At 38.7% G+C, this 115,358-nt stretch overlaps 1 protein-coding gene across 1 annotated transcript; it reads left to right on the top strand.

The window, feature by feature from the left end:
- The first annotated feature begins 7,331 nt into the window (after window positions 1-7,331).
- LOC121318677 (neurite extension and migration factor-like) lies at window positions 7,332-110,536 on the top strand. The gene is made up of 4 exons (XM_041255603.1): window positions 7,332-7,725; window positions 81,642-81,768; window positions 87,225-92,749; window positions 109,601-110,536. The coding sequence occupies exons 2-3, from the start codon at window positions 81,693-81,695 to the stop codon at window positions 91,370-91,372; spliced, it is 4,224 nt and encodes a 1,407-aa protein (XP_041111537.1). The 5' UTR covers window positions 7,332-7,725; window positions 81,642-81,692; the 3' UTR covers window positions 91,373-92,749; window positions 109,601-110,536.
- Window positions 110,537-115,358: the final 4,822 nt, after the last annotated feature.

Genomic DNA, 115,358 nt, shown 5'->3' with positions numbered 1-115,358 from the left:
GGATTTCTAAGTTTCGTGACAATTTGAGAAATTATCCAGATATGACAAAAATCTAACTGTCTAATGAAACATAGACAGATGGATGAACAGACATATAACCCCAGAATCTGATACTCAGTAACTTCAACAAATAGCAATGTTACTACCAGCTTTCGTGACATTTGGCAAAACGGTTTTCCAAGAGGTCTAAGATATATATATATATATATATATATATATATATATATATATATATATAATGTTACACACACACACACACACACACACACACACACACACACACACAGTGCTACGATACAGGTGAACTTATTGAAGGACCGACAGCCAGTCATTGGGGGGGGGGGGGTGGGGGATGTTTTTTTTTTTTTTTTTTTTTTACATTTTTCACATACCAGCTAGATCAGTTTATTATTACAAACACACCTCAAGACTGTCTGAAGGCTGGTATTTCAGCACCTTAGTCTAAGTGCTCAATCAATTTGAAAGGCCAGATTCTTTAATGTTAAGTGTGGGTGCATGATGACTTGGCTCGCCTACAAAACCTCAAACTGCAACGAGGCGCAAGCTGGCATTCACTCTGCATTCTGGACGGAAGACTTCCTGTAATAAAATGAACACCTGTTGAAAAACTAGTAAGTTACCTCTGTCCTTAACACATTGACTAGATATGATCGACATCAAACATACTGGGTGATGAGACCCAGACGTGCCAGTTATTTAATTGCTTAATATGGGCTCCCTTTGCCTTGTGAATGGGTTTGTGCCATTGACATTAAAAACGACAGAATCATGCATATTCATTGGGACTCGCAATACCTTTTGACAGATGGCATCCTTCGAGTAAGTGAGCATTGCAAAGTGGGCAATCAGCTTTATTCTCACCCTGTACAAGCCACATATCAACAACCAAGCCTGTTGTGTAGGCTGCTGGTGTGGATATGCCAACACATGAATCTGCATGTTGAACTTTATTGCTGGCACTTTTAGAAACCCTTGAATCACTTTTCATGCATTTTAAACAACACGCAAGTGTAGAGCTTTCTCTATGCTGACAACCTCTGATTTGTATCTGGTTATGGAAAATTAGTTTTATGATAGAAAACCTTTATTTGTGAACAGTTACAGTTAACTAGACCACCAAACCTTTAAAAAAAGAATTGTACCACTCTAGCTCAGAGTTTGAACTGTTGCTTCCTAGTACCCTCCAGCCTCAATCTGATGGAATGTGGTTGTAATACCAGATCATGGAGCTGACTTTCATCACAGGATGAGGGTACTAAGAGCTTTTAAAAAAAAAAAAAAAAAAAAAACTGAAAGCTACAGCATGGTGTTTAGTGCAAACAATTAGAACAAGACAAATGGTTACCATATCTGCAAATGAAGTGGCAGTCCTAGAATCTAACTGTTGCCCTTAGCTTCCAAGTTTCATTGTGCAACCCTGCTCAAACTGGGGAACCTCACACACCGCACGCAAGTTTCATTGTGCAACCCTGCTCAAACCGGGGAACCTCACACACCGCACGCAAGTTTCATTGTGCAACCCTGCTCAAACCGGGGAACCTCACACACCGCACGCAAGTTTCATTGTGCAACCCTGCTCAAACCGGGGAACCTCACACACCGCACGCAAGTTTCTTAAGCCAGGCTTATCTGCATTTGTGGTTGTAGAGCCGTCAACCTCAGCAGCACAGGTGAGAATCTGTAACGGAAGTGTATCGCACTATCCTCTCTTGCGGTGTGTGTGATCGCTGGTTTTGCCATGTCACATCAGTGCTGTGACCCAGATCTCCTAGACTGACTGCAATCCAGTGCAGTGTTGTGTGATGCACTGCTGTTACTGATTCTTTCCCCTGCCTGTGAGATGAGCTAAAAACTATAACCACGGATGTGAAAGAGCTAAGCTATTTTGCATAGTGGTTAGGATGCTCACTTGCGGTTTGCTTTGTCACCGGTTCACGCCCAGCCTACTCCCTGTTATGCAAGCACTTTGATAAATAATGTCTTATTTATTGTTGAATCTCAGCTTCAATTCTTGCTGTACTTTGTGCTAGAATTAACTTGGCATTATGCTTTGATGTTGGGAATTTATTTTTAATAACGTTTTGTGTTACTATGGAGATCATTTAGCCCTGGTTCACAGTATCCAGCCAACTGTAAAATTGGCCTTGTGAAACAACTAGTGTAGAATGTACATACGCAAGATAAAGTACAATTGCTGTTTATTACACTGACGCTTTATTTCGATGTTTTGAATTACATGCGTTATTAAAAAGTGACATTTAATGCAGAACAATGACTTTGATTAAGCTTTTGATTGTGTGGAAGGGAACTCTGCTGTTATGAGCAGCTTTCTACTGCAGGACTGACGGAACGGGGCATCTGTGTTAAACAGTGGAGAATCGCTGAACTTTATAATCTCTTGCACAGTGTAATTTGAAATTAATTCAGTTAGTCTATCAGAATGAATAAGGAGGTGCAGATAAAGGTCCATTCAAATCCTACAACGCTGTTACTGTTTTCTGTGAGGTTGCACAGTTCCATGTTCTAACACGGACACTCAGCTTAAAACTCTTACGGGTCTAGTTTATTCTAAAAAGGTTGTTCGCATAGTGTTGTCAACAAGAGCTCTATAATCTGTAAAATGTTGTTGTTTTACAAAAAACATTCTGATTCCTCAGCTATAATATAATGAATATGTCATTTATGACACCCTGACCAGGGAAAACCTGTTTGACATACAGAAGAATACAAAGTTTGTAGTACATTGGATCCGTCTAATAAGCACAATGATTGATTATATAGTCAGAAGTGTAGAATACCAATCACAGGAGGTTATGATGAGGCTGCACTTAGAGTACTGTATTCAATTTAACTAAGATCACACAAACTAAACCAAGGGGTTAAAGGAATGAGCAATGGGTTGAGGGAATGTAATCTATTCAGCAGAGAAGTCTTTTATTGAAGTCTTTAAAATATGAAAAGGTGTTGACAAAGTTAACCTAGCACAGCACATAAACCAGGACCAGAGGACACAGTTGAAAATGAAGTAGAGATAGACTTAGGACAAGATGGTAAGATCACTCTTCTTTACATACAGTGGTGAGGGGATGGAATGGGTTACTTTGCTTTGTTGTTGATGCTGAAAATTTGAAATTTTAAAAAGACCTGTCTGACAAAGTTTTGAGTTCAACTTGCTACTAGGAACTGGATGAGCATTGATGGGCCAAATAGCCTCTCGTTTGTACATGTTTTAATGTATTTAAAAGCACCCCCACACAAGTTTTGAAAGATATTGCATCGAATAACTTTTTAATGTTCAAAGCTGTGTTTTTTTTTTTTTTTTTTTTTTTAAACTGGAGCTCATTTTGGAATCTATCTTGCATTCATTCAAATCCAACAACGGAATGACAAGGCAAATTGTACTCTTCCAAAGCAGATCCAAGGAAGTGAATCTATAAATTCTGTTGTCTAATTTAAGTTTAAACATACTTTCTTTTCCAAATGTTAAACATGGTATATAAAGAGAATACTTAATTAAAGTAATTCTAGCTAACAAAATTGTTCTGTATTTCTCCATGCTGTGCACATTATATTGGTCTCAAATGTGCAGTTTTGTAAGATACACATTTTACCATATGTGAATTTACATTTGAAAACATCTGGTACTACATTAGATTAAAGAAATCTATGTTTTCAAGCCATGCTTTCAGACTATCTTGAACTCCCTGGGTCATTTTACCCCCAGGGTGAAATTGCCCCACCCCTTCACTGGCTTCTTCATAATCAATACCTAATCAGCTGCTTCCCCTATTGACTGACATGCTTTCAACCAGCAACATGCTTTGACATAGAAGGCACTACTGGGGTGAAATGACCAAGGAAGTAAAGCAGTTACAGACTTCCTGAAAGGCAAGGCAAGCAAAAGGAGAACATAGTGTAGTACCAGGGTTAAAAACTGCACTCTTGAGCCCTGTGTAGCTAACGGCAGTGTAGCGTGTTTGAGATGTACCAAATTGTTTTGTTAGCTACAATTACTTTGAGTGCTGTTTTTTTTTTTTCATTATAATGACCCATAAACATTCATCCTCTATATATTATATCTGGGTAATGTTCTAGTAATTCCAGAACAGAGAACTATATATTTACAATTCATTGTTGCATTACTGTTGCTTTATAATTTGTATTAATCCAGTTCAGATGACCTAGCATCACCTGCTGTAGTGCCCACATCCAGCCCAGATTTGAAGGCTGTCTTTGGTATATGATGCAGAAAATCACTTTCATTTTGACTGTTACTCTTGAATTTCATTCAAATACCATACAGACATAGGTCCATCTGGCTAAGGTTACAGCACAAGCTGTTTAAACAAGTCTCCTATCTGTGGAAAGCAGATCTGTGGAGAAGCAATATTTTAACTGAACTGTTTGCAGCAGCATTTTCATTAATCCATTCTTTCCAATGAAACCCCAAAACATCTATGTTGTTAAATAGAAGTGCAGAAATCTGAAGGTCTGTTTTGTGCTGCTTATGGTTTCTTAGCTTAGATAGCTTAACAAAAACTCTTACAGCTAGTCCCTATAGCACAGCAATGCAGATACCAAAAAGTGTTACAAAAACTATACAACTTTTTATCAAAATGTGCTTTTAACCCATATCCAAAACATAAAATGCTTGAATAATTTGGATGTTTGTGACAGAAATACAATGATTCTTGAGTGTAATCTCCCTCCCGACCTGTGAGGGCGCGAAGCAGTGAGAACAGAGTTCCCTGGATGGGCTGTCCTGACAGTCCTTTCCCAGGGTTCAAGGGAAGTCAGCAAAGCTAGAAAGGGGACGGGACTCTGTTGCAATAATGCATTGAGCTGGAAGGGAAACAACGTGGCAGCCACAGATTGGAGAGGCGGTTGCACTCGTTTACCAAGGGGTCATGTATGACAGCATAAAAGGGGAGAATCATAATCTGTTCCTTCACATTGGTTTGTGTTCATGAACCGAGAAGGACTGTGAGAGACCCCATAAATACACAGAAACAATATCGTGAATGTTTTGTTTGTTTGTCTGTGTGTAATTTGTCTTGTTTGTAAATTACTAGATGGCTAACATGATTCCAAAGCTGTCGCCAAGGGCCAGCACTAAGCAGGAACAGCACTGCAGTACTGTCACAAAATAAACTGTATCACCCACCACGAGCACTAGTGCACGCACCCAGGACTGGTGACTGTGTATGTATTATTGTGAGGCAGATACTTATTGTTTATTATTTGGGTCTGCAAGCCCATTATTGTTTACCCTGTGCAGCACACATTGTTGTGTATTAATGGAGGATTATTGTTTATCAGACACTTTGCCACAATGTTGTATACAAAAAGGCAATAAAAGTGACACAAATAATTATAAATACACACAAAACCCATGAGCTACATTGTGCCCAAAACTACTGATTACCATTAATAATGCTATTCTATTAAAAAGTGACCGAAGCTATAGACAGTGTTTAGAGACTAATAAACATTGTTTTAAGTTATTCTATGAACATATTCTATGGCTAATGCATAAATCAGAAGGTGCTTCAACAGTACAAGTCAAACCTTACATGTCACATGAACATATTTTTTATATCATCTTGCTAGAGAATGGACAGATCTTAAAGCTGGATCGTCAAAGAATGTTTCGTGCTGCAGGCTGACCAAACCAACAAAATAAATATCTCTGAAAATGTAAACTGTACCAGAAAAGTAACTATTTGTAACTAACTAACTAGTTACATTTTTTTTTTAAAGTAGTAAGTTACTGTAACTGGTTAAAACTTTGTTCAACTGTAACAAATCCTTTAATGCTACCATATATCTCAGACAGTTTTTTCCTACCAAAACCAGGTACACATAACTCTATAGGCTACGTGCCATTGTAAGTGTGATTCTGATAAATACTGCCTGTCCTAATGAAGTCAATAACAAAGCCGCAGATTGATTACCAGGTAAGTGAATAATTACCGTTACAAAGGTCAAATGTCGATTTTCTCATGAAAAAAATGGGGGGGGGGGGGGTCTGTTTTAAATCATTTTAACAATCTAACTATTAATCCTTTTGGTATTTTCCACCACAGGTGGTTTATAGTATTGATTAACATTGAACACAATAATTTTGAAGAGTAAGTAGCTTATATTTCAGGGTGTCATTCTGAGTTGTTCTGGGTTTTGTTGCGCAAATGAGTCATAACTTTTTCTCTAACGCTTACCTGACTTTCAGCTTTGCTGGCTGGGGCTGACTATTCTATGTGCTTGCAGTGAACAGCCTTCCTCGCAGCAATGTCGGCATTTAGGATTCTCCAGATAAGCTCAAAGCCAGGTAAAGGCATATTCACAGAACAAAATGTAATAACTTACTATGGGAGCAAGGGAACCCAGGACCACTGAGAATGATTGAAGCAAACGCCATCCAATGATTGTGGAATGGAAGCAAAATGCCATTTGAGAAGCAATTCTCTTTCCACACCTCTAATGCTGCTGGCTTTAAATTACAGACATGTCCGCAGATTCATCTGCTGTGGAACTCCTTGCTTATTATTTAGCCTGTATTTTGAAGAGCATGCAATTATTCTTGGATACCAAGATATTTAGTAAGCAAGAGGTCTGATTGGGGTTCGTGGGCAATAATTACCCAACACAGTTGTCTCACATCTCTAGTAAACAGATAGCATTTTCGGGGGTACTGATGCAAAATGGCTGCCAACATGTTTTCCACTATTTAATACATACATGTCTATCATTTGCTAGGATTTCTCTGACACCCACATCAGTTACTGAACCCTTCCATGCCTTTGAATAATGCTGTGTTTTCTTGTGTATGTTCACAAGCCTACCTATTTTGCTTTCTGAACGTTGTCTAAATCACCTTTTCTCTGAACAGAATTGAGAAAATGTTTTTGGAACCTTTATCCATGAGGTTTAATTTAATATTTTTTAGGAAGAATAAGATAAGAAAACTTTTATGACCTGCTTCTTATTTCCCAGACGTAAATGATATGCTGTTTAGAGTTAAATTAGTTCCCTATCGTATTAAATGTGTAACACGGTGAAACTTGTTTGCAATATTGTTGTGTTTGTCTGAAATGAGTGAATGTGTCAGTCATTATCTCCAATCAGACATCATTGCATTTATTTATTTTTTCGCCCTGCTCTTGCGGTATAACTAACTGGTTTACATCTGCATCTTTAGCACAGTGTTTGCGCTTTCTCGCTCATTCTGAAAGAAATCTGCTCTGCGAAGCGCGTCCACGCGTGCACCCTGTGGGCGCGCTCTTTATGACGAGAGAGAGAGCGAGAGAGAGCGCACCAGGAGGGGGGCCCAGCTGCAAAAAAAATCGATGTAACAATGGCAGCATCAAACACCTTTTACAAGATGGGGAAAAAAATAAAAGCACCAGCATAACATACAAATTCGAGCTAAAAAAACACGAAGCAATTGCATGCACAAATGAAATGGTGCAACTCCTTGTTTGTTTCATGGAAGAAGAAGAATACTGTAAAATAAAATGGAGCTGTAGTACTGGGGGGGGAAAAAAAGCCTGTCTCCATCACTGAGGCGCGTCCACCTGCTGATATCGGAGGGTTCGGGGCAGAAACCATGGAGAAGTGGTTGCACTGAGGGGAAAGACGAGTACGGTAGTAGGAGGTGGGCATTCCGGGTGACAGAAAAAGGGCACAGTTTGGGTGCATTCGGAGGTAAGTCAGATTTGATGCCTTCTTGTGGAAGAATATGCTTTTATTAGCACAGAGTAAATGCAGAAACAGTGCGCAATGTGCCCACCACTGTATTCGGGAAAAAGGGGCCTTTTTATTTGGTACGAGACTCTGCTGGGAATGCAATGGTACACGTTTATCTGTGGCACAGATAAGTTTGACTGTATTTAACCAAAAGCAAGTCACTATGGGAACGGCATCATAATTTTGAAAATGTAAATGTAAAAAGTGGTTCATTGCATTTGATGACAGCACATTTGTTGTGAGGTAAACAACATTAAATATACAAGTATGTCTTTAAACCGCCTTTACCTATAACCGAACAAGATGCATGTGTGATATTTATTTAAAGGTACAAATAATTTAAACACAATAAACGTGTATTTATTTATTTTTGTTTAATTATTTATTTTTGTATCCATTCTTTTATTACATTGTATAAGACACCAATGTGTTCAACAAAATTAGTGCAAGTGTACATGTTTTTTTTTTTTGTGTTTATCATTCTATAGCTTATAATGTATAGCTAGCTCTGTCTGTATTATGTAATAATATAAACTTGTATCAAAGTGCAATTCTTTCATTCGGTTCAATGAGCAAATGTTATAACACGTAATGACAGTGCGCGAGAGCAAACCTCCTTTTTTGGATGTTCGTGAACATGTTTAATTGCAGCTGCTGAGCACCCTAGGTGTACTGCGAGCTGTGGCTAGTTATATTAATACTGTGGCAGTAATTTCGGTAATTGGATGAAGAGACTAGAAGGAAAACGTTCGGTTTGGCAACTGCCAAGGATGCAGTAGTACAATGCGGGGTTGATAACTGCTGGAAATATAGACGGTGGGAGATGTTTGCACGGTAGATTGTGTTAACAAAGCTGTAACAGATGCATTTGCTTAATCAAGTCATTTGAACACGTACAATATTTATTTATTTAAAACCTGAGACACTTGAATTTAAGACGTTTGTTTATTATTTATTTAAAATAAAGTTTCTATACAGTCGTACAGGTGTTTTGTTTTTTTTAAAGGCTTATTTTTAACGTTTTATTTCACACGTTCTAAAGTTAATGGCACCACTGTGTGATGAAATGTACTGAGCACCCCCTCGGTTTGTTTTTGGCTGTGATCAGATTAATAACTAAAAAATCTGTATGACAGTTGAGTGGCTATTTTGCCAATCTCACACCAGTGGTATTGTATTTGAGTTAAAATCACAGTAAACAAAACACTATTGGCTGGTTTCACATACCTTGACTAGCACTAATCCTGGACTACATCCTTATTTTAAAGGTGAAGTAGTACAGGGTTAATGCTAATCAGTGTTTGAGTGAATGGAGGATTTTAAACAGCAGCAGGTTTAAAAGGTTTATTTTGTTCAATATTTGAAGCCTGTAGGCTACTTTCTCCAGGCTGGTTTGTGTAACATATTATTTTATAATTGTATTAATCCTACCCTGTAGTTCTCAAATTTTTATTGGTACAAACACATTTTGCAGCTGTGTTTATTTATTTATTTATTTATTTACTATAATTCAGGATACATATTTTTGCATGCTAAATAAAGCAATGTATTAAAACAAACAAATAATCAAACTCTTTCCAACCCAAAGAAAGTGGGAGACAAATAACTGAATAGTGCTAACAGGAGTTCAGATACATTATTCGAAAGCCTTGGTTGGCTCTCTTTTTAACAGGTTCCTACAGTTGTTTTTCTGTGATGAATGGGAAGGGGGCCAGATGCAGCAACCTCATTTTGAGGGATTTTTTAGGGATCTCTCTGCAGGCTTTGGACACAATTCCAAAACAGTATTATATAGACATGTATAGGTTGGCAGGTAACATGTGGCAAGTTCTTAAGGAAGGGTTCTTGGATTAAATGAAAATGAAACTTATAATAGAGGAATGAACACGCCACAGGCTTTTTTTATTGGCAGAGAGGAAGAACGGTTCCAAATGACAAGCTGAATCCATTGCCGCTTTCACTGGCGTTTTTCCTTTTGTCACATAAGGAATGTAAAGTTGTAGTTAGACTGGAACACATTTTAGCTGCATTTTCTTTGCTTTCTTTTTTGTACAGTAAAGTATTGACTGATAGATGGATCTTTAACATTTGCAGATAACTTCGTAACCTTTTTACTGTGTCACATTTAACGAGACACAAATTGCTGACGGGGGTTGCTCCTCATTTAATGTATTTTTACCACAGCAATTTGGCAGCACATCTCTTAATTGGTCTGAATCTTAGCACCCCTAGCAAGACTGCAGTGTTATAGACGTGATCACTGCTGCTGTATCTGTAGTAGCATAACTTGCATTGCAGCCAGACTCCCTTTTTTGCTATGTTACTACTTTGTGATACAAAGCTGCAATATACTGCTGTGTAGTTTATTGTAGTAACACTGAGGTATATTATTTGCTAGGGTAATTGCATTAAAATGTGTTGCACTAAAGCTCTATTAAAGTTAACTGGACTACGTTTGTACCCTGTGATCTATGGTAGTTACATTAAATGCATTACATAAAAACAAATGTTTTTAACCAAAAGTAATTGCATCCTTGGGAAGTAATCCATTTTTCGACAGCAGTCTCTGTATTTGTTGTTGGCAGTGCCTGCTTTTCTAAGACTATAGTTGGTCCTTTTTCCTCTCCTGTTCGCCACCACTGAACCCAGTCAGCGACTCGCACAATCTCTTGCAGACTGGCATTGTTGAGTTACCAGCTCATTTTATTTTGAGTGAGGAGAGGGGGGGCTCTATAGGAAGCAGGTCATTGACGCAGAGCCGCACAAGTCTGTTTAGGGGACCTGGAGGCCATTTTGAGAGCCGTACAGTATTAGGCAAATAGTCTGCCTCTGTGTCAACTTATGTCTTGTGTATATAAAGCCTGGTATCAAAACGAGTGTGTTTGTGACACAATGGAAGTGGTCTAGCCCTTCTTAAAACACTGCAGGCTCTGCTCTCTGTCTTGTGGCCACTGTCTTGGTTTCTGTCTTAAGCAACTTGCCCCCAGACAGAATTTAAAAGGTTTTCTCAGGGTATCTCCATGCAGACTGTGTGACCCCTTGCAAGTCACACATTGGCAGCTACACTTAACTACTCCACTCCCCAGTTTAACACAGATAGGCAGGTTTCTGCAAGTGCTGCGGGGTGTGTGTTAAGTGTCGTACAATTACAGGACAGATAATTTATCTCTCTGCCTTTTGCTATCTTTGCTGTATAAAATGCAATTAAGGTGGTGCGCTTCAGTTTATGAAATTCATCAATTCTCAAACAGTTATGTGGTGGTGTTAAATATACAGTATACCACCACATTGGACAAAGTAAACACAAAAAGGGATCCTCTTGATTAAGTTTTCCACCTTCCTATCACAAACCCACGAGTTGTGCAGAAGAATATAAAATAAGAAAGGTGTTAACTATGCTAGACTGTGAGGATAATGGCTTTTTATGAACCAAAAACATCATATTCTGTGCCCTTTTTTTCACAAACACATTAAACAAATGTTTCTGTAAATTGTTCAAACCAAGTAGACCCAGAGACAAATTACTGTATGAAAATAAAGTATTCGAGTGAAGAGTTAAGAGAAATGAAACTACTGCAGGTCTCGAGTTTTTCTGCAGTGTCACTGTTTGGGGGTGGAGGTTCCAGCAGTGACAGGGTATACTACAGTGGAACGGGACAAAGGACTGCTCTAGAATTACTCCCTTCCTGATCACTTTCTACCAAAAGCTGCAGTGCATTCCCCTTCAGTCTAAACCACCTGTACAGTCAGGCCAGCAAAAATGTTAGTTGCAAATTGCAGATGATTACATGTAGTTGTACCTTTTCCCACCAATTACTCATTTCAAAGTAGGTGGAAAGGGCTTGTCACTATTTCCATTGCAGACCTAAGATTTGTTTTAAAATGAGGCAATTGGGACTTAATTGGCCCCCATTTTTAATATGTTCTCATGTTTAATACGTTCTCATGGTTAATACGTTCTCATGTTTAGTATTTTTCATATGCACCCCTCCCTGTGTGATTTATAAATGAATATCCAATCGGCTTCAGTTTCCAGCTTTCAAAGTCAAAGTAAACCCTTTCTATAAAGTCTTGCTTTCTTTTTTTGATGTTGTTAAAGCATTGCTGTTCAACACAGCTGTACGTTACCTGTACGTAGCTAACCTTGAAATCCACGTTGCAGTTTAACGTGAGTTTCAAGACCTGAGAGGATCTGCAGTATCTGCAGGATAATGACTGCTCTACTATGAGCCTGATTGGCTGAGACAATCGTTGAAGTTTATGATTGGCTGAGACAATTGGTGGGGTTTGTGATTGACTGAGACAATCGGTATGGTTTATGATTGGCTGAGACGATCAGTGTGGTTTGTATTTTGTTTTCATTGTAGAGCGCCTCAGGTTCTCTGTGTTGTACTGTCTTCTTTGCCTGTGTTCTGAATTCTGTCATCAAATTTACAGTTCACCCACAATTTCAATAAGATCTCAGTGCTAGTTGCTAGTAAACTAACATTCTGGATAATGCCTGTGCCTGCCCTTTCTACAATTGTTCATTATTCACTTTTTATGGTTTAATCAGTTTTCCTATTTCAGTATATCAAGTATTTTACCTTATTTGTTTTTTTTTTTCATTATTTAATTTCACCTAAGTGGGCTAACTGGACCTTAATGGATTTTTTTTTTCACCATGGGATTTAATTGGCTCTGTACTAATTTTTGTATTTGCATTGTTTTCATCTTCCAACTAGAAAGGTATTGCAGAATGGTAATGCTCAGAGATATTTTCAGCTGTTTTGTAGGAGTGTTTTGGATAAACAGTTTGGCATATCTGTAACTTAATTTTTTTTGTTCCCCGCCATTATGAATCTGTATACAAATGTTCTAATCAGTTCAACAAGACTTTCTGAGTTTATCACACGTTTGAATAAAAACAAGCGTACAAACAAGAAAAAAATGGAAACATGCACATACAATTGCCATGTATGTCTGTTGCAGAAGCATTCCTATACATGGCCTGCCTTTCCATACATGTAAACGTGCTACAGTAGTTTAACTTTTTATAGCTGGGGCCATTATCATTAATTTATTACGCGTTGGTATGAGAGAGAATTTAGTACTGGAGAATGCCTGCAGTGCTACCTCTAAATGCCTGTCGCGTTTGTTGGAACATTTGCCCTAGCACTGTAAACAGTAGGAGAGGATACGTAAACAAAGACAGCCATCCACAATGTGCAAGTTGATTAGTAGTTGGATGTTGTGTTAGGTTAATCTATTTGGAATGGGGGTGGGGGGGCCCCTTGAAGTCCTACACAGGGTCTTGGTTATTTAGGAAATGAAACCCTTTAACCAGATTCAAACACCCCCTCGTTGTTGGGTTTAGAGGGATCACCAAAGTGTTCATGTCGTCTTGTCAATAGCAATCTCCATACCGTTGTGCAGCAGAGGCATGGCCTTTGCCCTTTAATCACCCTGTGTTGAATAGGGAGTTCATTTAAGGGGGATTGCATCTTGTTCTTTGCGGTATATTGAGAGAGCTCTTCTGAATGCCTAAAGCCTTTTCCTGAAAGCTAGCTTTTCACTGCTGTCAAATTTCACAATCCCAAGAAGCCTGATCCTTCTGTCTTTTGCTGTCCACAAAGGTTTTCTGGCAACTCTCTTCTCCAGTATGGCTCATGGGGTTGTTTTGTGGCAGCTGCTTTTACCAGGTAAAGAACAGTGGTGGCTTTAAGGCAGTTTTATTCTATTACAGTTCCTGGTAATTGCAATAATCTGTGTGGCATTAGTGCTTATCAGGAGCTGAGGTAAAGTATTATTCATAATGGTCAGGCTAAGGAAGATGACTTTCTGTAGAACACTGCGAAGGAGAGCTGTCGTTGTTATTGGGACTTGAGCAGCCAGATTCTAACTGTGGTAAGGGGTGGATAAACCAGCTTGTGTTTTATTTTTATTTTTTTGGCATGTAATAACACACAATGGACCAAATACAGTCTAACACCTTTAATACACAAAGGGACTGAGCATTAATATTGACAAAAACTGTAATTGACTTCATTAATAATCTGGAATACCACAGAAGAAGTGTTGATACAACGATTATTCCTGTTCTGTAACTCAAGTATATTACTAGGCACTGTGCTGATTACAATACTTTTCATGAATACAATTTATTTTCAATTTACAGTCTATTATTAATAAGTGTACAACAAGTAATAATTAAACAAAAGAATGCTGTACTCAGGCACTTTGCAGTGTTCGGCTTGCCATATTATGCTGCCTTACTTTATATTCAGAATATTTCAATATTGTACTGCAACTTACTTAACACCTTCAGTCCTGAGTGATTTTTGTCAAACTTTAGAAGGAACTCCTTTATTCACTGTATATGAGAACAAGACAATTATTTTACATATATTTCTACACTACCTCAGACTGGGACCTGGGAGTCTCATGAGGTTCCAATGTGATTTCCGATGGCATATGTTCACATACGGCGCTAGGGTTTGGCGGAAAGAGGATTTCTGGTTAAAACCCTTACGGTTTTATGTTAAGTGATACTAATAAAAGTGGTATTATCAGGCGCTTGGCTGACATTGTGATATCCAGGACGTTTCAATGCTGTGAAGTGGGGTTGACGTATGGGGTGTTGACATGTGAGTGCACCCAGTAGGTAACAGCATCAGTTGAATGGGATCAGGACCAGCTGTAGGATCTGATTTACAGTACCGGGTGTCAGACCAGGTCACAGATCAGCTTTTCAGACTCACATTTTATTGGAAAATGTACATCATAAACTTTGGATGTGCCCAAACATTCCCAGAGGGTAAAAACCTGCTGATCCATATACAGCATGGATCTGTCTGCAGAAACCTTGCAATGGTCCTCTATATTGAGCTGTTAGATAAGCAAGCTGTTAGTCACCCAGTAAACATTAATTGCCCAGTTAGTTACTTTGAGTTAGAGAGGAGATAATTAATCTTCTGAAGGATTTTCAAACTCGGATGAGGTTTATGATACACAGATTTAACACATGCTTTGAATTCCTGGATGTTGTTTTTAATGACAGATGATGGTCATAATAATAATAATATAATAATATAATAATAATAATAATAATAATAATAAAATTGAATTCTTAATATTACTTTATGATCATTTGAGGTCTAAATTGACCATGTCTAAATAAATCAAGGACCTAAATAAAAATTATCGAGACTTTCATACCATTATCATTTATGTCTAAATTTCTGGTTTAAGGAATTGAGGTATCAAATACAAGTCAGGACATCATCATTTGCCACTCTGAGCTCTGCATTCACAAGAGGACCTTCATTTCTGTGACCAGAAGCACACAGGTCTGCAGATTATCAGATCCCCAGATTTAAACTCAGAATTTCATAACAGCATCAACAAATGATCTAAGTAATCAAGACCCAAGTAGAAAATTGATACGGATATCAGCTTCTATTTTTTAGAATGACTTTCCAGGTTAAATTCTGAACATTCATCATATATCCACATGATCACATTGCTGTTGTCCTTTAGTGTTATATATTATCTTACGCTTACGTTGCCAGTTGTAAACTGCACAGCTCGGCTGAGCTCTGTGTACTGGCTAAATCTGGCAATGCTATGTAACCTGATAGAACTACAGCAGCCAGACATTGAAAAGTTTGTATTTTAGTTTTTTACCAACAGCTATGGTGTCTAATAGTACCTGCTTGGGTTTAATTCATTCTGCAGGTTACCCCCAATGTTCATCGGTCCAGTGTTTGATTTCCTCATCCCAGCTGTGAAATGTAAACAGTCTGTCCCTCACACAACTAATTAATTAGACCATAATAGCATGAGAACATTTACAAACAAGAGGAGGCCATTCTGCCCATCTAAGCTCATCTGGCTCATAGTAGTTGGTTGATCTCAGAACTTTGTCAAGTTGAGTCTTAAAGGATCCAAGTGATTCTGCCTTAAGAACATGACTAGGTAGTCCCTTCCATACCATGACCATTCTGTGTGAAGAAGTGTCTCCTTCTCTCTATCTCCATTTCATTTCCAACTGTCTTCTCAGGTCCAGGTTTCTGTACTGCACTGCATTTATTGTGCAGGTGGCATCCCTGATACACAAGCCATGTTGTGTATAAAAGCATCTCCCTTTTGTACAGCAAGTCAGTTTCAATCATGATGGGCAAGACAGCAGCTCTTACTCAAATGGTTTTTAGTGTTTATTTGTATCTAAAACATTTAGCCTGGGGTTGACAAGTCAGAAGGAACCATTGGCTTGTTACAGTATCACACTCCACAAAATGTGTTCAGTTTGAACGCAGCAGGGGTGCTTGGTTGGCAGGTGCTTCTTCAGCCAAGACTGCAAACATTCCTTAGGATTCACAAGCAGCATGAAACTGTGAGTAACTCACAGACTTTGATTCATATTCCCAGAATGTAGTGGGGACAAATATCATTTAGAAAAAAATGCACTGGAGGGTTTCAAGTGAACATTTTAGGATGGTTACTGTACATACTAGATGGCACTCAGGCTACACATTAAGGACATTTCCATAAAATACAGCCAGAATTGTTTATCATTTACGTGACCATTATGGTGATGACGAACATTAGTATTGGAGCCCACTCTTTCTAACTGACACTGTAGTCCTGTCAGTGGAGTCAAACAAGTACCTCCTGGGTTTCAGAAAGAAATATCACAGTAAGAACATTTGCAACCAAAACAAGCAGTATTGCAGCAATCAATAGCATGCATTGATTAAAGAAAATGTACAACAGGGAAAGGCCAGTGAAGTGTTGTGTTTGGCAGCGAGATAGGGAGATGCAATGGGCTTAGCTAAACATCTGTGTGTTGCAGATAACATGTGCCTACCAGAAACATTGCATTATTGATTTGGAATTTAGAAGGACCTGATCCTGTAGAAAACAGGCTTATTAAATGCATGGCTTGAGCTTATCCATTCCTCATTGCCCTTTAGCAGCAGAGAGAAGTGGCCCATGTTTTATTGTCTTGAGTCGTCAAAGTATATGGGGTCCTCTGTTTATCCTGAGAGATATGGTATCATGAGTTCTACATCCATATGCAATCAGACCGAAATACGCTGCCTTGTATAATTTGTTATACATGATACTGTGGCATTTTGTTTGCAGCATTTTTATTCTTGACTCTTCATGGCTGTCTCAGGAAACTACAATTGTTAATTGCTTAATTTAGGTCCCGTCAGTCTGTGTTTTCATGATGTTGATCACTATACAGCTTTGGTAAGGGAGGAGAATGTAGGTAAAATAGTTCATTTTAATATTTGGTTGCAACAAACCATATTAAATACATACAATTGGAGAACAAGTCTGATTTCAAAAATGAAAATGAATTGTACAGAATGCATGGGCCTGAAAAGTCTGTGCACCCATTATTTTGGACAGACATTTTGTCACACTTTTAGCACCCCTACAGTGTAGTATACCTGGCATACTGCTTCAAAAAAATAGGGGTGATTATCGTTGAGCATGTCCATCTGTCTGTCACACTACACTGGGTGAACACAATAACCACCTTGAATTTGCACCAGTCTTCACCAAACATACCCTCCTGTATATATGTGTTGGATTGTATGTGGCTATAGTCGGGTTAAACTGTCAGTTTTATATGAATATTTGTATCCTGTAGCTGCACTCTTTCACTGATAATAGATTGTAGTCAGTGTTTATGTATTCGAGAATAACCCAGATTACTAACATTTTTAAAAAGTTGTAACATTTTGAGACTATTATTATTATTATTATTATTATTATTATTATTATTATTATTATTATTATTATTGTTATTAGTCTGTTTGAGAGACAAACTATAAACTAACGGTTTGATAACAAATTTTTTTCCTGAGATAAAAATGACTCACTTTGGGTACGGTGTGAAAAATCTCCACGTCGTGGTGTCAGCACCACGTTATTATTATTATTATTATTATAATTATTATAATTATATACAGTAAACTGTACAGTGCGATACATTTCATTGAGAAAAAATAATATATAGTATTATAAACAACAATATAACACTGTGTTACAATTTTTTTTTTTTTTTTTTTTTTTGTTCCTGGGTAGGAAGTGTTATTTCCTAATTGCTTATGCCTCAAAAGTATAGAACATGGCTATTATTCCCCACAAACTTTGCTTTTGTGACCAGGACAGTGATATTTCAAAATATCACTATTTCCAATGGGAAAACGGGCAAATGTGTGTCTTTTCATTCACATAAAGTCAGAAAAAAACAACATATGAATCCAAATTAACATGTATTTATACTAAAGTAATACAAAAATGACTACAAAAGATTTAGAAGTGAGTAGTTTTTCGAGATTTACTATTATACTGTATTTACTCACTTCTAAATCTTTTGTAGTCATTTTTGTATTACTTTAGTATAAATACATGTTAATTTGGATTCATAGGTTGTTTTTTTCTGACTTTATGTGCCCGTTTTCCCATTGGAAATAGTGATATTTTGAAATATCACTGTCCTGGTCACAAAAGCAAAGTTTGTGGGGAATAATAGCCCTTTTCTATACTTTTGATGCATAAGCAATTAGGAAATAACACTTACTACCCAGGAACAAAAATTGTGTTACATAGTGTAATCATAGTCAATGCAATTCATAAACATTCATATAAATCATAAACATTCATGGTTGTATGCGGGATTGTTTAATATATATATTATTTTATAGAAGGCAGATGTGTGTGTATATAATTTCATATTTTTTATATATAATATTTATTTTTTTACAAGTTTGTCACATTCATGGTGAAGTCTTTAGAGCCGAACATAGCCATCATATGAAGTGTGCTACACTGGCGAGTTGCAATGCAGTAGGGATATGTATTTATGTATTTGTTCTGTGTACAGCTGGTGTGCATACACGTTTAAACAGCACATGTCTTTTGACTATTTGGCAACGTTTTAGTGGAGTCGATCGTTTTACATAATTTTATTAAATTCTTTTGAAGTTCATGTTTATAAATATAATGCATCTTCATTTAAACTTTTACATTTATCGAATCAGTGTTCTATAAAGTATAACATATGTTAAGTAGTTAAATGAAATGTATCTTCAAACTTATTATGAGATTATGAGCACCCTCTGTATGTGCCTCTACTCTTTGTTTTGACTGGGTATGCAATGTTGCCTTTAACATACCTGCTAGAGAAATTCAGTGCAATAAATCTTTGTTCATAAAGGTAGAAGGAAATTCCGTCCGTTATCCCACAGAAATGATTACAATCGCTGGTGTCTCTTTTTTCTCCTTTTCAAGAGCACACGTACAAAAATCTGTAAAGATGTATCTTTCCGACCAACGTTCAGATTTAGGAAACAAAGCACTAAGTACTCGAATACTCTCAAAGTGCTTTAAATAAACTCACAATGTGGGCAACAGCCTTCTGTTATGCTTTAGTTGCCACCTGTCTCGTTGTAATTAGGACGGTCCTGATAAGGCCGATTGTGGCTTGTTTTCCGCACTGGGGAATGCACAGATTCCTAACAGAAAAGAAAGAAAATGGGAAAACAAATGCATTAAAAGGAACATGAATTTACAAAGAAATGTAAACATGAAGAGGGGATTGTGCCAGAGGAGCTTTGCTTTGCATCTCAAAGAAGGAAAGCCACAACATCGAGGGACTGCAGTGCATCAGGTGCCTCGGGGAGGCCCTGCACCGGCACCTTGCATCATTCTTTCTGGGTAGGATTCCCCCCCCGAAAAGGCTTTAAGGAAAGACAGCAAGCCTGTTATGTAACCCTTCTCCTGTTGTGCTTGTTACTTCTCAAACCTCATCCATTTAATTCATTCTCACATTTAGCAAAGAATGATAATTTAGTTACGTGTAACATGTCACAGATTGCAGCAGTGTAGTAACAGGCACATGGGTTTTGAATCTTAAGCAAGGTTTCATACTTGGAGATATTAATTACATTTTTGAGCTGAGAGGAGGGAGCAGCGATTGCCTTTCAAGCAGAAACCTAGCAGACAGATTCCAAAGGGACCTGGCTTCTCCCTCTCCTATTAAATTTAATTAGTGTTCTGAATTTGTGATAGCTTTCAAACATCCTACTGAGCACAGGATACTTGCAGTGATACATTACATAGCTGTATAATGTTTTCTTTGCTGAATCTATTTTTTATGTTTGACTCCAATAGAATTTGTAGGTTCCATTCCTGCTGATGTAGTTATTTGTTCACAGTGTGTAATAAATGCATAACACATGATCAAAATGAGTGCCCCTGAATGCTTTTCTCTTGTGATCTGCAGTATGTGGATAGCATAATCAATAGGTCATTGTTACAAATCACATTCAACTGAACATCTCTCAAGATATAGCCTGCATTGGCAGAACCAGAGGTCAGTCATCTAATTAGTGCGAGACTATCAACAAATATCAATATGGATATCAAGTGTCACATACAGAATGGACCTGCATTCATCTTACATTGAATAATTTGCCAAGTTTAATGAAATTCAGGGAAGTGGTTCCTATGATGTAGCCCAGGGGTCTCCAGCCCTGGTCCTGGAGAGCTACTGTGGCTGCTGGTTTCCGTTTCAACCAGTCTCTCATTTACTTAATCGAACCAATTATTGGCTTAATTAGTCCAGATTATCAGGTGTTCCAAATCTTTAGCCACTGATGATGTAAAGACACCTATAAAACCTGCTGCATAGGGGCTCTCCAGGATCAGGGTTGGAGACCCCTGATGCAGCCCAACCAGTGAAACTCATTAGTAAGTCACCATGACCTAGACTTTTATGCTGTCCACCTGTGCGAATGAACAACCATTCCAACATTAAGGTGTTCTGTAGATCACATGTACCAAAACTTTCTTGGCTCAGAGTCCCCCATAGCATTAGGCATCCTGACTGAGGACCCATTCCCAAAGAATACACACAAATGTGAACAATCATCCTCCTAAAAATCACTCTTTAGTTGTATAAAGGCATTGGAAATGAAGTTTTTAAAGTATGCAGAAGAGTTGACATCTTAGTTAGACTTACTTGGGAGTGTAACGTTCCAAGCACCTACAGTGGAGCAACATTCTCTAAAAGGAATAGATTCCTTGGCCTGGGGAGCATTGCTTTGTCAATGGCGAGGTCATTTAGGAGACAATATTTCTGTTGTGTTGCTCCCCGCCGATGCTGTAGATTATGTAAAAATATAAGTGTATGTAGGAGTGTTAAGGGTCTATCCCCCCTGCCCGGGAATAGTACTACAATAATGCAAGTGCTTCAGGAATTCAGATAAGGACACATCTTTTTGTATTGCTCTATTTAAATTACATTAAAAAAAAGGTTTGCAGTTAAAATGGAGAAAACAATTTGAACGAACCAAGATGAGATGCACTCATCTGTATAATTCTTTTTGAGTGTTTTGAATTAGATGTGTCTGTGGAAGTTGGCTGCTGAGTTTTCTGGTTTCCAGCAGTGACAAAAAGCCACAGCATGTCTAACAGGTGATAACATTTTGGATTCAAAATATGTCTTTGGCGTAGTTGGCACAGGGGATGTTTCTGGTTAAAAAGCCAGTGTCACACCTATGTAAGTACAGTACTTGTGTGTTGTACATTTCTGTAGTTTCCCGGTCCTCTCTCTTCACTTGTAATACCTGTGCCTTTCAGTACTATTTCAGAACTGTAACTCTTATGTCTCCCTGATACTTGGTGGCTGTGTTTACATCAGGCTCCCATCCGAGATGTAGCATCCTCATTCTTTTCCACTCAGGTAGGAGAAAGTGCACCTGTCAATTCTCACTCGAGTGACACAGCCATAGAGATCTTCTCACCCCCTTGAGCAGACTGCGCTGACTGCTTTCAGCTGCCTGATGTCTGCTGCAGCTGCCAGACGACTTGATGCAGCCCTTGCTCCAGTGTGCACTGTCGCAGATGTAAAAACAGAACAGTTATTCTGCTTGTGCCCTTGCAAAATGCATTCAACACCCCTTTAGCTAAGTTTAACAGATCTAAAAAATGTGTGTTTTATTAACCAATAGACCCTTACAGTTGCTTTTATTTTAACATTACTGTAACCTAATGCTGATCACTCTGAATACTTTTTGCATACATTAAATACCACTCGCACCAGAAATATTCCACATTTGACGCAAAGAAGATTTAACAATATAATCAAAGTACATTTTAGGCAATAGCTAGCCCAAATGTGTCATTCTCTCCACTAACAAAGTGGTAGTTTTGAATTTTTTTCCTGGTTTCTTTTGTTGAGATCAGCAGTTAAAGCTTGATCCCTGCAGCAGCTCTTTGGCTATTGTGGTTTCTTTTGAAAGCTGCAGGATCTCTGCAGGCAGCTGCCGGAGTTGTGGTGAGACGACACGAAGATCGCTGGGCTGCACAGATCTGCAAGGGTCTGCGCTTCTGCAGTGCCATTTTATTGGAAAACAATCCAGTCCTGTCTGCCAGACATGCATGTAATCCTAGTGCTTTTGGAGGTGAGGGGGGTCTTTTGAGTCTGTTGGTCTCAACCTCTTTCTGCTTGAATGAGGACCAGAATTGAATGACCAGGTCAGGATTGGGTTGTATTGGCAGAGTACTGGGAGTAAGTTCAGATGATGGGGCTGTTTCAAATCCTGTAACAGGGGAGACCTGTTAGGCAACTGTCCGGGCGTATTCATAGTGCTGCATGGAGGGGGCAGAAGCCCTACAATATCTGCCTGTCAGTCACGGCATTGACACAGAGTGGTGGGAAAGAGGGTATGTGGGCTTTCCCTCTCTTAGTGGCTGAGGGGAGGGCTTTGGAGGGTTGCTGCACTGATAAAATGACACTCTGGGGTTCCCTCGGAGACGAAACGAGCCAGCCAGCTGGCGGAAGCTCTGCCACCAGACCGAGCATGGCCGGGTGAAAGAAAGAAAACGAAACAAATCATTAATTAAAAAGAGAAAGGAAAAACAAACAACCAAAAGAAAAGAGAAAGATTGTAGAGATCGGGGAATCCTTGGGCAGACCCTGAGTGTGTATAGGGGGAGGGAACACTGCAGTGTAAGATGGAGACCCAGGCTGTGTGGATAGTGACGGTCAGGGTAATGCTACCGAGTGCAGCACCTTTATTTTGTAGTTTTATTACTGTGTTTTATTTTCCCTTATTTCCCTTTTGTCCTTTGTGATTATTATTTCCAGAGCACCTGCTAGTGCACCTACAGTGGACTGTGTAACTGTGTTGGTATAACCGTGGTTTTGTTTTCCGTTGCCGGTACTCAAGCCATGGACAACAGCGCCCTCTGCGGGTTGAAATAAATCAGTGCGCCTGAGCGGCGTTACAAATAAAGTCCTGTCTCTGTGTCAGTGAATTGCCCACCATCCTTCCACAAATCCTTTCATACTTTTATAGTAAATTCAATTTTAGTTAGGTTGTTAAACTTCCTTCAGATCAGCAGTTTGAGTATGCACAGTAATGTACAGTATAGAAGCACAATGTTCTTTTAATTACCTTTAATCAACTCATTTTTAAAGGATTAAATGAAGGAGATGTGATTAATTTTCAGGGAAATGATTGCATTCAATCAAAAGTTCTTTCCGTGAGAATGAAATAAATAGATGGTACTCCGTGAGTGTTCAGTCCAGCGAGTCCCTAAAAAAATGATTTCCATTACATGACAGTAGATGTTGAACTTCATTTGATCTTGGCATTGGCCAGCTAAGACGTAGCTTTGCAGTAAACTAATGTGAACCATCTGCATCTCCTAAACTAATGTGATCCATCTGCATCTCCATCCATTTGCGTTGTTTTCCATCTGATGATGTAGATATCCTTCTGTCTGGTGTTGATTGCTGAAGTGTAATGCTGGCTTCAGGGATCAGCTCATTTTGCCTCCCCAGCGCATCAGCACACATAACGGCTGTGATGCTGGCTCCTGGGATCAACCCAGTGCGGTCTCCCCAGCGCATCAGCATGACAACCGTCTGGATTGAGCTAAGTAGGGTACATCTCTGGGGTCTTCAAGTGTGCACTTCCAGCCTCAGTGTTTCGTTGACTAGCCCAAGACCCTCAAGAGGGCTCAACAGTGATTCTGTTGTCCCAGCACCACCCCTCTCCATCCACCACTCAGCTCAGCCCAGCTTACTTACCCATACATCAGCGTTGCTTTCATTCTGTGTGCTTGAGATCCCCATCCAGAATCTTTCCGTTTCAACCACAGCCAGTTGCTGCTCTTTTCTGCTGCTTCAGATAAGTTCTTCACTGTGCGACACAACTCTAGGCCACTGAACCCGATGACTCTGAGAAACCGGGTTGTAGTGTGCCACAAATCCTCGACAACTCACCTCCACTGGGTAAACTGGGACTCTCCATCCTCTCTGTTCCGCTTCAGCAGCTAGTTGAGCATACCAAAGTTTCTTCCTCTCATACACCTCATCCACAGCATCTTCCCACGGCACTGTTAACTCTACCAGATGAACAAGGCGTGCTGATCCAGACCAGAAGACAATGTCTGGTCAAAGGTTAGTGGTGGCAATCTCAGGTGGAAAAATAAGCCGTTGACCAACATCTGCCAGCATCTTCTAGTCTCTAGCAGCTTCCAGTTGTCCTGAGTGAGGCTTGATTTTAACACCTTTTCTTGGTGGTTGCTCTCCTGGATGGAGGAATATTGTCTTTTGTGTGTAGTGCTTTGACTTAACTGGTGGCAACTTTTTGGTCAGGTTACGCTTGTCTTCCAATGCAAAGGACAACCATTGCAGCACCTGGTCATGGCGCCAAATAAACCGTCCTTGGCTAAGACCCACCTTACATCCGTCAAAATGTGCCTTACTGTTGCAGGTGATGAACACAAAGGACATGAGGGATCCTCACCCACCCAGAGGTTTAGGTTCTGTGGTGATGGGAGAACATCATATGCTGATCTGATGAGGAAACTGATCCTGCTCTGTTCCATTGTCCATAGGTCTTGCCAGCTGATCTTGCGTTGTTCCACACTTGTCCCATATAGGAGGAGCTGAACTGAGAACAAAACCTCCTTTTCAATGCTGAACTTGCTCCATAATATCTCCGATTCGAAGGGCAGCCTTAGCATCTTCCACAGCATCTTCTTAGCATCTTCCACAGCATCTTCTTAGCATCTTCCACTTCTACGCATTTGTCGCGTGAATCTACTAATGTAATTTCCAGTCGGACTTTGGCACACTTAAACTCCTCGGTTACAGCAGAGATTGGCAGCTGCAGTATTCCTTTACCATAAAGTCCCATTCTACTGACGCAGCGTAGAACTCCCAACCATTTCCTGACGTATGAACTGATTAAAGCTTGCAGTTTCTCAACTGTTGTCAAGGAAACCTCATACACAGTTAGTGGCCACAGTAGTCTTGGCAGTAGACCAAACTGAAAGCATCAAAGTTTCAGTTTGCCTAGTAAAGCGCTGCTGTCTATGCTCTTCAACCCTTCCACTGCTTGTTGTATAACTTCTCCCACACAAACTGTGTCCTTTAGATCCCCGTCGTACCATCTCCCAAGACTTTTCACTGGCTACTCGGACACTTGGTATTGCCTCACCATTAATGTAGAACCTTTTATCTACTACTTTACCTTTAATTATAGAGATGCTCCTTGATTTAGTGGGCTTGAATTGCATTCGTCCCCATTCAATGTTATTGGTTAATTTGCTCAATAACCGATTAGTGCAGGCTACTGTTGTTGTCATTGTTGTCATGTCATCCATGTATGCTCGAATTGGTGGTAGTCGCATTCCAGAAGCCAAGCGCTCTCCTCCCACTACCCATTTTGATGCCCTTGTAATTACTTCCATTGCCATAGTAAAAGTCTAAGGCTTAGCCTAAGCATTCTGAAGTTGAAAAACTAAATTGCAAATCTCCAAAGTAGGTTTTCATTAATTTTGTTATTGTCATCGTTACGCTGAAAAAATCAAATGCTGCCCAAAGAAGTTCATGTGGAACTGAGCCATATGCATAGTACAATGTGTACAAAAGAAAGTATGTTTAAGCCTACATTAAACAACAGAATTTTTTTTTTCCGGTCTTAAAATAAAAGCTTGTATTCAACCAAAAAGAACAGAAAGCTGTTCACCGATGGCCTGCTAAAGAAAATAATATCTCTATCTGGAGTGGACAGACTATTGTCCTCACTATGTCACTGCTGGACAGAATATAGTGTTTTCATTTACATTGACATAGGGAAAACAACAGCCCATCCTAATATATAGAAGGTGATTTCTACTCATTCACACAGCATAAAAAACAACCATGTTCATTTGTGTATTATGGGGCCTTTCAAGATTTATGCACTTGAACACCATTCATTTTAATTACATTTTAGTTTTACAGTGTACTGACAAATAATGGGTGCACACAGCAGCACAAATGAAAAATGTTTTTCAAAAACTGAACTGTCCATTCTGAGGACATGAATTGTGCAAGCATTGGATGTGGTAGTGTGGTTTGTGCACTCACAGAAGTGTTGAATGCCCCTCTTAATCAAACCTTGCACTCACTTCAAAAATAAATTTGTCTTTCATTCATTCCCGTTAACATGCTGAAGGAAATTGAAGATAACAGCTCTAACAGGGTTCCTCATATTCACATGACATGTCCTTTTGATGATAAATGATACAATGTTTGGGTCATCACCACAAGCAATAATTCTGTATGCTTTCTGCAAAAATACTGTCAAAGTGTTTTCTTTCTGTAGAGGGCGGTCCGGCTCTCTTTGTACTGTGCCAGTTAAAATGTACTTAGAGGAGAGAGTTGACTGATCAGTGTCCATGCTGTCCCTTAGAGTTTAGAGTTTAAAAGTTTAGCTGTGTCTTGATATTATTAACTGGATAATCATATTCCAAGATATACAAAGGCTTTTAAAGAGAAAGCTGTTTTAGTCTTGGTTGTCTGACATTTGCTGAAACCCATCAATTTGGGTACCATTGCACAGAATTGTATTTTACATGTATTTTTGGATTGGGCAATTGTGAGCTAGTGGTCTAAGTATGGTAATAGCAGCATTTCTGCATTATTCATCACTCTTACAGTAGTAGGAACACAGTGCATTTTGGTTTCTCTGATCTCAGTGGAAATTGCAGCTTTCCAGACAAAGAGGGTTAATATGGCAGTTCATTAGTGTGCTGCTGAGCACCCGCATCAGCCTGATTTGTTTGTTTTCAGCCAACATTTTATTAAGAGCCCATTGATATGAGAGAGAGAGAGAGCGGAGGGAGAGAGAGGGTTAATAGAGCGAGTCATTATGATGACGAGCCATGATAGCCCACTAAGAGCCCAGAGAGAGAGAGAGAAAGAGACGAGAGACGCGGTGAGAGGGGAGAGAGAGAACGAGAGAGAGAGGAGAGGCGAGGGGAGGGAGAGGAGAGAGACGAGAGAATGAGAGAGAGAGAGAGAGAGAGAGAGAGAGAGAGAGAGAGAGAGAGAGAGAGAGAGAGAGAGAGAGAGAGAGAGAGAGAGAGAGAGAGAGAGAGAGAGAGAGAGAGAGAGAGAGAGAGAGAGAGAGAGAGAGAGAGAGAGAGAGAGAGAGAGAGAGAGAGAGAGAGATTGATTTACTGGATTTTATTCAATTGTAGCTTTCTAGCACTGTTGCCCTGTACCTTCTTGTCCTAACAGTCTGCAAAGCTACTTTCTTCTCTCTGTTACCTACAAAAATCCAAAGCCTTTTGCCTGTGTTTGTGCCTGCCGAGTAGCAGGGCTGCTTGGTGCAGTGGGTGTGGCGACCAGTGCAGCGGGAGGCAGGGCACTCAGGAAACACAAAATAATTGTTACACTGCGCTATATGGGATGTAATTAATATTTTGCTTCTCTGCGTGGGGTCTGGGCAGGAGCCAGTTGGAGGTAAGAAAGATCACACAACACGAAATCGCACTGTTGTTAGGGTTTAGAAACAAGCCCAGGATTACAGATTCCATACATTTCCCTTTTGAAAAATCCAGAAACGAAAGACTAATGCAACTCCCTTTAGCAGGCGGTAATACAATAAGCTTTAATTAATGAGGTTTTCTGGGAGTCTTTTAACTGATGCTGTTATAGTGTGCAGACTGGCTGCACATTATGAAAAAATTGCTCATAGGGGACTCGGTTCCACAGAGGGTTAATGAAGTAGTAGAGAGGCATGGAGATAGAACTGCTCCTTCACCCCAGCAGAGGGGGGCTCCTGGGCAGGCTTGAGGCAGTATGGAGAAGTAGACATCAGTTTGCAGTGCAGCCAATCCAGCATCTTTGTGTGCCAGTATTAATGAGAGAGGGGTTAAGGCAGGTTATAAGCATGCTTGCCATTAGTAGCATTGTGTTTCTAATGAAGCTATATTCCCATTTCAGAGTTAGGACCAGCAGTATCGTGCAGTTTGCAACCCTTGAAAAATCAACTTTAATATGCATTTTGACTGATTAAACCAAATGAAGAAATAAGAGAAAGGTCTGTGTAGTGCACGAATGTGCTGCGTGCTGTGTAAAATAGATTAAAAAAAAATAAAATAAACCATTGTAGCCCACCCTGAAGCTAATTTGACAAGAAAGAATGGATTCATTTGGATCTGACAACTAGGATTATGATGTCACTGTTGACTCCCCATTTAGGAAATGGTGCCACATTTGTAAAGTTGGTGTGATGCAATCTAAAGCAACCCTGTTAATAAGGTTATTGTGTGCTTGGTTCAGAGATTCAGTAAGGAGCAGATCTGATGTTCAGTCAGACTCCCTGCCAAAAGTTAGAGGTAACCTTTTAAACAAAACAGTACAGTCATTATTGTGTTTTTTTTTTTTTTTAATTTAGTCGTTGGGGGTAGTCGTTGCAGCCCCTGCCTGTGCTGGCGGCAGACACACGCGTCCTCCCAAACGTGCCCTGCCAAGCCATCTTTTTTCACACTGCAGGTCCATAGCGAAGCCTTCAGACCTATAGTGCTGGAGGACAAAACAGATCTGAGTGGGTCCACTGCAGACACGTAGTCACCCTGCCAGCCACAGGAGTCGCTGGTGCATGGTGAACTGAGGATTACCCTGGCAACCTGAGCCCTCCCTACCCGGACGGCACTCGCACAATTGTGCTCTGCCCCCTGGGAACTCCTGGTCATTGTCGGCAAATGACATAGCCTGGACACAAACCACTGATCTCCAGGCTATAAGGGGCATCGTGCACTCCATGTGGAGCACCTTTACTGGATGTGCTACTCGGGAGCACCCATTTATTGATATTTGTTGTGTTTATTTTTAGAGATTGTTGGAGTCTGAGTTCTTATTTAAACCTGTTGGTTTTGTTTTTATTTTTATGTAGCTTCTTAGATTGATACCTGAAAAGGTATGTACTGGTAAAGTGCACACTGTATCCCTTGCTAAGGATACTAATAATGCATTTTAAAAACAAGTGGCTCAGGTCTTGAAGCTTATATTCCCTTTGGTATGAACTTGTGGATTCACAAGATATACTCTTAACATCACCACCTTTGCATATTTATTAATACAGATACATTCCTTTATTTTTTTCTCCGTACAGCTGCTGTTTGAAATCCAAACAGTAATGTGACTCCTTTTAGCAGGCAGTAATACAACATGCTTTAATTAATGAGGTTTCCCTGGTTCTTTGAATAATGTTTGGGCTTTTAACTGATGGACTATGCTGTTATGGAGACTGGTAGAATTACTTTTAATATATAATTCATTCATTTTATATATATAATTCAATAAACTGTTTTCAATTAATAGATACAGCAAAAAAAAAAAAAAAAAAAAAAAAGACATACATGAAACCATAAAAACATTTTGGACATTTAATTATGTTTGTACCATTATGTAGAACTGCTATCAGCCCTTCATCAAATTACTACAACATGATCTTAAGAAATCTTTGAAATGTTTAAAGCTGAAAGAAAAATAACCTACAGTTGTACTGTTTTAAGATGAGATATTTCTATGATGTACATGGACTACCAAACTGTGCTTCACTGTTTCATGTTCTTTCAGAATCTCGAATCAAGGGTAATATGATTCCAGGGTATGTGGCAATGGCTGGAAACTGTAAGCAAACATAAAAAAAAAAATACAACTTTATATGAGTGCCAGGTAGCACCAGTGCAAAGCAGGATTGCACTTCCATGCCAAGATATTATGCAGCATTCCGACTTTAATAGAAGCATTTTATGAGGTTGGTCAGATTGAGGTAGACAATCTTTGCAGCTGATGTGTTCTGCCGCTGGCGGATGACGGCACCACCCACTCAGAACATTTGTATGTGTCACTTGGGTTCTTGGATTCATTTTCTGTTGATTTCAGGGTGAATGTTTGCTTATGTTGTGAACACTTTTAATTAATCCCAGTATGTTAACAGATGCATTATGTGTGGTTTGTAAAAGATCATAAGACCTTCTGTCCTAAAAACAAGCGCTGCACCAAGCTATCAACTGTGTGCTTTCACAGACCCCAGGTATCACTAATATCTGACTTCATCCCTAAGGTAACGCTAGGTATTCCATTATCTAGTGCTGATTTGGAACAGTGAAACCAGTGATAGTCCTACAGTGTAGCATTTTAATTTATTTTAACGCTAATACCATTTAAAAAAGGTTTACATTGAACATATTCTATGAAATGGTCCTAGCATTCTTTTTTTTTTTTTTTTCCAGCTAACAAAATCATTTTCTGCAGGTCACAGATATAATTGGTTGACATGACCTTAATCTGAAGGTTGCAGTAAGCTTCAGAACTACACACTTTCTTTTTTTCTCTGCACTCAGCTCTACATTAGCAAAATACCCTTATTAATATGCATAGGCACCCAACATGACTTTGTTGATTTTATTTGCCTTTTTTAAGTCACTGATGTGAGTGTGTTGTCAAGGACAAAGAGGCACTATGCAAGGGATTTCTCTTTTTCTCTTTCTGTGAAAATAAAAGGAACCAAACAGTGTGGTGAGGGACATTGCAAATAAGAGGAATTGATCAAGAGGTCACTGCTTTCTACAAGATTTCTACAAGAATATATCATTTTGATTTGTGCTTCTAATAAAAAACAATCATTCTGAAGATAACAGACTACATAAATAAAGCCAGTGCATCAGTTAATCGATTATTGATTGCCACGGCTTTTATTTCGCAATTCATTTTTCAGTTAATCACCCTGTTGCCCAATTTGAAGCATTACATAGCTAGCCACCCAGAAACACATGCTGTCCTAGTGCATTGATTCTTCTATTTGTATTTGTTTTGTTATGAGAAATAATAGAATCAGATTAATAAATAAACAAACAGATGTCTTCTTGCTTTTACATGATTAAGTGTCCTCAATGCATGCATATTACTATATGTAATATATGAACGATATTCCTTGCAGAAGTTGGTTACTGATGACACCTGTAGCAACGCCCCCAATGGGGGGAAGCAGGATGGCTGTTTCATTCATGGCAGACTAGCCAGGAAGCTTCAAATAGCGAGGGAGCTTTAATTGCACAGAAGGATAAAAAAGGTAGATTATATTTTACTGTTTATATTGAACATTGTTGTGGGAGGCTGCAGCTTTACAACTGTACACTAGTGGACCTTCATTTAGGCGATCCCTCATTATGATGCAACCCTTCGTAGTGTAGAGTGAACAGCCTTTGGCTGCCATTTTCCCCATACAGTACATACTACCATTTCACATTTTCCTTAAGGCATACCCTATAGCTATGAGTACTGACTTAAGTGAAGAGAACTGTATTCCCTAATCTGATATGGTCTGTGATTTCTTCAGTTATGTTGAATATATTAGAATGGCGAGTATACATTAACCATCTTGTCTGTTTCATTTAGCTTGCCAGCTTAGGGTATTCTAATGTATGGGTGGACAGTTGCTGGAACTGGAGATACCTGGGAAAACATATTCAGTGCAATTGTTATTGAAACCCTTTATCAGATAGATTTTTTTTTACAGTACAAATGCTAAATATTAAAAAGAATAAACACAATACATATTTATACTGTACATGATTAATTCAAAAAAAGGTGCAGAGATAAATACATAGCAAACGTATGCAGTGAAATATGAACATGCTGGTTTAAAGGAGTGAATATTTGGGGCTGCTTATTCAAAGTGCCTATGGGAGTTTGCTAGCTGGTAAACTCAGATCACCTCTTTTGTTTAAGTCTGTTGTTCATACAGTGATGTTGCACAATGTAGTAAGTTACCCAACAAAGAACCAAAAAGTAACTGCCCAATGTTTACTTTTTTCATAACCCCAAGGAAAGGAGTGTTGCTGCTTTTCTGTGTAGCAGTAAGCTAGCCAAGCTAAAGAGACTAGCAGCAATTATTATGGTTTGATCTTTGGTGTCCAATAGAGCCGAGGGGAGATGGCTGTTACTGCTCTGGTGTTTTTATAGACCAAACTGTGTCAACTGCCAACCCCATTGCATGCCCCCATGATCTTCACAGTTTACTGCAGGGATTGGAGTCCTGCATCGGCTTGGGTACCTGCGGGGCTCACGGGTGACCTGCAAAAGTGGTTTGGAATGTGATTTTTTTCGAGGTTTGCGGTTCAGGTACGGTTAATAAATAAATAAATAAATAATTGTGTCTGAATTTGAATCACCAAAAACATTTTCTGTCCTTTCATTGTACTCGTATGTAACCATTTCCCAAATAACATATTAGAAGGTAAATGCACCAGTATTTCCTGCACTAAAACAGGAGGCGATTAGGGAGGAGTCAGCTGACTAAGCAGTTTTTTATCCCATCTGCTTGATGATATTAAAAATGTTTGAACGAGGTGAATCAAAAGATAGCGCAGGGTTTATATCATGTAGTTCGAGAGGTAAATCAGAAGTGTGCAATTATTTTGGAATCGTAGCGAATTAAAATAATAAACACGTGACTGGACCCGTTGCTTGTAAAACCTGTGTCATTATGTTTTTGTGAACGACAGCCACAAAACTGATACTTCATCTCTGTGAAAGCACAGGTGTAGCTCCCTTTCAACTGGTGGCACAAAAGGAATAGACAGGTATTTTATAGTAAAGTAAGTAGAGATGGTTAATATGTTACAATGTTAAAATATATCCAGACCACTAGAGAAAGCTACCACGCTGTATAGCCTATTGTGTAAACTCAGTCTGTGGATAATGGTAGAGATATCTGTGTGTAAATGTGAGAGCGTATCAGTTGACGCAGGCAGTAAGTAAAGGACAAACACTTGCGAGTTTGGTTCGGGTTGCAGGTCTTATTAAAACGGGTCGGGTCAGGTCGGGTCGGGTTGCGGGTTGCGGGTTGTAAGAAGACGGTGTTGCAGCGCGGTTGCGGGTTCGGGTTGGAAGCGGGTTGTAAATATTGGACCCGCGCAGAACTCTAGCTGAGATTTAAGAAGAAATTATTTATGCCAGGATTAGAGTTTGGCTAATGTGTGAAAGGTATCTGTGATACTTTCTAAGGACCCACCATCCATGTGATATTGAGTACAGCCCACTGTTAATGAGGTGGGATTGAAGCTGTTTATTCAACAGATCGTGCTCAATTGAATTGAGATCCAAGTATTTCACTCGCCCAGGAAGAGGAATGGATGGTATGTAGGTGTTCAGGAGTTTTAAAAAAATAGGTTTTACATGATTTCACGTGGAAAGGCTGCTTTTAAAAAGTTACCTAACCCTCAAGTATTTTTCCTTATACAGCTTTGTCTCTAAGTTTGCATGGTAATTCTGCATTTTCTCATGGCTCTGTTACCATAGTTTACCCTTGTTTGCCATGTCTTTTAATATGTTTTATCATACTTTCCATGCTTTGCAATATATGCTTTACCATGCTTTCAGTATACTTTATAATGGTAAACTATTGTATTTACTTTTATAATGGTTCTTGTAGCCACTTCAAATTAAGGATATGTTCTTAACCAACATATAAGAATCTTTTTGAAAAAATAAAAATGATAATGTATTAAATAAAAGTAAAATTAGAAGGTTTTTGGTGGTGTTTCCTCTGAGAACAGGTTTTGAAGATTGGAACCCATAATAATATGCTATCAGATCAAAAGATCCTGGCAGCGTTTTCTGATGAGATTCAAAGTTGCAGAGGGCATTGTATGTAAAAGTAAATGTTGGACACAGATACAGTGGCAGCCATATGGATGCTCCCAGTAGACAATTTCTTTGTGACAGTATAAGACTGTCCATTAATGATTGTTTAAAGTCAATACTAGCAGTAGAATAACAGCATATAGACAGCTCCAGCCTTGCCTGCTGTTTTGTAGACATTTGTAATGAAGGTTGTGATGGTCAGGTCTGTCGTCTGCGAATCTTTCAGGGCCTAGGCAGCGAGTTTCCTAGCTAGACTTGAGAAGACATTAAATAGTAATATAAATTTTGCTTAATAATATTGTGTCGTGCCGTCCGCAAGATTGACGTGCCTCAGTTGTACTGTAACTTTACAGCTGTCGTGTATCGCAGTAGTGGTGACTGTTTACAACATTGTCAATCAGGTCATTCCAGCTCAAGGGGACCGGAATATTTTTTTTAATCTCTTACATCACTCTTGCATGCTTTGAAGTGACTGGAGTTTAATTTGTGTAGGTCATCAACCAAATGGAGAAAAATAGGTGAAAGGTTATCAAAACGGGCATTTTTAGAAGCTTCAGACCCTTTACACCACTCTTTTTTTGCACGCAGACAGCACTTGTCAAATGGCACTGTTGTCTCGATCACAAACGGATAAAACACGTCCCACTTGAGCTGACATGACTGTATTTTTTATTGTTCCAAAGTGAATCTCCATTCCTGTTCTACACAGTCTGTCAATGATATTTATGTGTTTCTGTAATGCTTGCCTCATCATCCACATATAATTAAGTAAAAGCACCTTCAGTATGCTCAGAAACAAAAATACCTTGAATGCAACCCGCACGTAACTCAATAACTAAATAGTTAATAAACAAATTAAATAAAATTAGACTTGGTAGACAACCTTTCCAAGTACCAGTATTAGAATATGTAAGGCAATTCCAATGTCTTTTACATGATTTCAATGTGTCATACATTATCCATGTTTCTCTAAAGACAATCCCATCGTTTATCATGGCATGCTAATTCTGGCACTTTAGAAAATGTGGAGTGAAAATTAATTATTTAATATTATTGAAAATGTATTTATAACTACCGAGTATATTGTATGGAGATTATTGTGTGCTTTCAATATTGAATGATTGATTGATTGGAATGACCCCTAAAGTAGTTTCAGCTGCCCAAGCCTCCTCTGTCCTTGAAGTAGCCTTCCTGTAACTCTGTTCAAAACTGACTTGCGCCTGCTGTACTTGAAGTCCCAGTTCTTCATCTCTAGTACAAATCATTACTATTGACTCTCCATTCATCAATACAATTGTATCAGTTCAGTAGTAGTATTTCGGGTAATAAGCTTTAGTACCCCCCCCTTCTGATTGTGATCCTTTTATTGAACACAACATGCCTCCCTATTCAATTAAGAAATCAAACAATCAGTTGATCAATTTATAATGCAATTGTGGGATTTTGTTTCTAGTGGTATTGATTGCACCTAGTAAATGTCTACAAATGCAAGAACATTTCTGCTGTTGGTTTCTTTTCTAAATGGGAGGCAGCTAATGTCGGAATGCGCTGCTTGCAGCCCCTGCTGTCCTTGATAATGGCAGTGCAAGAGGGAGCATGAATGGCCTGTGTCCACATTGAACGGTTTTTGTCTCACTGCTTGTAAGCTTCACAAAACTGTTGGTCTTTCTTAAAGCTGCAGGCGCTCCTTCTACAGCTCCTTAAATCAATCTCTTTAAATCGGTTAATATATAGTATTTACATCGACGTATTAAAAAAAAAAAAAAGAGCCACGAAAGTCGATTTCAAATTAAATGAAATCGAAACAAATCATCAGTATTTTCATGCTTATTAAGGATAAAAATCAAGAGACAGTTAGAGAGGCAGCTGTGCATAACAATGATGTAAATCCATAGGGGAGTGACATTTTGAACAAAATAGAACAGTTGAATGCAATTATTATTATTATTATTATTATTATTATAACCAGTTATTCTGTTAATCATTTTGGTAGTAATTGATCTGGCTAAAAAACGTGAAACCTTAATGAAAATATGAAGTATAGAATGGGTTAGGCAATACATATTGCAGCATCACAGATTTGAGGACGACAAAAGAGGGAATGTGGGCTCAACCCAAGTGCACAAATGATCCTTACTGGGTTTTGCTGTAACTGAGTTATGAAATCCTTACCATGCTCTGCTGTAGCTGGGTCATGAAATCCTTACTGTGCTCTGCTATAACTGGATTATGAAATCCTTACTGCGCTGCAGTGTACCTGGGTTATGAAATCCTTACTGCGCTGCACTGTGCCTGGGTTATGAAATCCTTACTGGGTTCTGCTGTACCTGGGTTATGAAATCCTTACTGCGCTGCACTGTGCCTGGGTTATGAAATCCTTACTGTGTTCTAATGTACCTGGGTTATGAAATCCCTACAGACATCCGTCCATCTGTACAATGAACTTAGATTTTTGTATTAATTTGTATTAATACCCAGTTGTCATGAAACTGAGTATTAACATTATTTAGCGTAAGTTATTGAGAGTATTCAGATTCTGGGTATATATGGCGATGTCTGGCTCTGTTCATCCATCCGTCTGTGTGTCAACATTTTTTAATATATATCTGGAGAGTAGTTTATCAAATTGCGATCAAAAATTTCATTGTTAATTCACATTCAATACTATTCTGTACATACTAGTGTGGACTATTGTGGACATTTAATTTATTAAGAGCAATAGATTAAGGGATCTCCAAAAACTAAAAGAGATAAAGAGATACCTTCAATTGTTGGGGTAATGATCTCAAGGTCTCGTTGGGACCTCCACAATAAACGGTGTCCTATTACAATGTACAAACCTGTTTTCAATATTGCTCTCTGAAAACGATGGTGGATTTACTCGTTACAACAAGCCAAAAATAGACCACGTTTCAGACTGTTCAAAGTTCATAAATTGTGTTTGTTCAACATGAGCAAATGATTCATACTGGGAATCTCTTCTTAGAAAGCTGGTCTTTATTAAGCATGCAACAAAGTAAGTTTGAAAATCACACAAAACAGTTACACAATTAATAGCACATTAAAAGCATTACAATGAAAACAAGGTTTTAACACAATTTACCAAAGAAATATTAGTACATACTGACACTACAACACGGGATTGCACAATACCTGAATAGAGTATTATTGCCTAGCCTGGACAGCAGTCAAGTTTCAGTGTACAGTTACCTTGTATCAGGGCCCCTGACCTAGATGGATAGATACGGAGAGTGATTGAGAGCTGAGGGCTCCAGGAACAGTCTTGTAGTTTCTTTGAATCTGAGCGAGCGGATGGACGGGTATCCAGCGATCAGAGGGGCTCAGCTGATCTGAAGGGCTCTGCAGATTCAAGGGGCTCAATAATTCAGATTTTATTCTGAATTCCTGTTATTTTTACCATAAGAAATTACACTTCATTAGACACCAAATATGGTTTGGTTTGATTAGTTAGTGCGACTTCGGTTAGACATCGCAAACAGTTTAATTCTCTTAGGAATTTATTACCTGGGTTATTCTGTGCTTGTTAGGCTGTATAAGAATAAAAACGCTTGCATCTTTTACTCGTATTGGTTCTAAATCAATATGATGTGAAGTTTGTCTTCAATCTCTTGTTTTCTTTAAGCTAATTTTAAACTAGTGGTTATTTTTTGCTTTCTTTCAGGCTCTGTGTTAAACCCTCTGTCTCTCACTAGACTGGGTAATTCAATCGTGGAGACGGGTTTGATTATCTTTTTGTTTCCCGAGTGCTTTTGAGGTGTTAGGTCGATCATTATCGCTAGGCAAAGCTAGACAGATTAGGTTAAAGATTTAATTCAATTTGGTTCTGTTAAAATGTAAAATATCCACGACATTTGCAATACATTTGCCATGACAACGTCTATATGACCTACATACTGTTGATATATGTCATGGCCTTCAGCATTTTCATCATACAGTTAGCTCTTATTGTGACTGTACAGATGTTGTTGATTGAGGCACGGCTGACATTTTCAGTTCAGTGTTATTGAAACAGGTAGATGATCAACTATTTGTAAAATAGTATTTACTGTTTTCTATTTAAAATACATTATTGGCAACCTATTTTTTATATTTTAAATAGATTTGAGGACCTCTATTTTCTAGTTACAGTATATAGTTTCCTTGATTAGTTTGCCCATCCCTGGTTGGACATATGTTGGTGCTACAAAATGCAAAATACTGAATTATTTCTCGTCGCTGTCCTGTGGTTAAATGTAGTTTGCTTCCTCCAAAGAAAGATTGCTTAGCAGACATTTCGCAGTTTTAGATTTGTTTATGCATCCCGCAACATCTATAACTTTAATATAATTGCATTGCTTTGAGTACTGTAAAATAGTGGTCAGTAGAGCCCTATTTTATACATGCCAATTATTGCTGTTGAAAGTGCCCCTGTCTTGTTTAGATCGGTCGACGCAGCTTAGCATTCCAGAGGAGGATGGCTAGATTAATGGCCAATTTTGTTTAAGCAATATGAGCAGACGTGTTGCCTGAGTGATCATTGATTCAGCTCCATTTTACACAACGTTACATGGGCTTATTGCACTTAGTTAACCATCAGTAAAGTGCCACAGAAATAAAAATGTAACTGGGATTGCGCGGGAGGGGAGGGGAGGGGGTGCTGTAAATTGCCTGTTCTGTGCCAGAGATGCAATTCCTGTGATTGATTAATTGAGAGACCGGCATGTGTCGCCACACGCAGAGGAAATTAAAGCTGGTTGTGTCTTGAGAGAAATCAATTTTTCAAACATCTTTCTTGAGGTCTCCCTCAAAAAAAAAAAAAAGTTTACAATTTTTACAAGTGGCTTCTGAGAACCATTTGTGGGTTTCTCTTTTGTCATTCTCAGTGTTTTTTTATGGTTAGAGATGGAAGTGTGTGCACAGTTCTTAATGTGTGGGACTAAGGTTAAAAGCAGTCCATTGAGACTCATTAGGGGCTTTAGGCAGCAGGAGATTAGGGGTTGTTTGTGGGAAGGAGTGAGCGCTATGCCTCTGTCTTTCTGCATCATTAAAGATGCAGCAGTGATCCGGATACTGGGGATGGCTTTTAGATTTATATAGGAGGGCAGCAGCTATTGTGAGTTTATACGCTACGGCTCCAGCTCTACGCAGCTGCAAAACTGCTCAGAGAAAGTGTATGTATTCATAAACTGAATAACCTCTGAATAACTGTGAATAGCTTCAAATGACATTTTTTTCTTAGTTGCTTGTGTTCCCTTGCTGATGACGTTTGCAGTCATTCTAATTGTGCTTTATAAATCTCTTGCCTCTTTTCCATTGTATAACCGAGCTGTGCCGAGCCAGCCCGGAGCAGCTCAGGAGCAGCCTGGTTGTGTTTCCACAGCACAGCCTGAGCTGTGCCACTGGCGTTACTCGTAAATGAGTGAATGAGTCGAGTCGCATGTATTAAGAGGAGCTGTATTTGAGTTGAGAATGGTGGATCCAGATGGTATAGTCGTGTATTTCTTCCTTTTCTTTCTTCATATATTACTGAATACAACAGGAATGCTCTGCCTCACTGCACGCCATGTTATTAGTCTTCCTCGAGTGTACTGATGGACGCAACGTAATGACGAACATGATTAAGCCCTCCCCTGGCCCTGCTCGGCTTCAACCACATTCAGATGTGTTGTGAGGCCAGAGTTTATTGATTTTGGTTCTTGCTCGGCTTGACAAATAGCCAGTGGAAAACCACCCATACTGCGAGGGCCTGGGGGCCTCTCGGCTCAGATGTGCCATTGGTAAAGGGGTATGGGTTAAGGTGACAATGCAGTCAGTAGTTGCTATTCACTTCATTTGTAGCTGCATGCTTAACATTTAGTGTCTCAGGCCATTCTCGTGTTCAGTTTGTAAATAAGTGATGATTGCTGGGTGAATAAGATGTCACCAACTCTAAGTATGGAGCAGCAGGAGGTGGTGATTGTCACCTGGAAGCTCTGCTGTTGCTCAGGGAAGGCAATTGAAAATGTAAACAGGGGGACCTCAGTTCAGATTTCCCTTTTTTTTATACAGAGTATCACTGTTTCAGTACCACTGCACTTGAAGGACTGAAGTCTGAGGGGGATAAAACAGGCTGCAAATGCCCCATCCCAAATTGTTCTGCATGTATTCATCTTTTTTCCTGCCCACATCGAAAGTCACCTCACAGCTGTAACCCACTTACCAATCTGGAGGACTCGAGATCAACAGACCACCTCCATTCCTGCTGTCAAGCCAATCGCCTCTTCACCTGAGCAACCTAACAGATGGTAGCAAGCTAGTGAATCCTGAAGGCAAGAAATCCTCTGCCTGGTCAGTAGAGGTCACTGAAGCAGCAGTGCTTTTTCCAGATCAACAACTGGTGCCCTGCATTCATTCAGTGGTGATAGTGTGCCTTTAAATTCTCAGCAGGATATTCTAGTGTCTTTCTTTGTGGATCTGAATCCAGCACAGACGGGGTGTTATTAGGTCCTTTTAATATCAAAAACAACAAAGCTGTGTTGGGAATGAGCCAACGGGCACAGAGTGGCAGTTCTGCATTACTCCATGTTTTTTTTTTTTTCATTTGTGCTGAAACCTTTTTTTTTTTCATTTTTTCATTTTCTGTTTCACCCAGAGAAGGCAATTTGAATCTAATTTACTGATCTGCATTAAAGCACATTACCCAGATAGTGCTAATCAATTCCATTGAAATTGAATTGCATGCCACTCTCCTCCTGTTACAAATGGAAGCCTGCGATGAAGCTTTTCCCGTTCCAATCAGAACACATAGACCTGAAGTATGTCAGGGAATACTAGCTCCTTTTCATTGAAATTAAGAAAATATTATGTAAATCATGATTTTCATGTATCATATTTTAAATTATTAAAGAAAGCAGTCCAGTATGCTTTTGCAAAGCTGTCACAGTAAAATAGTATTTATAAAAGAAGCTGGAAGTATAATACAATTCTGTAATGAGATAATAGTCTTACTTAAATTGTATTTGTTTGTGTGTGGGGGTACAAGGTCAGATTTGTGCCCAAGTTACATCCGCTGTGTTTAGATAATCAAAATAGAACCCTTTTATAGAATAAACTAGGCCCCATGTTTTATAAATATATAAACCATTCATTGCTATAATACTGGTATGCACTGATTTTGTAAATAGGAACCTTTTGAGTTCCACAGTAAAGAGAAGGCTACTTACCTGCGGTGTAAGTGATTGAACGTGGCATTGTCAATGACAGGATTTAACAACCAAAAAACCTTTCAAAATACTGCAATACTCTAAAAGAAAAAAACACTTCAGTAGAGTAAAGAAAGAAAGCATGTAGAACAGAGCAGCCTAGGAAGTGTTTATGTTTTAAACCTGCTGCTGTCTGACCTGATTTCAGTGACCTGCAAGATCAGAACCGGACTTGCTACAAGGTGACCTGAAAAATGGCCTGTGGAGCCAGTCTGATCATTACACATACAGTCTCTGTTTTCCTCCAGTGTGCAAGTTACACGTTAGAGTGTTGCATGTACACGTAAAATCCGAACCTGGTTGGGTTGGGCCTTGATCCTTTCAGCCTTGGCACCACATGGCATACATAGACTCCACAAGGTGTTGGAAGATGTCTTGAGGGATGTTAATCCATTCAGTCATTAATATTTCACATAATTGGTGTGGAGGGGTTGGCTGATGAATTTTTTCAAGTTCATCCCAATTGTGATTAAAGTTTGAGGTACATGGTGGACAATGAAGATGCCAGAAGCTCCATCACACTCCTCAAACCATTGCACACTTCTTGGTAGGTTATCCTCTTGAAAGCACCCATCACTGTCTGGGTACAAGTGCAGCATTTTTGGGGATCTACAATAATAATATAATTTATAGCATAGTGGACCACCATCAGAAAGCGCTTTATAGAGGTAAGCTGTGCACTTTGCATTATATAGCGTTACAATAGGACACATCTCATCTGCAGGATAGAACACAAGAAGGTTAAGGTGGGATTTGAACCAGGGACCTTCTGGTTACAAGCCCTGGACTTTAACCACTGGACCACACAGCTGGCCTGGGGTATACCAGGAGCACATGCCCCACACCAAAGTGATGAAAACACAATCATGTAGACATGTTCTAATGAAATGGTCAGGCAGTCTATCTAGAGAACCCCTTTTTAGATGTCATGAAACAGGGTTAGGACATTCTTTAGCTACTGAGAGTATGAAAATGTGGGGGTATACCTGTTTGTGCATACAATGATTTTTTCTTTATACTAATAGTATAATTATACTCAGAGCCGTGCCTATGTATGTTATTATTATATAAGGTATGATGAGGGGAAACAAAGTGATTGGACAAGATATGTCTTCATGGGCACTGAGAAGGCTAAATGAAGATTACTATGAAATGAGTGGAATGTAATTAATTTATACAGAGCCTGAGACTCTGTCCTCAACAAGACGAGGCTAGGCTGTGCGGCGCCTCCCTGAACAAGTCAGTCAAAAAGTAGCAGCAGCCCTGCAAAAAATGTCTGCATCACCGCGCTAGTGTAAAACTGAAACATGTCATACCGCTATATGAAAAGACTCTGTCTGTACGCTATGAGAGGGGATTGGGGCGGGAGTTTGGTGTGTAGTCTCTTGCAGAGGACAACAGTAGAACATTAATGAGCACTTTGGATTTTAAAACAAAACAGTGAAAATGGAGGTAGTGTACTTGAGATGAGCGCGGAACCAGCTTTAAAGGATATGTTAAACATGCGTTGTGGCTGTGAAGCGTTTGGAGGATGTGTGGACTACTGAATGTGGGTTACTGATGCTGTGCAAACAAGCTCGCCCTTTTGTTTTTAAAGAATTACATGAGAATCGTTTTCTCAAACTGCATCTTCTACAAGATGTTTTGACATATTGGGAAAAAAACATTTTTTTTTTAGATAGCCCAGTACACGTGACATGTTTGGGTCTGGTTGATATTCAACTCTGAAAGTACATGATAAACGGATATTCATCATCTTTTGCCACGTAGTTGTTGCGGAGGCACAGCTGCTATGCTAAATATAGCCAATGCTTTCTTCTAGTTATGCATGATACAAACCTAAACAAATGAAGCAAGGCCTGTATATAATCAATTCTAGCATAATCTCTGTCCATGCAGGCTCCTTCGGTTGGGTGCTTTGAATGATAAAAACACGGCTTGTTTGCTCAAAAGGAAGCTGCCATTTCATTTGCTATGCGAAACAGTATTCTGTAATTTCAAACAAGGGTGTGGGGATTGTAAATTCCTTGGAGAAAATCACCTGGCACCCTGCCGGCCTGGTCAGATGTTTGCATCAAGAAGCGGAGTGTACATTGTGCAATTCCTGAGTTTTACACAATTATGTGTTGAGATAATTGGCTTAGGGAGCGCTGCAGTGCCATGACACTAGATATGTCTAGATAATGCTATTAATCAAGGTCAAAGAACGCATTGTGGCAGATGGTAATTGCAACACCTTTTTTTTTTTTTTTGCACAGCAAAACCTTTCAGAACTGTAAAGCATAGAGCAGCATGAGCCTTTTTAAAAACACATTCAGACCTGTGATTTCTGAATACATGGTTATACTTTGGCATTATGAAAATATAGTATGTTGTATGCACAGAGCAAGACCCTACAAAGTACTGTCATTATTATTTTTCCATTTTCTCAAATGTGCCCGGCTTAAGTGGAGGCAGCTGCTTGTGTGCAGAAAGGAGCAGAGGGGTGGGGGGGGGGTCTGCATGGCAATTAGCTGCTGTTTCGTCTGAGTGCTGCAGTAGGGCCACTCCTACCATCGGAGACATTTAGTAAAGAGACGACAGAGCCAACGCAGGAATGTCGTTGCCGTTCATTAAATCACATTTATAATTGGGGCAACTGACCCAAGTTCTTTATTTCCCAGCTATTTATTAATTAATGCGGGAGCTTACTAAATCCCCTTCGTTATTAAATTATAATACAGGTATTCTTAATTGGGTCTTGCACACCACCAACCCCCCCCTTTTGGTTTGGTTTTTAATTTAATTCATATGTAAACAAGATAAAGCTGTCTTGCAATATTGAAAGAATCCCTACAAAATCAGTCTGAATATGAATATATGTTTGGAGACCCAAGTGTATATCTGAATCTCCATCTCCACTTCCACTGCAATTAAATTCCAGGACCCGGGTGACAATCCAGGTGTCACAATAGAGCAGTAATGGAGCTTGACCTTTTAAGTTGGCTTCCAATGGTGCAGTCCTATTTTTTTTTTTTTAAGGAAAGCCAGCCCTGCTTCGTCCTTTGTAACCTGCACCGACAAATGGCTATATTGTATAGCTGCAGTGATGTCAGGGCCACAGAGGCAGTCGGCTTGTCACTCATGGTATTGCAACTGTATTTAGGAGCAGAAGCTTTGAAGGAGGTGAGGCAGAGAATAACGAAAATGAGTCGTAAGAGAGCACTTTGCAGACACTCTGTATTACATTTCCCATCTCCTTTCCTGCTGCTTGTGTTAGGCCTTCATTAGAATACCGGGTGCTCGGCTTCAATGAAAGATTCCAGTGTATCGGCATTCTGATCGCCAGGAGTCCATCTATTCTGGCGGCTATTCCCCTGTCCCTTTCCAGCTACTTCTGTAATTGCGGTAATGAAAAGAAGAACCTTTTTGGAAAAGCGTAAGCGTCAAGCCATAATTAGCCATCTATCAGTTTATGTGCAGAGCAGCTAACAGTTATAATTGCATCTTTCTTTGTAGTTTATAATGAATCATCACTTTAGGTTACTGCTTTATCAGAATACATGTTTACGGAGAGCTGGTTAAAATGAATATTAAAATATTCTTAGCAAGGCAGATGCCGGTACACTGTTTTTTTTTAATATATATAATTTCACCTTTACACAACAGCTGAATTAGGGTTGCTAGTCGGTTATAACTGGTTTGTTTTTTTATACTCTTTCAGCTGGTTTTGATATCCAATTGTTATTTTTATGCTTCTCCAGTTTCACAATGGTTTGGGACCTCAAGTAATATTTTATTTTCTCTCAATACTTTTGCATTTGGCTGATATTAAGTTTAGCATCAATATTTAATGTTCTATTAATTTTACCAGAGTAATTTAATATATCTTTTTTTTTAACTGAAAAGCTTCCAGATTCCACTTTGAATTTGAGGCTGAATGTTTGCTATGAAAACAGCCCCTGACATCTGAACACCCAGACTAAGTGTGATGCCACAGTTATATCTAAACACCCAGACTAAAGGGGTGTTCACACTGGACGCTGCGCACATGCCGCCTCCTTGCAACCGCCGCAGACCACTGTTCCTACCAAACGAGGCAGGGGAGCGGCAGGGGAAAGTCAGTGGGCGGTCTGTTGTTACATCACGGCTGCATGTACAGTGACTTTTTATTGTCTAGCAATAAACAGTAAATGCCAGCAGGAAGGGAAAACTCTTTTTGTACATAAGACACAAGACTTACTAAAAAAAACAAATTTCAAGTAATGAGGAGTGAAACATATATCTATATATATAAAACCTAATTTTAACCCCCCCCCCCCCCCACACACACACACACACCATCATCATCCCCCCACAATTCCTCCATTTTAATATTATTTTTTTATTGTTACAATGCAGTCCGTTTATAAGAATCACTGATGTAAGAATCAACTGCATATAGTGATCAAAACCACTGGGACAAAATCATTCCTATGTCAACCAATGTAAAATAATCCGCTTGTAAGAGTCAAGCAGTCTGCTTATTAGAATCATTTCGGGGCAAACTGATTACATGTAGTACGGTACTTGATCAGGTGCAATGACATGTACAGCAAATCAAAGCATTTTTTGAATTTGAATTTAATCACAACTTGCGTAATTAGGCACGTACGCATATACTCTGAATTTTCCTTTCAAGATGTCTGAACTTCTAATTGAAAGGCACTTTCATCAATTGAGTCAAGAATATTCTTCGCTTCAGAAGGGCAAGGTCTGTCAGCGCACATTAACGAGCAGTTAACCAATTGAGTATTGTACATAATTCGTTAAGGAAAGCAGGTGTGGATTTTTCATGGGAGTGCATACGTGCAGGAACTTGTGACATCTAGTGGTCAACCCATTACACTGTAGCCAGGGAACAAGCTCTTATTCTCATACTAAGTTTGATTCTGCACCACAGTAATCATATCGGTCCGCTTTTAAGAATCACCCGCTTATGAGAATCAAAACACCAGGGACGGATGTGATTCCGGACTGCACAAAAGAGCCTCCTACTTTCCCCTGATTGGCTGCTGGTAGTTTACGTCACGGCGGGCGCGGCGCGGCCTAAGTTGAAAATATTTTATCTCCTGCGCGGCGCTCTGCAGTGCCGCTTGAGTGTCGCTTCCCTGTGAACTCCCCTAAGCATGATGCCACAGTTATATCTGGACAGCCAGAGTAAGCTTGATGCAGCGGTTATATCTGAACACACAGACTGAGCGTGATGCAGTGGTTATATCTGAACACACAGACTGAGCGTGATGCAGTGGTTATTTTTCATGAGGGCTGTCAGAATCAATCAGATAATTCTTGTCTTTTTGATTTAATGTTACCATATAAAATGATTAATATGAACTGTCTGTATATTCAGCAAAGTGGTCAGTGAGCCCAAAAAAATGTTGCTGGTTTAGTGGCGAAACTGCTAATGCCTTTTCATTGGACAAAAAATCCAGTTTCTATTTGTTTTTCTCTTTTGTGGGGATCGTTCTATTGGGACTTTTATACAAATTACGGTTTCGGTTTGGGAAAATTGCATCCCATAACTGAATTAATAAACAAAGGGATAGGGTTAGATTGTATTTCAGTGCAATGTTATGGCCCTTTCTAAATAAAATACAGCAATAAATAACCCAGGTGTGTGTGTGTGTGTGTGTGTGTGTGTGTGTGTGTGTTATTTTTTATTGAAACAAAGAAATGTGCAGATTGGCTTGCGCTGGGAGTAAAACAGAACAGCTGGTGCTGTTTCAGTGGGATCCAAGCAGCATTTGCGCTTGACAGGGTAAGCAAACAAAAGAAAAATGCACATTCTGTGTTTCCACTCTGTAGAGCATACACTGCTCCATAGTAGTATAAGATGCTGGATCCTTGTTATTTTATTTGTTTGTGCATTTTACAAAAATGAACCTAACCATACCAGGGGTGTGCTGATACTCACTACTCTTTTTTCAGCAGGTATTCAATAAATCCATTCATTTATGTATTGGTTTCAAAACAAGAAAAGCTGTCCTCACTCACCTTTACAATTGAGTACCAATCACTGGCAATTAATTTCTGCATTGAGTGTTTTAAAAGCCGATTGGAAAATTATTATCCTATCATCCTGGGTGCTGACATGTTTACTGCCACACCAAGGCCGTAAACAGTTTTTGTTACTCTACTATAATATACAATACTAATCGGCTTAATTCTAAAACATATTTACATTTTGAAAGACAATTTGAGCATATGTAATTGAGCAATATAGCACCACAGGGTTTGTGCTGTTGTGGGATATCGCCAGCCTCGGCAGGGTTGTGAAGTATGAGGCAAAGCTACGTACCCTCAGCAACCCAAGAAGTAGGGATGTCCTGAGATCGCCACGGCTAGGACATCACAATGAAGTGGGGGATTGCCATCGTATAATCCATGTTTGCCCCTGCCCTTCTGTAAGATGCAGCACTGTATGTTGCGTAAGAAATTCTGAACGATGTGTATGAATGTCTTTGTAATTTTTGTAAATCATCTTTTTTAAAAGCTGGTAAGGCTGCTTATTGGTTTTGAGTTGGAGAATGGATTGCAGTAAAATTGTATTGCTCCGTCATGGATGGATTAGAAACCCTGACTGTTGAATATAATTAGGTTGTGACACATAGGGGGCGAGTTGCATTCCTGTTTTCTTGAAAGAATAAGTAGCTTGAAATAACATTTTCTTTTTTCACCTTGTTTTTTTTGTCATGATATGCCTGTGTTGAGGTTCTTTGAGTTCAGGAGCTGCCCTTCAGTTCTAGTTGCCTGAATAAGACACATGTAATCTAGGCTAGATCAGCCAAAACCTCTTTAAATAGTAAGTGCCAGGACAATCTTGTGCACAGCAGTGTATTACCAGAAAAAACAAAAGCAACCTGATCCAAAGTGGCACATCCATTGATGGCACTGGCTCCTACTTCTGTAAAGACAATTGGGCTGATCTAAAGCTTTTTTACATACTGCATATCTCCAGCAGGCAAAATGAAGAGTAGTGCCTGAACTCGGATGAAAACACAGTATTAGAGTAAGTGCAGGAAAGAATGATTGAAAAATACATGTAAGGAAATGGAAGCTGAACCGAGACAGTGTAAAAGTGATCTGTGCTTGGTGAGCAGCGAGGCAGTAACTGGGCAGCATCCCTTTGAGGGGTGGCAGGCTCCTGTCACAGTAATACAGAGGGTACTTGCAGTACAGTATGTGGATATCTGTATTGATGCACATTGACAGAGCTACTGTAAATATCAGGGATTTAAACCCCTTTGAGTTCCAATATTATATGAACATCCCTTTATGTCTGAGCTGTAGTCTTGTCTGCTAAGATGATCATGAACAAGTGAGAAGTAAAAGCTAACAATGTAGTTCCTTTCTTTGAATGTTTGAATTGATTGTATGTTTCAAATGCAGCAGCATCCCTGATTCCTGTTCTGTAGCTCACAGGTTCTTATTGCAGCTAGACAAGTGGAGCGCATTTTGAAGTGCAACACATGCATTGATTTGGTATCGGAGTTTTCAAATATAGTGTTATTAATATTAATGTTAATGAAATTAAAGAGTAAGCCTAAACCTAATACTTTTTAAATTATTTATTGATTTTAAATGTTTTACCAGGATAATCCCTTTAACATACAGTAATGTCATCTCGTTGACACCATGGTCTTGGGAATTATGGTGGTGACAGTATTGAACATTGCTAATGTTGTCAACATCGTGCATAAATAAATAAAAAACGTTTTCAAACAGAGTGCATTTAAAAAGGTTTTTTTTTTTTAAGCACTCTAATTAACATTCAAACCTGTTTTCCATGACACTGGTAAAAATAGCTGACCTTGTCAGTGAAAATCTGAGCCCTTTGGGATGAATTAAAGTGGACATGAAGTGAATTTTTAAGAACAAATTAGCATTTCATGCTGCACAGCACACAGGGAAGCAGTGGATCACAGGAGGGAGTGTCAGAGGATTTAAAAAACAAATAGATTTCAATCAGAGAGTAAAGGCCTTACTACGGTGGCTCACTGAGGACATTATAAAAAAATAAGAAGTTATCTTTGAATCTCCACATTTCAGATTGCAAAGACACAGAGATAATGAATTGATCTCGAAAAACAAGGCCCTATGTTCTTGAAAAGGAAAACATTCCCATGAAACCATATAAAACCGTGAAAACAAAATCAGTTCTGTCTACAGAATGAAAGACACAGACAGTGTTTTTTTTATGTGTCCTTATGTTGTGTAGCAAACAAAACTCTGCAAAGCAAAATCAGAGGCAAGCATGGATTTAAAAGCAGTGTATTAACAGATGAAACAGAAGTGTAAAGGTTTTTCATAGAGCATATTTTAGAGTGCAGTGTTCCCAGCCTCACAGAGAGCTCTCGAGCAGTCCGAGCCCTGTGCTGTGAAAGAACCTCCCCTGTTTGTTCAGAGCAGACTTGGCACAAGCCAGAGCACTCTGACAAGGGGGGAGGGTTTGCATTGGCATGGCAGCAGAAAAACCTTTTGGCTTCAGTTAATGGTGGATTATAGCTAGAAGTCAATTAAATCATGCACATTTTATATCACGGAGAGTAAACTACAGAAGCACACATTTGTAGTGTTTTTATTACATTTTTTTCATTACCCGTCACCAATTTTTTTACTGCAGTTTTTCTCCCCAACGCCCAATTATTATCTGTATCCTGGGCTCACTGCTCGCAACCCCCCCACCGACTCAGGAAACAACGTCTGGAACACTCGTCCTCCGAAACGTGCGACTGCCAAGCCGTCATTTTTCTCACTGCGGATCTACAGCGAGGCCACCAGACCTATAATGCCGGAGGACAACACAGATCTAGCGGCTCCACTGCAGAACCACAGGTGCCCTGTCGGCCACAGGGGTCACTGGAGCGTGGTGAACCACAGGTTCCCCTGCCAAGCTAAGCCCTCCCTACCCGGACAGCGTTGGCCAATTGTGCGGCCCCACCTAGGAATCCCCTCGCATGGTCAGCTATGATATAGCCTGGAATCGAAACTGCAATCTCCAGGCTACAGAGCGCACCCTGCAGTCCACGCGGAGCGCCTTTACTGAATGCGCCTCTCAGGAGCCCCCATGATATCGGTTTTATAGGTTGTATATCAACATATAGACTTTATCCATATAACTAACACTCAATCATACATGCTAATGTAACTAGCAGTTGTATCTAGTCAAACTATTGTCTTTTGCTGTATAAGCTGTATAGGCTGAATATGTACTGTTTGTATTTACACTGTACTCTGAAAGTTCCAGAATTGGTTATTGCAGAAGGTGTAGGGGGTGGGGCCGCTGTTATCAGAGATATGATTTTGTCAGAGATCTCAAGTTGTGAAAGTTATAATGTGTGACATTACAAGAACACTAATATAAGATGCCCCTATTCGATGTATAGCACTATACATTTCTGGGCATGTACATGTAGGTAGCAATAAGATATTTTGTCATACATAATAATACATAATTGACTCCAGTTGTCTGAATGATTTGTATCTTTAAAAAAAAAAAAAAATAAGGAGAATCTATAAACTACTATAATAGCACTGATCTACATTCACTTTAACATTACAGTATAATTGTAACATTACAGATAGTACAGGATTGTGTTGACATGTCATTTTTCTGTGTGGACGGCATTGCCATTGTGGTTCCAGAAGACGGGTCGCTTTTCCGAACCTTGCCTTTTGATTGTATGATTTCTGATTCCACTCTGTATTTCTGCACAAACAAAAGGCAATGTTGGTTTTGTTAATGCGATACAACACAGTTCTCTTAAAGACATGAAAGCAGCTTCGTCAGTAGGGGGTTACCAGGATAAAAAAGTGTTACCAGATAGTCTTTTGGCCTCCTCTGCGAATGTATGATTAAATAATTTGAGAGCCTCAGAGGCAGCCCAATATGTTGAGTGACTGGGGTGGGGCGTTTAAAGTTTTGAGGAATGATGGTGCATATGATGCCCATATTAATTCTTGTAGGCCATCAATAAGTGCCCCTACCCTACATGTTTTATTGCTCAGCTGTAAATGTTTGCCTCTTTTCAACATGAGTACTGCAAAGGGGCAGACAGTAATATTCCTATGCAATCTTTCCTTATCCAGTACATTTTAAACTAAAGCTACTCCAAAAAATATATATATATATATATATATATATATATATATATATATATATATATATATATATATATATATATATATTTGGAGAAGTCTACAAACAATATTATTTACATTGTCTAAAGTGTGGCGGATCCTAATACAACTGCCCTAAAATTCATTAACCCGCCTTAACACAGATCTTTCCAGTGCTGGAGTATCGGCGAATTACAAGACAAAATTAAGACAGAATGGGCAAACATCACACCCAACATTCTGGACAATGGCCTAGCTAATTGGAATCAAAGAATTGCCACATGCCGGGCCAATGCAGAGCTCAATCCAAATGTATGTTTATGAATCACCCTGCACTGTATATTGACAATATTTACAAAGATGCTTTAAACCAGTGGTCTAGAAAACGTCTCTTTTGTAGAATATTGTATTTGAATTTACCTTTAGCCTTACTGTAATGTAAGGAGTTTTGGTTTTTGCATTCAGGGGATTCATTTTTTCTAATTGATTTTAAAATTAATTTACCAGTAATTTAATTTAATTTCACTTAGCTTTATTTATTAACTTCCACTGCATAATCTAATTATAAAAGGCATGGCAATAATTGTAATTTCAAAGAAAAGTTTCGGTGAGAAGTGTTGTATTTGCAGTCAAAATATATATAAGGAGTGGTGGGGAGATGAGGGGGTGAATACATCTGTTTGAGCGCTTCTGCCAGGTTTGGTTTTCTTTAATGCAACAAGTGCAGCATATTAAGAAGTCTTCAGCTGCTCTTTTGTTAATTACGTTTCACAAAAATGAATATCTGCTGTTTCAGTCTCTCAAGGCTCACCTCTCTGAAAACCCTGCCTGCCTGTGCGCTCTAAAGACTGTGTTTAATTTGATTGAGCCTGTAGTGTGTTTTCTGCTTTTTTTCCCCCCCATCTTGCCCTTCATTTATATGGTGGAACAACGCTGGAATTCTTGATAAATGTAGCTTAGCCTGCCAGCAGGGCACGGCATTGTGCAACTCTGATGGGTCTTGTTGTATAATTAATGACCCTAGCAGAGCCACTTCTTTCTTTGTCAGAAAACAGGGCATTAATGACTTTTAGTTGGAGATTGGAATTAGTCTTAGAGCAAGATCAATAAACTGCAGCAAGCAAGCAAGCACTCTTCCTCTTAATCAATTAATCTTTAAAAAAAGAAGATATCTTGCAGACCAAATGCATGGTTTAAATTGGGAGAATTATGGTTGCTTTTATTTATTTTTTATTTTTGTTAATTTAAACCTTCATTTTCCTGTTGAAATTCCACACAATTTCCTAGGATTTATTTTTAAATGCATCTTTTTTACCTCTTCTGTTTTATTTGAATTGTAGTTTGTCTGAGTCAGGGTCAGGAATTCCAATACTCCATAAATTAGATGCAGTTTTAATTAGTTGATTAGCGGGCTCTTATGCAGGCGATGGCAACACAATATTGCACAAGTTTCCTTTGGCAAGCAACTGAACCATAGAGATCCTTTCTTAAAACATTTCAGTTTAAATACCACAGGTATTTAATCTTAAAGGAGAGCTAACCAAGTTCTATTACCTTTTTAGTAGCATCCTCACAATACCACATTATCCTTCTGTTGAAGGTCTTTTGGCTCTTTGCTTGTATTTTATACTTTTATTTTGAATATGCAAATATGTCGTATACAGTTCTATAGATTTAAAAGTCTACTTCCTGGTGCTAAACCACTTCCGAAGCATGCGCTTGCATGGCAAGGAGACCTGGTCTACTTAAGGAGGAGACTACAATCTGCCAAACGGTGTGTCTCAAGCTGCCAACTAAGCAATTGGCATCTAACATGGTGCATGCGATGACTAGCAGAGAAGGAAGGGTAGCCCGTGGCTGTACCAGCTTTGCATTTCCCAATAGGGAGTTGCCTACTGGGAATAGGGGACTTACACTAGGAGAGAATGAAACCTGCTCAGAAATACAGCAGTTACCCCAGCTGTCGTGTCTGATTTGTCATCATTCATCTAAGAAACAAAAACACCAGGGCATCATGAAGAACACTGCATTATCCTCAAAAGCTGTTATGCTGGGCTATACACTACCAAAGCAGATTCTCTTTCCATTCTTCAATGTCAATGGTGGTTAACGATGTAGTGGACAGGTTAGGCACAGCGGCACTGGGTACTGTCAGGCATGGTGCAGCTGGCTCATGATATCATCCCCTGAGAGCAGATCTCTACCCTGTCCTGAACACCACTGCTTGTCAGGCCTATACTGCCAGTCGTGGTGAATTCCACTGAATTGTTTGGTTTTTTTTGTCTTTTGTATTGACTTTTGAAGGTAATAAAGAAAAATCTGTTTACTTTGGTTTAGCTTTTGAGGAAGCTGTGGGCAAAATAGCATCCCTTGTGAAATTAAAATACACACTTTATAAAACAGTGATCCCCAAGCAATTAGTCAGGTTTGCCAGCAGTCACACTGCCAGTCAGACCAGTTGTCAACTGTAAGATCATTGCTTTATAGTAACCATTTATTGTCAGACAGTTTTACTCCAGACAGTACTTGGCACTTGTTTACTGGCTCATGTCTTTCTGCAGAACTGCTTGTCCAAATTCATTTGTTACAAAAATATAGTCCTCATACTGAGAGGATCACAGGGACAATAAGGGGAACTGTACAGTCTAAATAAGATTACAGGAATTTTGTTACATGTGTTGTTGCACATATAGTTTAAACATGATTACGTTGTAGATGCTGTGGACTGTGATATTTTGTTAATGGTACTGACCGCTGATATGTGTGTTACTATTTGCACATACTGTGCCTGGTTTATTTCCATACAGGAATATATATCATTCTTGAATACTTTGTTCGTAAAGTTACATCTTTCTTGTTTTTAGAAGCTGCAGACTAGCAAATTTATAAAAATAATTTTAGAACAGCCCACTTGACAATAATATTGGAAATGCTAAAATTTTGGTACATAACTAAATAGATGTATACAGTACAAACTCACCAAACACCTTAGGAGTGGAGGCTGTTCCTAAGATCAGTTTTCATTCGTTTTAATAAATATCTAGACCCGTGATCTGGTGAATAATACAAGGATACAGCACAGAAATACAATACTCATATTGTTATGGTTTTAAAGTCTATAAATGGGAAAAGGCTACATTTAAGTTACAATTGACATTGTAACTGTAGCAATATAAACACCCAGGAAAACGTGGGTTAACGTATTGCTTGTTTTAAAACAAAATACATTCAGCCTCCTTTGGCTTGAAAAAAAAAGTGCTTTGGTTAAAACTAAAATGTTCTAGTAACATTGTCCGTACCTGCTGTTAAATCTGCCTCGCCTTTGTCTGGATACATTTGTTGGTCCAATAATTTTGCCTTCATGACCAGCATGCCACTTATAGGAGTGCCTATCTGGTTGCATTGCACGCATGGTTGAGTGATTGGCACTAAAAGTGTGGTGTTCGGTAGACCAGTCAGTTTGTAGGTTTGGAGTTCCTAATTCTGAGGTTCAGCTGTGTATAAAATGCACAGTAACTTTTAAAACATTTTTCTAAAATGTCTAAAAATTATTCCTCAGCCCCATTTTATAACATTGGACATTTTTCTGACAGGAAAAAAAAAAACAGTCAACGTCTAAAAACTATTAAGGAACTACTCCGATCACCTGTTTAACTGCTTCTGTCTGCAACAGATGTCCTGCCATTGAAATCAAATTTCTGTTTGCGCTTGCACTCGCTGCTGAATAGCATGAAATATTCATACTGTTAATTTGTTGTCAGTTCTGTTGGGACTTTGTCAACAGTTGTGTGTTCTTTGTTCTAAGTGGACGTTTAATTGAGATTGATTTGTTCATTTGTGTTGGGTTTAGAAAACATTTTTGCCTCAAATTATGTTTCTTGCACTGTAACATCCAGAACTTCCAACAACCAATCATTGACATTAAACTATAGAAATGAAAGTCCAATACACCGGTGCAACAGCCATTGCCTTCATCAGTGTTATCGGAAGTTTTGTGTGGTGTTTTAATATAGTGGGTAACTGGGTGGTGAATTGTTATAAGAATAAAAACATCACAATAATATACAAATGCTAGTAAATATCTCATTTGAACAGGTTTCTGTGTTGTGTGGAGGGTCAAATGCTGATGGGACCTCTCGTCCAATCATCATTCATTATTTTGGCAGCCCTTTTTCTTAATTAGATGGTGACATTTACTTGATCGTGATTGGTTGGCACAACATCCAGCCTCCCATATTGCACATTGTAAAGTAACAAAGGGAAGGTAAAGGATTACACAAAGATAATGGGCTCATAATCAAACCGCTGCCATGAATTGAAATCCTGGAGTTCCTTTGTTAAAGTACCCTTGTAGCTCTTTCATTTGTGCTCTAATCCACTCTGCTGTGCTGGATACAAAAGCGACGCACTTTGACCTCTCCTCTCATTGTTCATTAAAGAACCGTTTCAAACCCTATCAACCCTTCACACTTGGAAGCTAGTTCAGATTTCATGCTCTAGCATAACCCACAGCTTTCAGAATTCACATTTTTTTCAGTGGTTCATGTCATATCAGCACCTGACTTTAGGAGCATAATTGTGATATTGAAGGGAACAGAGAAGGTGGCAGAAGCAGCAGCAGGGGATGGGATGATAATCTCAGGGTGAGACCGAGTCTTACTGGCCATCCAGAAGGAAGGAGCCTCACTATCGCAGGCTGAAATTAAACAAGGTCTGCAGTTATGAGAGTTCCCGTTGCTGATGAGAAAGCACAAGGAGACATCAGGGTTTAACTGCTGCTGTACCAAAGAAAATGAACAAATTGAGTGTGTTTTTTTTTTTTTTTTTGTCTACTAGTGCTGCAGTGAACAGTACAAATCATTTGATTAATTATGAATTGAAGGGTGGAATACACTACATGGTGGAAACTGGTTTGGTTTTTCAGAAAGCAAGGATTGATTATCTCACAAATACTCAGTTGTGGATTATCTTATCACAGGGCACTCCTGTATTGTGTAGTCATCAGTATTTTCATCCTACTGTAATAAGAAATGTTAATAGATATTATTCAGTGGGCTTCAATTGTGTAATGCTGTATTTTTGAACCTTGCTTATTTAGATATCATCTGGTCCATCACGGTTACTGAACACACACTAAATGATAACTGTAGTTAGTACTTCATTTACGTTAGGTACTTTAGAAACTGTTCTGTTTTGTTGTACTGGGATAGTAAAGCAGATGCCTTCAATCTAGAGTTATGCATACTGCATTGGGTATTGTTCTCTAAGCAGCTTTACAGTTTAGCAACAATCACTTTTCTATATAGTTCCTAATTAGTGTACAGAAGAAAGTACTAGCTAACGTTTGTTCACGTTTGAATATGACCCTATAGATGGACTGTCTCTCACAGCACTGATTCATTTGTTATACAAGACAACAGATCTGACCGACTTTGATACAAGGCAGATGGAAGATGCTTGGTTGGGAGGTGACAATGGTACGACAGGTGTTGAAACTGAACAGTTCCGCTGGTCGTCAGAAAATCTCTTAATCCTGATGTGGATCTTCACAAGAAGATGGATTTACCTGGGTTTGAACAGCAGCTGAGTTGTCTAGCGGGGCTGGAGTGTAGGAGACTGTAACAATCAATACCGTTGGAGGGTGTGACTAATCTTGATGAAGTGATGCGTTGAGAGGGGGAAAACAATTGATGCACTGAAAATGGAGCTGTTCCTTTATGAATACGTGCCCCACAATCCTGTTTACACAAATGCATTCACAAATCAGATACGAGAAATCAGGCATTCACTGTTAAGGATTTTTACAATATATCTTGTGTGTAAACGTAATCCTGTGTATCAGAACACACAACATGGTTCTTTGTTGTTTTGTGATTTATAATAAACTCATGCGTTGTGTGTAGTGTCTCTTATTTTAGCATTAATCTTGGCATGACATCTCATAATATTTAGTGACACCCTACAGAGTTTAATCAGAAGACTAAAACAGAGATGTAAACATTTTTCCCCACAAGTACTGTTTGTTATGCTGAGATCATTATACATGAAACACAAACAGAGCTGATATTTTTTACATGGGCTTATGAGGTTGCAGCCTTTTCTTATAAAGCCAAGGGTGAGGAGGTGATGGTCTACCCACCTCTGTGTAAAGCATTCGGTTTCAGGTGCATGCTGAATTTCTACTGCTGAAAGAGAAGGGATGATGGGATCTTTAAATCGAGATTACTTGTTGATATTTGAATCACTAGGGAAGCTTTTCATATCATCCTCGAAGTGGCCAAGATTATAGTAAATGAAATAGTGTGCAGTGGATTAACAGGTTATTTCCCTTGAGTGCAGATACAGGAATGCATGCCACTCAGTGGTAATCCTCTGTCTACTCAGAGTCTCTCAGTGAAACATTCATAACCAGTGTGCAAATGGTGAACTTCTGAGTTTCAAAAAAAGAAATGGAGACTACAAAAAACATGCAGAACTGTGCATATATAACTGTACTGCTTTTATGATGGTAGGATTTGGAATTAGCTGATTTTATTTATTTATTTATTTATTTTTACTGTCCCCTTACATTATGATGTGCAATTATTCTGAGTGCTTCTTGTATCACTTGAGCCAAAGAGCAGATCACTAGATAAAGACACACTGGCTGATCCAGCTTCAGTACCATGTAGCTATGGGGGGCACCTGAATTTGAAGAGCAGCTCCTGAAGCATGTGAGAAAGTATAATCTGAAGCACACAGCATGAGTGCAAGCATCATAATAACTAAAATATCTGACATTGAAATGTTGAAGCTTCTTGCTGTTTAAAGCAGCTAAAGAGTTTACACTAATGCACACGATTGCCATTGCTGTCTGCTGTGGTGGATGTATTCCTGCAATGTCTTTTACAAATTGTTTTATTCTGAGACCCCAGCCAAGAAGAGCATGTAAGCTTTGTTGCAGGAGGCAGCATGATCTGGATGTACAGCGAGAAATTTGGTTCCTCCCAAGTAAAAGTTGAGAATTGTATTTTGCCCAGGTGAATTAAATAGCATATGATGTGTGAACTGACTTCTGAAAAGTTTCATATATATATATATATATCTATATATATATATAGAATATATATATATATATATATATATATATATATATATATATATATATATTTTTTTTTTTTTTTTTTTTTTGAGATACAGCAAAGGTAAAATAAAGGTTCTATAACATACTTTGGCAACTGCTGTGACAGACCTCGATTAGCACTATTCTTGGACTTTATTACCTAAATTAACATTAGGCAGTCCAAGATTAGCACAGATACCAAACCTGTCTCATCTTTTACAAATGTTATACATGCAAAGGCCGAGGCACATTTATACAGGTAAAGCAGTACATGATTTTCTATGGGCTTGCACACAGCAGATACTGCACAGGGCAGCCACTGTGGAGTTTTGCCACAGGCAATCTCATTCCATCAACCGCCCAGCAGCAAGAGCTCTCCTGGGGTACAGAGCTTACATAAAGCTTGCTCTCAGAATAGAGCAAGAACAATCACACAGCACAGACAAAACAGTTATTGTAATGCAGGAAGTGTACATAGAGTGACACTGTTTGGGCATGGGTTTTTTTGGTGACTTTTCCTTCAGTATTCTGGGGTTCTATTCAGTTGGTCTGATTGGTAGGAAATTTAAATCCCGCCGCTGTTTAGATCACTAAAATAGGGATGTTTGGGTATAAATGAAGGTTATGAACAAACAACTCCTCTGGCCATGCATGGGTGTCCCTAATAGGAGCTATTTTAAATATTTTAACAGGAACTATATTTAGATCTGCTGTCATTTAGATTGTATAGACCCTCTTCATTTGAAAAGACTTGTTCCCTTGATATATGAAGTATACAATACGTCACCCATGGGTGAATACACTGTCAATCAATGTATATTCCAAATTTGGCTGCAAATCTGTATGTTTTAGAAGACAGAGTGTTCTGGAGCACAATTAAAGAGTCTGATTGCAGAGCAATGTGGACTAATCCAGCTAATAGTGTGAGTTTAATTAGCCACACCACACATCTTTAAAGAGTAAGTAGCTGGGTCTGAAAAATATAGCGTTGTACGTCCCCATGTGTTCCTACAACTGTTTAATTAACATACCTGTCATTTTTCTTTCCATTGTTAACACCCTGATAACTTTTTACTCTTATAACTTTAAAGTCTATTTCAAAGCTCTTTTCAAAATGTCCGTTCTGTTCACTGGGTTTGAGATCTGTCCTCTAAATCCCTGCATGAAGGAATAAAAAAAAAAGAAAAAAAAAAACATTATCAAGTGCTCTGGCTTTTCTGTTCCGTACCACATCATGGATCGTTCTTGCTGTGTTTCCTGTTTGACAATTTGGACAATAATCCTTACACTGTTAGTCCACTAGAGCGGACATTTTGAAAAAAGCTTTGAAACAGCCTTTAAAGTTATAAGTGTAAAAAGTTATCAGGGTGTTAACAATGGAAAGAAAAATGACAGGTGTGTAGCACAGGTGTGTAACAATTGTAGCATCACGTGGGGATGTGAACCGCTATATTTTTGGGAGCCCCGCTACTTACTCTTTGGTAAAACTCACAGGAAAACCTGATTTACAGTAAGGTGCTGTACAGTAATGATTTCCTGCAGAAGACGAGCAGTGATGCTGCCTTTTCTTCATGTGATTTAAACCCATCGCAGCATACCTCAGAGGAGTTAGAATGGAGACATCTGTGGCCAAAGAGGAACCAAAACCCACCAGTCAGAACGTCCCACATAGACTGGTTGATTTCTGTGCTAGCGTATATACAAGCTAAAGCGCAAGGTAATCGATACGGGATGTGTTTGATTCCCTGTTGTGTAGCAGTGACAGAACAGAAATATCATGTGAATTACACCCATACTGCAGAGTGCAAGTGGGTGACACAGTAAAATCAATTGTGCTGCATCCTGGTGTGTGTGCAGTATGCACTGCCTGAACGATGTGGTATAAAGGCGTGTTCTGCTGCCCCATTAACAGAGCCTGGTGTTTTTACAGCAGCAGGATCTCCTTTGTTTTGGAGCCCTGATGGATCACGTTCGTGTCGCAGAGATGGGGAGATTTATTACACAATATGGGCGTACGCTTCAAAGTAAATACACATTAACTGCAGGTACTGTAGTTGCCGTTTACTGACATTTGACATGCACTTTGCACACGGTTCTGTGATTGTGAGGACAGAACTCCATACATTAATAACATATATTTAATAAAGTTATTTTTAGGATCATGTTATTTGTATAATGTAAGAAAATGTAACAGTGTACGTAACATACTTGTATTTTGTATAATATAATATTCTTTGAACTTGTCATTTTGATATGATATTTTTCTTGTAAATGAGTCACTGTAGCGGAGAGCTGAAAACCTGTGCTGCTAACATGCTTTATCAACCCCTCACCTCCCCACCCCTAATGCTAAAGTATACAACACATGACCAGGTAGGGGATTTGGTTAATTGGAAGCTATTATTTGTCATGTTAGAGTTAAGTAACCTGGGGCTGTCTGTGATCCATGGATTAATGTGATGAGAGCAGTGCAGTGCGGCTTGTTCTGTGCAGTGAAGCCTGAATCTCAGCAACAGCAATGCCGTTTAAAAGCAAAACAAGACGCCTTGGAATTCAGGAGGAGCGCTAGAAGACAGAAAACAATTCCTCACTTTAATAATCCAAAGCTTTTTATCTCCCTCGGCGAATAATTACTGAAGAGAGAACGTCTTTCTTATCATTTGGTGCTGAAGGTTTGTGGAAGAGACCCCTTAGAATGATACATTGGATAAGAATGATAAGGGGACCAATACCATGCTAAAACAAGTAGGATTCATCTTCACAAACAGACCCTATTAGCAGCCCCTGCTGTTACAGACAGAGTTGCTGGTTCCCACCCAGCTTGTTACGCTGACATACTGGGACTCATTTCATAAGCTCTGGCGGCTCCAGTGAAAGCTTTGTACAAACATTTGTTCATGGTTTAAAATTAGTAAACAACTATATTGTCTTTCTGATTTCCTGGACACGTCCTTGAATGAAAAAATGAACAATGGTGACGTCTCCATGATTGGGTTCTGTAATAAGATGAATATCACAGCCAGGGTAAAATAGAATTCATACCAGCTTGGCAACAGTAGCTGCTTCATCTACACACGAGGCAGTCTTAGCTTTGGAGCCAGTGGGATGCAAGAGTCAAGCCTTAATATCAGACAGACATTCACTTTGAATAGAAGACTCTTGGACATTCAGAATGTCATTTTATGTCTACAGCTAGGGCCAAAGGTTTTGCATCATCCTATAGAATTAACAAAATTTGCTTCATGAAGTCGAATGAAACCTGCTGAATAATGTTACGAATTACATACCGCTTTGCAGTTTTCCAAATACTTGACGAAAAACTGACTGAAGTTGACAAGTGTGACATTTTGAAATCTAACATGAAACAGTGTACTACTGTTATGGCTTCCGGTAGACTTTTACAATATTATTTTGTAGTTTCTTTGATTACATGATGTTAAATGAAAAGATCTAAATAATGTTCATATAGTTGTTTTTTTTTTTGTTTGTTTGTTTGTTTTTTTATGCCTCAGTCCTAAAATTCTAGGTGAGTATTACAATCCAGGTCATACCAACCTATTTTTCCATTAGTTCTGCCCTGTCATTCATTAGGCTAACAAAAGCTACATCTTGGGAGCCTGTGTTACGCAGAATGTCAGGTATTGTTTTCTTAAAAACATATGTGTGGAAATGCACATTTTGTGTTACAGGATTTTGTGCCTGAAACTACTTACGCAACCATGTTGCACTGTTAAACACGACTATTTTATAAAACTTTTTTTTTCATCTGGTACTGATGGCAATAAATTTCCATTGTGTGTTGGGTCTTGCCATGGGTATATCAACGCATTCTCATAACCGTTGTGCTACCATTGCCCTTTAGCACACAATCATTACATTACAATTTTAGTAGCACTGTTGCCATTGAAGGTCATTTGGTTAGGGTTATGTCTTTGTCTATATTATACCTTATGCAGCCTTCATTCTCAAATGAATTTCTACACCCAGAGTGCCCAGTAAGAATAATTCTGCTCACAGATCGCTGTTCTTCACATTTGCACTCACTTATCAAGCCTTCCTTTTTGGAACTAGCTGTCCCTAGAGCATGCATTGTGCATCTGTGTTGCTAGTTTGTGCCAACTGAAATCTGAAATGTGTCCCAACTGGCTCATGAAAGTAACAGACCACAGTACCCTAGGTGTCATAGCTACTTTTTTGTCACTTTTTTTTAAAATTATTTGCAGCATCCACATGTCTATAAAGGCATCAATCCAGCCAATTTCTCCAGCAATTTAGCATCTAACATTTTTCACTTTGTACAGGTAATTTAATAGGATATTAATGTATAAAACTGTGCTGTGCTGTAGAAAGAGTGTGGTTAAATCCTTTAAGTGCCATTGGCAAGGGTATGGCATTTTGGTTATGAGGTAGACCTAATAATGATACTGGCAGCAGGAATGGAGCATGCTTTAGTAAATTTTAACACATGAATGTATTATTAAAACCAATTATTAATGTATTGTAGATGCATTGTTTACCCCCTTATTTGTTGTTTGTTCAGCACAGAAAATACCCAAAAGTCTGCTACTCAAAACCTAATCTGTAATTGGCAGTAATTCATTTCTAATTCAATAAGTATTTACCTGGAAAAGCCAAAAGTTTGTCTAGATTGTTTATCGTCTGTAGATGTTATAGCAGTATACAGTATGGGACACTGATTAAGATCAGTGGCACTATATTAATTCTGCACTGCAAAAAGACTAGTTATTGTGGAATTAGCCATTGATAAGACAACACTGGTTACATTTTTCATTTTTTCACATATCAGTGATTCCATTGCAGTACCATTGCCAGTATTAATAAAGCATTAGCACAGCAGTAAATACATAGGGCTTTAATGTACTTACTGACATGCTAAAGCTTTATGAAAACGGCCCCAATTAGATTTGTGTTGTTATTGCTGGCAGGCTGGTTTCTGCAGGGTAATACACTGATTCAGTACCTTGTACAGTATTAAAGGATACTGAAGTTATTATTTTATAGTTTCCTAGAAACTGAAAGAAAAAGTTACTCATTGCCGTGTTTTACTATAGAGATTGTAGCATCTTTGAAATCAAAATGACTGGAAAGCTGGTACATGGTGAAAACATGGAAAATATCCCACTGAACTGAGTAGCTGTCACGGTTGTCAGGGGATCAGTAATCGCAACAGAACAGCACTCCACAAAACACATTTCCTGGCCACAGGACACACCAATAATGTCTGTCGCTTATGTCAACATGAAGGGAGGAGGTTGGTCACTGTTCATTTGCCCATGAGTCCTCTTTTGCATGGAACATTATTATTATTTTATTTCTGTTGGACCTGGACCTACCTAGTGCACACAAAATTGTGTATCTTTCTTTTATTGTTTTTTTACACCAATGAACTCTTCCAGGTAATAGGAAACTTTCAAGTGTTGTCAAGGGCGCTGGAACTAGGTGTGCTTTGCATGGCTTCTGTCATATACAGATGTTACAGTTTTGTTCAATCGCTTTCAGTACCCCCGCTTTAAAAATTGTTCCAGTGTCACTGAGTGTTGTCGTCGTTTTCAGAACTGATTGGCTGGTAGGATGGGACCAGCAAATCGGATGCTAGTTAACATGAGCAAGAGAAGAAGCGAACGCCCACTGCTTGTCTTTGATAGAACTACTGTAAATAGCAAGACAGGGCATTCAGTGCAGTTTCATTGATAAACTAAATAATAACATAGATAATGCGCATTACAAAAATGTAATTGTTTAATCGATTGTCAAGTATTTATATCAATGTATATAATTAGGAGTGGAACTGAAAAGTCGATTTTCGATTTAATGGTAGCAGCCTTGCAGTAAATCGTTCTTACAGTCCAGCCTCCAAAGCCAACATTTTCATATGCAGTGCATTATGAGATACGTTACAGTAATATAACCCTGTGCCCCATCAGACCTTTCTGTATAGTAGAATATGTGTTATTTATTCCAGACATCATATATTTGATACATTCTTTTACAGTACTACAAACATGGTAAGTTTTTCTAGTGAATATAATTTCAAGCAGTGTTTGTGCTGAGAAAAAAATATTTAAATTTCCATGCAATCCATATTGGAGTAAAAGGAATTGAAAAGGAATTTTGTTTCAGTATTGTGTTCTCTTTGAATTTGTTCAGCTTACAAAATCATGTAGCTGATTTGTATTTGTAACAAGCTGTGTGTGTCTTTGTCCTTAGATGTGTTAGTGAGACATTTAGAAGAACACCTGTGTTTGATTTTTTTTGTTTTATGGGCTGCCTGTTCTACTGTCAAGCAGTTTAAATGAAGGGGCAAATCTGCAATGAAATGAACGGTAGTCTGCCTGTTACTCATGTCAGGTGTACATTTGTTAGAGGATATCTAAGAAGCAGGTATTTAGTGGGGTGTCTATGCTTGTCAGGTAATAATGTTCTCTCTGATGGTAATTAAGCACAAATGAAGGCAGATGGTGAAAAATAAAGTAAAGTTTGATTAATTGTGAAATGTCTAATGAGCATTTAATTACATAGAATTATTGTTGTTGGTATTATTACTGGTAAGGGTTGTGTTAAAATGCATTTGTTTTATAAGTATATTCTGTTTTCTTTTTTATAGATTTTTTTCTTCTAAAATTGGTGTAGAATTTTAACACAGTACAATAACTCAAATATCATAATTTCCAATTGTTCAGGCAACATATTGGTTGTTCAGTTTGTGCTTGTGCGTGCATTGGCTATGCGTATTAAGAAAAAAAGAAACATGCCCACATACAGCACTTGTGTGTGCGTGTGTGTGTGCGTGCGTGCACCTGTGTGTGTGTGTGTTTGTATTTACTACCTTAAAACTGAGAGCTGAAACACTGGGGAGTTGTACTGGCGTGTCCTCTGTTATCTGTTGCTGTGGAAATTCTATTATTGGCTGCTCTTACCCTGTGATGTCTGGTTATTTGACTAGAATGTGGTGTTATTTACTTGTTGTTCCACATTGTTTACCTGCTGTACCTTCCAGCTTGCTCCTGGGTGTGCACTACGTCATTGCTGAATATACAGATGCAAATTGATTCCTGTTACCAGTGTGCCCAAGCCACTCCGCTATCTCCCAGCTAGAGCAAAGCCAGGGCCTGCTGGTACTGAAGCCATGTTTTTTATTTATTTATTTATTTTTTTGTATTATTATTTATTCTTTATAGAAGGATTTTACCTTGGGGAACACAATGGAGGGGTTAGATGTGTCCATTCATTAAAACCATGGTGAATTTTGGCTGGGTGAGAGTAGAAGGGCAGAGAGGCTGAGAGGAGCTTGTGCTTCAGGTCATTAGTGTGTGTGTGTGTGTGTGTGTGTGTGAGACAGGGAGGCTGAGACAGCAAGGAGGAACATGAAGTACCTGTGAGAGTCTTTAGGGAAGCACAGTATCCCCCAGTCCTATTAAATATTAATATCTACAATGCTACTATCAATGAAAAATGCATTGTTTCTTTATTAACTGCAGTGCTCTCAGATGGGAATAGTGTGTTTAGCATTCTCTTGTCAAGCATTTTCTGCTTTATTTTTCTCAATCTGTGCCCAAGGTAATCATATAACCACATCTTTGCTGTGAGATACACTCTGGCCGCTTTATTAGGACCTGTCCGTAATGGGTTGGGCCACTGTTTGCCCCGATCACAACCTTTTCACAATGTGACATGGACTCCACAATGCTGGAAGGTGCCTCAAGGAATGGTAAACTATTGAGTCATTAATATTTCACACTTGACAAGCCTCTGTAAATGTATTTTCCCTCTGTCCGTCAACCAGCCACAGCGCACTTCACGAGACATCAGAGCAGCTTCCCAGGAGTGGTGTTGCCAGGAGTGGGCATACTCAGCTTGTATCTTACACACCACCTTATACTGTGTGTTTTATATCATACAGTTAAATAAGAATAATTAACGAGTACAGGTATTTTTAATCATTTCCTTCTGATACAAAGCTTCTGGTGCAAGAATGCCATGGTTACTCAGCTAAGAAGGGATGCATAGCACACAATCGAACATGGCCGATAGAGGCTACCCAAAGGGGAATGGAACACAGCCAGGGGAGGTTGCAGAGGGGTTAACTGTATATTTCACCCCTGATGTGCTTCCTCTGGGACGACTGGCAGACCTGTTTTCAGGTCTGTATTATCAGGAAGGGGTTTAATCAAAGAGGTTTCATTTTAGGACCGTATGAAGAGCAGCTACTGTTTAGATGATTCAAATTGACCTTTCTTTTGGTATTGTAGTGTCTTATCATGCACACTTTGGTGAGATGACACGCAGTATTCTATTAAAGTCAGGGTCTACTACCATTATCACAGTTCTGTGCAGCTTTACTGTTCAGACAGAACAGGCTAATGATCAACTGCCTGCTTTTCCTTGGCTAAAATCCCAATCTAAAATAATAAATCAAAATAAAAAATAAAATATGACCTGACCTTTTTAATATAAAGGCTTAATAAAAAATAAAAAACAATTGTAGTATTCAACCAAAACATCTTACATTGATCTTTATTTGTATAGATATATTTCTTCAAGTGCAATATTTGTATAACTATGTGAAATGTTAAACCAAAAGCGTCACACCCTTGGATTAAGCAGTACAACAGTAAAATTGATTAACTTCAGGATATTTGAAAATGCAGCTCATTGAACACAAAGAGCTTAATAGTTGCATTAAAATGCATTTGTAAAAGAAGGGCCAATTATGCAGTTGTGGCAAAGTGCCCACCCCTTACTTATTTATTTACATATGTTTTCATTTATTATTGTTATTATTATTTATTATTATTGATATATTATATTGTATTTGTATGCAGGCGGACAAAGCCGCCCGTCTTATTTACTTTTTTCGCCGGTCTCAAACAGTAAATAATAAGACGGGCGGCTTCATCCGCTTGCATACAAGTACAATAGAATTATATATCAATAGTAATAAATAATAATCACAGTAACAAGTGAAAACATACTTAAATCAATACACAAGGGTTGGGCACTTTGCTACAGCAATACATTTAAAGAAATATGTAGCCTGGCTTTACAGTATTTAATCTTTTATTCTGAGGTCATTCCACAGTGTACAGTATGTCTGTTTGTAAATTTTCTGCGGAACAGTCTACTACTGTAACATCTAAAATAAATAAATTATAACACGAGCACGTCAAAACATGTGTTTGATGGTATTACTACTAAATTAGGCAAATTATCTAGGATTATGTAAAAGAAAAAAAAATGCAGTATTTGATGTGACAAAAAATGTAAAATATGCAACCATGTATGCAATAACCCAATCCAAGATATTATACAGAAAATGCAAGAGATGATGAGAGTGCAGTGACCACACACGCCTGGAGGGACTTGCTGTAAATGTGGTACAATATTATCAAAGGAGGCCATTGGCTCCAAGTACACAACTTTTGAATACATGGAAAAAAGACTTCTAGTCAAAACAGTTGTCATTGAATTATGGTTTAGTTTTTTTTGTATTTCTGTATAGTCATCCTGTAGCTATAGCTATTATGTATGTTTTGTAGCTTCTTTTTTTTCTCAAAGTCCTGGATAAAAAATCTGTTGTGTTGCTTCTGCCAATTCGGTCAATCAGCGTGGCGGCAGGCTGCTGTTGCTAGTGTGCTTATCCAAACTGCATCGTACTTGGTATCTCTGTGAAATTGAACGATTTTGCTCGGGTAGTGTTTTGCTAAGTGTATTATATAGGTAGTAACCCAGCTCAGTGATATGAAATACACACAGGGATATATTAGATTAGATGTATGTAAATTACTGTATAACCTGTGTTTTAAATTGTAGATGAAAAAAACAGAAAAAAATCGTAGCTCATTTCTTCTGCTTTTAATTTGCAGCAATACCTGTTTGGCTTTTAGCAGTAGTGCTCCCAGCTGACATGTGCGTCACAGTTCTGATGCCAGAGTCACTGAAGGAGCAACACTCCTGGGATTAGGCTGTTGCCTGCAGCCCCTGTGATGCCTCTCCATGTTAACAACAACAACAGAACAACCTGTACAGGATTCATCTATTGGGGTGGTGTGACAGAAATACAATGTATCTTGGTTGCAAATCTCCCTCCCGACCTGTGAAGGCGCTAAGCAGCGAGGACAGGGTTCTTTGGACGGGCTGGCCTGACAGTTCTTTCTCCGAGTCGGGAAGTCGGTCAGTCTGGAAGAAGGCGAGACTCCTTTGCAAGAGCATATTGACACGGAAAATGATGTAGCAGCTGCAGATTGTAAAGGCAGCTGCATTCGTTTACCAAGGGGTCATGCGTGACAGCATATAAGGGGGATGGAGAATCATAATCTGTTCCTTCACATTGGTTACTTAATATAACCTGGAAGGACCTGTGCAGTAATTGCGAGATATTTTGAGTATTTGTCTTGTCTATAATTGTTACTTCTGTGTTCATAGATGGCTAACATGTTCCGGAGCTGTTGCTATGGGCCAGCATAAAACCCGGAACAGCACTACATTATTGTCACGCATTAAACTGTGTCACCCACCACGAACACTACAGCACACACCCAGGACTAAGTTTGTACATTGTGAGAGAGATACCTGTTTTTATTGTTTGGGACTGCAAACCCATTATTATTTACCTTCTGCATTACGCATTGCTGTGTATTACCAGGGATCATTGTTTTGGTCACCAGACCTGGATTATAAAATAAAGAAAGCACTTTTCCATACTGGATTACAATCTCCGTCTGTTTTTATTCCTGCACTGCATCACCTCTGCAACTGTACACAATAAACCACTTTGCCACAGGTGGGTGTTGCAATTTTCATTAACAAGAAACGCAGAATAGCAAAGCTAATTAAAGATTGGCAGTACTGTGAGGGAACCATTATTGGCTGTAGTTTAAGAACTATGTTTCTTCCATTAACTTCCCTCTGCTTGTTTAGAAATACTAAATAAAAAAACAAGAACTCAATAAATTCAATGACAAGCATGTCGACTTGAAGTCTTTCTGCAAACGCTCCATTTCTAGTGTCCAAATAGCACAGTCATAGCTGCTGGTAACTCACAGTGAATGAGTACATCCTGTTATTGTCATCAGCCCTGCCTGGCACTGTACAGGGCTGTTTAGAAACAGCAAGTGAAGCACTCTGCTTCATTAGCAAGGTGCTAGATAGATTCATCAGGCTCATTGTAAGCTGAGAAATTGAGGTATTTACATAATCCACAGCCCCCATGAAAATGAGATGCAAGCCTCAGTGAGTTCTCATCAAATGAAATAATGAAGACGGAAATATTAAAACACCCACAAAACTCTGAGGCTTCGCCATCCTTTCATTATGAGTAGTTGTATGTGAGTTAAATGTAGTTTTAAATAAACGAGAAAAGTAAAGTCAAATTGAGAATGTTCTTTGTTTTAATTGTACTGTGCAGTTCATATCATCGTTAATATTCACTGTAGTACGTAAAAACATTTCTTCAAAAAAACTTGGTACTTCGTGTTACTTTCTTGTAACGTCTACATCTCATATCCCAAAAACCATTTGAGATACAGACTTCGTATTTATAGGGGTTTTCTGAAACCTATTATATTCACATTGTGCTCGTGGTACTTTTTGGTTTCTGGATGATGGAGGTCAGTAGGGTCTAAGTGCCACAGACAGATACAGCGAAGAGAGTTGATTGCACTGTTTTGATTTTTGTAACTTTGGGAAGCAAAGCAGGGTCTTAATGTCCCCTGCAGGGGATGTATATCCCCCCTGAGGGGATATAGTGAAGGCAGGAGGCTACATATGTTTCATAGAATGGCTTGCCTAAATGTGTTGACATTTATAGTGTTTAATATATATGTATATGTTAACAATTTTTTTTATTTAAATGATGTCTCAGTCCTATAATTCTAGGTGATGCAGATTTTTGGCCATAGCTGTACAGTCTGCATAGAGACTGTCCACTAAGTGTTTGGTTTCTTTTAGTGCAGAAGTCATCTTCTTGGGAAGGTAGAACGCCATGTCCAAACAGTGTGTGATGGTATGACGTGGACTAATGGATTTTGATGTACTTTGATGTGAGGAAGTGTCTTTGTGAAGGGAGGAGACAGAAGAGGCTGGACTTTACCCCCATGGTTATTAAAGCACCACTTCCTTTGCTTTATCGCAACCTGTGGCATTTTTTAAAAGAGAAGTAAATGCAGTATCTTATTTATTTCCAGATAACTGCATGTGTTAAGACACGGGGCTTTTCAAAGCTTTTTACTCAAGTGTCACTGAATTTTTTCAAAAGACAAACAAAAAAAAAAAAAAAAAAATCATCCTTTCAATTTGTAAAATGAGAAACAGCCAGATCTGCTTAAAGTGCTTTTAAATTAAATGCCCGCTATGTTTATTTCTATTTTTAGAACATTAGCAAGTGTTTTTCTCCTTTTGAAAAAAATTGAATAATTTACTCTTTGGAGTAAAGGGCTTTGAAAACCTGCCCTATACTATTCTAAATCCACATGGCATTGTATGTTTCCTTTAAATAATTAAGATTTATGCAAAGCGTTGCTGTGTATGGGCTGAATGAAACTGGGACATGTCGTTCTGCTGTTCTTGGTTTCAACGTGTACAGCAGTGCTGCTGGGCCCGGTTTAGTTTTACCCCTAGCAGCTAATTAGTCACCTGTTCATACCAATATCACTGACAGGGGTTCTGATGTGTATTCCTCTCCCTCGGGAACCAGTGCTTCATTAAGGTCCCAGATCGCTGTCAAATGATTTCTGTCCGTTTAGAGACAGAATTCAAGACAGAGTGCGAGAGAAAAGCTAACCGATTTGATCCTGTTGTCATGTACACTTACTGCTTTCAATGATTTCTGTGTTCCAGGAGAAGAAAACAGAAAGACACTAATGAGAAAAGAATAGCAACAGCATACCTGGGGTTTATTTTGAGCTCAGGGGAGCGTTGTGTATGTTACTCAAATGAATTTGTAGAAATGCAGTACAAAATTGCAGTAATTTAAATACGAATGTCATCTAGTCATTGAATTATATGTGCTGCTACATAAATCTGTACATATTAGGGTTCTGCCAGTTAGCTGTAATTGCACATTAGGCTTGTATGTTTTTTTACAATGGGGCAGAATTAGAGTGAATGGTAAAGGAACTAGAGTATGAGAATGTGATAATGCATTTCTGCCAGAGAGATTTGAATTGAAATATTGTAGCCTGTCATTACATTTAAACCACCTGTATTTTACCTATCTGATCATTTATATTGCCTTTCTTCAGAATCCTGATCTAGAAATCCTTTTAGCTACTCTACTCTCTGGAGTGAGAGTTTAGTTCGAATGGAAACTGACAGGAGTTACGCCTCCCTGAACAAAGGCTAGTGCTGTGGTACCTTTATATTACGGGCTGGTAGAACGGGCTGCCATTTAGACTTTGGAGTATCAAAGCAATGACTTCCAGTTCAACAAAGTTCTTTCTGTTAAATTTCGGAGCACTTGATAAAAAGGTTACAAAGCCAATGTGCATACTGTAGCAGGGGGAACTGTTAAGTGTGTGGGTCATCACTGAATAATAATGATTTGGTCGCTGCACAGGGGTGCAGATTTAATTCAACACAAGTGCTGGGTACCAGCAATAGCGTTTCTAGAAACCGAAGCAGAATATTTAGCTTTTAAATAATATGTTTTCGATATATGTACACAAAAAACAGAATAATCATCTATATCAGCAAGCCACATAACGTGTCATAAACTGATCTAAACAGCAAAAATAGTACCTGAAGTGTATGAAAAGCCATATTTACTAAATTATATTACATGTTAAATATAGATTAACATGTAATATAATTTTAAGATTCCTATCTTTGGTTAACATTTCTTTTTTATTATTCATATTTTTTTCACGTTAGTTGCAGTAGTTTATGGCCTACTGGTCTTCTATGTGCTGTGTATCCCTGGAGAGATGTAAAGTGAACAAGCATATTTTTTATTGAATTTCAGATGGCTCTGTCTACCAACTGCCTAAATATAGAATATACCAGTTATTTTGCTTTAATCATTAGAAAATGTATTAAATGAAAAAAGTATTAAACTTACCATGCTACTCTCATCATATGGCCTGGAAGCAGCCATTGAAAACTGAGCATCAGATGCCAGACATTTTGCACACATACTAATGGGAATGTATTTTGTGGGATACAATGTCCGGTTTGTGTTGAGACAGTGATATTTAGAGTTAAAATACCTTGTATTCTGATTGGTCTCCGCCATGGGATGGAAACCTCTGATTGGCCTCAGTACTGGATTTCAAAAGTCCATTTGAGTGTTCCCTTATAAATGTTTCCCATAGTAAAAGCCTGGTAAGCATACTGTAGGTAACAATTGTAAAGCGGTATGGGTAAGCATATTAAAAAAATATGACAAACTATGGTAAAGGCATAGTATAACCATGGGAAAACTGCACATTTACTGTGGTAAACTTTTACGAGGGAGGGTGTAGGGAATGAGCTTGCGGTTAGAGTACATTTGTTTCAATAGGAGACACCTGCCCTAGCACTTAAAGAAGTGCTAACCAAGGTTGTAAGAAAAGTTTTCTTACCTCTTACTACTATCACAGATATTCTGGTTCATTGTTTGTATGTCACAGTTTGATTTGTAATATGTAGCCGACAATGAGAAGCTGTTACTGCTTCCTAGAAGCGAATCCCTTTGTGTTGTACGGTCGTTCAGAATCAAATGTGACCTACAGCAAAGGTACCAGGAAGCAGCTATGAATCTTTGATGTGGTTTTTGAATTACGTTCATATTCCTGGATTCATGTAAAAACTGTTGAAGAACCAAGTAAATCTCAGACCAAAGGGCGGCCGACCAGTAATGATGTTTCTAAATGTCATATGAATGCATCGGTTAGCTCTCCTATGAAGAGGCAAGCAGATTTACATGGTTGCCTAACTGGATTTCACAGTAAGGACCTGCCTTACTCGGCATGCTTAGTAAATGGCAAGTATATTCTCTGCTGGATGCTGAAGGATATTCTTTTTCCCAACAGTTGAAGATCATTGGTGAGAAGCAACGGTGCTATAGTGTTTTGTTGAAGGGTACACAGCGATTCACCCTGTGTCAAGGTCTTCAGGAGGCACTGATTGATTTGTATTGATGCATTTGTCATGCAGGGCACTATTCGTCCTGTAGCCATCAAATTAGATTTCATTCTTCGTGATTCAACCCTATGATTCAATTTTCAGGCATTCATTGCAGCTTATAAAGATAAAAAAAGAAAATTATCATAACTAGAATTGGGGTGATTTTGTGAACAAAAACAAAGCATCCCTAAGGGCATGAGAGGTGCATCTCTGGTGGAAATGTATCATATGTGGTATTATTGTTAGCAGTTTCTAAGGTTAGAGCAAAAGCAAATGGGCCCAGAACCCCAGCAATCAAAGATGGTAGCTGTGTACCAATGGGGAAGACATTATCTTAAAGTGTGTTGTCTTCATCACGGAGATAAAACAGTGAAACTTGACAGTGAGAATCAGAGAATACAGTTGAGTGAAACATTTTCAGATTATACCTCTACTGTCACATGTAATTCTTTTTGGACAATACTCATCATTCAAGCTGACGTGTATAATCATAAAATTCAGTTGTGTACAAAATATGACACTAAATATCAAGAGTTTGGTCTTTTAGTCTTTTTATCCTATTAGGTTACTGTCCAAAGTCTGGGATTTAAAGGTAGGCTCCTGCTGCGTGCTGCAGGAACTAATAAATGACATATTCTACTTGGCTGTCTTTCTGTATAGCTTAGATTGCAAAACAGACATTTAGAAAAGGGATAGCGGTTTTTATTCCTCCAGTTGGTATTTTGGTTATTTTTATGCACTCTTAATTATATGGGTACACCTTTAAAATGTGCTGCCCCACAACAATAGACTGGTTTTAAATATCGACCCTGCCCTGCACAAATAGGGTTATCTAATTTTCTAGTCATTTTATTGCAGTTGAAGTAGACCAAACAGCAAACCTTATGGCTGTTTGCCAAAGCATTTTACTCAAATATGTACATTACTCCATTTATTCAAAAGGTAAAAAAAAAAAACCAAACAAACAAAAACACCCTTTCATTTACAAAATAAGAAATAAACTGACTTAAATTAGGTACCTGTTGGAACATTTTATTTAGATATAAATGAATGCTTGGTCTTAGAATACAGCTCACAGAATGGGTTAAAGATTAAGTCAGACACTGGTTAAATTCCTGCTTAGACAGTAATTTGATAAAGATCTTTCTGGTCACTTTGTCCTTGCTAGGGCAAGGCTGACCTCCAAGACATTTTTAAATAGGTGTTGGCCTCTCCTTTAATGTACAGTTCTAACGTGAAAGGCATTTGCCATTTAGGATGGATCATTGTTTTTATGTTAAACATCTTTACAAAGTGGAAGTTTTTCAGGTTTTCTTATGAAATTACAGTTGATTTTATGACTGTCATAAAAACTGTCTACTTCAAAGATAAACTGGATTGAACCAGATGCTTTGAAGCTAGGGTTAAGACAAATGGGCAATCAACCAAGTGATAAGAGATCTGTCTCTCTTTCTGATTGGTTTAAGGAAAAATCATGATGTCATTGAGAGACTGCGTTTAAACTGAAAACAGTGAAATGTTCTTTGTATTGCTCTGGTCCGTGCTTGGAAAGAGGATCCCTGCAAACTGTTGTCACCGTGTAACCTTTAAGATGTCTGGTTGTAACTTTACAACTCAGAACTTTTATCTTCAATAAACTATACTTATCTGAAAGCCAAAAGTAGAAGCTCGCAACTTCTCTTTTCCTTTTTTCTTTTATTCGCCTTTTCTTAAATTCAGCAATACCTGTTGTGTTTAGTTTTAGCTTTGTAACTTGAACAGCTGTTTCTATATTTGAAAAAAAGAGATCATTTTAGTCTTTGGAGTAAAAGGCTTGCACAGTCAGCCCTGTCTTAAAACTGTTACTAAGGGTTTCATTTAGTAATTTTGTTAATCCCACAAGGGGGGAGAATATAAAATCTATCCTACCCAAAACTTAGAAACCTGAGTTACAGTAAACCAACATTTATGTTAAGTGAGGCCAAATTTTGCTGTTGTTGTTATTGTAGTTGGAACATCTCCCGGGAGAGCTGGAAAGCATCCCTGTCTCGCCCTGACTCGATCACTTCTTTCTGAGTCATACAAAACAGCATGACTGTTGTGCTGCTGCTGTGAAGGCAGCATGTGAGATGCTAATAAGGGGGTTTTGTCTTCTACCCCATCCGAAATGCTTCTACACAAAGAGTTAGTGTCCCTACAGAATGAAACAGTCTTGACCAGAATATCGAGGATATCGTGAAACTGATGAATAGCCCAGATGCATCGGCTAAATTAGTAAAAAAAATAAATAATAAAAAAAACCCCGGCAAATCTATAAATCAATGACAGAGAATCTTTTAAAAAACAGAAACGTTCTTTAAATTTGCTTCCGCACTCAGATTGAATGATGACTTTTTAAACTCTGATTTGATGGTATATGCATCAAGTGATGTGTTTGTAAGCACTGCTTTAAGGAACTTCATCATTCCAACGCCAAACGTTTTGTCTAGAAGTGTCTGTCAGTTGAAGACTTTGAGAAACCCTTCCAGTGGAAATGTTTGTCATTGAATTGATTAGGTGTCTTTTAGTATTTCTAAATGTAAGTGCTGCTGGCTGGGTTCCTGTTCTGAACAAGACCATTGTGTATGCTAAATAAGCCTACATATTTAAATGCTGTGCTGTGACTTACTTGCATGGAAACCTTCTAATACTGTGCTTGTTTACCCAAAGTGATGTTACGTTATATGACAGAGTGTAAGTGTTAAGAACTTGCATTGGATGAATCTCATTACAATCCTTTATTTGGAGTTATAAACAGCAGTGGAATATATGGTACAAAATACAGGCATACCTGACAGAATCGTATTGAGAGATTTTTTTTTTTTTTATCCCTTGCTTCTTTTTGTATTTTGTCATTGAAAACATTGAGAAACACTTGTAGTCGAGACGTTTGACAGAATGCATTAAATTTCGCACTGTGGAGTGTTTTAATAGTTATGGATGATTTCTGCCGTTCTACAGAGTGTATGCATATCAAGTTTATCATGCAACAATGCTGAGTGCAGTTAGTTAAACACAGGATTCTAAGTACGCTCGGCTGCAGTGAGGATCCTTGTAGTTTCACAGGCAGTGGAAACATCCCTCCAAGAATGTTTGTGTGTCTGCTGCTTCACGGCTGGAAGTTAATAAATTAAAATGACATGACTGAGTCGTACACCCCCAGTAGATCTTGTTCATTCATCATCCATCTCTTTCTGCTACACTAGGCATAATCTTCCATGTTGGCAGCACTGACTCCTCCACTGCCACAGGCTGTGCGGACTCTCTAATTAAACAATTATTTTAGTTTCCATTGTACCTGTCAGCTGCAGAGGTATGCCAGTGACTGACTGTGTTATGGGTGGTTGTTGTGTTTTCAGAATTCTGGGTTTTAACAGTGTGGTAAATTCAAGGGGTGAAACCCAAGGTTTTAAAATCAGGTTTTTTTAACAGACTAGATATTTCATTCTTTAATGACAATATTCAGAATTGCTGCCTCTTTCTGGTTTTGTAGCGCTCATTTTGCTGTACAGCTATGGAAAAAAGTTTTGCATCACCCGATAGAATTAACAAAAGTGGATAACAACATAAATAACGAAAAACAAAAAAGAAAGTAAGATTGACAACAGGTGCTGGTACAGTATCAGTTCGGTTCAGTGCATGCCTGCAGCATCATTGCAATTGAAACACTGAAGCGGAATGCTTTGGCACCAGCCTGCCTACTGTATACTTCAGAGTCAGTTGTTTCATATCTGGCAGGTGTGGGGGATGCTAAATCGTCTTAGATGCAAAGTAAGATAATTCCATCAATTAGACTGTGCTTCCAGTCACGGGTTATCTGTTAATTAGCAACTGAGGCAAATTATTGTAGCTGTATGTCTTTGATTTTTTAAAGGGAAACTGGGCACCTGGAGAGTACAAGTCTTTTAGAAGTAAAGGTGCTACAGAGGTTAGAAGGAATGATTTGTTAATCTACATGAAGACTAGTAACAAAATAATTCCTGATTAAAATGCATTGAAACTGTGTGATTACCATTCACATTTTATTGGTTGAGCACTGTCTAGGTAGTATGTGTTATCGAGGTAAGGTGCACAGCTCCATTGCTTTGTCTTGTGTATGTTAGGTGCATGCATTAGTGTAGACCAAGGGTTCTCAACAGACACGCACTATAAAGCAAACTATAAAAGAGACCACAGTCACAAAGGCTTGGATTAGAATTTAGAATTGGATTAGATTTCTGAGGGGAATAAAACAATTTTGTCAGAATAAATCTGGCAAGACTTGGTTCCAGAAAAGAATAATTCAGTTATTATAATTTCATTCTAGCATCATTTTATTCCTCTCTTAAAATGTGCCTTTTCATCTTGCTTTAAATTAAGGTCCTACATTTCTACCACCAACCCATTTTAAGAGATATTTCCCTGATGATATATTGCGTTGTATCAATCCTCAGGTTCGTATTAGCAGAATGGTATTACAGTTACCCAGCTAGAAATCTAGGCATCAATCAGAAATGATCCTTTCCTGAAGCTCTTAACTCTGCTTAGCTTGGTTAAGGCCACCCACATTTCAGCAAGCTATTTGAGCACTATTGACAGACCTGAACTGAATGCAAGTTTTGGACATGTGTTTTTAAAGAGAGAAAAAAAGTGCATTTGCCTTGTCCATAATGTATCTCTTTAGTGTAGCTGCAAAGCAGTGTCAGTGCCCAGGTACCTACAGTACTCATACCATTGCTGGTTGTGCCCACGGTTATTGACAACACAGTCAAAAGTAGTCGGCTTCAGTCACGGTAAGGTTCAGACATGTCCTGAATTAGAATCCTTTGCTCTAAAGGTTAAACTATGTGTTATATTTATTGGCCAGGAGTTTAAGACTTTTGACCCCTAACCCCACCCCTGACACATTGCAATTAGAATGTTTTACTACTGCAAGCCGCGACTGGCAGAGGGAGAGAAGGATTTGCCTGTACTTTGCACCATCCATTCTCCCCTCTATACTGACAAGCTTCCCAGTCCCTGCTGAAGATAAGCATCCCCTTAACATGATGCTGCCACCACCATACTTGACAGTTGGGATGGTGTTGACTGGGTGATGTGCAGTGTTGAGCTTGCACCAGACGTGACACTTGGAATTTAGGCAGAAAAGTTCAATTTTTGTCTCGTCTGACCACAAAACCTTTTTCCACATGTCTGCAGTATCATCTACATGCTTTTTTGCAAACTCCATATGTGATTTAAGATGAGGCTTTTTGAATAATGGCTTCTTTCTTGGCACCCGCCCATACAGGCCAGCTTTGTGTAGGGACCAGTTTAATGTTGATGTGTGAAAACTGACTCCCATCTCAGACACAGAACTTTGCAGATCTCTCAAGGTCATTGTTAGCTTCAGAGTGACATCCCGAACCAGTTTCCTGCGTGCCCGACTGCTCAGTTTGGGAGGGAGTCCTGATCTGGGTAGTGTCTGGGTGGTATGGTGCATCTTCCATTTCTTAATGATGGACTTCACTGTGCTGAGAGGGATAATCAGCGTCTTTTGACATTTTCTTGTACCCTTCTCCTGCTCTGTGCCTCACTACCACTTTATCCCTGACTTGTTTCGAAAGTTCCTTGGTCTTCATGGTTGTTTTGTTGGATCAGTATGAGTTGCAGCTTGAAAGTCTTTATATACCTGAGGGAAATTATCTACACGTTAAACCACTTTGAGTACACACAGGCTGAAACCATTTCACTAATTTTGTGTCCTTTCAAACACCTCATTTGCACCTGAGCTGATTTAGGGCTGCAGTAGCAAAGGGGTTGAATATTAATGCAACTGAAATTAATCTGTTTTTCTTACCTATTTATATTCTATATGCATTTTTTTACTTTATCAATGTGGAGTATTTTGTTTAGATTCTACATGTAAAGTCTAATTTGAAAGCGTCGTGGAGTACGCTCAGGTGCCAACAAAATGTGAAAACTTTGCAGGGGGTGAATACTTCTGCAAACCACTGTATCTGTATTATTATTTTTTAATAATAATAATAATAATAATAATAATAATAGTTATGTAGTTTAGGGGTAGAACAACTGCTATCATGTATTTGATAATGTTTGTAAACTGTTGTAACTCCGCTATTCTTTTACTATATTTGAAAACAGCTTGGAACTTTTTATTCATGTTTTAAATTGTCAATGAAATGTTTATGTCTTTCAACCACAACTGAGTTTCCGTCCATCTAAAACACGCTTCATCATTACTTCACATCACGTGGCTTGTGATAAATTGACCACCAGTTTCGAGGTTGAATAGTCTTTCGACCATTTGGTGCAACCACTCATTTTTTTATAAGAAGAAGAATAATTATTCCATGTGCATCGCTGTGGGTATATGGAGTGTTGACATAACCGTTTTGCTGTAGTATTGTTATGTTTATTGAGCTTCAATGAATGTAATGTAAACAATGCTAGAGTACTGTTCCAAGAAGTTATTCCACCACATACTGTGAATGGAGGTCACAATGTCCTTAACCCATATTGGCTAATCGGGTGTACTCTAACTTGAGAACCAGTTGTCTGATTTTGATGAAACTCGGTTTACAGTTTACAGTTTACAGTAATGACAACTGAGCAGTGTAAACTAGTTCAACATGGTACTGAACAATATTGTAATCCACTTATGTATAACAACCAACATTCTGGTAAATGTGCGTATCAAACAATTCACAATGGTACTGAAGTATATTGTTCTTTGACTATACGGTAGTTTGATTAGAAATAACATTATGTTAAATGTGAATTTAAATCATTTAGGACCTTAGTTTTTTCAACAGAAAGTCACACTTCAGTTATGACACAAAACATCACAAAGACAGGCAGTGAATTGATATATTTACTTATTGCAGCACAGAGCAAGTAAATGTGGCACTTGGAGTTACAGAGGACTCCTGAAGCTTTACAATGCAGTCATTAGTCAAAGGCACTTGGTTATTCTGAAGATTTACTGATAAATGTCTGAAGTAAAGCGTAATCATGTTTATTTTGGATTCAGTCATTAGCCAAAGGCACTTGGATGCTCTTGAGATTTAAAGTCGATATTTACCAGTAAATCTTAAGATTTCCCAATATTCTGACTTTTACCATAACATATATATTGTAGAGAATTGCTTATCAAGTGCTGACAAATGTCATTGCTAAGTGTTACTCTGTACTGTTCTGTACATACAGTTGATATATGTCATGATCGTACACATTGTCCTCACACTGATAGCTGTGATTGTTAGTTCACAACCATGACGGGGGGGTGTATGTTACTGACCTACTTGTTCCTAAGGTAATTGTGTGCCTCCTTGAGTCTTGGCAGCACTTGGTTGCTGCTGTTTATTTGGCGTTCCTCCATCATCCTGGAACACTGTGCTGGAACCCATTTTGCACTCCAGATTAGCTTGTAATTGTGTTTTCATAGTTGGTTAAATCACACGTAAGTACAACCCTGTGAAAAGATTGATAGGAGCTGTAAAGCGCACAAGCCTGGAAAACGTTTTGGAACATAACTGTAACTGCTGTAATAAATTAGAAATGGTTTTGTTTTCATCGTTTCTGACTCCATACCCTGAGGTCATTTATATGCATGAGAATAACAAGGAGTGGTGTATTTGAAAGGATATTCCCACATTATGTTATTAACCCATGCTGGTCTGAAAGCATTCTTGCCTGTACAGTTTCATTTATTTCCAGTGGGAGGCATCTCCGGTCTTGGATTGCTGTTGCTTTTCCAGGTTTACCGTAATGAATAAGTTGGTTCGGTTCAATAATTAAAGACGACTGGATTTGCCAATGTTGCCTACCCGAGCTATACTGTATCTTATTGGAACAGACAAGTCGCACTGATCTTAAATCATCAGCCAGTGTGATTAGGATTGTCTGTATGCAGGACTGTGTTGAGGTGAGGTTGAATTATGAAAAGTAACAATGTCTGAAATTGATCATATTTAAAGCCTCCGGTCAATCTTATTGTATTTTTAATCTTTCACCATGTCTCAGACAATTGAAAGTTTACTTAATAGTTGATTTAAGACTTGGGATTCATGAATAAACTATTAATCCAGCTATTTCACTTCTCTGCTGTCATTGAGATAGCAGTTTGATGGTAAGGGAGAGTGAGATCGACTCAATGATATACTATTTGATATTAAAGTCAGTTTGTATTGAGGGTGTCCAGTATTTCATTTCTTATGGGGCGAATCATATAGGCTATAACTTGCCTTGCCTGTCTGTGTTTTTGCAGGTTGGATAGAGGTATGATGCATGGAAGGAGAGACAGAACCAGACAATATTAATGGATGTTCTACAAGATAACAGCTCCTCTGCACAGGAACGAAGCCCTGCTCAGATTAATGGGGAGAATGAAGATGGTAAGAAACCCTTAACATCAGCGATATATGAAAACTGAAAATGCTTAAAAACTGACATCATGATTGCTTGCTGATGTGTGCGCTGTTTGTATTTTAGCCTTCAACCAGACTAACGCAACTATATCAAACATCTCCAAATCTCTGAAGGTCCCTTTAGAATTGTAATAGCGATATCATGAAGCATCACAGCTTGACATCTCCAAAAGCCACATAAATAAAATATCTACTACATGTATCATTGTGGTACAGATATGCATCACACTTCAAATGCATATCAAATGCAGTGCAAACATGAAGACACACAGGTTTTGAAATTAAGACTGGCAGTATTGGGATCAACCGCTGTTTAGAAAATTAAAATAGCTTGAATGACTGTTTAATTTATATAATATTAAAAGGGTTTGAGTATGATTTTATTGTCATTTCAAGATGGAAAATATCTGTTATCTTGTTATAATTTAGAGTCTAAATTATTTGCCCTATTTCTTACAGATAATATAATAATATCTTTATATAGCGCCTTTCATAGTGGATTACCATAACAAAGCGCTTTACAGAGGCAGGCTGTGAACTGTGCATTATATGCAGAGTCACTTTCAATAGGACACTGATTTAACATATCATCCGAAGGATGGAGCACAAGGAGGTTAAGTGACTTGCTCAGGATCACACAGTGAGTCAGTCAGTGTTAGAGGTGGGATTTGAACCAGTGACCTTGTGATTACAAGCCCTAGACTTTAACCACTGGATCACACTAACTCCTAAAGAGAATTATTATACTGGCCATTCATTACCTATACATTTGATTTATTAGATCAGTTCATGTTCCCCATTTCTGCAGATCTTAACCATTGCTTGTTCAAAAATACATGGACAGAAACAATGATTCTCTAAACGTCTATTTTTAAACTTAGATCACAGTGATCTTCCTTGTCATGATGCTGATAGCTCTAATTCTGGAGCTAAGAATATGTATGTTTCTGATAGACTTATAGGCATCTAGTATCTTTAAGTGACGCTTGAAATTAATAAAAGTAAGTGATTTGTAAGAATACAATATTTGAAAAGCTTGTCCGGTAATACTACATTCAGTGTCTCTAATTACTATGTATTTAGATAGTAGTTACAAGTACATGCATGTGTACGTACACATCGTTACAATGTTATTATGCATAGTTGCAATGCGCCTCACCTGTAAATCATTTTGCACGATGTATGCAAGTATACAATTGGATCAGAAAAGGGTTTAGGGTTAGCGTTAGTGGGGTGAGGGTTAGGTTTAGAGTTAGGTTTAGAGTTATATCATGCAAATGTACACATTAAGTACATTGTAACTATGCATAATATGATTGTAATTATGTGTAAGTGTGTATTTACTAAGGAACTACTATGTAAACACACAGTAATTAGTGTAAAGTGTTACTGATTGTCCTAACACTGAAACACAGACGACTATTCAACCAATTAACAACAGGCAAAATCCAGAATATTCAAACAGAATACATTATGAATTTACAGAGAAAAAGAATAACATACTTTGAGTTATCTGTGGAAATGATAGTTATAACAGAGAAACATGTGCTGTCTTAAAAGTGGAACCTTTAAAGAGTATGTAGATTCAAACATAATTGCTTTTTTACGATCTCCTTACTGTTTTCTGGTGTTTGCAGTCATTGTGAGCGGCTCTGTGTCCTCTCCAGTGCTTATTCTATTTTCTCTAAATCTTCCTTTTACTTGGCTTTGGTGAGCTTGAGCTAGAAATCCAAAGTTCTGACACTGAACAGCCTCATTCATTCAATTCAAGCCATGTGACAGTATGACCATTCAATGCATGGTTGAAAGGGCACCTTGTCCTGATTTGAATTGGAATGAGGAAGGTTGCTAGTCCCGGTACTTGTGATTCTCCAGACAAGCTCAAAGATAGGTAAAAGCATATTGAGAGAAAAACGGTAATAACTCCATGTTGGAGCAGCCGAACCCAGGACTGGTCAGAATGACTGCAGGCACGGTAAAATAGTAAGGGGCATGTAGAAGCAGAAATGAAACTGACATTCAAAGCTACTTCACATTTCACAACTATGCAACATTTAGCAATTAAAAAGAGAATGTTTTAGAACTGATTCTTGCTTAGTATCACTAGTACTAAATGAAATTCACATGCAATGCAGTAGTAATTATAAAGCTGCATTTACTACCATAGGGATTCTGGAAATGAATCTGCACTAAATAATTCAAAAGCCTTCTTGTTTGATTTCAGAATGTTATTCTATGATTTAGAATGCCTGGCAGTTGGTTTTCTGTTTTCTGAAGAATGACTCCACACTGTGAGAGTCTGTGTTATTTATAGCCAAAGAACCGTGAGCTCCCAGTGGACTGATTTCATTAACCACTGCCAGCACGGTCTGTGTTTTGTGGGCATGTGCTTGGCTTCCGTTAGATCAATATATTTTCTAGCTAGATCTCTATTTGATAGGTTTATAGGGATTAAATGCAGCCGTACATTCCTGTTCATAGTGGTGCAATGGCAGGGATGTGTTGCTTTTCTGGTGGGATACCAAGCTTACAAATTCAAATCCCTGTGAACATATTTGAAGTCCTCGCAAATGATTATATTCAGTGGGTAGTTTTTTTTTTTTTTTCAATTTGGCTTGTTTTACTCCTCCACAATTCTGAAGGTAACTACACATTTATGAATCAACCCAAAAGAAGCCATTCGCAATAATGATGTTAAAGACGTTTCATTTCAGAAGACAAAGGCTGGATTCACATACCCTGATTAGCACTTGTCTTGGACTGCCTTACCTAAATGAGCAAAATGTTCTTGCTAGCATTACTACTTGTTTTCTGAAATATTTCTACCAATGCCTTTCGTGACGTATCAAACAAAATCAATACAATAGCAATTATCGCATTACGTAGCTCAGGCATCCAAATTGAATGCACAGTGGTTGTAGCTAACCAGATACTTCTCATGAATCTTATCAGGCACCTCTATTCACTGTGTAGGTTTTAGGGCTGCTACAATTAAATCGAAAATGAATTTTTTGATCAATTCCATTCCTCATTATATACAGCTATATAAATATTGGATAATCGATTCAATAATTACATTTTTGTAATGCACATAGTTAATAACATTATTTAAGTTTATCAAGGAAACTGCACCGAATGCTCTGCCTTGCTATTTACAGTCAAGCAGTCAGCGTGCTCTTCTTGCTCATGTTAACTAGCATCTGATTTGCTGGTCCCATCCTACCAGTGAATCAGTTTTGAAAATGCATTGTAAGTACGCCCCTCTGTATACTCGATGTAAACAAACAAAAAAGTGCACGCCTTGCATCCAGAGCAGGACGACAGGCTTGTATTCCTGGCAAACAGCCTGTAAATAAATTGTGCACATTGAAGAAATCTGACTGTATATAGTTTGCGCTTCTTTGGAGTTTCAAAATGATCTGTTATAAATGAATGTTTAACAATATCTGCATTGTGTGTTTCACAGATAGTGACGGTTAGGTGGTACAATATTAACAAGATGCAATGCATGATGCTGCAGCTGACACTAAATAAAATAAGATGGTTTTCATAAACTCGTGTCTAGTTCATGTAGATTAATTACCAAAGTACTTTAATCTGTTTGGAATAAATATTTTAGTAACACTCCTGTAGTATGTTAAACTTGCTTGAGGCTTGTGTGGGTTTTTTTTTCTTCTCCTGATGCTACCAATGCTAATTATCCCTCTCATTCAATTGGTGTGCACAAGCTTTTACTTAAAATAATCACATCGGGGGGAGAAGAATGGAGCGACAATGTATGTGGAACGATTCGATTTTGTGTGCCCAATTAATCAATTGCTATTTGGAGGCTTAACTGACAGCCCGAATAGATTTTAAATGTGCAGTTTCATTTTTTTATTTAAAACATGGCATCTGGTTCTACACTTTATATAAAAGTTCTGAGTTCGCTTGCTTCCAGGAAATCTGTTACACATGCAGTTCCCAGGCCAATTCAGAAGTGTCTTTGGGGTAAAAGCTTTTTACTGGTTTCACAGCATGTCAGTCATTAGGGGAAGCAGCTAGTTGGTTACTAATAGGAAAGAAAGCCCTGAAGGGGTGTGGACAATTTTACTCTCCAGGTAAAACAGACCACGAAAGTGCAGCAGTATCTGAAGCAAGGCCTGCAAGATTTCTTTACGCTAGCATAGTACCAGATATTTTTTAATTAAAATAAATGTTTGATGAAGCATTACAAAACTGGACTTTTGAGACATATAATGGAAGTGCACAACATGGCAAATGTATATAATTATTTTGTTAGCTGCAATTACTTTGAAGGAAAGCAGTCAGAGCAAGACCACTAGCAGCCAGACACAGATTTACATTCTCATCTGCATGCTAACTGTGTCTGCAAAGCCTTGTTATAATGAAAATTATAATAAAAATCTAAATGTTTTAAGCTAATTTTGAAACAAAATAATAATAGAGGTCGTTATGTAAATAGCTACCATTAATCGGGTGTGCAAGCTGTGTGTAAAAATCACATCATGACTCATATCTTTGTTAGCAGCACTGTGCATAAAAACAAATTCTAAAGGTCATTCTGATGCTGCAAAAGAAAATATTGTTCAATAATAAATGTAATCAGGCATTTGAATTCATATATTTCTTTGGACTTTCCTTCTCTGGTTATTACATTTAAATCCCTACGGTTAAAAACAATAATAAATTGTATTATTTTGCAAACATATTTGTATATACATTTTGTTTACAGCATATTTACGCCAAAGGATTATCTTAGTATACTGTGCTTCCCTTTGCATGTCAGTAGATATCAGCTAAGTACTATAATTCAATGTCTCTTGCTCAGGGTCTTTGTTTCTCATATTATAACATTTGAGGTGGAATTTTTCCCTTTCTAAAAATGACTGTAGGAAATGCTTTGACAGCCTGGTCCTGCTGCTTCATGCTGGATATAAGCAGTTCCAGATACTAACCCATTGCTGACAGCTCTGCTGCTGTAGAAAAATATGTTTTGTTTTAAATTTCTGTATATTTGCATTAACTGCAGCTGAATAGTTATCCAGGCAAAATACATGTGAAGCTATTTGTAAAGAAGCTGTGTGTGTTGCTACTACTCATATTGTATTAATTATACATTTTCTTGAGCTGACAGAAAGCTGAGGGTGTATTATTTATATAGTGGTTCCCTCTTTGTTGAATTTCATTTCATACCATACCTTTTTACTATATCTAAAAAGGGTTGTTATTTTCTTACATGCAATAGACATTCAAAAAGGTAATAACAGCAGCACCTACAATAAAAGGCTTCAATTGCTGCTCAGCTCAGGAATTGTGTTTATATATATATATATATATATATATATATATATATATATATATATATATATATATATATATATATATATATATATATATCAATTTTTTTTCTTTTTCCCTAGGATCACATGACCAGAGGGATGATGTGAAGCCGTGTGCTGCTGCATATGCTGCAGTTACATTTTCATCCTTGGCTCCGGCAACGACTGACAGCACACAGAAAGAAAACCAAGTGTGTCAGCGGGTTGTGCCTCCGTTGACTTCAAAGGAGTCCTGTATCCTGAGCCCTCCGTCCCCTCTGAGGCTCACAGAGGTACCTGATCACACTTCACATGACTCTTCCACGCATGCCACTTCCCTCACATCCTGCATTACCAAGGGGGTGAGCCCCTGGTCACTGCCAGAGGATTGCGACCGAACCCCGTTCACCATCATGGAGCCAGGTGGTATATCGGCTCTGACTGGCGACTGCTTAATGCCGCAGAGCCGCACCTGCCTGGGTTGCTTTATAGAATCAAAAGACAGTGTCGACGCTGAGCCAGGAATCAGCCTGAAAATGGGGGATATAAACAGGGATTATGATACCTGCTCCATCTCAGATATAGGGATTCATTGCATGAGCACAGGAGAGAGTGCAAGATATGGGGATCAACTGCTTTCTGATCAGCTCCTAAGCTTCCCACTGCATAAGTCAAGGACTGCAGACAAAAGAGACATGGAGAAATCTGACAGTGATTCAGAAGAGCCGACTCCAAAAAATGATTACGAGGGATTACTGTTAGACAAATGCAACGGGGATGAGACTCTGCTATCAAATCCCAATCAGGATTGGGGCTATTTTGAGTCCTTTATTAGTGAAAGTAAAATCGAACTGCTTGACCTATGCTCCAAAAACGAGCTCTCTGTAAACCTTTTTTCCGAGGAGGATGTGGACAATTACATGTTCGATGATGACGACTCCACCCTCAGCAGTGACGTGTGCTCTTTAAAGATCCGCTACGAATCCTTCCAGGATAACATGAGGGAAAAGACCAACGCCATGCAAGAGGAGACCCAGTTTAACTTCTTCCCCAGTGTCCTTGTCAACTGCACAAAAAAGGAAAATGGCCCTGTCAAGAAGAACACAGACTCTCAGTTTAAAGCTGATGAGATCAGTCTTTGGGATAGCGAAGACAAAGCTGATACAAACAAAAGTTGTAACCCTGGTGGCACAGTACCGTACTTACCCGCTAAAAGAAACCATTTTTTTGACTCCAACAATTCTGCTGAAGATTCAGGGGAATACAGCGATGACGACAGTTCATGCACAGGATCTTCTTACGACACTTTCAGGGAAGCTAAGGAGTGCAGTAGGTATTTATCCAGAGAGAACTCCAGTTCATCCAGCCAGCTAAACTACGGATTAAGAGCCAAACGAAAAGTGAGATACAGTGACGACTACCTGTATGATGTGGATTCTATTGAGAGTGAAAAGAATGCAGAGAAAAAAGAGCTGCAGCCATACGGCCCTAAAGAGGAAGATGATGACGACTGGTGCCCAAAGAAGAGACGAAAATCCTCTCGGAAAGAGCCCCCAGTTATCATTAAGTATATAATTATCAACCGCTTCAAAGGAGAGAAGCACATGCTGGTAAAACTAGGCAAAATAGATCCCACCAACACAACAGTTAACTTAAACGATGACCTACTGAACAAATATGAAAAAATGGCTCCCTTAAAAGACTATTGGGAAAAACAGCAGATCAACAGGAACGATCTGGCTATTGGTGATAAACAGCATTTTCATAGGAATGGCTCAGATCCGTCGTTCAGGCCTAGCCCAACGAAAAGAAAATATAAGATTGCAAACAGACATAGGATTCAAAGAATTCAAACTGTGGAGCAAACGCCAAACAAGCAGGAAAGCCACACTACAGATGATGCAGCCCTTCTGGGCATGCCATTAACAATAGCAACCCCCAGCTGTGCAAACAGATTAGACTCGAATGACATAACACACACTGGCTCAGAAAAGAGCAGATCACAAGAAAGCGAAGATAAGGGAATTGAAACAAAAATTGTCAGAGTAAAAAAATTCAGAAGTGAAGCCAGATTGAGGAGCAAAAGAATGAAAGCCATGCAAGAGGATAGCAAAAGCGTAACAAACCTAACAGCAATTTGCCCTGCTTTAGAAAACCAGGACTCTGTAGGCATGAAGGATGTTACTATTAACTGTGCTGCTAGCAGTCCTCATTTATCTGAAAGCCACAGTACTGATGCTGCTGCTGAAAAATCTACTTTTTTACCTGCCACCACCTGTTCGTCTGACAAGCCTGTACCATCTGCTGACATTGCTACAAGTGTACCAGTTGTCCCTGGAGGCTATCTGCAGACGTTGCTAGATGCATCTGATTCATCAAGTAATACCGGGATCTCTTACTTCTCCCAACATCCCTCTGAGCAGCATCCTGTCAGTGTTTCCCACGCGGAAAAGCAGTTCACTTCTCTGCAACTCGCACAGAGTTGTGTGCTCTCCCCACCCTCCGAGTCAGAGCTTCAACAGTCGCCCCACCGCCTGGAGATTGAGCAGAACATTCCTCCCATGTGGCACACCGAGCCCAGCAACAGCCAGCCTTCATTTACGTCCAGTATCCCAGAAACTGCTCTGCTATCAAGCAATTTCGGGGTGTCTGCTCAAATGACAGATGACATGTCTGAATACTGCCAGCTAAACCTAAACAGCAACAGACTACTATATCAGAAGAATTATTTGCATGAGCACCCCTTGCAGGCTGACACTGATTATCAGGCATGCCAGGTACCGTGTGCAGAGGGACATTTTCAGTTTCAGCGAGGCACACTAAACACAGATGATGGCAGACTCGTCAGTTTTGATTCAGTGGGTTCATTGTCAGCTACTTCTAGCAATTATAGCTCTTTAAGTTTAAAGTCCTGCGATAAGGACGGTGAAGATGACATGAATGATAACTTCTTAGCCCACTGCAGTCCCAAATTGGTGATCCAGCAAAGCATTGATGAGATTATCCCCCTGAAGGAGTCAACAGACTTGCTGGACATTTCAAACTTCACTCCTGATAAGTTCAGACATTCATCCCTGTCGGAGATGTCACCGCCTGATACTCCAAATTTGTCTCCTCAAGTTACAGGGCCAGAAATGAAGTCCATGGGGAAGGTTAAAGACTTCCAGGATTCCACTGAAGCCATTCTAGGCAGCTCTCAGGATGTGAAATGGAACTGTAACGTCCTTCAACAGCAGGAACATCACAATAGCCCGTTCATGGTTAGCAGTCATAGATTTCAGTTCCACATGTTCAATGATGATGATACGGTTGGTCTGGTTGAGAAACCCCCCTGCCTGGAAACCTTTGACAAGCAACTACATGAAATCAGTACCAGTAGTTCAAAAACTTCAAAAGCAAAAAAGAAATTAGCCCCCAAGCAGACTGGGACTGATCAGAAGAGTGCAAAGAAAGCCAGAAGCCCAAAAGGCAGCAAAACATCAGAGAAAAGTAAAACTCCTCGACAAGGGTCCAGAACAAAGAAAGGGAAAAACGGCACAGAAGAAAAGAATGCTAAGGCCCAGGCCGGGGATTCCAAGGTGGCACTGAAAGATCCCATCACAATTCACAACCCTGGCAACTTCGTGCTTTCTAATGACTGGTCATTGGGTAAAGACACCAACGTGAGCTGGTCTGATCCTAGCATAGCACAGAATGCGAATCTCCTTGACGATGATCAGCGAGAGTTTGAGGAGCCCTCAAACATCCTGTCCAACATCGCTTCTGGAATGGCTGAGGTCCAGCGGTTCATGATGGCCTCTATCGAGCCATTGTGGAGCCCTGCAGCGAGTGTGTGCCAGCCCCCGGAAGCTAACAGCCTCAAATTGAAAACCCTCAAAATCCTTGCCAGCACCCCAGCAGAGTCCAAAAGGAAAGGCAGCAGCAGCAGCGTTTCCCCTGGAGTGATAAAGAGCCGGAAGTCATCCACCAAGAGCACAGGCAGCAAAACCCAAGTGAAATTAAACGTTTCCAGCCCCACACTGCCCAGCATTGCACTGGATTGTAAAGGAGGTACTTTGCCAAGGTGTGTCTTTGATAAAAGCATTGCTAATCTAAGTACTTCAGGCAATAACGGCCCTCCGCATAAAAAGATGTATCGTCATAAAACAAGCGCAAAATTTCCAAGGGATGAAAACAGTAAGGGAAAACGAACAGAACGCGAGCAGAATAAGGACTTATCAGTGATGGCCTCTTTAGAAAAACTGAGGTAATATTCCGTAACTGTGGCTGCAATGCACAACCCCCCTGCCCCACTCTCCTTTCTCACTTTCCTTCTACCTGCTAAGCCCTGTGTCCCCTCGTTTTCCCTGTTGACTCAAATGCAAGAGTTGCATGGCAAAGACATTCCCCCTTTGTTTCCAGAGAGAGAAATGAGTAACTTGCATGAAATGTATTGTACTTTTACAAACTACCTATTGAGTAATTGTTTCCAGCTTGGCTGGGTTTATACAACCACCATGGCTGCAATTTTCTGCTATGTTGCTGCTTCAGTTTTTTTTTTTTTTTTTTTTTTTTTTTTTTGAAAAGCCTTGAAAAAAAATGACACAACTTTTTTTGAGCCTTTTTTTTGTGAAATAATATTATTAAACTTGTCACCTGCTGCCCCTTCCACAAATATCTATATCTATATATCTATATATATATATATATATATATATATATATATATATATATATATATATATACACACACACACACACACACACACAATGTTTTTATTGAAAAAACATAGGCATAACCTGTCTTTTGTATGCAGAAATTGGACAGCCTCTCTAACACCAGTCTGCATTTCACAGCCTGACTTGCATCTCTGCAATGCCCTGTAGAAATCATATCACCCAATGTTGACAAGCTTAAAATCGTCCTAAGAGTGTGGAATAAATTGTCTGATTTTTCTGCAGGGAACCAGACTACAGTTTTCTTAAAGCAGAAAGGGGCCTTTTTGTTGTACACGTGTTTTTGAAGAAGATACTGTTTCATTTTGGAATGGCATTATTTACGTTCTGTCGTTTCTATGAAAACCGCTATGCGGGCCTTTTAAATGAAAAGAGTGCCCCTGAGCAGAATTTCTTTACATGCCTGGAATATGTTGAATATAAAGTTTAAATATGCTCTTAAGTTCTTTCAAAAGTGAAGTTTTGTTAAAACGCTGTTGTACAGAAACATATGCACTACTTGCAAAAAAGAAAAACCTGTGCCAAACAATGAACGAGTGACTGACTGTACAGACAATTTTATATATCGACGTGAGCATTTTTCATGTTTTCATTTGGGACTCTTGAAGGAAAGCAAACATTCCAGCAATGTTCTTTTTTTTTCCTTTTTTTTTTGAGGAAAACATCACATTTAAAAGCACCTGCAGCTGACAGTGGTACAACAACTCACATTTTACCAAAACCTAAGGACTTTGATCTTGTCAATTTTGCCAAATTTAACTTACCTCAACTTCACCCGGCATTGTGAATCTCAAACAAGAAACCATCCTGGGGGCTGACAAATCTAGCTGTGTGCGCAGAAGGAGGTAACCTGTTGCATTAATCCCATGCAGTTTTATTGGATTCTCAAAGAAGTCGTAAAGGCATCAGATGGTAAGTCACTATAATTATTACAACAAGGGCAATGTCTCGTGGATGGTTCTGTTGCTTCTAATTGAGATTTTTTTTTTAAAGATCATCAATTCTCAGCAGGCTGCCATGTTGCATAAATGCTTGCATTGCTCCCCCATGTTTTTTTATTTTTATTTCGGGTCTTAAGAAGTCATGTGATAGTGTGCCCTTTGAACTTTGCTGACTCCACCTGATGCATGGTATACCGGTGTTATAGAAACAGGTGGAGTCTGCAAAGTTGAAAGGTCACAATATCACATGACTTCTCTAGATCGAATAGAGAAAAAATATATAAAAATACTTGAAACCATTCATGATTGCAAACATGATTAAAAGTGATGTGTGAAAACCTAGGCTTGGAAAAAAATTATTGACTTATTAAATTAACAAATTGTTGTTGCTCTTTTTTTTTTTTTTTTTTTGTAACTCATTTACAGCATTTTTTATTCCTGCCACAGCGCTATAAGTTCACTTCCTATGTTACATGTAATTGTACTCCACCTGAAGCTTTAGTTTTATGCTCCCTTTAGGAAACCATGTAGGATCCTATTACCTGTTACACAGGAAGTGTATACGAAGAGGAAAACGTGTGCTCATGTAACAGACAGCTACAGTTTGTGAGACTGTGACCCCAGAACTTCTGCGTTGTGGTTGTGTGCTCATAGTCGCAGGTTTGCATGCAGCCCTGTTACAGTCACATGAAACGCAGTGTTGTGGGAGGGTAAATGGGCTTCACCTGAGTCAAAGTGAAAATAAAGTCTGGAAATCAAAAGGTTCAGCCACAATGATGGACTTATGTTGTTAAGCTAATGAGACGCTAGAAAATGTGCTTTTGTTATGACACTTTTTTTTTTATACAAACTAATATATTTAAAGTGAGTGTAGATAACAAAGTAGCTCCATACATTTCCCCTGCCTTGCACATCCATTGACTTTATAGGCATTTTCTTTTTAAAACTTGAAAGGACATATTTTCAAAGCATTAACTCCAGTCTTGTACTCCTATTGTTTGTGAGGAGAAAAAATAATGTATAATGTTACAAAATGAGCTACAGACACCTTGAGTGCTTAAGAGAACTTGAAATATATTACTTAGTTGGCTGGTTCTAGTTTTCTAAAAATGAAAAGACATTTTAAAAAGTAGATGTTAATTAAAGCAAACATCGTGAAAATACGGTCTGCTATCTGGTAATACACAAGGTTAAAAATCTCTGTTTGCAAGCCATACTTTTAGACTGTCTTGTACTTTTTTTCCTGTCAGTAACCAACTGACTGCTTCACTTATGACTGACAAGCTTTGCAGCCAGTAATATACTCTGAACCCCAAAGGCACTGCGGGGTTGAAATGGCCAAGGAAGTAAAGCAGTAACAGACTTCCTGGAAGGCAAGGCAAGCAAACTGAGAACTTTCTTTAAACTAGTATAGTACCAGATGTCATCTTTTGAAATGAAGATACAGGTCTGCTATAAAATGTGCTATTATGCCATCTCTGAAACTTTTTAACGCGTGTGTAAAATACCCTTTTACGCAGCATGAAATTGCGCAATCTATGCTGGTGTTATACCGTCATAACCCTTTCACACAGCCAAAGAGATCGTGCGAGTATAACTTTCAAACCTGTCAATCAACAGATTGTTCTCATGCAATCTGAAACACTGAGAAGGCCTAACACATGCGCTCAGTGCTTGATTTGTAAAGAAAGACATCCCGGGGCGCAAGCAATGACAATAATACAAACCCGAGGAAGCACATATTCACAATCATAGCATGTTTATATGAAAGAGTATTGTACGTATTTGTGTTAGATGTTTACATTAACGTATTCTACAGCATACAGTACCAGTCAAAAGTTTGAATACACTTTCTGGAAAAACTAGGTTTTTTTCATAATTGACAATGTTTTACGTCGTATACGTTTCTGTAAATACTTTAAAATGAAAACGTTACAATATACAAAACAAAACATAAGGCGTATCAAAGCAATGTTCAAGAAAATAGAAAATTGTCTGTAAATCTTGGGTTCATCAAAATAGCCGCCCTTTTCTTAATAACAGCCACACAAACACAAGGCATTCGGTTAACAAGTTTCAGCAGGAAATCACCCGACATGTCTTCCCAGCTCTTCAGCAGCAATTCCCAGAGATGTAGGGCACTTGTGGGTAGCTTTGCTTTGACTCTTCTGTCTAGTTCGTCTCATACAAGTTCTATGGGATTGAGGTCTGGAGACTGGGCAGGCCAGGTCATTAGATTGAGTTATCCTTCACTTTCCTTCTTCGCCAGATAGTTCTTGCACAACTTTGAGGTGTGTTTTGGGTCATTATCTTGTTGAAGAATGAAGGACTGCCCAACTCTCCGTAATCCTGATGGAATGGCATGCATCTGAAGTATGCTATGATAGCCATGCTGGTTGAGCTTGCCATGGACTTGGTAAAGATCACCAACTCTGTCAACAGCAAAGCAACCCCAGACCATGACACTGCCTCCTCCATGCTCACCCTCTCTGTGTCTTACAAATACTCGGCGGTTGGACCCAAATATTTCAAATTTTGACTCATCGGTCCATAAGACGGACTTCCACTCCTCAGACGTCCAGTTTCTGTGTTTTTTGGCCCAGACAAGTGTCTTCCTCTTATTCTGCACTCTTAGACTTCGCAGACTTGTGACTCGAAAGAACTTGTTCTCTGATTCTGAGGTCACCCTTGGCCTGCCTGACCTTGTTCGGTCCTCATGAGTACCAGTTTCTTCAAATTGTTTTATGGTCTTGGCCACAGCAGTTACAGACACTTGCAAAGTTCTTGCGATTTGTCTTAAAGATTGACCTTCATTTCTTAAAGTAATTACAGATTCTTTTTTCTTTGCTTAACTGAGCATATTTTTCCATTTTCTGCTCCCTTACATTCAGGAATGACAAACTTATGCCTATGCTAATCATGGACCCTCACCTGTTAACAATATTTGGTGACAAAAGGTTAATTAGGTAACATGCTAGTTAACTCAGAGAACATCTAACAAAGACACTTTTATACTTAGGCCATTGTTCTAACACCGTGTTATACACATTTCAAACTTTTAACTGACTTGGGCTTCAGACTGAAATCTCCTTGCTTTGGGTGACCATTTCATTGAAATTGACAAGAGTTACATTTTCATTAAAAAAAAAAATTTTTGAATGCAGTTCACTTATGATTATCAGTTTATATAAGTACATGTATCATATAATGAAATATTAAGTGTTTATAGACAAGTTTATACAGTTAAAAGCATAGATAATCATGAAAAACATTTGACTGGTACTGTATACAAAGTAGTAGTACAAGCAGAGAAATTAATTAAAGGCAACCGCAGGGCAAATAATAAAAAAAAAAAAAAAAAAAAGGCTGTATGCAAGTTTTGCATTTAAATGGTTTAAAAAACAAACAAATTAAAAGCATTCAGAGGACTCCAGAAGGACAACATTGATTAAAAAAAAAAAAAAGAAACGCATCTTAACAAGAACATTGGTTTGACCCACGGTCTGCACTGTTATCAGCGATGTGTATGCAACAGAAGCCACTTTTAGATTACACAAACAATTAATTAAACTTTGGGCTAGGTAGTTGTTAACTTAGTACGTTTTTATTCTCTATTAATTAAATTATTATTTTTATTGTTTCGGTTTAATATAATATAGCAGGCTAATGTTCCTATTGAATTAGACTACAATATTTATTTTCATTAAAAAGTTGCCGTTGTTCTTTGTTGAAATTGATGTTCAGCTTCCATATTTTGTTGTATCCTACTCATTCAATCAAAGCAAGTAGTGTAAGAAGTTGCTTGTATCGTTCATGACTTTTTTCAAATCAAGTAAGCTTATTTGTGTATAAAAAACGACAATGGAGTTGCAGCGAGTGTCATCTTACTTAAAGGCACTCAAGCTGGAATCGTAAAGTAATTTAAAGTAGGCTTCAAACGTGGCAGCGGACTGTCTTTCTTTAGCGCACGCAAGAACTTACAGATTTAATACAACTGTGTTGAGATTTTAAAAAGAAAGCATTTTTAACTAGAGGTACCGGGAATATGACTCTGCGCACCCAGTGGTTCTGGGGCCCAGCACAAATTAAGCACTGCATGCACGCCCCTTACCTGCCTACGCTATTGTGACGTGGCATGTTGAATTTGAAACCATACCCACTATAGCGCTTCAGTGGCGGTATAGCCTTTCACGCTGGCAGGTATGATGGTTTAATGCAGTTTCTGAACCACCTCGGCACAAAATATAACAGTTCTGTGGCGGTATAGGCAATTCACACAGACCTGTAAGCTGCTTCAGTGGCGGTTCTGAACCGTCATAACTCCTCTGTGTGAAAGCACCTATGACAGGTAAGATTGTTACATTCTTTTGCTAGTTACGACGACTTTGAAGCATGTTTCCTTTCAGTTTGGATTTTTAATGGTAGTCTTTATATTGCTGTGTTGTAATGCCAAAATATAGGGTTGACTATCCCTAGCCCTGTAACAGGGTAATATGAGCCTGTTATCTCCACTCTGAAACCTGGTTTGGGAAGGAACAAGCCTTTTCTGTTGTGAATTGTTAGATTAGTGGATACGATCATGTATCAGAGGCCTAGGGATTACTGAATTTCTTTCTGTATAGCTGGTAATCAGAACTGCTTTAATATGCCAATTTGGTCATGGCTGCAGAGAAAAAAAAAAAAAAAAAAGAAGAAATTTGGAGCTGGGAGCCTGTAATGACAACGAAAAGAACACAGTGCACATTTAGCTTGCAGGGTTTTACAGGAATATTGGTCATACTAGTGTTTTTAAAGCATGTAAATCTAATTAAATCTCACATAACAAATCTTACCTGTAGGGCACTGCCACTTGCTATGCAGGCCTTGCATTGTTGATTTATGGTTCAGCTGTGAAGGCCTCTCCACAGGTTCATGACTGTGTAATTTGTATTATTACATTTATACAGTATTGTATAAGTATTTTCTGTAAACTAATAAAAATTGCTCTTTGGTTGTCAGACTGTGGGAATGTTATGAGGTTCAATACTTTTCAAATTGTGGAAGCACACAAATATATTATGAATATGAATGCATGAAATATTTTATATACAAGCTGATAACAACTCCATGAGAGATGACAGCAGTCTTTCTGATCTTCAGTATCCCCTATACTATTGGAATTAATTAGTTCATTCTTTTCTGTTGAGTCCCGCTGGCATAAAAGTAATATTGAGTCTAGACTTATATTTATACCTACTAAAAAATACATTGATAAAGATAAACTGGCCACCAAATTAAAGGAGTGGGAGAGACGCATGAGATTAGCAGAATATTTTTACAATGAAAATATCTCAGATTCAGAGGGTAATTATGATCATGGGATTAAGATTAATAGTACAAGCACGTGGACTCCTCCGGATGGAAGAGACAAGTGGTTAGACATGTATATTGAAATAGTTAAACAAGGAATTATAGTAGGACTGAAGAAAAAATGTAAATTTAACCAATGTTGAAGAGCAAGCTATGACTGAGTTGTTAAATGATGCAAGTATAAGACCAGCAGGTAAAGGTTCGGGAATAGTGATAGTGAACATAGATGACTATATGAAATGTGTAGAATGTGAATTAAAGAATACGGATACATATAAAGAAGTTAAAAGCAATAAGATCAATAAATCGGTGTCACAAAGACGGCCGCAGTGGGTGACGACAGACCAGAAACAGGACCTAACTCAGAACACAGGTTTTAGGAATGGTGAAGGCGCTGATGCGCAGTTTAATAATGAAACAGAGAGAAAATAAAAGGTTTGTAACAAAAACAGCACACGGCACGTGAGGCCAAAATAAATAGACAAACAAAACGAACTATAAAGACAAACACGGTGAGCTGATTTAACGATTATTCTAATTCTTATTATTACCTCTGTCTCCAATCCCGTTCTTCACTCACCGAACACACAACCCCGAGTGAGTGAAAACATGCTGTTTTTATGCAGCTGTATCGAGACTCGACTGCTAATCAATCATTCAATTGGAGTTGCGGTACAACTGCATGTGAATTAATAAAGTGCAATTCCCAGTGCTCGCATATTATTACTTTTTACTTGCACGTGAAGTGCTGTGCATTCCTCGTGCCTAAATACACATATACATTTTAAACACTCATGTTACACAGACCCGTTTATATCCTGTGTACCAATGACTATACACCAACATTTAACAAACCACACGAAACATATAACAGAAAATACACACAGGGGCGGGCACTTTGTCACAATCGGTAAAAGAGGTTAAGGAAATTGCGGATAAGTTAGGAATGCATTTTGCCAGTACATACATGGGGAAGTGGGAAGAAGAATTACTTTGAAAATCAGAAAGAGAACCTTTAGAATACATTTGGTTTTGTAGATTATATTTTGGGGGTTTGGACACATGATGAAGAATCTGAAATACACAGTAATATTAAGGTGGACTTTCAATGGACAAGAAAAATAGAATTTTTAGATACCGTAGTAAAACTTGACAAAGGTTCAACTGAGACTGACCTCTTCTGTAAAGTATTTACACATGTCCTCTGCACATCCAATACACACTAAAAGGGCAATCCCAAAGGGTCTAGGAATAAGAATATGAAGAATATGCTCTAAAGAAAGTGACTATGTAAAACAAAGACATGTATTAAAAACAAATCTTAAAAGAGGATAACAAAGAAAGAATTATATAGACATTGTTAAGAAAAGTGGATAAACTAAAAAGAGATGATCTTCTAGATTGTAAAAATAGAGATAAAAAGGTCAAGAGAGTCCCATTAGTAATGACTTACTCTAAACTTTTGCCCAATATTTCTAAGATAGTTTGGAAACACTTGCGGATTCTGCATAATTCAGAAAAATTGAAAAAAGTATTTCTTCATGCCCCAATTGTAGCATTCAAAAGAGAAGCTAATTTAGGTGATATTTTAGTTCACAGTAAACATAAAAGAATAATTGACAGAATAGGTTCTACAAATACTTGCACTGGTACATGTAAAGTTTGTAAATACATGGACAAAAGTAAAAATATAATTAAACATAAGAACAACACATCCACGAAATACTAATATCTACTCTAAAAATAGCAATGTTGTTTATGGAATAGCCTGTGTAAAATTTGATGAAATAAAATATGCTGGAGAGACTGGAACAACTTTATATAAGAATTCAGAACCACCTTTCATTAATTAGAAATAAAAAAAATGAATGAACCAATAGTGCAGCACTTCACCAGTCAAGGACATGACATACAGTGAATGATGTAAAGTTTGTAATATTAGAAAAGCTACAATTAGACTATGTGACATATAGAAGAATAAAAGAAAGTAACTGGATAAATAGACTGACGAACACGAATATATATATATATATATATATATAGAGAGAGAGAGAGAGAGAGAGAGAGAGAGAGAGAGAGAGAGAGAGAGAGAGATTCATTTAGAAAAATTAAACAGTAGGGAAGTGCAGTGATTAAAGAAAAGGGCTTGAAGGGAGCTCTTGGGTGGCGCATCCAGTAAAGGCGCTCTGTGGTCTCATCAGACCATAGAATCTTCTTCCACTTGGTCTTAGTCCTTGGTCCTTCTGGCAAACTAGCCGAGATTTGATTTGAGTTTTTTTCAACAATGGCTTTCGTTTTGCCACTCTCCCATAAAGGCCAGTTTTGTGAAGCACCCAGGCTATTGTTGCCGTATGCACAGCGTCTCCCAGCTCAGCTGTGTAAGACTGTAACGCCTTTAGAGTTGTCAAAGGCCGCTTGATGGCCTCCCTGACTAGTGCCCTTCTTGCCCGGATACTTTTTTGAGGACGGCCTGTTCTAGACAGATTCACAGTTGTGCCATATTCTCTCCATTTCTTAATAATGGACTTTACTGTGCTCCGGGGGATATTCAATGCTTGGAAATGTTCTTATATCCTACCCCTGATTGGTGCTTTTGAAGAACCTTAGTCTGGATTTGCTTTTAATGTTCCTTCGTCTTCATGATGTAGTTTTTGTTAGGAAATGTACTAAACAACTGTGGGACCTCCCAGAGACAGATGTATTTAACCTGAAATCATATGAACACAGGTGGACTCCATTCAGCTAATTATGTGACTTCTAAAGACATTTAGTTGCACCAGAACTTATTTAGGTGTGTTATAACAAAGGGGGTGAATACTTATGCAATCAGTTATTTTCTGTTTTGTATTTGTAATTAATTTAGAACAATTTATAGATTTTATTTTCACGCTATGGACTTTTTTTGTGTTGATCAGTGGCAAAAATCCTAATTACATCCATTTTGATTCCATGTTGTAACACAATAAAATGTGGAAGGAGGGTGAATGCTTTTGAGAGCCACTTATATATATATATATCAATCAAACGATATATACAGTTCCTTGCAAAAGTATTCAGACCCTTCTTATGGTGTACCATTTTGTGAAATTACAAAATAATGCATACACATTTTTTTAAACTTAATATTTTATTAAAATCTTGAATGCTCAAACTGAAGACGTCTAAGAGTAAGATAAGTTACAGTAAATGTCAGCAAAAACTAAAGAAAAAAAACTGAAATATGTTGATTGCATAAGTTTTCAGACCCGTTTGGTGGAAGCACCTTTGGCAGCAAATTACAGCAGCAAGTCTTTTGGGGTAAGACTCTACCAACTTTGCCCACCGGCTTGGTGAAATTTGTGCCCAGTCTTTGTGGCAGATTTGCTCAAGATCTCTTAAGTTGCTTCGGAATCATTTATGGACAGCAGTTTTCAAGTCTTTCCAAATTCTCAATAGGATTCCAGTCAGGACTTTGACTGGACCACTCAAGGATATTAACTTTCTTATTCTTAAGCCACTCCAGTGTAGCTTTGGCCTTGTGCTTTGGATCCTGCTGAAAGGTGAATTTTCGACCCAATTTTAAGTCTTTAGCAGACTGAAACAGGTTTTCCTCTAGTATTTGCCTATACTTTGCTCCATCCATTTTTCCTTCAATCCTAACACGCTTTCCAGTCCCTGCTGAGGAGAAGCATCCCTGTAGCATGATGCTGCCACCACCATGCTTGACTCTTGGGATGGTGTTGACTGGGAGATGTGCTGTGTTGGGTCTGTGCCAAACGTAAAAGTTCCCATTTGGTCTCTTCTGACCACAACACCTTTTGCCACATTTTTTGCAGGATCACTCAGGTGCTTTGTTGCAAACTCCATGTGGGCTTTGAGATGGCTTATTTTTAGTAATGGCTTAGTTCTTGCCACCCTACTTTTATGAAGTGTTGTGGATATTGTTGACTGATGCACATTTTCTCCCATCTCAGCCATTGAACTCTGTAGCTCTTTCAAAGTTGTCGTTCGCCACACAGTGGCATCCCTCACTAGTTTCCTCCTTGCCCAGCTGCTCAGTTTGGAGGGACGGCCTGATCTAGGCAGTGTCTGGGTGGTGCAATGCACCTTCCATTTCTTGATGATTGAGTAGACTGTGCTCACAGGGATATTCAGAGATTCTGTATTTTTTGTACCCTTCTCCTGATCTGTGCTTTTCAATTACTTTATCCCTGACTTGCTTTGAAAGCTCCTTGGTCTTCATGGTTGAGTCTTTGCTTGAAATTCATTACCTGACAAAGGAACCTCTCAGAGACAGCTGTTTTAATTCTGAAATCATGAGAACCACTAATATTACACACAGACAGAGGCTATTCAACTAATTGTGTGGCTCGTTAAGGTCATTTTGTGCACTTGAATTAATTTAGGTTTGCAATAGCAAAGGGTTTGAATACTTATGCAATCATGACTTTTCTATTTTTAATGTTAGCTTGCATAGTTCAGGAGGCGTGCAGCAGGGGGCTTCCAATTTCCTGTCAGTTAGTACCTATTTTCTATTTAAGCCCTGATCACTTGCACCTTTGCTGTCTAGCGTTTCGTTTTCCTCCTCCCCTCCTCCACCTTCTCGTACATGCCTTCACATCGGTCGTCACTGGGGGGCAAGTGATCATTACTTCCCCGACCTCAGGGCAGGCTTCAGCCTCCCTTGACCTTCAGGGGGGTTCTCACCGTGTGAGTCAGAGCGGACCCCCGGCCACACTCTTTTCTTTCGCAGCTCCTGCGCTTATCTTCCTCACTTAAGGCTCTGTTCTATACTCTGTCTCAGTTCAGGACGTGGCTACTCATGCTCGAGTCCCATACTAACCTCTATGCCTTGTTCTTATCTCAGGTCCCTGGCAGCGTGAAGTCTCGGCCAATTGGGGGTCTAACGAGCGCCCCTTTACAGAAGTCTCAGACGCTGGGTACCTCTCCCTCTCTATCTCCTTTCGTGTCCCAGTCTTCCGGGACCGTCTTCCTCTGGGCTCCGCGAGTCATAACCCTCATATGTGTTTTCGGTTGCTAGGTCCTTCGGCCCTGGTGTCACGTCTGCTGCGTTTCGCAGATTTTCACTTACTCTTTTTATTCTGTCTTATTTATTTTCTATTTACTCTGCACACACTCTTAACTCGGGAGACGTTAGGAGGACAGAGATATTATAAACTCCTAGTGGTTTGTGTTCGAGCACTGGACGAGCTGTAAGTCCATATAACCTTTATTTAATCGGAAAGAAAGACACTCAAGACTCATTCATTTTAAGTTTTACGAATCAGAGCAATGCTCTTTCGCTTTATTAAAATGCTTTTAATATTTGGAAAAAGGTAGGTTGATCAGACCTCCAAATTCCAAGACAAGCAGTCTACAAGCACCCACTCCTATATTTCAGTTTCATTCAATATAACATTCTCTTAAAACCAAAACATAGTTTCAAAACCTTATAGCAATACAACCAATACATGTAAGATGTAATAATGTTAGTAATATGCTTACCTCCTATTATAAGGAAAAGTAGCGTGAACAAAGGAATCAGTCTGTTGGAGACCTGCAAGTGATGGACCACTTCACCCTGTCAAACAAAGGTCTTTTGAATGTGGTACCCCTTTGCGAAAAGTGTGAGTTTTTATAGGATTCGTCTCCATAGGAATACATGGAGAATCTTTATCAGGTCTAATTCTTATCTCTTTGGCACACAACAGCCTAAAAATTTAGAGCCTTGTGTCAGCAATTTTTCAAGATACGACACCTGGTCTACATATCCGATCATGATCCCACCCGCTCATCTCTCGACCCCTCCTCTATCTAAAAAGTTAGGTGAAACATAGTTAACTGGACTCTTGTTGTCCCCACAGGACCCTTGCTGTTCCTTTATTTCATATGTGCAGGCAAAGGGAATAATATTATTTTGAATAAATGAGTGTTGTCTGAAATATATACAACACTGTTAGTTATGATTATGTTGATTATATGTATTAATATCTAATAATATATTCCCTCATGCCATTCTATTCTTCAGATTAGTTTTCCTTCTCTCTTTACAGGCGTATGCTTAACAGATATTCTAGGGAACAAGTGTAATACTATCCCATAAGCTTTCCAACAGCACGAATTCAGTAGTTTTAGCTAAGTTCATGCTGCTAAGAATACCCATAGAACAGTTAGATGAACTCAGCTGAACTGCGGACGACCTCCTGTTTTTTTCAGCGGCACACAAACCAGCTAAAAACGGTTTTCTAGCTGTGCACTTAGCTTTCCAATTTCCAGCGATAATCAAGGTTTTTTCCAATTTTTCTATGGTGAGAAGACACTCTCTAACCTTGATGCTGTTTGATAAGAGAACTCTTCATGCCAAATATCCCAGAATAAAGTTTTACCGTCTTAAAACCCATCTTCTATTCTTTTTAAAATTCCTTTTTAAGCTTCTTATTTTATTTTTCAAACAATATCCCTTTATGTTGCATCATCTTTTAACTCAGAGTCAAACTAGACAGTTTACTCCCTATAGAACACGATTATTAACTATTTTAAATGCGAACCTATCTTGATGAGAAACAATTTCATATATATTATTATAACAGGCAGTGTTAAGCATATGGTTGTACACGCACAAATAGTTTATAGTAAAAAGCAAGCATATTAAACCTTATTTCAACATTTAACAACATTTTCTTAGGCTAAAAAGGGTGCTGCAGAAACTTAGCATTCAATTCTGGGAATCAAGTCCATCTTGATAAGAAACTTCCTAAAAACTGGCCACTTGTATCAAACTATACCAGTTTCTACTGCATGATTTTATATAAAGAAAATACATAAGTTACACAATTACTGACTAAAACAGCATTAAGCGTTACTTTTGATTAAACACTTACATAATTTTCCAAACTAAAGATTATACAAACAGTACAAAGGATTATAACACATATTATTGCATTAATACATTTCATTTTAAATAGGCACAAAGTCAAGTGTTTCAGCTCGTTCCCAGCAGGACTCCACTTCGGTCTCAGGTTCCACTCGGGTAGGCTCAGTGAACACGACAATAGGCTCTCGAATCCATCGTCTTGCATCACAGGTGTGAGTCGCCATGGCCTTGACTTCGTACCTACAAGACACTTGTACACACTTAGCAGGGACACCTTCCTCACATTCTAATTTTCTCAGATGCGCCCATTTTACTAAGTGACCTTCAATCCTCTTAATATCTTTTTGGGTTTACATTTAAATGCCGGACAAAGTCTGAGCCCAGTCACTGATGACTTGCTTTGGCACATATTACATGCACAATTAACAAGAGAATTATGTTTTAATTTATGTGTCAGGGTTACTTCTGCACCATGTACAGTAGTTCTGGATCTGTACACATTGTTACTATACACTTCTTTCTGCTCACATGGAGACACTTTAGAAGGGATGCCGTTCATCCAGAATACAGTAGGGGGCCAAAACTTAGTGTTTTTCATATCAGCAGGCACCTAACTTGTAGTTTGTTTATCATCATTAGTGGGCAAACTCAATACAACTGAATCTGAATCAGTTGATGAACCATGAGCCTTAGCTACTGAGATTCTCCATACAAAAGGATTCAGTGTTTTACTGACCAGCCTAGCTGATTCAGCGTTATTTGCGACAATGGGCTCGTGTCGGCATCGCCGCCCTCAGTCAGTGACCACTTTCTGTATCCTGTTTTCGGTTGCTAGGTCCTTCGCCCCTGGGATCGTGTCGGCATCGCCGCCCTCAGTCAGTGACCACTTTCTATCTTAGCTTGTGTCTGCTACTAGAGTGGGCCTCGCCTGCTCTTCTATCCTAGGTCCGGTCCTTTCTAGCTGGCACTCTGTCCTACTTACTGCTCCCTTCTGCTTCTTCTGCCCTATCTCTACCCCCCAGCTCATGTCTCGTGAATTTCATATTAATTATCTGTTTACTTTCTTTTTGTTTTTGCTCTGAATGTGTGGAGTAGGTTGGGTATAGAACACATATGAATTCCTACTTCAAAATGTCATGACTGCAAACTTTAAAGCAACAAAATGTGAAAACTGAGAGGGTCTGAATACTTGCAAGGCAGTGTGTGAGTTGTTGGTTTGATCACGATCGGGTCCATGTTGAATCACACTGACTGATTGTGTAGTGAAGACATGAATAACTAGTGAAGCTTTGTTTTGTGATCTGCAATTGATATCACTATGTAACACAATTTTTGTTCCTGGGTAGTAAGTGTTATTTCCTAATTGCTTATGCCTCAAAAGTATAGAAAATGGCTATTATAAACTTTGCTTTTGTGACCAGGACAGTGATATTTTGAAATGTACTTATTTCCAATGAGAAAACGGTCTTTTCGTTCACATAAAGTCAGAAAAAAACAGCATATGAATCGAAGTTAACATGTATTTATACTAAAGTAATACAAAAATGACTGCAAAAGATTTAGAAGTGAGTAGTTTTTCGAGATTTACGATTATACTGTAAATCACTTTCATGAATCAGCCACCAAATGTAGTCTCCCATCATGGTCTTGTTATACTGTCCTTGGTAGCGGCGTTCAAAGTCCAGTATATCCTGGTGGAAGCACTCGCCTTGCTCCTCCAAGTACGCTCCCATGTTTTCCTTGAATTTATCAAGATGAGCATCAAGGATATGGAATTTGAGGGACATCCTACAGCCCATTGTGCCATAGTTCTTCACCAGAGTCTCAACCAGCTCCACATAGTTTTCGGCCTTGTGATTGCCCAGGAAGCCCCGAACCTCTGCAACAAAGGTGTTCCAAGCCTCTTTCTCCTTACTAGTGAGCTTCTTGGGGAATTCATTGCACTCCAGGATCTTCTTTACTGTGGTCTTGAAGGCTGCTGACTCCTTATCTAGAGCTCTGACAAATTGTTTCATAAGGCCCAATTTGATGTGCAGTGGTGGCATCAGCACCTTCCGGGGGTCCACCAGTGGCTCCCACTTGATGTTGTTCCTCCCCACAGAGAACTCGGTCCGCTGTGGCCAGTCCCACCTGTGGTAGTGCACCTTGGTGTCCCTTGGTGTCCCAAAGGCAAAGATAGCAGGGAAACTTGGTAAAACCGCCTTGGAGACCCATCAGGAATTTCACCATTTTGAAGTCTCCTATGACCTCCCAGCCGTACTCATCATACTTCAAGGCGTCCAGCAAGGTCTTGATGCTGTTGTAATCCTCTTTGAGGTGCACCGAGTGAGCCAGGGGAAGAGACGGGTACTTGTTACCATTATGGAGCAGCACGGCTTTGAGGTTCCTGGATGAGCTGTCAATGAAGAGGCGCCACTCATTCTGGTTACAGGCTATTCCGATTGCCTCGAACAGACTGGTCACATTGTGGCAAAAGCAGAGCCCATCTTGACGGGTGAAGAAGCTGGAAAAAGGTTGGTGACGCTTCCTCTGATCTGCGACTTGCACACTTTCATCCAACAAGTTCCACTCCTTGAGCCTAGACGTCAAAAGCTCGGCATTGGACTTGGTGAGACCAAGATCTCTAATCAAGTCGTTGAGGTCTTTTTGGTTGGGGTAGTATGGGTTTCTCTCCTCAGCTCCACCTCTGAAATTGTCATCTGGATCTACAACGTCTTCCTCGCTCTCTGACTTGCTGCTCTCTTCTAAAGACGGCTGCTCTCTCTCCGGAGGAGTGGGTACGGGGAGCTCATGGCAGTGTGGCACCGGGGCGATGGATGAAGGAAGGTCCGGATACGTGATAGCAGGTGCATTCTTGCCAGTCCGACATTTGGAAGGATCCACCATGCAGAAGTAGCAGTTGCTTGAGTGGTCAGTGGGTTCCCGCCAAATTCTTGGGATAGCGAACTTCATGGCTCTCTTTTCCCCTCTGTACCATCGTACAAAAATACATTTATTTCACCCATGACTAATGTGTAAGAGATTTTCGCAACATTTTTCATATATAATATATTTTTTCAATAACATTGAAAATTGTAAAACATTTTAAAATTAAAAACTTTTACAATTTTAAAAATTAACAAATTTTATAACATAAAATTCCGAGCAACAATTGTCCATCTTACTTTAGTTATTAGTTTAGTTTTTTTGCAGTGCTCGCAGGTGAAATTAGGTGCCCAGGGTTTGTCTTGATCCCCAACAGGCATGCCGAAATATGCCTTGTAGGCCTCACACATCTTAGCAGATGCTTCCACGGAGTACTTTTTCGCTCTTGTCTTGATAAATTGACCGCAGACATAGCAAAATGCGTCTGCCGGATGCTTGCAGTCTCTTGATGCCATCTCAGAAAAATGCAGATATGTATCCACTTAGGCAGCTGGAATTAAACTGAACTGGTGGGCTTAAGGCCCCTGTATTTATGCTGTATATTACTGGAAAGTTCTAGTAAGTTCTAGAAGTTATTCCAAGTTTACTCAGCATTGAATCAATCTGGAATGTTCTGGAAAATAGGTAAATTTCAAAATATCACTGTCCTGGTCACAAAAGCAAAGTTTGTGGGGAATAATAGCCATTTTCTATACTTTTGAGGCATAAGCAATTAGGAAATAACACTTACTACCCAGGAACCAAAAAAAAAAAAAAAAATTGTTACACGGTGTATGTTTTTAAGATATTTTATTTCTTATTAATGCTTAAAAACTTCAAACATGTTAAAGGGAACTACCCTGCTTTTCCAAGTATCTGCTGTATATACTATCATGTACTTCAAGGTGCTTAATATTATTGCAAGGTGGTTCTAGTAGTGTGCAGTATTTACTATGGTCACTTGCAGTTCAATGCAGAATTTACAGCAAGTAAAAGGCCCCGACCATAGTAAAATGTACATTATACAGAATATAATCCAGGGTTATTTGTATGTTGCATATGAAAAATGTCATCTCTCTTAGACAAGGTTTTAGGTACACGTGAAAGAGGGTTTCCTCTTTGTAGCCAGCTGTTAATGGAGCAGCTGCCATCTCAGTTTCAGGGAAGACAGCAGGCCTGTGCACACTGCAGGTTTCACACACCTAGGGGAAGTAATTCAAATGCTTTCTCACTGAAACAATAGCAAATAAACTAACATTAGAGGCACTTACTGATAGTAATGTAATAAATACGTGAGCCTCCAAGCAGGGAACCAGGATGATTAGTCGATCAATAAAGGCTGATTTGAGGCTGGCAAAATAAAAGCCACAGTGATCAATAATCAATTAATTGTTGCATCTCTGGTTTCAGTTGCGTCACGTGGTAGGGACAGGACCATTGCCAGGGAAATAATAATAATAATACAAACTCTTACAGCCTATTACAGAATAAAGTAAAGGAAAGATACTCAAATGCTGTATATTTGTATTGTACTGTTTTTTGTTTTGTAAACCTGGGAGGCCGGATCAGCCTGTAAGCTCTTGGAAAAGCACAGCTTAGAAGGTCCTTGTGGTGGAGAGCTCGGTCATTGTGGGTCGGAAGAAGATAACCCTAACAAACCCTGTGCTGTACCTGGAGAACGCATTCAACTGATCATTTTGCTTTTTCTCTTTCCAGCTTCTTAAACTGAAACCGGGGGGGTAAATCGAGATGTGTGATGCAGCATTGATCTGCCTGCAGCACAGGCTGTGGGTGGCCTTTTTGACTCCTGCCTACTGAGAACTGAATGTACTACTCCAATGTGAACTTTTATTTAAAAAAAAAAATAAAAATAAACCATAATAAACAGAGGTACCACTGTTGAGCTGCTGCTAATTAATGATGCTAAAGAAAACCACTTCTGGAGAAAAAACAAAAGAACACAGCTTGTGCCCTTTTTAAGAATGTACGATAAGTTTTATGTTTGATGTACTTTGGTTTTGACATTCATTGGAAGTACATTTTGCCTTTTTTCTTTTCTTTTAAAATTAAGCTTTATAAATATATTGTTCCTAGAGGGATTCTTAATTAAGGAACTTAAATTACATCTTGCAGAATCTTGTATATTTTTCAGTGTGCCAATTTGTAAGATATTTTGTAAGTGTATATTTTTCTTAGAAAGTGCTGTGAAGTTTTTGTGTGTGTGCGTGTGGGTACCCTTTTTTGCGCCTCAGGGTGTTTATAAAAGGAAGCATAATGACAAGTTTCTGGTTTTAAAAACCAAAATACAAATGGAGAGGAAAAAAAATCAATTTAAAATCTTTTTGTCTGAAATTTTGTAATAAGACCAATCTTGTGAGAGTGTAGTGCTATGGTGTAAAAAAAAAAAAAAAAGATACAAAAAAAAAAAAAAAAAGATACAACACAAATTTGTGAACTCTTTGCTGTTTTATAGGTTTTCATGTAAATTATTCTAGTATTATTTTGTTTTGTTGTAATTGTTGCAAAGGTTTTAAATATTTGTGATTAAGCCTGTGCGGTGAAAATGTAATATTGTTAACTTGCTGAGTTTTGTAATAATGTTTATGGAATAAATATAAAAATAAAAAGGAGCTTTTGAAGGCTGCTTTCAAACAGGCTGAAATATTTTCTTCATTACTTTGTTGTAGAAATTGTTCTGTAGTGTTCTGAAAAAACAAAAAAGGAAGAATACAGCATTTATGATGATGAAACTGTATTTTAAACCACTGAATTTAAAATGTAACTGTTTCATCTGCTTAGATATTATACTAAATTTTCAGCAGCACCAAAGTTGTGTTTGAATTTTTACTTTCCTTTTTTAAGAGTTCTGCTGTTTTATGTCTGCAAAGCATTGTAATAATTTTCCAGCTACACATTTGATGCAGTGTTGGGGCGGAAGGCGCTCTGCTACGCTGTTTTATGAAGCTATTCGATCACAAATGAGTCTGCATAGCCTGAAGCAGAGCCGATGTATCGATTAGGGTTGCCCCCTGTGAGACCGCCACCCCCACCCTCCACCAGCAAAAAGCATCCTAGTGCCGACTATAGCAATTGTTACTAAAATGTTTTAGAGAATCATTTTACAAAAAGAACAACTTCCTGATCAGGATCAGCTTCCTAATCAGGTCCAAATATAATGTTCTTTCCTTCACCGCAGAACCCGCCATTATGTGTGTGTGCCTATGCTCATATATTACAGTGGAAGAATAAGCGTTCTGTTGAATAAACGTTCTGCTTTTCCAGAGATGTACTGTCTAGATTACAGTTTGCTTCTCACATCATAGTATTATAATACCTCTTCTGTTGCTCAGCTGCAATTATCAAGTAACAGAAGAGGCTGGTTGGAGTTTTATACTAAATGCCTCACCTAAGATGTCTTCTATAATGGATGACTGCTCGTGTCATTTCTCTTTCTGTCTGTCTATTTCATGCCTGCTTCTGGCTGCCAGATCCCCCCCCCATACCCCTCCCTGTAGTAGCCCAGCCATGCTTGTAAAACACTGCCTCAAGGCAATTTCTAGGCATATGAGGATTCATCTTGAAGGTAAGCACTTCTGGCAAGCTAAGTTGACCTGTGAAGAGCTAGGGTCATGTTTTGTGTATAAATGTAAATTGAGGAGACAGGTTGTGGTTTGGTGTTGTTAAAGAAAAGCATCATATTCTTCAAGATGCTGGCTGCCTCTTCCAGAATGTGCAACAGAAGCTCAGGACATGACAAGTGGAAACGTGGGAATTTTGCTGAGAATCCTGATTGGCGTGCCACGTCGCTTTCCTTCAGACTGGGCTGCAGATCCATTGCAACGTAGTTATGGTCACGAATGATTTACACAAGGATTGTTCTTCAAAACCTTTCTATCAATAAAATACAAGATTAACATAGGGGTATATTATCATTTAACATGTTTCTTCAAAGACAGAAAGGTCTGTTTTTCCCAATACCTTTATTTTCCCACCAAACAAATCTGACTTTGTTTTTTTCTTGCATTTTCATTTTCCTGTTCTATTAAAAAAGGTTTCTTTAAATTCTTCTAGTATGAACCTTGTTGTTTCAGAACTGCCATCACTGCTTGGTTGAATTTCTGTGTCTTTATTTTTGTGTGTATTTTTCTTTCTAGAGCCACATAGGAATGTGTTGTGATGCACAAAAGCATGTATCACAGGAATATATTTTTCCAAGTCCCCACATATGAACATGAAGAATACAAGAGTATATGTGTTGCAATAAAGCATTTTATTACCACGGTAACATACAATATTAATGAAATTGTTCTAGACTGTTATTAGTCCAGATTTGTTATTAAGCTATTAGTCTTGTGAATATTTGGACTGTAACTTGCAATACTGTTTATTCTAAATTTGGATTCCAAAGGGTTGCTCCATCCAAATACCCTGTAAATGTCATTATTTGTGTTTTTGTCCTATGGCTTATTCAGTCTGCATAAGGAGAAGTCAGTGATTGAAGGCCTGTCTGAAAGACGTGGTATAAAGTGATCACTGTCTATACAATGGTTCCAGGTAAAGCTACTGCAGCATCTTGACATATAATCACTTCCTGTGTAGGACACATGGCCTAATTGCAGCTACTGTATACTTGGGAAAAGCACAGGATGTAATTAGGCAACAGATGTTAATACATTCTGTTACCATGGTAATAGAACGCTTTATAGCAACAAATATATCCTTGTATTCTTTCATGTTCATACATAAGTACATGAAAAAATACATTCCTTAAATAAACAGTATGCCTTCCTACATGAAAACATTTTCCTGAAGTGTTATTTTGAAACAAACAGCATCCGCAGTGCTAGCAGTACAATCCCTGTGACAAAAATACAGACAAGGGAATTCAAACAACAAGCTTCATGCTAATACAGGATTTCTAAAAAGTGGGAGAAAAAAGTATAAAACATTATATAGAATAGCACAAGGGTAAATAAATATTATCATTTACAATAATATAAGCCTGATTATGTTAAAATATATTCTGACCCATGTGTTAATTTATTTGTAACATGCTGTATTTCAAACAACAAAAGAAAAGGGGAACAAGCGATAATGTTGCTGGTACTAATAAGTGATAAAAAAAATCAGATTTTCAAACTCGAATAATTACTGCACGTGAATTCTTATCCTTTTATGAAACTAGGAGTAAAATACTGACAATTAACCAAAACAGCACAGGCTTATTGGGCTGGATTGCTGTTGTGTTCATTTCTGCTGTTCTTAACACAGAGCAGTCCGATCCTGTTCTTTTTACCACACCACTCCATGCCTGTCCTGTCCTGGTTTAGATATCCCATCTTTATTCAAAGCAGCTCCACTCTGCACAAAAATACAAACTGACAACATGTGCTGAATGTGTTATAAGGAATATTGATATGGTTTTGACTTGAGGCTATGGCAAGGTGAGGACTGGATTTCTCAGTGGAAATCTACCTTGCCTGGTTGTTCTGTTCAATCACAGAGACTGTCACTATACTCTTACTCTCTGGACTCCTTGTTTCACTAATATTTCAGGGATTGAACCAGAGGATATTTTGGCACTGATATATTACTGAAGGGGGAAAAATATTCCCATGTGCTATTATTAGGTGTTATCATATGTGTATATTTGTATTATTATAGTGTCGGTATATTATTTCCATTGCTGTGTGACCTTGTGCTTCTGTCGCAAACCTCTCTTCCTTAGCTGAATTTTAGTAAAATTTTCTTCTTTCGGAAACACATTTGTTCAGCCTATAGGTGATACCAAAACTGGAGAAAGAACTCGAAACTCTCTTTTATCACAGCAAAATATGATAGGGTTAGGAACTTCAGCATTTATTTTCTATCTCTTCTACAGTGGCTGGTGCAGCCATTGTATAAGGGCATAGCTATACTTTATATAGCTTCCATGAGTACTTTGGGTGTGTGTGGCTCCTTCAATAATAACAATCTGCTTTCACTGAACTCACTGCCTTTCAGATTCTCTGCCTATTGGTCCCAACTGCAGCACAATCATCCAATCAATGCTAAATAATAGGGGGATGTTAGCTGGCTCACTGGTGTGAGTCTTATTTTGTGGATTAACCCGGAGTGATTCACCCAATACAACAATTAATCCATTGTAATACTAATACTTTAATTAAACATCAAAATCAGCAAGCAATACAAAAAAGGCATTGTTTGCGCGTTACATTCATAGAGACAACAGTGTGCAGCCTTCATTCCTTCCTGTGGTCGGACAAAGACCTTGAAACAAGCCTTTTTATACAGTACTTAATGTTTGCATCTTTCATTACCTCTTCTTTGCTTCACCCAATAACCCACATTGTTTTTGTTACATCACTCCATTTGCTTCAAATCTCTATCACTTGAGCTAGCAAAACAATTCTGGTTCCCACCCGCATTAGACATTGTAGCCATGCAGGTGCATTGACTTACTAAACCTTAGTACATTCTCTAATAAAGATTTATTCAGCTTATACAATGACTAATCAAGCAGAGATGCTAGTAACTTCAATACAAAGTCTATCTCCTTCTCAAACCTTTCACAGACTTGCCTTTGTTTTGTGGAAGGCGACAGAAACTCTTGTTGTAACCCTATCCTCATACCACCTGCACATTCGAGACAAGAACTCGAGACTTCAGGGAAGTGTTTTAACGAGAGGCTATATTGAGGGTCTTATGTACATGATAATTGGACACAATAATGCAGACAGTTTTCTTTTTGAAATTAGGTTTAAAAACGAGAGAGAACTTTGATCTGTGACATTTTCAAATGCCAGATTTGAGCGTAGTTAAGAAATCACACTTTATTTTCACTACACTCAGATCTGCCAGTTTGTAAATCTTAAGGGACACCCAGGTTGCGGGACTTTGCACAATATCAAAGACTGTGCTTTTAAATTTCCTGTTTTTACTCAATCCTGTGCTGCATCCAAAAATAAGACATTGAAACACTCCACTGGAACACCATTACCCTGTACTAGTAACAGTGTATCACTCTGAAGAAACCTTGACCGGACTATGACCAGGTAAATTGCGTTTATGTTATATGAATTCTGCTCCCCTGGTATGCTCCCCTTGCCTTTTCAGTTTGTGTTAACACCTGTACAGACCCTTGCTGCTCTGACTAACTTCGTCCCAGAAATAAATGTGTGCATAATGCTGTCAATATCCCAAAACTGGGATTGATCACCAGTGAAATTCAAGAGAGTGATGTTAAACTGGACAGTAGCCCAGTGAGAATTATTGGATCCCATATAATTTGGTGCTTGACATTGAATTTATGACCTAATTGGACAAAACAAGTTGGTTTGGTCATCATTCAAAGTGTCCACATAGGTTTTAACCTATTATGCAAGATTTTCTGATTGCCTTGCACTTTCATGGTCATTTCATCTATAGAATTGTCCCTTTCACTGCCTTCTTTCCTGTGAGGAACCAACCAGCT

This window comes from Polyodon spathula, chromosome 7 (genome assembly GCF_017654505.1).
Source record: "Polyodon spathula isolate WHYD16114869_AA chromosome 7, ASM1765450v1, whole genome shotgun sequence".
Taxonomy (NCBI): domain Eukaryota; kingdom Metazoa; phylum Chordata; class Actinopteri; order Acipenseriformes; family Polyodontidae; genus Polyodon; species Polyodon spathula.
This window is presented reverse-complemented; position numbering and strand designations above follow the sequence as displayed.

Bases quoted from the DNA above. Each gene is read 5' to 3' on its own strand.
- LOC121318677 (XM_041255603.1), top strand. From the start codon at position 81,693: ATGGATGTTCTACAAGATAACAGCTCCTCTGCACAGGAACGAAGCCCT. The intron at 81,769-87,224 runs GTAAGAAACCCT...CTTTTTCCCTAG, and splicing joins TAATGGGGAGAATGAAGATG to GATCACATGACCAGAGGGAT.